We start from the raw sequence: 140931 nt of genomic DNA on the forward strand, positions 1-140931 counted from the left end.
CCAGGGTTACACAGCAAGACCCTGCCTTAACTTCAAAAGGGATCATGTATATACCCTGTAACCTCACTCCCTAGGAAGAGGTCTGTGTAACATTTTTCCTTTTCTTTTTTTAATAAATGCATTTTTTCTGTAGCTGTCTTCAGACACACCAGAAGAAGGCATCAGAGCCATCATGTAAGGTTGCTGGGATTTGAACTCAGGACCTCTGAAAGGACAGTCAGTGTTCTTAACCACTGAGCCATCTCTCTAGCCCAGTGCTTAATATTTTGTAATTGATCCTTTCAAACTTCCTCTCTTTTTCCATTTAGAGATTAGTTTATTGGACTGGTGAGATGGCTCGGATGGCAAAAGCATTTACTGTACAAGTCTCCCAACCTGAGCTTCAGATTCCACAGTGGAAGGAGAAAGCCAGCTCCCCAAAGTGTCCTCCAACGGTCCATATTCGCACCCTGCACACACTCACCCATGCTCGAAGGCCTGACCCAGTGACTGGTGTTCTCTGTCATGTCTTTTCCCACTTCTCCGAGAGGCAGGGTCTCTCTCTAAACCTGGAGGTCGAGTTTCCCCCGCTTTTGTTTTCATTTATTGAGATATATTATTCAAACTGTCTTCAAACTCATCCTGCAGCCAGATTGGCCTTGAACAAATAGCAATGCCCCTGCCTCAGTCCCCTGTACAGGATTCCCGGCACTGGGATGACAGACGTAAACCACCCTGTCTGGCTCTAATTTGTTTTGTTTGAGACAGAGTCTCAAGTCACCAGGGCTGGTTTCAAATACGCTATGTAGAGGAGGCTGGCCCTCAATTCCCTATTCTCCAGCCTTTGCCTCCCAAGTGCTGAGATCACAGGTGTGTCTGAGGCTGTCTTTTGGCTTTTTTCGAGACAAGGTCTCATGTAACCCAGGCTCATTTTGACCTTACTAAGCAGTTAAGGCTGGCCTCCCATCCTGATCCTCTGCCTCCCAACTGTGGGGATTATAGGCATGCGGTATGAAGCTAACTTGGTAGTTTATGTTTTAAGGAACCATGACTGAGCAGTAGGGTGTTTGGAAGCAGTGCCAACGGTAGGAACACACAGACCATCATGCTGACCACCCTGAGCTCTGTTCCTCATGCCGTTGGTGAGATAAATGCAATTCAAACACACCAGTACACATGGTTAAACTTGTTAATCTTTAATCAGGTTGAACTGCTGAGCAAACTATCAGCAATGACTTCATTTGCTCAAGGCACTGATCTTAAAAGTTGAATAGGATAAAAATCATCAGGTGATCCCTGAACTTCAGTCCCAGGCCCACTGACTTCAACTGAGTGTGTCTCCCCAGTAGTCGTTGTGACAAATCCCAGTTATCCCAGCAGGTAGGGGGAGGAGGATGAGGAGATCAAAGCCAAGTGCAGAAGGCCTGCCTCTGCCTCTGGAGTGCTGGGGGTGGTTTAATTATTCTTCAAAGGCAGGGTTTAGAGTATCTCTGCCTGGCATCAAACTCACTGAAATCTGCCTGCCTCCCCAGGGCTGGGATTAAAAGTGGGAGAGACCGGTGCCGCCACCCTCGGCTGTCAGCCAGGTCTTATATGTGAGAGCAGAGTATCTGCTCTCAGGAACTCAGGTCTTCACGCTTGCAGCGAAGCAGCTGATTAAGCCAGGTCCCCAGTTGCAGATCATTTCTTGCCCACCCCCATCTCCGTACCTAGTCGTATCTGATAGTAGGGGTCACTGAGAAAAGTCTTGGTGACAGAAAGGACAGATGAGTCTGTCCACAGCTTTCTTTTTTTTTTCCTTTTTTTCGGAGCTGGGGACCGAACCCAGGGCCTTGCGTTTGCTAGGCAAGCGCTCTACCACTGAGCTAAATCCCCAACCCCTTTGTCCACAGCTTTCTAAATCCTTAAATCCTTAGGCTTCAAATGGGAACTCAAAGAAGTACATACACTCGATACTAACTACAGTCTTTTTTTTTTTTTTTTTTTTTTTTTTTGGTCTTGGATTTTAGAGACAGAACGAGATTTGCCTAAATTCTCAGGTGTTGACCTTCCTTTGCAAAGGATCGGGTCTGGCAGCGAGCGGAGTGTTCCTCTGACCTGTGACTGATGCTTGCATGAGGCTGCCTTTATTTTCCCGAGACGTCATGCTAAGGTTGCATAGTAACATAGGCAGTCATGAGAAACTCAGGGCAGAGACCAGAGACTAAGCGTGCACGGCTGCGACCCTTTGGGAAAGTGTCGTTTGAATTGGTCCTCTGAGAGCGTAGGAGGAGCAAGAGCCCGCTCTGCGGTGCCCTTTGCATTTTGACCTGGACGGGTCTCTGTCCCCGAGGCGACTTCTGGTTCCCAATCCGAAGAGGGGTGGGGCTGCTTGTCTTCGAAGCACACCCCAACTCGTGACTCCTCCCACGCAGTGTGGAGACTCCCGCGAGGACAGAGGCCCGCCCAGAGCCGCCCTTTCCGGCTCCCATTTCCTGCCCCCCTCCTCTCAGTCGCGGTGGAGGTCACGCGAGAGACGTCACCGAGTTATGACGTCACTAAAGGCGGGCTTTCGGGAGAGGAAGGGCGGGGCCTGGCAACCCCGCGTGCGCGTTAGGGCGCGGCCCGGGAGGAGGGGCGGAGGCGCGGTGCTGCGAACCGCGGCAGCAGTAGCGGCGGCGGCGGAGGCGGGCGCTGGGGGGGGTGGGAGGGGGGGGAGCGCGAGCCCAAAAGCCAGCGAGAGAGGGAGCGAGTGGTGCGGCGCGTCGCGGCGCGCGCAGCCCATGAGGCGGTGAGAGGCCTGGGGCCTGTCTCGGAGCAGCGCGCGGCGCCGGCCAGCAGCGGGCCGCCCTTCGTGGGCCCGGGCCCGGGCGCGGCGGCCGCCCGTGGAGAAGCAGGTCGGGGCGGTGGAAGCTGTGCGTCCGGGCCCCCCGCCATGGAGGGCATGGACGTGGACCTAGACCCCGAGCTCATGCAGAAGTTCAGCTGCCTGGGCACCACAGACAAGGACGTGCTCATCTCCGAGTTCCAGCGGCTACTCGGCTTCCAGCTCAACCCGGCCGGCTGCGCCTTCTTCCTGGACATGACCAACTGGTGAGCCTGCCCCACGCGGAGCCAGCCCTGCTGGCAGCGGCTTCACGGCCCCGAGGGAAAAAACACCGAGCCTGCTCTCAGGGTCCGGCAGGGCAGGGCAGGGCAGGGCAGGGCCGGGCCCGGCCCGACCCAAGCGGGGAAGTAGCTGGGAGTCCGGGCTCCAAGAACATGGGAAGAAGGGAGAAGTGGAGTGGAAGCCAAGGTAGTCGATCTGGGACGGAAAGTGTGTGTTCTGGGAGTAGAACGCGCAGGAAATGAGAGTTGCGAAGTGTTTTCCTTTTAAATGGGTGTGAAGTGTAGGAGCTGAGGATGACAGGATTGTGCGGAAACTCGAGGGAGTGTGTTAGGTGCTGAGGTCGAACTCTGGGCGCGGGAGAGGTCCCGGGGCTGAGAATGGATCGAGTGCGTGTGTCTCTTTGAGCAGAGTTAAGGGAGAAAGTGACTTTTGGGGGCGGAGGGAACACAAATGGTGTTCTCACGACTGGATATGGTGAGATAGGAAGAGTTGTGCCAGGGAGAGGTGACATCTAATGGAGGACCTGGAGTGCCAGGCCTACGAAAAGGACTGGGAAAAAGTCTTCAGAAAGTGGAGGGAAGGAGCCCTATCTTGGAGGGCAGGAACTTTGTGAAGACCCTGGAGTCCCGGGCAGAGGCTTGGTCGTGGGAACTTTGACAGGCTTACCGAATACTGGGAATGGATGGGCTTGTTTGATGGAACGCTGGGGAAATGGTCAGGTTGGGAACCAGGTGTTTTGCCCTGTTTGTAGTTGGGTTGTACAGACTGAAGTGGGGCTATCTGACGGTACCGAGGTGTGTCTTGGCTCGTAACAGCAGCACGTGCTGTTTTGATAAGCAAGACTTGCCCCTGGTCTCCCTAGTAGGGATTGTTAAGTTCACTCGGGGTGAGGGAGGAACTGGAGACCATCAGACTGCCTTTGAAAGGCTCTCAGGTGAAGCAACTACTCGGGATTTGGGCAGAAAGCAAGGAGGTGCATGCCCTTTGCCCTGTGTTGAGCGTTCAGTGCCCTGACATGTGGAATCTTGTTTCTCTTGGCATCCCTTGAACAAACTCCCATTTATTTCCATGTCCATCCGATGCCCTGAGCAATGTCTGAGAAGAGGTGGTAAGCTTAGATTTTTTTTCTCCTCCTCTTGCCTGGTGCCCCCCACCTCACTGATGCTTATCTGTAGATGAGAACCAGAGGTGAAGCATGTTTTCACTATTAATCTTTAAAAAAAAAATCATTACTAGAACGGGGCTGCTATTTTAGTGTTTGGTAAACTGGGAGGCATTAAAAGGAGGACACGGCCTCAGTTTTAAACAAGTAACTTGTGAGTTCTGTTTATGTCTTTAAAAAAAAACTTAAGTTTATTTTTATTATTTTCTTTTTTTTTTTTTTTTTTTTTTTTTTTTTCGGAGCTGGGGACTGAACCCAGGGCCTTTCGCTTGCTAGGCAAGCGCTCTACCACTGAGCTAAATCCCCAACCCCATTATTTTCTAATTATGTGTGAGTGTGCAGGTTCTTTTGGAGGCCAGAGGCATCGGGTACATCTGGGCTGGGAGCTGCTAGTAGTGGGTGCTAGAAACTGACTCTGCGGTTGCTGAGCCCGCTCCGCCGCTCCTCCCGTGCTTGTGTGTTTGGTCCATATGATCTGATTTGGGGAATGTAGAGCTAACTTTCTGAGCACCAACTGGGTGGGTTTCCTCTGTGTGCACCTTTAAACCTGGCACATCTAAGTGAGTTGAGGCCAGGCTGGTCTATATAGCAAGTTCCAGGCCGACCAGGGTACACTGAGAGCCTGTTTTAATAGGCTGTGACTGAGACGGCGGGATAGGCTCTAGACGGATGCAGGAGTAACTATCGCTGTAGTTTCTAGGAACTCTAGCTGGTGGCGTCCAGCTCCTTGCTTCCTCTTATTTACACTAGGGAGCTGGGCAGTTTGGTAGGAAAAGAACATCCTTTCTCCCTAGTTTCTCCTGGCTTGACCATTTAAATACCGAAGAGATCCGGGGCACTTGATCCTTTCTGGTGAGGGCTGGGTTACAGGTGTGAGCCATCAGGCAGGCCCAGCTAAGCTTTTAGTGCTGCCAGGGTTAACTAGTACGGTTATCTTGACTACAAACCCAGCACAACTAGTTTTATATGCCCCGGGGGTAGGTGCTCCCTGAGGCGGTTTCAGGGTTTGTGACAAGTGAGGAGTAGGTGAGACATGTGATTGAGACAAGTAACAAGAACCTGACTGGCCAGCCAGATGTGGTTGTGCAAGTCCCAGCACTCTGGAGGCAGAGGCAGGCAGATCTCTGTGGGTTCCAGGCCAGCCTGGTCTACACAGAGAAACCCTGTCAAGAACTACCAACGGTTGACCTGACCTCCATACACCTGCATGCAGTACTCACACAGAGTAACCATAACAGAGCTTGGGTTTGTTGGTTTTTTGTTTTTTTTAAGTTTATTTATTTATTTATTTATTTATTTATTTATTTATTTATTCATTTATGTGAGTTCACTAAAGCTGTCTTCAGGCACACCAGAAGAGGGCATCGGATCCCATTACAGATGGTTGTGAGCCACCATGTGGTTGCTGGAAATTGAACTCAGGACCTCTGGAAGAGCAGTCAGTGCTCTAACCACTGAGTCATCTCTCCAGTCCTTGCTGGTTGGTTTTTTTTTTTTTTTTTTGGAGCTGGGGACCGAACCCAGGGCCTTGCACTTGCTAGGCAAGCGCTCTACCACCGAGCTAAATCCCCAACCCCTGCTGGTTGTTTTTTATGAGACAGAATATTATGTAACTCCCGCCAGCCTGGCACTTCCCCTGAGACCTGGGTGGCCTCAAACTCCCAAGAGATCCACCTGCCTCTGCCTTCCAGGTGGTAGGATTAAAGGCGTGTACCACTACCACCCCACTCATTTTTTAATTAAAAAACGGTAAGTTCTCAGAACCACACAAAAAAAGACCCCATCGACCAACTAACTTGGGTAGTTGTTCACACCTGTAGTCGCTGCACGTGGGAGGCAGAGGCAGGTGGCTCTCTGAGTTCAAGGCCAACCTGGTCTACAGAGCCAGTGCAGGAAAGCCTTGGCTACACAGAGACACTGTCTCTAGAACCCAGTCAGTCAACCAAAGACTTTATTAGATAAATGCTCCTCAACACCTGTTTAACATATCACTCCAAACAGTTGGAAAGTGCCTTCAGGTCTTCAGAGTGACAAAGGCTTGTGAGGTTTGAGATACAGACAAAGACAGGTAAAAGGATGTAGGGCTTAAATAGTACGCACCTGAGACAGCAAAGTTGCAACACGGGTAAAAACCGTCATTTTAAAATGAAGATCCCGAGTCTTCCCAAAGTACTTTTGCTGACATACCGGTCTTATATGTTATCTAACTCCTTCTGCCTTTTTTCTTTTTTCTTTTCTTTTTTGGCTGAGACAGGGTTGTGCATAGTCTAGGCTGGCCTAGAGCACCTGATTCCTGCTTCCACATCCAGAAGCTGAGATCCAGGTGCCTGTCCTTCCTTCCCAAATAATTCTGTTTTATGATTTTTGGTTTCTTTTGAGATAGGGTCTCATTCTGTAACTCTAGCGGGCCTGGAACTCAGAGATCCTCCTGCCGAAGCTTCCCCAGTGCTGGGACTTAAGGTGTGCACCATCGTTTTCTTTTTTATTTTTTTAAAAGAGATTTATTTATTATATATTAAGTACACTGTAGCTGTCTTCAGATACATCAGAAGAGGGCATCAGATCTCATTACAGGTGGTTGTGAGCCACCATGTGGTTGCTGGAAATTGAACTCAGGACCTCTGGAAGAGTAGTCAGTGCTTTTTTTTTTTTTTTTTTTTTTTTTTTTTTTTTTTTTTTGAGCTGGGGACCGAACCCAGGGGCCTTGCGCTTCCCAGGCAAGCGCTCTACCACTGAGCTAAATCACCAACCCCAAGTAGTCAGTGCTCTTAACTGCTGAGCCATCTCCAGCCCACCCACCCCCCCTCCTCTTTCTAGAGCATTTTTCTAATACTTAAACTGCCAGCAACGTCAGAACTTCCTCTTAAAAGTGACTCTGCCTACATGGATAAATTCAATATTCAGAGACTGAGCTGAAGACGGATGTAGCTCAGTGGTTAGAGTAGTTGCCTAGCCTCCATGATGTTCTGGGTTCAAGCCCTGTCACCAAAACAGCTAAACGGAATAGTTTGTAGATGAGCATAATTTCCTGTCAGTGGAATTTCTTTGATACATGCAACTGGGCTATGAATTAAGGAATTTGTAGACAGACAGGCACAATGATACACATCATTCATTCCAGCATTAGAGAGGCAGAGGTAGGCAGAGTTCTGTGAATCTAGGCCAGCCTGGACTACATAGGGAGTTACAGGACACCAGGACTACATAGTGAAACCCGTGCCAACAGAATAAAAGAAAATCTGTAGGAGATGGTGTGCTATATATAATCCGTCATGTGGAAGGCTGGTGTGGGCTGATCACCGAATCATAGGTCAGCCTGCGCTCAGTGAACCCTTGTTCTGTATGGGCATAGAGAGAACATACAGGCAATGAAATTGCCCTCTTAACTCATTTTAACTCTACAGACTTCAAGTTAATTTTCTATTCTCTAAGGCATTCTCTCGTTTTCATGTTCTCAACGTAAATGCCTTTTTTTTTTTTTTTTTTTCTTTCTCTCTTTCTTGAGACAGGGTTTCTCTGTGCAGCCTTGGCTGTCCAGGAACTTGCTCTATAGACCAGGCTGGCTTCAAACTCAAAAAGGTCTTCCTGCTTCTGCCTTCCAAGTGCTGGGATTAAATGTGTGCGCCACCACACTCAGCAATGAGGACCTTAATTCAAGAGTTGGCCTTGGGCTAATTTGTGATAATGGCTGTAGGTTTTTCCCTCACTAACAGTTGTGTGTGTGTGTGTGTGGGGGGGTGTTGGCCAATCTTAAGTTCATGTTGCATTAAAGCCTCCTAAGCTGTCTCTGGGATCTAGGGGTCTTGTTCTTCATGGATTAGTTTTTGGCTCACTGCCATGGGTGGGGCAGGTATGTTTCTTATCTCTGAGAAAGGGTTTCACATATCCCAGGCTGGCCTTGAGTTTGCGGTTCTGCCTAGGATAACCTTGAACTTCTGACCCTCCTGCCTCTGCCGCATGTTGGGATTACAGGTGCACAGACCACCTCTGGTGTATGCCGTGTAAACTGAGGCTCTGGGCTGTAGGAGGACTCTCTATAGGTGAGCTCTAGCCCCTGTCTGGAACATAAGTTTTCTAGAAAAAAACGAGGAAAACCTTCGTGTACAGTCATGCCCTCCCGTTAGTGTTGTCAGAGCTCCCTTTTAAGTAAAGGTGCACCCAGAGACAGCTGAGGTCAGAGGGAGTGAGTTACCTTTGTGTGGTCCCCTGGTGTCTCCTGTTAGTGTTGTCAGAGACCCCTGTTAAGTAAAGGTGCAGCCATAGAGGCTGAGGTCAGGGGGAGTGAGTTACCTTTGTGTGGTCCCTGGGTGTCTCTGAGCTAACCCCACTCTCAGTCACAGCCCTGCGTTAATACTTCTCTGGTCCAGTTTCTGATTAAAGATGAGGCTTGATATCTCAGCAGTCTTCTTACAAATGTACGAGTCAGGCTTGCTGGCCCGCACGAAATCCCTAGAGATGGAGGATTAGGGATCAGGGTCATCCTCAGATGTGTGAGACTTGCTTCAACCCCACCCCCAACACACACACACACACACCCCAAATGCATGTTTTCCTGAGGGAGTCATTCATTTGATGGTGTGTGCTTAACATGTGTGAGGCCCTGAGTTCAGACCCCAACACCAAAAGGAGAAAAAGAAAAATGTGCCAAACACTAGCTTCAGAAAGGGACCCCACAGGGTTATTTTTCTGTCTGACGGTGTGCTTCTCCTGTGTCTGATGGTGGGATTCTTTATTCATTTCATGTATGTGACTACACTGTAGCTGTCTTCGGACACACCACAAGAGGGTATCGGATCCCATTACAGATGGTTGTGAGTCACCATGTGGTTGCTGGGATTTGAACTCAGGACTTCTGGTGGTACTCTTAACGTGTCTGTTGAGAATCAGGAGTTCTTGCTCTAGGCTTTACTTTACACTTATTTTTAGGTAGCACGTGGGATTTGAGACTCATAGCTTATGAAGCTGTATAGAACGTGGTCGTCAGGGTTCCTTTTACAAAAACTGTTCATGTGGGTTTGCGAGTGTGCTCCCGGCCTGTCCTTGAAGGACAGAAGAGTATCCAGGCCTGGGCTGGAGCTACAGGTGGCTGGGAGCAGCCTGATCAGAGGAGTGTCGGGTCCTCTTAACCTCTCCCCTTCCTTTGGCTCCCCAAGATGGGTTCTTTCTAAGTAGCTCAGCCTTGACCTCCATCCTCTGGCTGCGCCTGCCTGGGTGTCATTTTAGTTAGAGACGTAGGAAGAGAACTTCGCCGTCCCAGGGAAAGAGCTCACATGTGCTGTTACTGTAAGGCTGCATTTCCAGTCACGGACAGGAGCTGCACTGCAGAGGTGTGATTGGCTCGTGTTTTGCTTATATTTTATTTATTTTTGTGGGGAGAAGTGGGCATTCCTCCTCCACTGTGGGAATTGGGTTGGCTCCTACAGTGTAGGCCTTGGTCATCTCAGGTCATCAGGCTGGATCACAAACGCATTTACCTACTGAGCCCTCCTACCAGCCCCCAGTGGCATATATTTTTTTTTTCCTTCTTTTTTTCGGAGCTGGGGACCAAACCTAGGGCCTTGCGCTTGCTAGGTAAGCGCTCTACCAGTGAGCTAAATCCCCAACCCTCTTCTTTTTTTCTAAGACAAGGTTTCTTTGTGTAGCTCTGGCTGTCCTGGAGCTCCCTGTGTAGACCAGGCTGGCCTCAAACTCAGAGATCTACCTGCTATTGCCTCTCTGGTGCTGGGGTTCAAGGCGAGCACTGCCTCACCACCATACTGCTGCAGGGCTGGCTTCTTGACCATTTCCCATGTACCGTTGCCCCAGAGTCCAAGTGTATGCAACAGCAAGAACTAAGTCCCAGGGAGTGGTTCGTGTGTGTGTTTGTGTATTTTTACTTCACATTATGTGTGTGCTCGTGTATCAGTGTTCCCTACGTACATACAAGTGCAGGTGCCCACAGAGGACAGAGGCATTGGGTTCCTAGGTCTGGAGTTAAAGGCACTTGTGAGTCACCCACGGTGGGTGCTGGGAAATGAGCTTGTAGCAGTAAGGCCTTTAACCACTGGGCCATCTCTCCAGCCCCACAAGGCAGGATTTAAAACTTGTTTGGGGGCAGCTGCTAGCAATAGTGTAAAAGAGGGAGAAATTGTTGCTTCTGTCATGATTTGATGATCTCCAACAGGAAATTCAGTGCCTGAAGAAGTTTCCTGATGCCCAGGAAGATTCCTAGTCTACAATGAGATAACAGAGATAAAGCGTCAAAACACAGTCCGGGATATGCCTGCCCGTGTGGCTGGCTGCTGTGGAGAGTTTTGTTTTGGGCAGGGATGATGAGATCATGACTGACAAGTGTGGAGTTGTTTTTGGTGTAGGGTATTAGCCAGGTGGTATTGTTCGAATGAGAAAAATTGTTGTCGTAAAATTGGCTGGCTTGTTTTGAGACAGGGCTCTGCTCTGTAACCCCGGCTGGTCTAAACCTCGCTGTATAGAACAGGCTGCCCTGGAATTTGCTGGCAGAAAGCCTCCTGGCTCCTCCTGCCTCTCCGCTTGCTGAGATTACAGGAGTGAGCCCCAGTCGGAGCCAGCACTCCTGGGGCTCACAGTACTTCACAGCAGCCACTACCCCAGGGGCAGCCACAACCAACCACTTCCTCCTGTCTAGGCCCCTCCCCCACCGCCATTGGCACCTGCCCTCAGTTCTGTTACCTCAGCTGGAACTAGTCTATAAATAGAAGGATAAAGTATTTGACCTTTTGTGTCTGGCTGCTTTCTTCCTTTTCCCCTGTCTGTCTGTCCCTCTGGAGCTCATTCCCCTTAAGTACAGAAAGCTGCCAGTGCCACTGCTAGGCCGTGACAGTGGTTGCGAGCTGCTAACACTTCCCAGTGAGTGATGATTTTACATTTCCTACCAGGATGGAAGAACGAGAGCCTATCCTAGTTTCCTCACGTTTCCTCACGTTGTCACGGGACAACGTCCTAATAAACAAACATAGCCATCCCAGGCGGTGTGAACCAACACTGGCATCATTGTGTGCATTGTGTGCATGATGGATAGGGGAGCCACAGTGAGTGGAAATCAGGGCAGCTTTTTGGATGGAGCGGAGGTCAGTAGGCTCATACAGCAAGCACTGTTACCTGCTGTGCCATCTTGTCAGGCCCTTCCTCATGATCTGCATTCTTATTTCCTAATTACCGGTATTATATCTTTTATGTTTGTTGACCATTAGCACATTTTCTTTGGTGAAATCTGTCTTCTGGTCCTCCCCTTTTCAGTTGGTTTCTGTGTTTGCTGTGAAGTTCTTTTTTTTTTTTTTTTTTTTTATTTATTTTACGTATGTGAGTACACTGTAGGGTGAGTACACTGTAGCTGTCTTCAGCCACACCAGAAGAAGGTTTCAGATCCCATTACAGATGGTTGTGAGCCACCATGTGGTTGCTGGGAATTGAACTCAGGACCTCTGGAAGAGCAGTCGGAGCTCTAACCACTGAGCCATCTCTCCAGCCCTGCTGTGAAGTTCTAAGAGGCCTGTGCTCTGGGTGGTGGACTCAAGGCTGCTGGAGTCTCTCCCGCTCTCTGCGGAGCTGCCTGCCTCGGTGGATTTCCCACACACCTTTGCCTTCTCAGCGGCCAGCTACTTCCTCTCCTTAGAAGGTGCTCTGTCCTTTCTTCCTGGCCTAGGAACGCATGGGTTTGTTTGTTTGTTTCCTGGAGTTGGCGCATTCAGGACCATTCTTAGACACTCTTCTCAGAGTGCCGCCTACACTTCTATAACGTCACCTCGCACACCGGTCCTCAGGAAGTGCCCCCTAAGCATCTTCTGTGGTGTGTAGACATGCTTGGTGTCTATGAGAGCAACGAGAGATGTATTTAACTGTTAGAGACCTCATCTCACTGCGGAACCTTGAATACTTGTCCTGCCTCAGCTCAGCCCAGGAAAGGCTTGATCATGGCAGTCTGTATTTCTCTCTTGATTGTTGCAGCGTGTGTTAGAGCAGCTGTGCACATCCCACGGTGCTCACATAGATCCTGTGGATCTCAGGTGGCAGCTCAAGTCATCTGGTTTGCAAAGCAAGCATTTACCTGTTGAACCAATGTTTCCTTTTTTCCTCCGTCCCCAGGAACGGAACATAGGGCCTCCTGCATTGAGATTAGAGCTCAGCTACATCCCCATCTTCTAGTGACTTGGAACTTTTCTGCTTCAGCCTTCCAGTTGCTGCCGTGCATACACATGGAAGCCAGGCCTGATGGCATTTGCCTGTGATCCTGGTACTGGGGGGACTTGCTGAGCACTCATGTGCTGTGGCCATCAGCTCGCACTGTTACAGACCATCCACCCTCTAATGACTGATCAACGTGAGACATGCTTCTAAAGCGTCTCTGGCTGAGTCTCGCTCTAACCCAGACAGGCACCCCCCAGTTCAGGTGATCCTTCTGCAGGTAGGAGCCGCCACACCTGCTCCTTGCTCTGTTTGCTTTTTGTTGTCTTTCATAGCCCTATAACCGCCAACTTCCTTGTGCTGTGGTCTCCACTCCCCAGTGCTGGGCTGGCAGGGTTTGTCCCCTCCCCTGGCAGTGCATGCGTCCCTGGAGCTTGCTAGGTGGGCACTCTACCCGCGGAGCCAGACTGCAGCCGCTCTTCATGGTTTTCTTTTCTCTTTTTCTTTCTTTTTTTTTTTTTTCGGAGCTGGGGACCGAACCCAGGGCCTTGCGCTTCCTAGGCAAGCGCTCTACCACTGAGCTAAATCCCCAACCCTTCTTTTCTCTTTTTCATTATGGAAACATCTTAGTGTCGGTTTTTAAAGATGTGTTTATGTATAAGAGTTTTACTTGTGTGAAGTGTGTACTGTGTCCCCAGTATTCGTGGAGGCCAGAAGAAGCCATCAGCTCCTTAGCTACTATAAGGATGTTTAAACTTCTGAACCCAGGTCCTGTGCCAGAGCATCCGGCGCTCTTGACTGCTGAGCCGTGCTAGTCAGGGGAGGTTGTGTCTCTTCCCTTCTGCACTTACATCACGGTCCTTCGATCGTTAGCAGGAATGGGGTGAAAATGTGTGCTTAGGCTGGTCCCACTGTGCTTACTGTGTTGGCTTAGGCTGGTCCCACTGTGCTTACTGTGTTGGCTTAGGCTGGTCCCACTGTGCTTACTGTGTTGGCTTAGGCTGGTCCCACTGTGCTTACTGTGTTGGCTTAGGCTGCTCCCACTGTGCTTACTGTGTTGGCTTAGGCTGGTCCCATTGTGCTTACTGTGTTGGCTTAGGCTGGTCCCATTGTGCTTACTGTGTTGGTGCTGGAAAGTTTAATATTCTGATGGGCTTGAGCTACTGAATTCTTAAGTTGCTTTAAAATTTGTTTTTGCTTTTTCCAGACAGGGTTTATTTCAGCCCTGGCTGCCCTGGAACCCATTCTGTAGACCAGGCTGGCCTCAAACTCAGATATCCTCTTGCTTCTGACTCCTGAGTGATGGGATTAAAGATGTTTGCCATCACCCTGCCCTGCTATTGCATAAAATCTTAAACTTCAACTAGCAAACACCCTCCAAAGTAAGACAGACAGACATCCTCCAAAGTAAGACGGACAGACAGCAAACACCCTCCAAAGACAGACAGACAGACACCCTCCAAAGTAAGACAGACAGACATCCTCCAAAGTAAGACAGCCACTGGGTCTTTACTTTGCTTCTTCCTTGCAGAAACACATCCTTTAACTATTTCAGGGCTGGTTGTTGTCCCATGTGCCTTATAACTTCCTGTTAGCTCACATCTAACAGGGATCAGAGCATCGAGCTCTGTTGGGTCTGCACTGAATGTGTGCAGACTTACATCTGCCAGGAAGTTTCAGGACAGCCAGGGCTACACAGAGAAACCCTGTCTCAAATAACCAAGCGAAAAAAAAATGTGTTTATCTTGTGTGTTGAGTGTTTGGTGTTTGCAGTGTATCCATGTCTGGTGTCCTGGGAGGTCAGAAGAGGTCATCAGATGCCCTGACATGGGAGCTTGCTCTGAGCTGCTGTTGGGTCCTGGGAATTGAACCAAGGTCCTTTGCAAGAGTAGTCAGTGCTTTTAACCACTGAGCCATCTCCAGCCTCCCATGCATGTGGAATTGACAATATATTTTAACACGTGCTTTTTACTGCTGAGGATCCAGAAAAGAGGATGGGTGAGACTCTGTAGTCATAAAAGTCCTGTGCTTCTTCGCCCTGGACAGCTACAAGTTTGAGTGTCCATGGGGGTGGGAGCAGTCCAGACCGAGCCCTCAGACACTGAGGGACAACTGGGTTTCCTTAGTAGCATTTTCTGTGATGTGTTGCTTGCATGCCCATTTTTAACTATTACACAGTATCTACTACCTTGCCTAGCCTCTCTGTCTTGTCATGACTTACATAGACACTTGTTTTTAGTCTCCCTGTGTGCTCCTGGCTGCCCAGAACCCACTGTGTGATACGCTGCAGACTCACCGTGTAGAGACTGTTCTGGAGTTGGCAGTATTCTGCCTCTAGTTGCTTCCCCAGTGCTGGGATTACAGATGTGTACAACCACACTGAACTCCTCCATGTTTATAGGAGTGGCCACGGTTTCCTGTTTCCGAGACTGGCCTTGACCTACTACTCATCACCCCACCTCAGTTGACTGAACCCTGGCATTACAGATGTGTGCCACCACATCTGGCTCATCTTAGAGGCTCTCAAGGATGTTCCCAGAAGGAAGTTGCAGTTCATCTTGGTAACGAGGCAGTTCAAGAGCCTGCTTTCTGAGAACTTGAGCTTTCCTTGATGGCTAGTGTGGTTCAGTGCGTTGCTTGTATGCAGGGTGGCTGTTTCTGTGCTTTCATTCTGTTTTCCCTTATGTAGCCTGGGGCTGCCTTGAACTCACTGCATTGAAGGCTGGCTCAGAACTCCTGGTCCTCTTGTCCTCTCCTGCCTCCAGTGTACTGTATCATGGCTTTCTTACATACGCAGAAGAAATAGAGGATGCACAGTCTATGCACCGGCCATCTGGAGTTCAAAATCATTAAGACTTTTGCCTTTTTTTCCCCCTCTGGCTGACCAGAACTTTTTTGCTGTTCTATTATTTGTTTTTTTAAATGCTACTAGGTTTAATTTGTGTGGTTTCTGTCTGTCTGTGTGTATGTCTGCGCACCCTGTATTTTAGTTTTTTTTTTTTTCAGAGCTGGGGACCGAATCCAGGGCCTTGCGCTTCCTAGGTAAGCTCTCTACCACTGAGCTAAATCCCCAGCCCTGTATTTTAGTTTTAAAAAGATGTGTGTTTGTATGAATGTATCTTAGAGGTGCCAGTCAAGGCCAGAAGCTCTCCGGGGCACCGGGGATAGTTACACGTAACTGAGCAGCGGGAGATTGTGGATCTTTCTGTGCTTTTATCGGTTGTTATATGTTTCTGTGACTTGTGCGGGATAGCTTTTCTCCTTCAGATTATGTGAGGTATCTGCACAGTAAGAAAAAGAGCTGCATTCAGCACTTGCTGTTCTAACTTTGTCTTTTCACCCCTTCCTTGATAGAATGTATTGGGGTTGGTGGTGCATCTGGGGGACTCATCAAACACATCAAAAGCAAAGAAATGAGGGATTGGGAATGGTAACCTAGGGCCATGCTAGGTAAATCCTGTATCACTGAGTTACATTTTTATATATATATTTTTTTTTTTTTTTTTTTTTTTTTTTTTTTGCTGTCTTCAGACACACGAGAAGAGGGCATCGATCTCATTACAGATGGTTGTGAGCCACCATGTGGTTGCTGGGATTTGAACTCAGGACCTTTGGAAGAGCAGTCAGTGCTCTTAACCACTAATCAATCTCTCCAGCCCTCAGCCATTTTTAAATTCCATTTTAATAGATTAGTTATAATAGGGTATGGTGTGACATCTGTAGGTTTGTGCCATGTGGTGGTAGCATCTACCGATGTCGTCTGTCTCCCTCCCCCCACCCCCCATGTTTTTTTTTTGTAGCGCTACCTGTCCTGTAACTGGGCCTGGCCTTGAACTCAAACTCAGATCCTGCTGCCTTTGCTTGGATTAAAGGTGTGTGCCACCTCCGCCTGCTCTAGCTATGTTTGCTGGGTTCCTTCCTTCCTTCCTTCCTCCCGTCCTTCCTTCCTTCCTTCCTTCCCTTTTCAATTAAATACCTTTGTTCCTTCCAGCTGTGTATTTATTTTCAGTATCATCAGATGCGTTGTTCTGTCAGCCCTTTCCCCCTCCCATGCTTTAAAATAGGAAGTATTCTAAGAGATGGGAGCGCTGGCTCAGTGGTTAAAGGCCGTGTCTGTTCTTGCAGAGGTCCCAGGCTGGATTCTCAGCACTTGGCACTTGCATGGTGGCTCGCAGCTGTCTAACTCCAGATGCCGGGGTCCGATGCCCTCTTCTGCCTTTGTGGGCAATGCACACATGCTGCACATACGTACATAGGAGAAACACCCGTGTACATTAAAAATAAACATTAAAACAGTCCATGCCAGGCACTGTGCCATTTGCCTTTAATTCCAGCAGGTAGAAGGCAGAGGCCAGTCGTTCTCTGTGAGTTGATGCCAGCATGGGGAGAGGGGGAGAGGGGAGAGACCTACTCTAAACATAAAATAAAGGCTTCGAGCTTTAGTTCCGTACTGGTCTTTGTAGTTGAGCTGTAGGCCTGCTGCATGGGTCTCAGCCTGGGGTTCTTTTCTGTAGATTGAGCACATTTCTTAGAAAAGCTTCCATCCCCTTAAAGCTAGCCTTTTTGAAAGTGCAGTGGAAATATTAGAGACTTTGGCATTCTGAAGCAACTTCTTTCATTCTCTGACCCATAATTGGTAGGAGTTTGGCTGGGTGGTTCATTGGAAGGCTGGCTATATTTTTCTCAGTATTTTGAAGGCCTGGTTAGATCTTGATATACTGTAATTGTTTTGATTCCTTGAATGAATCATGATCTCTCCCTTCTGGAAGCCTCTGATAGCTGCTCTGACTCCAGAGCCCTTGGCTGGACTGTACCTCAGAGCAGAGCCCTTGGCTGGACTGTACCTCAGGCCCCAGCGTGTTCTCTGCTCAGCCCTGATGGACCTGCCATCTGGCCTTGGGAATTTCCTATTCAATTTGAGTCCCCTCATGTTATAGTCCAGGCTGTCCTTCAACTGGTGATTTTCCTGTCACACAAATGCTGGGCTAGCGAGGATGTACTGCCACATATACTGCCACAGTGGCTTCTGTCCTACCACGTCTGTCTGTCTGTCTATCTTTTTCCTTTTTTCTTTTCTTTTTCTTTAAGGAGGATGATTTTATTCAGGTTCTCGGAATGCAGTCTTGACTTGGCTGGCATTGGAGAGCAGGCTGGCCTTGAACTTTGGTCATTCTGACTGGCTCCGTTGTTTCCTAAGTATGGGGAGAATTACAGGCCTGTGCCACCTGGCCTGGCCATTTGTACTTCTTGATAAAATTACTTATTTTGCTCTTATTGTCTGGGTGATTTCTTTGGTCTTGTCTTTTTTTTTTTTTTTTTTTTTTTTTTTTTTTTTTTTTTTTTGATGTAAAAGCATGAGGTAGCTTTATTAACGAGATCCCAGGTCTTAGCGGGATCCCGGGTCGACACGTATCTCACACAGGAGACAGAGGAATCGACCTGGTCTTGTCTTCTTTAAGTTGTTTTATTTTGATTGAGACGAGGTTTCTCCCTGTAGCCCTGGCTGTCTTAGAACTCAATCAGTAGGCCTTGAACTCAGGGGTCCTCCTACCTCTGCCCCATTGCTGACAGATTGCAGGCTGTGCCTCAGAACAACAGTGGAGCGTGTAGCTGGCTCTCCTCTGGATGGGATTTTATTAAGTTCATGCTTATCTTGGCGTGTGTTGGTCCATCTGTCTTCATTGGTGGGAAACCTTGTCTATGTGGAGAATGTGTGGACGTGGGCAGACACACTGCACACTCTTCATTGTTTCCTGTCCTTTCTACCCAACCTGCTTTTTGTGTGCCAGGTACGGAGCCCAGGGTTCACACATGCTCTCCACTGAGCAGCCCCAGCTCTCACTAGCTCTGTTGAATAAATGATGGAGACTTAGTAGAGGCGACTTTTAGAGTTTCTGCGAGGTAGGTCCCTAGCAGTAGCTGCTGGTTTGTGTGGTAACTTGTGCAGGTTGAGAATATCTGCCATACTGTGTTCCAGAGCTGCTGCTGGCTTGCTCCCATAACCAGTGTACGGACAGACGTCATGAATTCTCTTTTCCTAAGTGCCTGTGATGAGCCTCAGGCGCCCCACAGAGAGAGCAAGGACCTCTGTCTACAGAGGTGCCGATCGTGCACATGGAGCACGGGCACAGGCCAGTCCCTGTCCCTGCCCCTGCTGTCCCCAGAGTGCCTGCTGACACATTCGTCTGCACGGTTTGGGGTTTCTGATATGTATAGCCTTTGTGGCCTGGACTGGCCTTGAATTCATTGTGCACCGAAGGTTGCCTTAGCCTTACACTGACCCTTCAGCAGCCTTGAGCTAGGATTACAGGAGGGGACCAAGGCTCACAGCCAGCATCATTTTTGTTTTTAAACCCGTAATTTTCCTCAAGATTCTCAAGCTGAAGCAGGAATTGCAAACCAGCCTGAGCTATAGAGTAGACCTGTCTCAGACATCCAAAGCAGCAGCCACTTCTCCCTCACAAAGTATCAGGTGTGCTTGGTTGTCACGTCTCCTCACCTTAATGTTCTTTTTATGTGCATTCTGTGTGCATGTGTGTCCCTGGTACACTCAGAGGCCAGAACCCCCCTTATTCTTTCACTTTGTGTATGTGCCTGCCTGTGTGTGTGTACATGCTTGCAGCCCCAGGAGACCAGAACAGCATCAGATGTCCGGGATTGGAGTTACAGAGGGCTGAGCCACCGTGTGGGTGCTGGGAACCAACCCTGGGTTCCTGAACAGTGACTAGTGCTTTAACCCCGTACCATGCTCTCCAGCCCCAGGCGTTCGTTCATTTGTGTGTTTGAGCATGTGTGTAGTTTAAGCATGTGTGTGTTTAAGCATGTGTGTGTTTGAGCATGTGTGTATTTGAGCATGTGTATGTTTAAGCATGTGTGTTTAAGCATGTGTGTAGTTTAAGCTCACTGCCGCTGACAAGCTGCAGCGTTATGATTAGATTTAGAACCGTTGTTGTTGTTGTTGTTGTTGTTGTTGTTGTTAGAAATGATGGCTAGCTGTTTGTCTTCCAGTACAGCAAATGCTGTGTGAGGTTGAACGTTTGACTCTGTTTACCTGTGGGAACAGAGAGAGCCTCAGCAGCCTGTCAGCCCACAGCATCCACGGTGAGCCTGAGTTCCTTATCAGATGGTTGTGAAAGGTTCCTTTCTCATGCTGGTGTTAGCTGCAGTCTAGGGTAGGGTTAGCTTTAGTTTTTGTGGTGAAACACCATGACTAAGAATCAACTTGGGGAGAAAGAGTGTTCACTCACATTTGTGTGTATTTCCAGCTCATCACTGAAAGCACTCCGGGCAGGAACCTGGGGCAGGAGCTGTGTGGAGGCCGTGGAGTGGGGCGGGCTGGCTGGCTCACCATGTCTTTCCTACTCAGGCTGCTCTCTTATAGAACCCAGGACCACCAGCCCAGGGATGGCCCCACCCGCGTGGCCTGAGCCCTCCTCTATCAGTCATAAGAGAATGCCCTCTAGGCCTGCCCACTACAGCCCTGTTCTACAGAGGCATCTTCTCAAATGAGGTTCCCTTCCTCAAATGACTGCCCAGTCAACCTGAAGTAAAACTAGCATTCTCTAAAGTTGATTCTCTTTTGGGGGTAATGGCAGTAGGTTCTTTTGAGACTGTCTCTCTTAGTCAGGTTGACCTCAAAGTCAGTGATCCTCCTTGGCTCCCAGGCACGCACCACCATACCTGCTGTGAAATTAAGGTATCTCCCTTCCCTTTCCCTTCCCTGTGCTGCACAGGCTGTGAACTCTGGAGCCTGCTGAGTTTACCTCTTCAGTGGTGGGCCTGCAGCATAGACTGTACCCCCATTCTGGGCCGTTCCGTTCTAGCAAGGTCTCCCTCCGTCTAGCCCATGCTGGTTCACCGTGTCACCCAGACTGCATCACAGTGGCTCAGCTTCTCCGGTCTCAGCCTCCTGTGTGCTGGGTCACGGCTGTCACCTCTACAAGTCAATCTATTCCTAAAATGACAAGGACTCCTGGATTGGCAGCCCAAAGCGACAGTCCCAGCCGAGGACTGCCTGGCGCTTCATTTAGTGGCGCTTCATTTAAGTGAAGAAAAGTAATTTTTCTTTTTCTTTTTAATTCTAGTCCTTTTCTTTTTTTTTTTTTAAGATTTATTTATTTATTATGTATAGAGTTCTGCCTGCATATACACTTACACACCAGAAGGGGGCATCGGATCCCATTACATCTTTGCTGCATTTGCAGTGCTAAGAATGCACCAACCTATAATACCCTACCCTTTATCTTTAGGGAGAAAGGTTCACTATTGTTGGGTAGCATGCCCTGGTGTGTTTATGGCGGTCAGGGACAACTTGGTTCCTATGATCCCTGTGGGACCCAGGGACCCAAGATCAGGCTGCTGAGCTGATAACATGTAATTTATTCAGTACGGTTTTCTCTCTGTCTAGTATATAGCTGTTAATTTAGTTTTTTGTTTTATTCCATTTATTTCTTTAGTGCATAGATTTGTGTGTGCACATGTGTGTCAAGGCTGTCATGTAGAGTCAGAGGACAACACTCTGTGGTTTCATGTATCTCACTCAGGCCACCGTGGTTGGAACAGATGCTGTCACTTGCTCAGCCATCTTGATGGTTCCAGTGTATGTATGTTTGTGTGTGTAGGGGGTGTGTCCTTGTTGATGTGTACACTCAGTGCCAGAGCCATGAAGGACAGTTGAGGGTGTGTGGTTCCTAGAGTTACCGGTGGTTGTGATCTTCTTGTATATAACGTTTGTGTGCATGACTGTCTGCACCATGTGCATGCAGTGCTCTGGGAACCCAGAAGGGGGCGTTGGAGGCTTGGAACTGAAGTTACAGACTGAGCCCCCATGTGGGTGCTGGGAAGTGAACGCGGGTTCTTTGCAAGACCAGCAAATGCTCTTAACTCTTCTCCAGCCCTGTATGGAACTTTGGCTTTTGTTTTTGTGTTTTTTGAGACAGTCTCTATGTAGTCCTGGATGGTCTGTAGCTTGCTGTGTAAACCAGGCTGGGCTCAGATTCATAGTTTAAAGTCCTGTACCACTCCGTCCAACCTTTTTTTTTTTTGGAGCTGGGGACCGAACCCAGGGCCTTGCGCTTCCTAGGCAAGCGCTCTACCACTGAGCTAAATCCCCAACCCCTCCGTCCAACCTTTTTAAAGGTGCCTGTTAAAGTAGCTTTTTTTAATTTTTTTTTTTTTTTAAGATTTACTCATTTATTATATAAGTACACTGTAGCTGTCTTCAGATACACCAGAAGAGGGCGTCAGATCTCTTTACAGATGATTGTGAGCCACCATGTGGTTGCTGGGAATTGAACTCAGGACCTCTGGAAGAGTGGCCAGTGCTCTAACCGCTGGGCCATCTCTCCGGCCCTGTTTCATAATCTCTACAGCAGTAACAGCTAGATTGTAGAATAGAATACATATTCATATTTTTTTTTTGGCAACTTTAAAAAAAGTCAAAGCCAAAATTTCTTTATATTTTTAAACTGGGAAACAACTCTTTGACAGTCTTAAGATCAGATCAGTCTGAAGCTCTACTTAATTGCAGATTTATCTGATCATATCATAACTCACTGTCTGAATTTCATGACAAACCAAAGCTGTTTGTAAGGAGTGCTGTGTCTGAACATGCTCCGCCCTGTCATCCTGGGGCATTTGGGGTCTCCCACATTCTCGTGTATCCTCAGTGTCTCAGCAGTTCCAGAAACTGTAGTTACCATAGACACGATTGCAAATCATTTCAGGAAGTTAAATCCAGGGACCAAAACAAGGAGTTAATTCTAAACCTGCATTTTTGACGGAAACGTGAGTTCTTGGGCGCAGAGGTCCGTGACGGAAGTGACTCAGCAGAGTGCAGTCTCAGGTTACCAGTGCACAGTCTGCCTTTGTCCTGCTGTCTTCTTCTTGAGTACACAGTGAAGTACACCGCAGCACACACAGTCCTTGCCTGGGGACTTTACATTGCAATAAAGTATTATAACAATGTGGCTTCCGTGTGCAAATTCATCACAATAGTTCGCAGTGTGAATCTGGACTGACTGAGCCAGACTCAGGGTCCTTCTGGGGACCCCTGCTTCCAGAGCACTGAACTCTGGCCAGCCGGCCCTGTTTTTCCATCTTCACAGGAAGGAGGAGAGCCTTCAGACTCCTCAGACGACTCCTCCTCCTCTTGAGAGAAAGCAAACATGAGGCTTGGCCAGCGAAGGTCTGCTGATGAGTGATTTAATGTCCCTTTGCAGTATGCATTGGCGTGGGTCTGAGGGCAAAGGACACAGGGATAAAGTGGGTGCTTCATCAGGAGCGCCACAATGTGGCAATCGATGCCAGGCTATGACCGTCCGTACAGTTGCAAAGGACATCATTGGAGGGAGTGCTTTGTGATTAGTGGCCCTGTGCTTGTTTTTCCGGCCTGGGATGAAATTTATGGCCGTGTGCGTACTTAACACTCTAGCCTGAGCTGTTCCCTTGGCCAAAGAATAGTATTTTTTTAATTCTTTAGATTTTTCTCTTTTTCTTTCCATCCCTACCCCCTGCTATTTACTGTGTGTGCATGTGTATGAACACATGGTGGCCACAGCTACTGTGGCGGTCAGAGGAGAGCTTGTCAGGAGGCAGATCTCTCCTCCTGCTCTTTCGGTTGTAGTGACAGAACTCCAGTGGTCAGGCCTGTCGGGCCTTTACCCAGTGAGCCAGCTTCCCAGTCCCCTTCATATCCTCTCTCCTTTTTGGGGGGCTCATGTCTCATTATAGTTCAAGCTAGTAACCTAGAACTTACTGTGTAGCCCAGGCTGGCCCCAAACTGCTGACAGTCCTCCCACCTTAGCCTTTTGAGTGTTGCGACTACAGGCATTAACTGCCATGTTGTGTTGGGCTAGATGTTTCCTTTGCTTTAGTCAGTCTAAATTTCCCTGTACTTGAGAGCAGGAGGGTCTTATGTGGCCCAGGTTAATCTTGAACCCCTAATCCTTCTTTCTCTACTTCTCATATACCGAGTTCTCAGACATGCACCACAATGCACAGCTGGTCTTCTTATTTCTTTTTTATTTTATTAATTTTTTAAATATTTATTTTATGTGTGTGAGTACACTGTGGCTGTCTTCAGACACACCGGAAGAGCAGCAAGTGCTGTTAACCACTGAGCCATGTCTCCAACCCTGAGTAACCGCTCCCAAGCAGTCACAGGGTGTTGGGGAGAACAGGTCTAACAAGGTGGCCTCTGATCTTCACGTTGTTCTGGCGGCACACTCATACTGCAATCATGTGAGCACACGTTTAGTTTTCCAAATTCACACAACATTTTCAATTCTAACTTTTTTGGGGAGTGAAGGATATAATTTTGCTATAGACTGTCCTTGAACTTGTGGTAGTCTCCTACCTTCTTGGTACTGAGTCCCAGCACTTAGGACTCAGGCAAGAGGGTCTCTGAGTTGGAGGCTAAACTGGTCTCTTTATGTGAGTTCCAGGACAGCCAGGGTCACATAATGAGACCCTGTCTGGAAAAAAGTGTATTGTGGTAGTGACAGAGTGGCACTTCAGTCGTCCCATGGTATAGATCCCAGACAGTGAGGGCCGTAAGGTATTCCGCCCTCCCCGCTGCCCATCCGTCCTTTGTCAGGTTTTGTTTTGTGGGTTTTGTTGTTGTTGTTGTTTGTTTTTTTGTTTGTTTGTTTTTTTCCCGAGACAGAAGTTCTCTGCATAACAGCCCTGGTTGTCGTAGAACTCTCTTTGTAGACCAGGCTGGCCTAGAACTCAGTGAAGCGCCTGCCTCTGCCTCCAGTTAGGCTAAAGGTGTGCGCACCACAGCCAGCTTCTGGAGAATGTCTCAACTGAATGGACTGGACTGAGGGCTTTCTGCCTTTCTGGTCAGCAGCAGCAGAGTGTGCTGCCGGGAGACCAGAGCGTGCATGCTGGCCCTGAATGGAGGGAGGGGCTTGATCTCGTCTTGGCCTTGCTGGCCCAGGGTTTGAGCAGTTGTCTGACTGGGGCCCTGAGGAGGCATGGCCGGCTGTGTCTGGTCCTGCCGTCAGATTTCTGCCTGTGTCTAGGAAGTGATTTGCTTGGTCCAGTTCACCCCTAATTGTAAGTTTAGGCTTTAAGAGGGCCCTGGCCTGGGGGTTGGGGATTTAGCTCAGTGGTAGAGCGCTTGCCTAGAAAGCACAAGGCCCCGGGTTCGGTCCTCAGCTCCGAAAAACAGAAAGAAAGAGGGCCCTGACCTTTTCTGGCGGAAGTACCTGTACCAAGCAGGCCTGGGTGAGGGAGCACTTTGCTTGCTTGGCTGTGGGATGCATTGGGGGCGTTGGGAAGGTTGAGGAAGGGGAGCAAGTGTCTGCTTAGAGTGTGACTTTTGCTCTTGTTAGTTAGTGCTCCATCTCCAGTGCCCAGGGAGGCTGACCTGATGGCACACCCACTGGTAAGACCGGACACAAATGACTGGGAATTGCTATTCTCCTGAATGTGCAGGCGAGTCTGCCCCTCCCACCAGAAGACGGTGCAGGCTGTTTGCAGGAGAACAAAGGAGGCAGAAAATGGTCTTCATTTTAAAAATGGACACAGGGTTGGGGATTTAGCTCAGTGGTAGAGCGCTTGCCTAGTAAGCGCAAGGCCCTGGGTTCGGTCCCCAGCTCCGAAAAAAAGAAAAGAAAAAAAATGGACACAACTTGTACTAAATGTTTTCAAATGCTGCGCCAATTGAAAGTAAGCTAATTTTCTCACACCTGATTGTCCTTAAGGGTAGGGCTGATGCTGACGTGCCTTGGCGACTATTGTGGGCCACCTTAGGTTCGCCAGCCACTGTTTACGGTTTTGATCACTGTTATCTAAGAAGGAAGCGGCTGGGAAGACTAAAGTCCAAGCCTTTGTATGCAGCAGGGAGTGAACAGGTGCAGCTTGGCTCCTGGCCCAGCTCTGCTCCATGTAAATTTCATCAAGCACATGGTTCAGGCGGGCAGCTGGTGCCGTAATTCCAGTCCTTACTGATTAGCAGGACGCGCCGCCATCACATGATCCTTGCTCTAAGTATAGCCTGCCTTTCTGGCAGCTGCAAACACCTGGAGAAGCGGGCACAGAGGCCCTAGCCAGAAAGATCGGCTGTTCCTAGTGTCCATGGCGTGCAGTGGCTTATGCTGAGAGGCATGCAGATGGCTGTCTGTCTGCTATGAGAACTGGCTGTGAGCTTCCTGACGTAAGACAGAAGAGAACCCCATTGTATCATCACCAGAATCACCGAATGCCTTTGGTCTCTGTTCAAACAGCCGTTGTGGTCTTTGGTTTCTGGCACTGGGGCGCTGAACCGGCGCTGACGGGGAGCTGTTGTGTTGGGAGGACTCTGCACTGTGTGCTGGGCTCCTTAAGGGCAGCTAGCCAAGTGGCTCTTCTGAGAAAGAAGTTACAAAGGCGTTTTGCTTTCTTCCTTTTCTGTTTTGAAATGGGTTTCTTGTAGCTCAGGTTGGTCTTGAACTCTTTAGCATCTTAAACCACTCCCTGAGTTCTAGGGTGTACAGGCTGTGCACCCTCCCTAGCTGACAAATAGTCTCCCTTGCATGCCAGGTCTGTGTGGAGGCCAGAGGTGGGAAGATGGCTGTCCCTCTTCAATGTTTTGTTTGCTTTGAGTCAGCGTCTCACTATGTAGCCCTGGATGGCCTGAACCTCAGGCCATGTGGACCAGGCTGGTCTTGAACTCACAGAAATCTTCCCTGCCTCTCTGCCTCTCAAGTGCTAATTAGTCCTGTGCCATCATACCCAGCCCTACGTAGCTCTTAGAGACAAGGTGTCTCACCTTGAATTCAGCCTGAGAAGTCTCCAGCTTCCATGCCTAGTTTTTGCATGTGGTTCTAGGATCCAGAGTCACAGCCTCTCACAGTGCTTCACTCTCCTAACCACTTCTCAGCCCCAGTAATAATCCCTACCAAACATTTGAAGATTGTGTACACTGTGTACACCACATGTACACCTGGTGCCCTCAGAGCTCAGAAGAGGGGGTCCAGATTATGAGGTGCTATGTGGTTTCTGGGAATTGAATCTCAGTTCTTTGCTAGCACCCCAGCTCTTAAACATGTAAAAAAGTGGTCACTTCTTAAAAGAAAGATTTCTGTTGAGACGGTCACCATATTGTCACCATATTTAGCTAGGCTAGGTCCAAACTCTGCTACTTTTGCCTCATCTCCTGAGTGCTTACCGGCTTGACTCACCGCACCCAGCCAAGAGAAACACACTCTGAACTGTCAGTGACCCAGCACAGGGAGGCAGGTCTGCTGCAGATGCAGTGTGAGTCTCTCTACTGAAGGAAGGCTGTACCCAGCCCCAGCAGTGAAGATCCAGACCCTCCTGGAAGTGCTACGCAAAGGGACTGACTCATAGATAACATACAGGGTGGTAGATGCTGGAACCCTGGGAAGGATGGAGTTTAGAAACCCTCAGTAGGGATTGTTTAAGTAGGGGCCTGTTTACCTTACACTACTCAGCTGTCCTGACAGAGACTACTCATTCCGGACAGAAATATTAAGACTTAATGTCAAAGTAATACAGCCAAGGGCAGTGTATAATGTCTGCTGTGAGGAGTTGGAACACTCAAAAGAAAATCAATGGAGTGTTTTAAAAGTGGAACTTGGGCCATTGAGATGGCTCAGTGGGTAGGAATGCTTGCCACTAAGCCTTGTGACCTGAGTCTGATCCACCTCCACCTATGTGCATCACATGCCACACCCACACTTACACATGTACAATTAATATATGGTTTGAGGGGTCGTTTCACTTGGGTTTATGAAGGTAGGGTCTCTCCTAGCTATCCTGGAATCCTGTATGTAGACAAGGTAGGCCTTGGACTCTAGAGTTCCTCCTGCCTCTGAAGTGCTGAGCACTTTAATCTCTTAAAGGAATTTGCCACCACTCCCAATTTTTGTGGTTTTATTCTTAATTTATAGAGGGCATAGAGAGGTGGTTTAGCAGGTGGGAGCACTTGCAGCTCTTCAGGTGACCCAGGTTTGGTTCCCAGCACCCGAGTCAGGTGGCTCGCAACTGTTCATAACTCCAGCTCCAGGGCCTCTGTGGTTACCTTCAGTGCTGTGTGCACACACATGTGGACGGATGGAGACACACACACACACACACACACACACACACACACACACACACACACACACACACACACACACCCCTGTATGCATATAACTAAGATGATAAAAATAATTCTTTTAAAAACAAAGTTAACAGAGTGGTAATCTCCCTGGCTCTGTCCAAATCCTGGAGTTGTTCCATGTCTGGTGTTGGAGAGACTTGGTTGATGGTGTTCTATCCTGTGTCTGTGCTTCTTGTAGTTCACAGTAGTCTGTCACCCTCTGTGCCGTGTCTTCAAGAGAAAGTGGCACAAGTTTGTTGGTTCTGCTTTTCCAGTTATTTCTCAGCAGTGGCCGGTGGCTTTTGAAGGCCTGATCATAGGAGCCCCTGCCTCTGTGACCATGTTAGAAAAGGGTTTCCTTCGCTGTGACAGTTCAGAGAATATCCTCAGAGTGCACTGAAGTCTCTTGTCTTTTACCTGTAGGAACTTACAAGCGGCAATTGGCGCCTATTATGACTTTGAGAGCCCGAATGTCAGTGTGCCCTCCATGTCCTTTGTTGAAGATGTCACCATAGGAGAAGGGGAGTCAATACCCCCTGATACCCAGTTCATAAAAACATGGCGGATCCAGAATTCTGGTAAGTATATAGTGGGGATTTGTATGTTAATTGTCTGTTTGTCTGTTTTAAAAGTTAGAGAAGGGCTTGTTGGAGCTTACAGCTGTGACTAAGGTTTGTTTTGTCTTTTCAAGACAGGGCTATTCTATGTAGACCAGCCGTACTTGAACTCTTAGAGATCCTCCTGCCTCTGCCTCTGCCTTGAGTACTGGAATTAAAGGGGTGTGCTACCTCCTGGTGTGACTGAGTTTTCTTTTTTTCTTTTCTTTTTTCTTTTTCTTTTTTTTTTAAGATTTATTCATTAAGTACACTGTAGCTGTCTTCAGACACAGCAGAAGAGGGCATCGGATCTCTTTACAGATGGTTGTGAGCCACCATGTGGTTGCTGGGAATTGAACTCAGGACCTCTGGAAGAGTAGTGGGGTGCTCTTAACCGCTGAGCCATCTCTCCAGCCCGTGACTGAGTTTTCTAATGCACAGTGTGTAACATGTTCTTATACCAGCACAGTGAACCAGTGAACTGTCTTAAAGAGACAAACCCAATTCTGTTTACACTAGAAACTAGGCAGTGGGTGCTGTTTTCGCCCTGGAGTTCTACTTTAATCTCACCTCTGCTCTCATGAACCCATCTTCTCTGCCAGACCTGAGGAGAGGGGCCTTCTGGGCCTAGAGGAGCGCAGTTGGGCAGAGCAGTGGCGTCTGCTCCATGCAAACTCATGTCTGTGCTACCACAGAACTCAGATTGACCTGCAGTGTTGTGAGGCGCTGAGACCACGTTGAGAAATAGGGTAGGGGTGTGGAAATGACCTCAGAAGGGTTGTGTTAATAAAGTACAGTAGCAGGCAGCTGTAGTCCGACACTCGGGAATTAAAGCTGGAGGTTTTGCTGCAAGTTTGTGCTCAGTCTGGCCTACGTAGTGAATCCAGATCAGCCAGAACTACATGGGCGACCCATGGCAAAGGCAAAGCACTAAGTAAAGCACGCTGCTCGCTTGTCCGTCAGTGACCGTGGAACGGTCATGGTAAATACGATGTCTATTACACCTTTCCTTGTTCACTCCGTGAGTTGTCTCTGTCCTCCGTAAGGCTGAGGGCTGTCGTCCCACTCAGTGATGAGGACTGGAAAGGTCAGCAAAAAGCATTGAGCGAGTGAAGCTGAGCTGGGCTGGGCTGGGCTGGGCTGTGTCTTACCAGTCTGAGGTGGCCTGGCCTAAAACACCGGAGACCCCAGCAGACCAAGTACCTTTCTTTAGATCCGGTTTCCTGTTCTCTGTACTGCAGTTCATTGTGATGAGGAAACTGGCTAACCGGTTTTGTTTTGTTTGAAATAGTCTTACTTTGTAGCCCAGACTGGCCGCTGTTGAACACGTCAGTCCTGCCTTGACTAGAGTTCTCTAGCATTGTCCTTGCAGGTTCCGCTCGCCCTCTTTTGCCATCCAGTTCAGAGAGACCCCTAGGAAAGCCGAGGGGCTGAGCAGCGGCATAGCTCTGTTCCCTCCCTCCCCTGCTCAGCTCAGAGGCTCCTCTGACACAGGAAAATGCTTGCACTCTGGGTTTGTGTTGTCTTTAAATGCTTACCCAATGTCTGGGTTTTTTGTTTTTGTTTTGTTTCACTTTTTTTTTTTTTTTTTTTTGGTTCTTTTTTTCGGAGCTGGGGATCGAACCCAGGGCCTTGCGCTTCCTAGGCAAGCGCTCTACCACTGAGCTAAATCCCCAACCCCCTTGTTTCACTTTTTACATTGCTTAATTTTTTTTCACCTTAAAATTTTCCTCCTTTAAACTACATCAGAGCTCCTTCCAGCTCAGCTTCCTTCATCCTCTCAGAAGTGTGCAAGCTCAGTCTCAGACTAAAAAATGTTTTTCAAGCATGCATCAGTTTTCCTCTTTTTTCTTTTTTTTGGGGGGTGTGGGGGGGGACAGTTGAGACAGGATCTCTGTGCAGCCCTGGCTGCCCCAGAACTCACTCTGTAGACCAGGCTGGCTTTGAACTCAGAGGTCCACCCGCCTCTTCATCCCAAGTGCTAGGGTTAAAGACTTGGGCCACCACACCCAGCTTTGATTTCGTTTGTTGAGGGGACTCCAAGGTCATCTTCCTGTTCTACCTCTCAGGTCCTGAAAGTTAAGCACATGCTGTGTTCTGGAATTATTTTGATTTTGAAAAACTGATTTATTTTAAAGTTATGTCAGTACCTTACATATATACAGGGGGAAAATGATATTTCTGTGAGTTCTTTAGTATTTTAAAAATATATATTTTATAGCTGTCTGTGTGTGGGTGTTTAGTTAGCAGCACATGCGTGCTCCATGCCAAGGAGGGTAGAGCAGGCGCCGTGCTCCGCAGCTGGAGTTGGAGACAGCTGTGACTGCCGTGGGACTGCTGCTGGCAGCGAGCTCTGCTCCTCCTCAGGAAAGGCCTGAGCTCTTAGTCTCGGAGCCTCTCTCCAGTCTCGTATTATTAATTACGTGTTTTTATGTAACTTCTTTTATATTGTGGATGCCCGAGTGCGACACCATCTCCTGTCATCCACTGGGTCCTGGGGACTGACTCCAGTTTTCAGGTTGGGTCAGGCATCTTTTACCTACTTGGCCATCTTACCAGCCATTTGTTTGTTTGTTTTTTCTCAAATATTTATTTATTATATTTAGCTGTCTTCAGACACACCAGAAGAGGGCATCAGATCCCATTACAGATGGTTGTGAGCCACCATGTGGTTGCTGGGATTTGAACTCAGGACCTATGGAAGAGCAGTCAGTCTCTAACCCCTGAGCCATCTCTCCAGTCCCATTTGTTTGTTTTGAGACAAGGTCTTACTCTATAGCCCTGACTGACTCATAGCTCAGAGTTTGCCTAACCCGCTGTTCATGGGGGTGTATATATTTGCTTCGGGGTAAGGTCTCACTCTGTAGCCGGACTAGCTTCAAGCATGCCATCTTCCTACTGCATGAGACCTCACTCTGGATTATAGACGACGGTGCCACCATGGTAGACTTGTGCTACCACAGCCTGTCACAAGGCTGCAGTCAGGAGGCCACGGAGGCGGAGTCCCAATGTTGGGAAACGAAGGCAGTAGAGTGCCTCTCTAGCCTAAGCCAGAGACGGTGTCCCGAGACAGCAGCAAAACCTCACTTGTCGTACAGTAGCTGTTTTGCTCTCTGTAAAGCCTCTGGCCTAGCATTTTCTCAGTAGATGGCTCTGCAGATGTGGGGAGGTTGTCTGGTGTCAGCCTGCTTCTCCTGACCTAAACCTGTTGAGGTTGTTGCTGTTGGCTCACAGTGCTTGTGCGTGTGAAAAGCAGCTCCTGTGTCTGAATTCCAGTCGCTTCAGACTTTATCCCTCAAGGTGCCATGCACAAACCAGTCCTTCTGCTAAGGTTGAAGCCAATATCGTGCTGCCTTATCCTGCAACCTGAATCTTTCCACTTGGTGAGGAGCTGAGTAGGGGACATCCCAGGGCAATGGCTGTGTGCTGGTTCCCCAGCATCATACTGTGTGCCTGTGCCCTAACAGTGTAGAGTGGGGTAGGCACCAGCCACTTCCAGTCTCCGCCTCATTCCCGCCTGCTTTGTTTGGAGAAGAGCGCTCGGTGAGCGAGGTGAGTGCAGTGATTGTCAAGGCAGATCTTGCTTAGGAACAGACTAACCCAGAGCCGGTGAGCTAGGCAGTGACTGCTGTAGCTGTCCCAGTAACTTCCCTCAAGAGTTGACCGTCATATACACTACATTCATCCCTTTGACGTTTAGCTATGTGGATGCCTATTGCCCGGATCGAGACTTTTCGCCGCAGAATCTTCCCTGTAAAGATGGAAGACGGGCTAGGTGCTCACCTTGATGCACAAGGCCCGGGGCCTCGCTTACACACTTGCGTGTGCGCACACCCCCCAATAAGAAGGCAGAGCTGTCTGTTACCACCCCACAGCGTCTTAGTCTCTCAGGGCTCGGGGTCTTCCTAGAGGTGAAAATGGAGCTGCCTTTGGAAAGGAGGTTGAGCCGTGTTTCCAGCCTTCCCCTGCTGAGATGCAGTGTCCTGTGGAACTGGGCGTGAGACTGGTCCGTGCTCACCTGTACCTCTCCCGCCCCAGCTTTCTTCCTCCAGACATTAGGTGAGCAGCTCCCTCCCCTACTTTCCAGAGGGTGGGCATTTCCCTGCGCTCATGTCGGACATTTTAGTGTGGTCAGGTGGGGGAGGTTTGTCTTCTGCGCTGACGTGTTGTGGGGTGTTTCCTGTAAGCTGCGCCCTTGATCCCAGAGAGAACGGCTGAGGCTTTATACTTAATGTCTTGGCCATAGCTTTGACTTGCTCTCCGTCTAGCTCATAGCTTAATCTCTCATTTATTCTATGCTCTGCCTCACGGCTGGTCACCTTACACTCTGCTTCACTCTCACACATCTGTCCTCCTCCATGGCCCCGGGTGAATCCGCCTGCACTTGACTCTGTGCCAGAATCCTTTCTTTCTACCAATGTCCCACCTTCTATTTCTCCCGCCTGCACTTACAAGACAGTCAGCATTTTATTGACAGGGGCTGCATCCACACATCCAGGAGACCTCTGTATAGACATGCACGTGGTCCAGACATCTCAACCCCTGTAGCCACACACACGTGGTCGTGTCCAGGCTTCTTAGAGCTACTGGATGCCTTTACTTTGTTTTGGTCTTTCTGATGCTGTTGTCTCACGATTGGCAGTGTCGGGATGGTGGGATGTGGTTCGCTGCTTATTGGTTTGTTTTGTGGTGACAGAATACTGCCACCTTAATTGAATATGGAACTTAATTTCCAAGGTCATAAAGCTCATGAGTGGCCATTTTATTCTAGAAAGATCTATCCAGTTTGTCTTGGAGACCAAATTTAGAGTTCTTTTAGACTCTCAGATCTAGATTTCAGGTCTGCTCAGCAGGTGGCCCAGGCAGCTCTCATATTTCCTTCCTTCTCTGCAGCGTAGGGGATCCGTCTCAGGGCCAGCGGCTTGCTGTGCAGCTTGGGTGGTAGGCCTTGAACTTGTGATCCGTCTGCCCGTCCTTGGGTGGTGGGATCAGAGGCACGTGCCATCAAGCATGGCTGAGGAGGCCTGTCTTTACCTTGTCAGAGTTACCTGTCCTAGCCCTGCACTATGAGAGCTGGACGTACACCACGGGAAGCCCAGAGGCTGGTGCTCGCCTGGGTCTTCATGGCAGTGGACCCCTTTCTCTGCGTTCTTCAAGAGCTGCTTCATGCTGCACATCAAACAGGCACAGTTAGCAGGAATGTCCAGAGACACCACCCTACCTAGTAACCCCAGAGGTTACTCCTGTGCATCTCCCTGTGAACAGCAGCTCACTGTTCTGTGCACAGCTGAGAGGCCTGGGTCTCAGCCATTGGGTTTCTTAGCCAGGTCGTGTCTACACAAGACAGCAAGTCTCACACTCGTCTTGGCTAATCATATTTTCTTAGTTCAAAATAGACCTGCTAGCATCTTTGTGCTAACAAAATTATTACAGGGTGTGTGTGTGTGTGTGTGTGTGTGTGTGTGTGTGTGTGTGTGAGAGAGAGAGAGAGAGAGAGAGAGAGAGAGAGAGAGAATGAATATGGATATCTTGGTCTTTAATGAGACTGACATTTCAAAGGCACCCACTATTTTCTGACCTACAGCAGGAAGCTGTGCCAGGCCCCCGTGGAGAAACAGCATTGCCATGTGATGTCCCAGCTACTGCCCTGCCAGCTCTGGTTGCCCTTTAGACTGAAGAGAGCAGTTGGCTGGCGGGCTCCATGGTTTAGGATGTGTTTAATGCCTTGTCCCTGCCTAGATTGGCCCTGAACTCCTGGGATTCAGCAGTCTTTTTAAACTCAGCCTCTAGAGGGCCTGTGTTACTTCAGTGCTGGCAGAAATTACTAGTGTTTTGCTGTTGTCTGTTTCTTTTTATGCTTAAATGTTTTTTATTTTAATTTTTAGATTATGCATAGGTGTGTGTTTTATGTGGGTTTGTACTGGAACTTGAGGAGGTCGGAATAAAATGTTGGCTCCCATCCGGCTAGAGTCCAAGGCTGGGAGATAACTCGGTCCTTAGTAAGAGCAGCATCCCTGTTCTTAATAACTGAGCATCTCCCCTCCACCACTCACCCAACTGACAGTGTGCCCCAGGCTTGTCTCAGACTCGCTAGGCAGCAATCCTCCTGTCTCATCTCTTTCAGTGCTGGGATGGTAAGTGTGAGACACTTTTTAAAAGAGGGAGCACCTTACTTGGGCATGGGACTGTATATATATATATATATATATATATACATACATACATACCCCTTTGGTCTAGAGACAGAGGGTCTAGAGGCAATTTGAGGCCAACCTGGTCTACAGAGCAAGTTCTGGGACAGCCAAGGCTACACAGAGAAGCCTTGTCTCAAAAGAAAAAAACAATCACGAGTCTTCTAATAAACCAAAGACCAGTACTGCTGGGTGCGTGTTGGAGGTAGCTCACAGGCAAGAGCACATCTACTCCTCTGCGGCTGCCTACGGCCCTTGACTGGTCAGCATGTAGAGCTCTCATTTTCATTTACGCATTTACAGTTTGCACAAGAGCACATTCCAGATGAGACCGTTGGGAGTCAGGAGAGAGGGAGGCGGTGCTGCTGAGGTTCCGTGTCCCCACTCTCCCCTCTCTGTGGGAGATCATTTAAGCTTCCCATTTTCTCCTGGCTGTTTGAACCTGAGACCCAAGCAGTCTCTGGGCCCCTGGGTATTTCATAATTAAGAACCCCAGAAAACAAGTAATAAACTGAGCAACATGAACGGGGTGTGTGCCTGTAAGTCAGAGGACAGCCTCGGGTACTGCCTGCTGTTTTTTGGAGACAGCCCTTTACTGAGTGTGACCTGATAGGTAGGGTAGGCCGGCCGGCCGGCAGGCAGGTCTTCTCCACCTGTGACTGATGTTACCAGCACAGAGTACTACATCTGGCCTTTTGTATTAATGTTGTCATGTGTTTGCTGTAGAGTCTGTGCATGTCTCTGTGTCTGCATATTTTTGTAAGTGTGCACAAGTGTTTGTGGGTGCTGGCTGCCTATGCTCGCACACTCACACTCTAACAGAGGCCCTAGCTCATGTTGGGAGTCTACACTCACTCATCTTCTCCTTACTTTTTGAGGCAGGTCTCTGAGTCAAACCTGAGTTCACATCTTCACTCGTTGGTAGCCGGCTTGTTCTGAGTGTTCCGACTTTTGTTTTTTTTTCCTTCTTCTTCTTTTTTTTTGGAGCTGGGGACCGAACCCAGGGCCTCCGACTCTTCTAAGACTGGAATTGCAGGAGAGCTGCCGTACCGGAGTAGCATTTGCCTGGGTCGGGGAACTCAAGTGTTAGTCATCTTGGTGTTCAGCAGGTCCTGTAACTGCTGAACCCCCTCCCCAGCCCCTGCCAGCTCTCTGTATGTGGGCTCTGGGGCTCACACTCAGGTTCCTGTGTCCTTTACTGACAGACAGATGCCCTGTCCTGGAAACACTGGTTTTGAATGAAAATGAATGTTTTTTCTCCTCTGGTCTTTAGAAACACTGGGAGCAGACTATTTGCCTCCCTCCCTCCTTATTTCAAAACAAAAGTCAGGGTGTAGCTGGGGTGGTCTGGAACTTGCTGTGGCAGACCAGGCAGGCTCCTGAGAGCAGTTGTCACAAGCGTGTGCCACTGGACTGCTGGTGCTTGCACTTCAAAACGGAATGAAAGCGCTGCATGCTGGGTGTGGGCTTGGTCTTCCTCGCCAGGGATGTTCTTGGGCTTATGATGAGCATGGTCACCCGACAGAGAGGAGAGAGAGAGAGAGAGAGAGAGAGAGAGAGAGAGAGAGAGAGAGAGAGAGAGAGAGAGAGAGGGGGGGGGGGGGGGGGGGGGGGAACACACAGAAAAAAAGAGGGGAGAGATGTTCTCATGTGAGTCCTGGGGTCAGGCTGGCTCCATCCGGCCTCCGCAGTAAGTTCCTGCTGAACCGTTTCTTCCACCTCACGGTTTTCTTTGCTGAATGGTCAGACCTTGGGTTGAGGGGTGCAGGCAGACCTGTGCCTGTGTGTGAAGAGGCCTCTCACAGTTTGAGAAGACGCTCCAGTCAGTGGGAATAACTGCCTAACAGTGTTTTTCCTTTTTTTGTTTAACTTAGGGGCAGAAGCCTGGCCTCCGGGGGTTTGTCTTAAATATGTCGGGGGAGACCAGTTTGGACATGTGAACATGGTGATGGTGAGATCACTAGAGCCCCAAGAGATCGCAGATGTCAGCGTCCAGATGTGCAGCCCCAGCAGAGCAGGAATGTACCAGGGACAGTGGCGGATGTGCACTGCTACTGGACTCTACTATGGAGGTGAGTGTGTCCTCGTGCAGGCCAGGGCAAAGGAACTAAGGCAGCACCTGTAAGCTCATAGCATTCCTCACCAAGCCATCGAGTATAGTGACAGTGACACACAGTGACAGTGTGGCCTTTTAACCATGCAGGTAAATGCCTTGACGGTGGTGATATATTGGTCAGGTTGGGTACTTCCTTTTATCTTATAAATGTAAACGTTAGTGGCCTGTGTGAGGTGTGCTTGGCGTTGTAAACGGTTGTAGTTTCCTGGGGTGCTGACCTCAGTGTGTAGTCCCTCAGGTGCTGTCAGGAGACTGACTGCAGGCATCGCTATGAGCGTCCCCTGACATAACGTCATGGAGATCTAGCGAGGAGTGCACAGAATGTGATGTCTTCACCTGCTGCTGCCTCTTCCCTCCCGTCGGTGCCTCACTTTTAACACCGCTGCACACTGAGCTCTCCCATCGCCCTCCAGGCTGTGTCCCCCACTGCGCTGTGCAGTCACTGAGTGGCAGCCTTCCTTACCCTTCAGTTGTTGCCTTGAGAGGCAGGTGTACTGGGCCTGCTGACCTCATCTCCATGTGGCGTTAGCAGCTCGTGCTCCCAGTGGCCTGCACAGGGTGTGCAGACTCCCCTCTGTGGCCCGGGCCAGTCTTTAACTCTTTGTTTTAACTGACCACAGGCAGAACGCCTGGCTGTTCTGTAGGTTGGGACTTTACATTTTTCTATAAAAAAAAACCTTAGGTCCCCACCAACAACCTCCTTGTAACTGTGCCAAAACCCAGGACTGGCCATTTGTCCTCTCCTTGATCACAAGCCAATTCCCATTGGTTCCACTGCGCCCTGTGCCCTTCGGGGAGTTCTTAACTGCTCTGGAATGGGGGGAGAGGGCCTTTGCCATTCTGCCATTTATCCTGGAAGTAGTGTTCTCATACCCACCCAATGGAAACCAGCTATTTTGCAGTCTGAAAGATTTCATAGAAGGAATGTTTCACGATGCTTTTATGACATCTTTGCTCTGCCTGTACCTCCTGTCATGGAGCCCAGTTCCTGACAGCCTGGCCATCCCCTCATCAGTCTCTGTCCTCGCTCCCTTCTGTCCTCGCTGTCTGGAACCTTCCTTTCCAGCACATTTCTGCTCTCCTCATGACCTAACACCATCACCGTCCATCAGTCCCTCCCCTTTCCTCCTCTCCTTACTGCCCAAGAAAATCCACTGCTTCCAGTCCTTGCTCCCTTGAGTCGTTTTGTTATTGTGTGTGTGGATGGTGTTTGCCTGAATGCTTGCCTACCACCAGCATGCAGTGCCTTTAGAGACCAGAGAGGGCACTGGATCCCTGGGACTGAGTACGTCTGGTTTGAGCCACTGCTCCAGAATGCTCCCCTTTTGAGACGTGTGTGTAGCCCAGGCTATTCCAAGTTCCCTGTGTAACTAAGAGTCACCAGTGACCTTCTAACCTTCTGCCTCCAACTCGCAAGGGCTTTGGTTACAAGCACATGGCGCCACCCCTGCTCAGTTCCAGCTTCTCATTTCTCCTTCCTTTCCCTTCCTTTTCCCTTTCTCCTTCCTTTGTGCACTGGGGATAAATCCCAGGGGTTTCTCATATGCTATACGGCCACTCACCAGGGAACCATGTCCTCAGCTCCTCACAGACCCTCTCTTCTTTTAGTTTGGTTTGTTTTTTCCTCTTCTTCAGGCACACATACCTAGACATGAAATTAAATATTTTTTAAAAAGAGTTTAGAAGCAGCCTGGGTTATGTGCAGAGTTATAATAGATATAACTGTAGCTCAGACTGTTACAACTCTGCACATAACCCAGGCTGCTTCTAGGCTCTTAAAATACGTAATGTCATGTCTAGGTATGTGTGGCTAAGTGTGTGTGCACCATGTGAATGTAAGAGTCCTTGGAGGATCGAGGCATCAGATGCCCTGGAACTGGAGTTACAGATGGTTGTGAGTTTCATTTCGGACGCTGGGAACTGAGCCCAAGTCCTCTGCAGCAGCAGTGCATTTCCTTTAACGATTCATTTATGAGTGCACGGTAGCTGTCCTCAGACACCAGAAGAGGGCATCAGATCGCATTACAGATGGTTGTGAGCCACCATGTGGTTGCTGGGAATTGAACACAGGACCTCTGGGAGAGCAGTCAGTGCTCTTAACCGTTCAGCCAGCTCTCCAGCCCAGAACATTAATTTAAAAAGACATATTTAGGGTTGGGGATTTAGCTCAGCGGTAAAGCGATTGCCTAGCAAGAACAAGGCCCTGGGTTCGGTCCCCAGCTCCAAAAAAAAAAAAAAAAAAAAAAAAAAGACATATTTACAGAAGTAGTATGGCCGGCCAGCTGGCATCCCGAGCACCCATTTAGCGTTCCTGGTTTGACTTTTATAGGCCTAAATGTGTATGGTTGTTAAGTAAAATTTTCTCCTTGTCCATACTTGATAGCACAGAATCGGCCGACTGTGATCTTTCTTTTTTTTTTTTAAAGATTTATTTATTTATTTTATATAAGTACACTGTAGCTGTCTTCAGATACACCAGAAGAGGGCATCGGATCTCTTTACAGATGGTTGTGAGCCACCATGTAGTTGCTGGGAATTGAACTCATGACCTCTGGAAGAGCAGTCGGGTGCTCTTAACCACTGAGCCATCTCTCCAGCCCCTGACTGTGATCTTTCTTAAAATCTTCTTGGAAATTTTACTAATCTGTGAAATCCGAAACTCTGGCAACTACTGTCTTAGAAAAGCAAATAACTTTGGTTCTCTGTCGGAAAGTAAGGAGACTCATTGAGTTGAAAAGCTGCTCAACTTACAACAATGCCAAGCAACCAGAGCTTCCAGGGACTAAGCCACTACCTAAAGACTATACATGGACTGACCCTGGACTCTGACCTCATAGGTAGCAATGAATATCCTAGTAAGAGCACCAGTGGAAGGGGAAGCCCTGGGTCCTGCTAAGACTGAACCCCAGTGAACTAGACTGTTGGGGGGGCGGCAATGGGGGAGGGTGGGGAGGGGAACACCCATAAGGAAGGGAGGGGAGGGGAATGTTTGCTTGAAACCGGGAAAGGGAATAACACTCGAAATGTATATAAGAAATATTCAAGTTAATAAAAAAAAAAAAAAAAGCTGCTCAATAAACAAGTGTTTATTTTTGCAAACCACAAATTGTTTCTTCGTAGCAGCTTTAAGCAGCCTTTTAAAGACTTATTTTTTTTTAAAAAAAGACTAAAGTGTATGGTTTTGTTTTTTTTTTTTTTTTTAAAAAAAAGACTCAATGTATTACTATGAGTACACTGTCACTGTCTTCACCAGAAAAGGGCATCAGATCTCATTACAGATGGTTGTGAGCCACCATGTGGTTGCTGGGATTTGAACTCAGGACCTCTGGAAGAGCAGTCGGCGCTCTAACCATGGAGCCACCTCTCCAGCTCCAGCATTAATTCAGTCCTCCTGCCTCTGACTATTGAGTGCTAAAATTACAGATGTGTTCTTTATGCCTTCTCAGTAAAGTTTTTATTTATCTTTTTAAAAATTTTGTTTTGTTTTGAAACAGGATTTCTTAGCATAGCCCAGGCTGGCCTGAACCTCTATGTAGCTCAGGCTGGCCCTGGCTTATCGTGACTTTTCTGGCTGTACGCTGTGTTGCTGTTGTATCTTGGTTTTGCACTGCTCATCCATGCTGTGGTTTAGTAAAGTACGTGTACACACGGGTACATGAGGTGCCCTTGTCTTGTTCCTCTGACACAGCAGCTCCACTCAGAAGGTGAGGCTGGTCACGGCAGGATTATTGTCAGGGCTACTGTCCTAGGCTTCTTTTTACGTGTTAACCCTTCCCTTAGAACATCTATCTCTGAGTCAGTAAGATGGTTCAGTGTAGAATCCGCAGCAGTGAGGTGATTGTTGTACCCAGAATCTACATTTGTGAAGCAAGGACCAGCTCCTGTAAGGAGTCCTTTGTCCAATGCTAACTGAGGTCCTGAGGCGGGCGTGCATCATACACATGCATTAAATAGATAGACGTACTTTCATTTTTTTGGAAGAAAACCTTTTTGGTTATTGGTTGGTTTGGTTGGTTGGTTGGTTGGTTTGGTTGGTTGGTTGAGTTGGGTTGGTTGGTTGAGTTGGGTTGGTTGGTTGGTTGGGTTGGTTGGTTGGTTTGGTTTGTTGGTTGGTTTGGTTGGTTGGGTTGGTTGGTTGGTTTGGTTGGGTTGGTTGGTTTGGTTGATGGGTTGGTTGGTTTGGTTCATTGGTTGGGTTGGTTCGTTGGTTGGTTTGGTTGGTTGGGTTTGGTTGGTTGGTTGGTTTGGTTGGTTGGTTGGGTTGGTTTGGTTGGTTGGTTTGGTTGGTTTGGTTGGTTTGGTTGGTTTGGTTGGTTGGTTGGTTTGGTTGGTTTCCTTATTGGTTTGGTTTGTTAGTTGGTTGGTTTTTGTGACAGGGTCCTAGAGTACAGCCCCGACTGTCCTGGCACTCACTATGTAGACCAGGCTGCCCTTGAACTCACAGAGATCCGTCTGCCTTCCCTTTTCTCTTCTGAATGCTGGGATTAAAGATGTTTATTCTCCTACCCTACCCCACTCCCACCTTAAATTTTTATTTTATTTTTTATGTACATGAATCTTTTATGTGTGCGTGTGTGCCTGCGCGTGTGTGCCTCTGTGTGTGTGTGTGTGTGTGTGTGTGTGTGTGTGTGTGTGTAAGTGCACTGCATGTGTGTGACACTCTGAGAAGCCAGAAGAGGACACCAGATCTTCATGGGACTAGAGGTACAGATGGTTGTGAGCCACCATGTGGGTGCTGGGGACCACACCCAGACTCTTAACCTGTAGGCTGTCTATTCAGGCACGAACACTCCCTTTGGTGTTTTCTAGACGCTTCCTGTAAGATGCTTAGTGCTCACGAACCACTCTCAGAAACACAGGCTTGTTTTGGTAAAGATACTACTCTCAACTTGTGGGACTTGTCTGAAAAAAAAAAAAAAAGAGAGTTTTAGAAGGGACACTTAAAGCTGTAAATGAAATTTAAAATCTTTCTTTCTTTTGAGATTGGTTATTTCAAATTCAGACAGTGCAGTCTGCTGTCGAGCATGCTGCCCCCAGGTGGTTATATCTACCCATATCTAAGTCAAAGGCCTGTGGAATAGGGGAAGAAACTGTAATTATATCACAGTCTCAAAAATACTTAAATGTTCAAAAGATATTTAAAGTATACTTAAAATTAACAATAACAAAAAAGAGAGAAACCACTGCGTTTTTCAGACAGTTCTCTGAAGTGCAGATGGCTGAGCTCGGAGCCCTTGCCACTGTAGACAGGCAAGTTGTGTGCTCGTCTCTCTGGGGCAGGGCCCAGCAACATGCTTGCGTGTCTGAGTCTGAGTCATCAAAGGCCGTACTGTCCTGGGCAGAGCAGCCTCACTGGGTGATGTCAGCTTCGGTTTCTCTGTGCTGGCTTTCACTAATGCCAGTCTCCACCCACGAGGATTGGGAGAAGGCACAACGATTTGAGGGTTCCTTTGTTTTTATTTTTTAAACAGGGTTTCTGTGTTATGTACTCTGAACTTTTTCTGAAACTCACTGTGTAGACCAAGTTAGCTTCACACTCACAGAGATCAACCAATCAAGTACTGAGATTAAAAGTGTAAGCCCCCACCCCCAGGATATAATTTGAAGAGAGCATTGTCACGCCATTATGGCAGGAGTACCTTGTGCCAGGGTTCGGAAGCTCAGGTAGTGGTGGCTTCTTTTTAACTTAGGAGCTATTGGTTCTGTTCTGTTCTGTCGAGGCTGTGTCTCCCTGTAGCCCCGGCGGTGCTGGAACTCACGTGAGCCCTGCTCCGTGAGCCCTGCTCCGTGAGTCCCGAGCAGTCATCCACCCGCTAAGGGAGCACACTGAGTGCATGGCAGGCACCTCCTCACTTTATAATGGGACACGCCAGGAAGGAAGAATTCAAACTTCTATGCAGGAAAACGTTTGTTGGATTATTTTGCAATGGGGATGTCTTAGCCAGTACCCTTCTGAGTTCCCGTCCATATCAGGCTAGAGAGGCTCGACCACAGACAGGGACCTGGTGGTAGAGGCCTGCTCAGATCAGCTCAGACCAGCTCAGACCAGCTCATGCTTCTGCCACGGGTGCCTCTCACCTGAGTCAGTGCATGAGGCTTTGGAGCTTACTCTGAGAGCTCGCGTCGTCCACAGTTTACCTTCCTGAGCCACTGCTTAGGAAGTGACCGTTACCTTAGGTTTAGTGACCTCTGAGCCTTGAGGGTAGAGGTGGCATCCCCGAGCTAAGGCAATGAATGCCCTGTGGTGGTGGCCGACACTCACCACAGAGTGCGTCTGTGGGTTTCCCTGCCAGTGCAAAAGACTCTTCAGTTAGAAATCAGTTCATTCTCTGCTGTCTTTTTGGGGTCAGGTTGGGTTTTGTTTTGTTTGGAGACAGGGCCCCTTGTAACACGCTGTGTGGACCAGGCCAGCTTCCTAGGTATAGACATGGGTGTGCACCTGTCCGCCGACTCTGCTTTGTCCTTAGCGTCTGGATTTTGGTTGTTTTCCCCCCTTTTGTTTTGAAAGGGCTTGCGTTTCCTTCTGTGCAGAGTGAATGCTGAGCCTGCTGCAGTGAGCCGTGGGCTCTGCCTGCTTCCTTACCCCGCTGTGCGGGAGTCTTACCTGCCCTTTATTTTGACATGGTGTGGAAAGGCTTGAGTCAGGCATTGGTGTAATGGCACTAAACCAGTTTTTCCTTTTAGTTTCACTTTTATATTTCAAAATTAGAGATGTTTAGTAAAGAGACCTTATATGTGACCCAAGACTGACTTGAGGGCTTTTAAAATGTTTAGTATGGGCTGGTCAGATGGCCCTGTAAGTAAAGGCCTTCATCACCAGGCCTCACAGCCTGAGTCCCACCCCTGGTCTCCCTCAGTAGAAAGGGAACACAGCCCTACAGCTTGTCGTCCTCCAACCTCTACAGACAGGCTGTGGATGACACACACAGACATAGTAAGCGAAGTTACTGTGAATTTATAATGATGTGATCCGGTCATTTCAGTGTGGTGGCATTTTACTGCGTGGCTGGTTAATGGCTCGCTCCGTAGGACAGGCCTGCCCATGACACTGTTCAGCACCTATGGTGGGAGGGCAGCACTGGGGGTTTATTTCCCACTTGGTGCCTGGCACAGTCCTAGGGTCAGGACAGCTCAGAGTGGTGCTGTAAGGAAGGAGGAACTCTTCCCGGCTCCTGCTGGTCTCGCTTGCTGCTGCCTGCTTAGGTCACAGGGTGGGGCAGGCTCCTGTCTATCTCCACAGGAGCTGGGACTGTGGCTTTGCCGGGTCAGGACAGGGCCCTGGTATTGGCCTGGCTGGATTGGCTGCTTCCTTGTTTGTAGTTTTAGTGGCCACATTGCTGAGGGCCTGGGGAGCCCCAGCTGAGTGCTCGGGGATGCCAATCCTGTGGCCAACAACGAGGAAATGGACTTCTTAAAGACGTAGGTCCATTTCCTAGGTAGGGTGGGTCTTGGGGAGACCTGGATGGTGGAGCCCAGCACCACAGAGTACTTAGTGCCTCCACAGGAGCACGGAGAAGCCTTGTGGCTGCAGTGTGGTCGTGGGCTTGGCGTGAGAGCCTATCACAGGAAAGGCCCAGAAGGCTGGTTCTCCACAGAGCCACCTCCAGTGCCGACCACTGTTTTGTTGTTTGGGTTTTGGGTTTGTTTAGAGATGGGGTTTCCCCATGTATCTCTGTCTGGATCTCAGAGTGCAGACCAGGCTGACCTCAAACTCACATTCACCTGCCTCTGCAGTGCTGGCTAGATGGCTCTGCAGGTAAAGGTGCTTGCCACTTGCCATCGAGCCCGAGGATCTGATTCAGTCACATAGTGGAAGGAGAGATCCACTCTGTAAGCTATTGTCTGATTCTCACGTGGATGCTATGTGCACACACACACGAATAGGTTACTGTAGTGACAGTACCTTTAAAAGAAAATGTATAGACCTCTCAATATTCCTGCAGGTCACAAAACAGTGTACCTGGAGTTTTTAGGTTGCCATTTGTGGTCCAGACTACACAGGTAAAGTTGCTCATCTTCTGGGACCCCTCTCAGCTAATGTGTTGTCCTGCTGCCCTTGCAGCACGCAGATCTGGTGGTACATCCCTCTTCCTCCTTAGTGCTGTGACTCTCTTTCTTCTGATGTTATCGAGAGAGAGAGAGAGAGAGAGAGAGAGAGAGAGAGAGAGAGAGAGAGAGAGAGAAACTGTCTTGTCAGTTGTATTGCCTTTTCAAAGTGTCGTCTGTTGCTTTTGTTGATCTTTACTTGGGTTCTTTTCAGGTTTGCAGATGTCTCTGTGTTGGTGCTGTTTTCACTCAGGGTCTCATGTAGGTAGCCTGGTGGGCCTGAACTCACTGTGTGCTTGAATTACAAGGTTGTTGTGGCCCAACTCATCCCATGTATTTCTGCCACTCGCTGTGTTCTACAGCTTTCGAACTATGGACGTTGCTTTCATTTTTGTTCAGATCACAGAGGTTTTCAGATTTCCCTAGAGGTTTCCTGTTTGGCTCACAAGTTATATAAAAATGTCTTGTATAATTCCTAAACATTAAAAATGTGTACTGAACAGTGATGGTGCACACCTTTAATCCCAGCACTCACGGGGCAGAGGCAGGCAGGATCTCTTAGTTTAAGGCCAGCCTGGTCTACACAGTGAGTTCCAGACAGCCAAGGCTACACAAAGAGACCATGTCTTGAAAAAAGTAAAATAAAAAGACCAAAATATTAATAGTTATATTCTGTATCCTTTGGATTTATAGTAACTGTTGTCTTAGTTTTCTATTTCTGTGCTAAAACACAGGACCAAGGCAGCTTTATACAATAAAATATTTATTTCATGTACAGTTTCAGTGTTACAGAGTCCTTGACACAGGGTTAAGGGACAGCTAGGAGCTTATTACATCTTGATCCACACTCATGAGGCAGAGAGAGGAAGGGGGAGAGTACTGATGCTAACACACACACACACACACACACACACACACACATATACACACACACACACACACACACACACCATAGAGCAAGAGCACTGGGAATCTCATTAGTCTTTTGAAACCTCAAATCTCCACCCACCGCCATGACACCCCTAACACTGCTCATGCTTCCCCCAACTGGAACCAAGTATTGAGGTGATGAGTCTGTGGGGGCTATGCTCGTCCAAACCCTGCCTTAGCAAAACATCAGTGTATAAAAGTAACTTATCTGCCCCAAGTAGTTGCTGTCTCGGAGGATCACTGCCTCCATCTGCTAATTTTAGCCTAGTCCTGGAAGCTTCTAGGCTCGTGCAACCTAATCTAGGCCTAGATGTTTTTAGCCTCTGAGACTCACTCCTGACTAAGCTCCCTTCTAGATCTTCCTGAACTTGGACTGGCTGCGTTCACTCAGCTGTTCTGACCCAAAACTCCTCTGCACGCTAACTGACTCAAACTGGCTTTTTTCAGCCGCTCACTGAACTGCTCTGCTTGGCCTCACACTAACTCTGGTTTGTCTGTCTTCACCTGTGTCTGGCTGGCTTTCTCTCTGCACCGTCTCCATCCCAGTAAAACTGCTGCTCTGTGCTGCTGTCTTTCTCACGTCACCTCTTCTCTCTCTGTTCTTGTGAGGGTTGGGTATATTCTATTCTGTCAAATCCTTTTTCTGATTCATCACTTTGCTACTCAATTTGAGATCTCTTTTTCAAACATGGATGCTTCCTTCTACAAAATAACTTTTCCTTCACTGTTTGGGATTAAAGGTGTGAGCTAAGGGCTGGGCCTACCACAACTAGAAACAGGTTTTTCAGTAAATAACACGTCAGGGTTTATGGTGTGATCAAATATCCTACACCAGTAGTAGTTTTCTCTTTTTAGTAAAGGGAGGGATATTGATACCAGAGCTTATTTAGCCCAAGCTGGCCTTGAACTCACCAAGTGGCTAAGGATGGTAATGAACTCCTGATCCTCCATGGGTGTCCTCATGTCACCACACCAGGGTGGTTCTTTTTGGAAGTAAGGACATGAAGTGAGCTGAAGACCGGCTTCAGTGTGTTTGGAACATTGCAGTCTTGCATAGCAGTTTTGCGGTTTTATTCTTTACACTGTTTGCTCCCAAAACCACAGACCCTGCTTGGTCATCCCTGTAGCCCTGTACCCACTAATGTGCTTCCCTGTCTCCGTAGGTGGACACACTCCCTGGAGTTCCAGGGTACACACACCATCACTATAGCTCGTTACATTAACTGTAGCAGGAACAGAGTCTGGGCTTCTTGCTGAGTGAACAGCCTACTTGGTTCCTTTGTGGTTAGATGATGGTGGTACTGGTCCTCCCCTTACACTAGAGAAGACCTTGAGCCACGTTTGGATTTGAGTGCCTTTGGATTGATGAGGATGCGGTAGCTGTATTGCCTTCCAGCAGCTCAGCCTCCATATCTGAAGGAGCCAGCATCAACCTCACAGGACTCGAGAGAATTAGAGAAGGTGGTGACCCTAAGTACCCTAAGGGAACGGCAGCTTTAGGTCTTCTGTTTAAAACAGGTCTGACCTTGGCTGCTTAGTGCAGGAACCCCACCATTGCCAGCTCGTCTTGTGTGGACCCTTCTTAGTCAGGCAGGCCCCGTAAGGGCTCTGCTTTTGTTTATTTGCGGTGTGCATTGACATGCGTGTCAGCGCCACGGCTGCTCAGGTGTGGGAGTCCAAAGATGACCCTGGGCGTCGGCCTTTCACTCCACTATGTTTGAAACGGTGCCTTTGACCTCATGATGGGCGTCTGTCTGTCTGTCTGTCCTCATTGGGCATCAGCCTCTCTGTCCTCACTGGACATCACTCTAACTGGCTTCTGAGGAGACATGTTCCCATTCGAGTTTCTTGTTCTCCTGGGAATTGAACGAAGTCCTTAGGAGCCTCACTCAGTGAGCTGCCATCCCAGCTGCTTCTTGCGGGTTCTCTGACTGAGCTCTCTCATCGCGTTATTTCTTTGTTTGGAGTCAAGGTCCAGGTCACAGAGCAGCAAGGGCATTGTCTACAGCTTCACTCTAGTGTCTCACCTCAGAAAAGGTCGGGGCTCCAGAAAAGTCTTTCCCAGTAAATCTGTGTGAGTTTCTTACTGTTCTATAAACATTAGTGACAGTTGTACATCTTTTTTTTTTTTTTTTTTTTTTTCTTTTTTTTTCGGAGCTGGGGACCGAACCCAGGACCTTGCGCTTGCTAGGCAAGCGCTCTACCACTGAGCCAAATCCCAACCCCATTAGTGACAGTTGTGTTGTTACCCTAAATGTTGGCTTCTGAGGCCGTGGGGAGCTGCTACTCTTAGGCATGCATCTGTGGTGGTGAAGAGTGTTTCTGACCTACCCGGTAATATGCGGGATTTCCTGTCCTCGAGGGTGGGGAGGCTGGAACTGCACAGTCCGGAGTGAGCTATGAAGTGTGTGTCATGCAGTGGTTCATGATATCTTTCTTATGTGCTTCTCGTGCTGGAGAGATGGCTCAGCGGTTAGAGCACTGCTGTTCTTCCAGAGGTCCTGAGTTCAATTCCCAGCAACCACATGGTGGCTCACATCCATCTGTAAAGGGATCAGATGCCCTCTTCTGGTGTGTCTGAGGACAGCTACAGTGTACTTATATATATAATAAATAAAATAAATCTTTAAAAAAAAAAAGAAATGCTTGCTTCCTTCAGACTTCAGCCTCAGGGGGCACAAGGGAATGTCCAGTTTCTAGCTCCAGCTTCCTTATGGAGAAAGGGAAATAGAGTTATAGAGGGGAAACTGAGGAACGCTGATGGAAGTCCACAGACAAGGCAGAGGTCACCAGAGGTGGTCTGATCGTGGGACTGCAGCTGCCTCCCTCTCACTGTGTCTCTTCACCACAGCCTTCTTGACTGTAGTGCCAGCAGCAGTGAAGAACACCACATTGTAGATGAACCAAGATCGTCAACCAGACGACCCAAAGAAACACTGGATCACTGGGAAAGTGTTTGTGGGGGTTGGGGAGGGCTGGCTGGCTGGCTGGTTTTTGAATACAGGGTTTCTCTGTGTGGCATTGGCTATCTAGGAACCCATTCTGTAGACCAGGTGGCCTCGAACTCAGATATTCACCTGCCTCTGCCTCCTGAGAGCTGAGATCAAATGCAGGCACTGCCACTGCCTGTTTCCTGTGAGACCGAGCCGTCGTGTGTCGGGTTATAGGCGTTTAACCATGCCCAGCTCAGACTGAGGGGTTAAAGTACTCATACTGTGCATATGAAGGGACATGGGAGAGAGCACACAGCGACACGTGTGCTCAAACAGTGAGGAAGAGGAAGAAGTGTAATGGACTGAGAAAATACTCTCTGGGCTGGAGGCTTTGCGTCAATCTCAGAACCGTGATGCAAAGAGGCAGGAGCGGGCTGAAGACGCTGTCGGCAGTGGGGCCCTTCCGGCCCTTCCTGAGGACCCTAGTTCAGTCCCCAGCTCTCTGGTTGGGCAGCGTTATGTCGGCCCCAGGGCGTCTGATACCCTCTCCTTACCTGAAGTCACAAGTGCACATACACACAAATACATGATACTGCTTTTTAAAAGCAGAAAGGATTGTGTGCCGGCCTCACACGGTAGAGCCCTTGCGTGTGTTCCTGGGAAAAGAAAGGAACAGGCGGTAAAGGCTGGACTTCCCCAGTTGTCAGCCAGCAAAGACCTAGACAGCATGGGCAGCGTCAGACACTAAAGACACACACGACACAGGCACATAGAGCAGTGATCTGCCTCCCCGTCGTCTCCAGTGAGACCTGCATCCCTCAGACGACGCGCTCTAACAGACTCAGACACAGCAGCCCCGCAGGCCTTAGAACTGCTCTCTGAGGTAGGTCCTCTTGATTCCCGTCACGTGGCCTAGACAGACAGGTCTCAGCATATCTGAGAGCCCTCACAGGCTCTGCAGAACACCCTGACAAAGACTGACGATACTCCACAGACGCACAGAAAGGAGCTGTCTGAGGACAGGTCTGACAAACCATTGTGACAGAGTGGGAGTCTGCACAGTGAGATGGACATCTGCACACACAGAACACACAACACCGCAGTGAACAGCACAAGCTGTGGCCCGAGGGTGACATCGGGGCCTCACCGCTTCATTAGTTAACAGAATAAATAGTGCAGTGTGTGGCCATGACGGAAATGTCTGTATTTTCTCTTCCTTTGTTATGAGCCTGAACCCGCTCTAAAACATAAGCTGTGCTTACAGATTACCAGGAGAGCCGTTGCACATGGGAGGGGTGCCCATGCAGTAGAAGGAGCAGAGAGGCCTGAACCAGCCCCATCTGGCTGGCTTTTTCAGGACCGTGTTTCTCTCTAGTCCTGGTCCGCAGCTTGTTCTGCAACCAGGCTGGTCTCCGAGTCTCCTGCCTACCTCTGCTGGGACATAAGGAATGTCAACTATGCCTAGACCCCAAACATCCATTACGAAGAGTTTCGGGAGTGTTGACAGGGAGATCCTGCTTCATTTTTAGACTGACTAGTTTGGTTGAGCCATGACAAGTGCAGCCTGGGGTTTGGGTGTGTTAAGACGGGATGGAAAGGTAAATTAGAGAACAGGTTTGTCCTCCCTGAAGGGAGGACAGCCACAGCCAGGGTTACTACAGCCAGCAGGCGCATCTTAGCTCGTCGCTGCCGATGGCGGTGGGTGAGCGAGGAGGGGAGTTTTCACAAGAGGCCCAGCCAGCCAGACGGCCATGGAGAGCCCAGACCTGCAGCACGCAGTCCTAAACTAAACCCCCAGGTTTCTCCTCGCCACTGAGCGAGAGGAAATGTTTGCTTTAGTTTGGGCCCCATGATGAACCTGGGTAAGCCAGTGAGGTGGAAATGAGAAAAAGGCAGGATCACGTCAAAGGGTCTGCACTACTGTTTTTCCCGGAGTCTGAAGAGGAAAGTCGTTCTCTCTGGAGAGAGCATTGAGAGGTGGGTTACTGAGGCATGATGTAGTTCTTTCTGGAGAGAGCATTGAGAGGTGGGTTACTGTTCAGTGGGATTGTGCCATGGGTTGAGAACAACTTCCTTGAAGCCTGGAACAAATAGTTCTTTTGGAAGACGGGAGGAGCAGGCATAGCTGTCTTGTCAGCCACTGGGGAGTAAGGCCTCACCAAGCGCAGCTCCTGGCCACCTCAATGCAGTTTATTGCATAATGTCCAGCATTAGATCTGAGAGAGTGAGGCTAATGTGACCACTTGTAGGCAAGCCTGGGGTGCATATGGAGAGCCCTGTCTCCAAACACCAAATCCAAACCAAATAAAAAGCCAAAACAACAGCAGCAAACCCCCGTGAGATGAAAAGCCACAAAGCAAGACCTAAAGCTCCCTCCCAGAAGGGCGGGTCCAGTGCATCATCTGGAATCCTTTGCGAGCAGGCCCGCCTCTCCCTCAGCCCTCAGTCCTCGCTGTGTGCCTGCGCCCTCACGGATGAGTGCCTGCTGCTGTACTTGCTGTCCCTTACTCCAGCCCTGACCACAGGACACCCGCAGGCTCACCCCTGAGCCTCCTCACGCCTCTGTCTTCTGTCCTTGAATGGCAGCTTTTCTGATGCTCTGTTTTGCCTTGCATTTCCCATGCTCCAGCCCTGGAGCCGGCCTCTGAGGGGAGCTTTTGTGCTTTTTAATTAAGAAACCAAACTCTGGGGGCTGCAGAGATGGCTCAGCAGTTAGAGCACTGACTGCTTTTGCAGAGGATCTGGGTTCAGTTCCCGTCACTAACATGGTAGCTCACAGCTGTCTGTAACTGTAGTTTCAGGGAATCCAGCACCCTCACACAGACATACATGTAGGCAAAACACCAATGCACATGAAATAAAAATCATTAAAGAATCTGGACACTCGCTGTGTTCGTGCTGTGGGGTTCTTGTTCCTGGAGGTCCTTTCAGCAAGTCGCTGGGGACCAGTGTCTTTGCTTGTCTCTGTGCTTCTTCATTTGCAAGTGTCAGACCAGTGTGTTCTTTACTGTCTCTGACTTCAGTGCGTGCTGCAGGCTCCCTTTGGGAGCGCTGTCCTGCCTGTCTGTGCTCTCCTTCAGCTTTCACAGGGATCCGCTCCATCTTCTGCAGAAAGGCTTGCAGCTGGGGCATGTTATCCTGGGTTTGCTGGGCAGAGTGTGGGCACTTGCTTTAAATATGGTTTGTGTGATCTAATGTCTTCCTGTGTTGGTGATGTGCATCTGCACTGTGGACTCCAAGCAGAACCTTTCCTCTTCACCCTTCATACAGTCTGGGTATGTAGCCCAGGCTAGTCCAGAGATCTGATTGCTGCCCCTGCCTGGGATCCTGGCATTATTTCTTTACTAATTTGTTAAGTATTTCTACAGAAGAAAGTTTATATTCTACTAGAGCGTTTGCCTCTGAGGCAGTGTGTGCCCTGATAAAATGTACGTACAGCATCTTCCAGCTGCAAGTTCTGACTCAGATCCTCCAAGAAAATGGCCTTCAAAGCAGACATTTGCGAGCCAGGTTTCCCCATTAGTTAATCAGTCCTGGCTGGGTTTGTTTGCCACTCAAGTTTACCTTCTTGGCTATTTTTCCCAGTACGTCCTGTTGGTTTATTCTAGTTATTGGTGTCATATGTTGATGGGTAAGGAAATAAAGACCTGAGGTGGGGGCTGGGTTAAGGAGCTTTAGGTCTTGTGGTGCTTAGGCTTCCACATCCTGGGGGATAATGATGTGAGTTGAAGGAGCTGTGTGCACTGCATTAGAGCATCCCCTTCAGCCTCATGCTTCGAGTCTGCTCTTGGCCGCTGCACTCACTCCCAGACCCCCGATGCTCCCAGAAAGTGATGTCATTTCACTATGGTAGTTTATCTGGATGATCTGGTAGATATTTTACACTATTTTACTTTTTTATAGTACTAGGAGTTAACTCATGCCTGCTAGCCAAACACTGTACCTATTGAACTAAGTGTCTAGCCAGTTAGTGCTTAGGTCAGTGGTCAAGAGTGTCAGGCAACACGTACATACGGATGCCCAGCTTATTGAAGCAGCATCACCTTTCTATTGTTCTAAAGTAATTCATGTTTGTCTGTGCAGGACAAACTCACTCTGAATTGGGAGGTCAGATGCTGTACCCGGACAGTGGATTGTTCCACAAACACGTGCTGTGCTGTCCACAGTGGGTGTGGGATTCTTTCCGCCAGGCATCTCATGGGACACTGATCGGCTCAGCTGGTAGCAAAGGCTGAGGTGGCACAGGTCTGAGGGACAGTGGTCAGAAGTGCTGTTTGCAAGGTGCTGGCCTCCTCACTGAGGATGGCCTTGGTTCTCAAGCATTTAGCTTCATGAGCTGAGTCTGCTGCACTTGGCTTGTATGTAGACCGGCGGGATACAGGAAGCAGGAATACTGTACTGTAAGAAGGGACACGTGGGGCCAGGGGGATGGCTTGGTGGGTAATGTACTTGTGCCCAGGTAAAAAGCCAGCTCATGCCTGTAATTCTAGCACTGGGGTGGGGGTGGGGGGGAGGGTCCCAAAGTGTGCTTTCCGGCCAGTCTAGCCAATCAGTGAGCTTCAGCTTCAGTGAGAGACCCTGACTCCAGAAATGGGAGTGATGAAGGGAAGGCGCCAGGCATGGCTCTCGGCCCCCGTGCATGCTCCCACAGGCATCCAGCTATGCAGATATGCTCACTTCAGCTAGAAAGCTTGCAGAGGAAGGTGTGCAATGACTCCCTCAGGGCCTGCTAACAGCTCCTTCCTAAAGCCTACATCACCATTTCCCCGGATGAACTCAGTGTAGACTCCCAAGTCTTCTCACTTACTAAGTCCATGCCTCATCCGTGGTGTCTTAGCACAGCACTCGGCCTCCTTGAGACACTAAGGGAGAAGAATTGCTGTGAGTTTGAGCCCAGTCAGGGATACGTAGTGAGACCAGCATCTCAGAAACACAATTTATAGAAGAGCTGGCATGGGGACATAGAGTTTGTTTGTTTTAAGGTTTTGAGATGGGGTCCCTCTACATAGCTGTGGCTGTCCCGAACTCACCATATACACCAAGCTAGCCTCAAACTCCCAGAGATCTGCAGCAGACATAGAATTAGAAGCAACCAACACCTTATCTGTGTGCCTGGGATACTGTGAACTGCAGTCTTGCTTTGATGGCTGTCGCTTCTTTTTCTCTGAGGAAAAGAATTGTTAGCTCCAGGCGTGAGCAGCAGGTGTCGCTGCAGCTCTGCTCCCCGTGCTGCAGCTCTGCTCCCTGTGCTGCACTGCTCCTAGACGGCCAGTTCTCAGTTCAGCTCTCAAAACATTAGAGTGAGTGAGTGAGCGGGGCTCTGTGTGAGACATACCTGTCCTCAGGGGCCCCGAGTGTCACTGAGGATGGGCCTCAGTCCTTCCCCTTCACTACAGTCTGCACTGCTGGGCTGTAGGGTGGGTCACCTTCCACAGCCCTGCAGTGGCTTCTCACATTTGTCTCAGCATCAAAGGACACGGTGCCTTTACTTTCTGCTTGTGCCCTGGCTTTGACAACAAAGGCATCAACGATGAGGTTATCAGCAGGTATTGATCTATTTAGGGATATGGATCCACTGTGCAGTTCTGGCTGGCCTGTGACTAAAGGCGTCCACCATGTGCCCAGCCTGCAGCTCACAGCCGACTACAGCCCCAGTTCCAGGGAGTCCAACGCCCTCTTCTGGCCTCTGGGGGCACTGCACCTGTGGAGGACCGACAGACACAAAATCAACATAAGTACATCTTTACAGATGTGCCTTAATGGTGCTGTGTGCTCAGGTCTCCCTGCGTCACAGAAGAGCAGAGCTCATGCAGACCGGGTTAGCTTAGAAAGCCGGCTCTTCCGGGCCTTCAGTTCCTTAGCTGTCCCTCTGTTTGCTTAGTTCACTTTGCACTGCATCTCTGTTTGCACCGCCTTTTGCTGTGGCTTCTCTTTGTGAGCAGCCGTCGGTTGGTCCTTTTATATTACCTCCCAAGTGGGGCAAGGGTTACGTATGTTGTAATTCTAGTCATAACCAAAAGGAAGCATGAATTCTGCCTTACCAGAATTTTCAGAATTCAGGCACAAGCACGAAGAGCGACTGGACGTTTCCAGTTCTTCACTCTCTGGTAATGATTTCTGGGTCTCACTGTCAACTAGGAAGCCTTCCTTGCAGCTGTTGGGTCCCTCCTCACTCGTGTGCCAGAGTCTGCCCTGGGTATTATTGAGTGGGAGAAGCATGTGCTGTGCACACGTCTCCTTGGCCTTCAAAGCGCTGGCTGCGGAGACCGACTCCTCGGGTGTAGGCAGTGTTTGGGTGTTTGGTGGTAATGGCCTGGGCCAAGGGTGGGCCCGGCATTGACTCGGCTGCCTTTTTGTTTCAGATGTCATCTGGGTGATTCTCAGTGTGGAGGTGGGTGGACTTTTAGGAGTAACGCAGCAGCTGTCATCCTTTGAAACGGAATTCAACACACAGCCACATCGCAAGGTAGAAGGAAACTTCAACCCGTTTGCCTCTCCCCAAAAGAACCGACAATCAGATGAAAACAGCCTAACAGACCCTGGGGGTTCCGAGTTCGACTCGATCAGCAAAAATACATGGGCTCCTGTTCCTGACCAAACCGAGCAAGATCAGGATAGACTGTCACAGAACTCTGTAAATCTGTCCCCCAGCAGTCACGCAAACAACCTATCAGTAGTGACTTACAGTAAGGTAGGTGCCCTCGGAGAAGGGGCAGGTGGCGGGCCCTGGGATTCGTGATGCTCCTTCCTGCAAACCTAGGACGCTAGACCAGCGCTGCCCACACGGACTGGCTCCCTAACTGCTCAGCACACCCATCGCTAGCCTCTCCCTCCCCGAGCCCTGTGGCTGCTGCTCCATCCCCCTGTGATTTACTTCTGTCTCCGTTCCACTCGGGCGCTGAACTGAGGCTCTTTATCGTTAATATTTTTAGGACGGTCAGAATCGTTAGCAGTGCTTCCGGGGCAGGAGTGTACTGGGCTTAGCCGTTGAGCACCTGTATGCAGCAGGCTCCTGCTGGGTTTTCTTGCTTTAGGCAGGTTTCCCCTGAGTGAAAAGTCAAGCTCGGTTATTTTATCCTAAGATGTTGTCTGTGGCTGTGTACTCTGTTACATAGTGTGTGTTGATGTCTTCAGTTTGCTTTGGCTCATGACTTCCTCCCCCGCACCCTGGAGTGGCTCAGATTGATATTTTGGCTTTGCACATGTGGGAGATGAGTGAGGGAACTGACTACCATTCAGTAGTCTGGCGCTCCCGCGAAGCTGTGCTGCGTGTTTGAGTTGCAGTTTCTCTGGGCTAGCCGTTCCCACTCACTGTTCAGGTAAAGATGGCTCCCGCCTGCCGGTTTGGGTCTGAGCCCACAGCTAGGGTTATTGTCAAGCTCAGCCCTGTGTGCACTGTCCCTCCGTGTACAGAACTGTCAAGTCCCCCTGTGCTTGGAGCTGCACTCAGCCTCAGCCTACAGTGAGCTGTGCCGGCGTCAGGGTGGTCTGTGTGCAGTGCTTGGACAGTCTCCCAGGAACTGGCTTCAGTCACTTGGGCAGATGGGTGCACAGTGGGATTGCGGGGCTGAGGAGGTCATTTGGACACTTGTACAGCCATGTCCTGTTGAGCATGTAAGGCGTGAGTGGCCGGGCAGTGACTTGCCTGCATTAAGGAGAGCTCCACTTTGATGTTTGAGGTAGGAGCCTCTCTGCTTCTCAAGTATTGGGCTCGAAGGCCTAGTTGAACACAGCTGGCCAGGACCCACATCCTCTCACACCAACACAGGGCCTCATAGCCTCAAAACTTGCTAAACAGCTGAGGAGGGTGGCCTTGAACTTGTTTTCCTGTGCCAACTAAGCTCTCGACAGCCACCACACCTCCTTCTCTGCTATGTTGGAGATGGAGTATGCTGTCGTGCAAAGTAGGCAAGCACCTGCCAACCGTGCTACATCCTGAACCCAGAATGTTGTCTAAGGCTCTCTTTGTTGTCTACACAGCAAGCAGAGCAGCCTGCCTTCACCAGGCCAGGCTCATACAGTGGAAGTCAGGTCACCCTTCACCAGGCCAGGCTCATACAGTGGAAGTCAGGGCAGCCTTCACCAGGCCAGGCTCACACAGTGGAAGTCAGGGCAGCCTTCACCAGGCCAGGCTCACACAATGGAGTCAGTGCGGCTGAGGTCAGCGGAAGGTGACAGTTGGCAGAAGCAGCTCACATACTCGATTGTTTGCAGAACAGGGTGCTGCTTTACCCAACTGAGCCTTGTACTGAGATGACAGCCGTCTGGGAGTTCTGGGCCTTGGACTGAGATGACAGCCGTCTTAGGGAGTTCTGGCTAAGGAGCTAATGTCGTTTCTAGCAGTGGTCCATCCTGTCCTTCAGAGATTGGGACATCTAGCCAGTGCAGTGGTTATTCTCATGTTCATAACAGAGCAAAGGGCTGAGGCCCCTGCCAGCCCAAGGCCCCGCTCAGCCCTGTTGCTGGTGCTAGACAGTGGGAGCCGTTCATGTGCTTAACAGACTGCCTCAGACTCTTTCCTGCCCACCCTCCCCCATCGAAAAGTAACTGAGGATCCAGCACCCACATGGCAGCTTACAAGTCTCTGTAGCCACAGTTCAGGGAATCCAACACCATCTTCTGATCTCCATAGGCACCAGGCATGGAGATAAAACATCCATGCACACAAGTTATAGCTGTGGCTGTCCTGGAACTCACTCTGGAGACCAGGCTGGCCTCAAACTCAGAGATCTGACTGACTGACTGCCTCTGGAGTGCTGGGAGCGCCACCTCACCCGCTTTACACATGAGTTTTTAAATACAAATAAAAGCAACTTCTCAGCTAGTGAGAGGACTCCGTGGAGGTGCTGATAGCCACGACTGAAGAGTGCACGCAGGAAGGTGCAGGCTGTCCTCACTTCCACGTGTGTGCCATGCGCACCCTCACTGAATGCGTTAGAGATGACGGGAAGGCTTGGATAGAATGGATTCGTAGTGTGAGACTTGAGTCTTAAGGAGACATGGGACAAGCCTCGTTGTTGTTACTGGTTTTAATCCAAGCAAAATCTTACTCAGAAAACTATGAAACATCTGGCTATGTTGTCTGTGTCCAGCAAGCTGTGTTGGCTCCACCCCCTTTGGAATGGCCCAGGCAGTGGTCAGTGAGTAGTGACCACACCCCCTGTGTGTAGGGCATCTCACTGTACAGTCAGAGCCCAAGGAGTAGAGTGCCGATTCCTGCCCACATTGTTGACCCTGCAGCAGGGAAGATTAGCCGCTCACAGAGCAAAGTCTGAATCAGAACTGTCGGCTGTATAACTCACAGTAGGAGTGCAACAGAATAAAGGGAAGGGGTCCGCACAGGTCCCTGGAGCCGTGGACAGTGAGGTGGAAAGCTTAAGTGCTGAGGCGTGGGTTGCTTGCCTCCAGTGTGCTGCTCTGAAGAGAGGGTGAGACAATCACAGAGGGCTTTGGAAACACTGGTGCTAACTCTGCACATGGCCGAGGCAGGTGGCTCTCTGTGAGGACAGCCAGGACTACACAGAGAAACTTTTCTGTCTTGGGAAAACAACAACAAAAGGCAAAAGAAAAGAAAATATTGGTATGAAGAGATTGAAGTGAGGGTTCAGGGTTCAGAGCATTGGCTGTTCTTCCAGAAGACCAGGTTCAATTCCCAGCCCCTGCACGGCAGCTCCCAACCTTCCTTCCGTCTCAGACCTCCACAGGCACTGCATGCACATGCAGACTAATCCTCCATACAAAAGCAGACAGATGCAACATATCTAGATGTACACATACACGTGTGTGAGACGAAAGTGGATACAAATGGAAGACAAGACTGCAACAGCATGTGTGTGACAGTGAGTCCCCAGCGTTCACGCTGTTCTCTGACCTCGTTATGTAAGGAGACATTGGAGGCATGGGTAGGGATGCAGAGATGGTTCCATGGTTAGAAACATTTGCCGTTCTTAACAGAGGGAAGGCCCCACATCCGGCGGCTCAGGGCCATCTGTAACTCCAGGGCTCCAGCATCCTCTTCTGCCTCCTAGGGCACATGCACACGGACATACTGAGACACGCGTGCAGTAAGGTGGTAAGGAAGGCATAGGTAGTCCTACACGTGTGTATTTGACTTGAGAACACAGACGTTTTCTTGAAGTAGGCGTGCTTCAAGTCGGGCAGTAGGTCCTTGGCCACATGAGGAGAGCTGCTTTCGAATTGTTCTAAATGCCCGGGCATACTTTGCCTGTAGGTGAGGAAACACACGTTCTGAGGGGCTGTGTGCCTTGCCTGGTGTTGCAGCAGGATACGGGTACACTCTCCTGTGGGCGCCACGTCTAAGAGGTCTCTGCCTTCTCCGGGTTGCTGTGCTTGCTTCCCTAGGCCCTCTTGTTGGCTGAAAGGACGGTGCTGAGGACCAGCATGAACCGAGGTGACCGGGTGCCATCATCAGGGCAGGAGAGAGGCAGCACTGAGGTGTGCGGAGACGTTCTAGTGCAGAGCTGCCTGTGGTGTCTTCCTGGGACAGCGCCATCTGCACCCTGAAGAGAGCAGTGTCCTCCTCACATTTGAACTCTAGGACCAACAAACCAAGGACACTTACAGTAGAATAGAAAGGGACTGCAGAGTGAGGGGCGCGTGTGCTTTACCTGCTGCTGCCTTCAGTGTGTGGTGCTTGCCTGATGAGCTGCTGTTGGCACCAGTGGTCGGCAAGCGGTTGGGGTCACCTGGGTGTAGCCAGAGAGGAAACGATGCTCTTGGGAAGCTCCCTGCTGTCTGTGTAGTGGGGTTTAACCTGTTAGATGACGCAGAGATCTCTGGAGGACCCACTCCTTGAGCACTGGCTGCTTATGTCAACAGAATACCACCTCTGTCAGTGTTGGGTCCTCAGCTCTGGGTGAGACCTGCAGCCCACAGAGATGGCCCTCCCTAGGAGAGCGGCTGAAGGAGTCAGCCAGGGAAGCTGATGCCGGCCTGCGTCAGTCCAGGGGTCAGGGAAGACAGGGATGTCCTCTAGACAGTGCATACTCACACGGGGATCCAACAGGGCCAGTGAGCCCCTGTGTGGGCAGTTGGCTAACGGAAGCTGCAAGGTGTGGTGTAGAAGCAGAGTCCACCTACTGAAGTGCAAGAGGCCATCTCGTGAGCCACTTCTCCGCGTGCTTTCCACGACCTTCAGAACAACAAGACAAGGGAAGTGACGCAGGCCAGGTGGGAAGGAGTGTGAGGCCAGGCAAGCTGAAGCCAGGGCAGGGATGGCCAAGCCCTGGGTCAGGGGAACACGCGATTATCTCTGCTGCTAACTCCTCCCTCCACTCTGCCATGGCCGCCAGTGCCATCTGCCCTCGTGGCCACCGCCCCACCTCAGCCCTGTAGTTTTTGAGAATACAAGTGTGTGTGTGTGTGTGTGTGTGTGTGTGTGTGTGTGTGTGTGTGTGTGCGTGCGTACGTGTGCACACGTGTACCCCACCCAACACTGAGGAGGCAGAAGCCGAGATTGAGGACAGCCTGCAGCCTGGAATACACAGCGAGCTCCAGACCAGTGAGGCAACACAGCGAGACCCTGTAACCTACAACAGAAACCCAGCTACAGTGGCTACATCTAAAGCCAGCGGCTTAGAAGGTGAGGCAGGAAACGTTCCGGTGACAAGCACCCCAGCCCAAAATCGAAGACTGAGTGAGACGGCTCAGCAGAAGAGTACAGCCAGGCCCCAGGCTAGAGGTGTCTGGGAGCCGCCATGAATGGGCTCAGACTCGAACTTGGGTCCTTCTCAAGCCCTCCTCTAGCACTTCCATAGTTACAGGAAATAAAAAGCCGCCACCAGTGCCTGCTACCTTTCATGTCACTTAATTGTAGGCCATGGCCAGAACCCAGTTAGAGTCCGGTGTTCTAGATCACGTTTTGGTGAATAGGATTGGCTGTCCTGTGCAGATGGTCTGTATTTGTGTCAGGTGTAGCGACTCCTCAACCACCTGTAGCCGCTAAGAACCCGAGGCCAAGGAGGAAGAAGAAGCAAGAGGGAGCACAGGCCCTGCCCACCTGTGCTCTGGCAGCCCAGCACATCCTGTACAGAAAGCGCTTGTCAGGGGACTCGGGGTTTGATGCTTTCCAATGACTCCATCTCCTGAAAGCTCCAAAGAGCTAGTAAAGGCCTCTCTCAGCCGCTGGTATTTGCATTGGCGTGGACTGCGTGTGCGTTTTAAATCGTCTGAGCAAACAGCGCGGGCCTGGAAATGTCTTTGTTATGTAGCAGTGCTGATGACTGAGGCTGAGAGGTCTGTCCAGGAACTAACTCTCTTTCACACACACACACACCCTCTCAGCTCTGCATTAGTTTCTAGTGGGGTTCTAAGGTTGGGTCTGTGAACAGTGTCTCCTGATGTAGGTGCTGAGCATTCTCTGCTCTGACAACTCTTACGGCTCCAACAGAGCTGGTCACTGTGAGAGCCATTCTTATACTCAGGTGGAAGGGGCTGGGGCTTTTGCTTGTAGCGGGTTGCCTAAGGACCAGACAGTTGTCTGCTCTACTTGGTGTCAGTCAGTTATGAGTCCTGCTCAGCTCTGCCGATCCCCATCTTCAAAGTGTCACCAGTGCGCCCTGCCATGGGCAGGGGCAGGCTCCAGAGAAGAGAACATAGGGTATGGAGAATGTGGCGGTCACTAGCTTTTCCTTACGTGCACGTGTACCTGCTCCCAGGCGCTGGGTGCTCTGGGACACAGGAGTCACGGGCAGTTGTGAACCGCCGGTGGGGACGCTGGCACTGAGCACTGGCCCCGGAAGAGCAGCGAGCGTTCCTGACCACTGAGCCACCTCTCCAGCCCCTCTTCCTTTTGAGATTTTCTCCTTCTTTAATCTTTAGCATTTGTTTCTTTGTGTGAATGCAGTGTGCATGCCACAGCTCATGTGAACGTCGCTGTGACCTGCCTTCAGCTTAATGGTAAAGCGCCGAGCCCCTGAGCATTTTAAATCTTTGTTGTCGCAGGTACCCATGTTAGCCCAGTTCTGCTGCCTCAGCCTCCTCCGCACTGGGGTAGACGGCGTTTGTGCTCCCATTGGCTTCTTTGGTGGATAATGGGAGTTGGTCTGAGCCAGCCTTAACTATAGCCGTGGTTCTGCACAAGCAGAAGTCTCCTCTTGCTTATTCCTCTGCCTCCCAAGTGCTGGGACTGAGGGTGAACGCCACTGTGCCTGACAGATTTCCTTACTTTTTAGAGATCTCCTTGCCCTAGGAGAGGCCAGAAAGAACCCGGCCCCCAGCATCTCGTCTAGGTTCTAGCACTGACTGTTAGTTAGGCCCTGAGGAGGCCCGGAAGCATTAAATCCTTACTCAACCGAGCCCCTTCACCTGCTTATAGAACTACTTTTTTTTTTTTTTCTTTTTTTTTTAAGATTTATTTATTTTATGATTAAATTGTAGCTGTTTTCAGACACACCAGAAGAGGGCATCAGATCCCATTACAGATGGTTGTGAGCCACCATGTGGTTGCTGGGAATTGAACTCAGGACCTCTGGAAGAGCAGTCAGTGCTCTTAACCGCTGAGCTATCTCTCCAGGCCCCCCCCCCTTTTTTTTAAACATTTATTTATTTATTTTTTCTGTTGATCTTTTTCTTTTTTCTTTTTTCTTTTTTTGGAGCTGGGGACCGAACCCAGGGCCTTGTGCTTGCTAGGCAAGCGCTCTACCACTGAGCTAAATCCCCAACCCCTCTTCTAGAACTTCAATTAGTGTTTGGTTCAATTTGGTGGCATGAGACAGTTTCTAGCTGAAGACTGCTTTGTATAGGCTACATGCACCCTCTAGCAGCTGAGCCTAATCTCTGGCCCTCAGAGATCACGGAAGGACATGCTGGATGGACCCCTCGTGGCAGGTTTCTTAGTTGGAACAGGGAAAGGTTAAAGGCTGGCAGTGCTTGTCGGCCCTGGGTACCAAGGATGGGCAGAGGAGGGAGGTTAGGTGAGTAAATGAAAAGGAGATGGGGGTGGAAGGATGGATGCTGGATGGTTGGAGGTTGAGGGGAGAGGACAGAAACATGGCTGACAGGATGGATAGACTGGGGCGGATGCAGAAAGGTTGGATGGGTCATGGCCAGACAGAAGGTACTGTTACAGAGATCAGAATAAATGGTTTTATAAGGCACTTATAACTTTTAAGTAGTTTGACAAGATCATAAGGCTGTGAACCCCAGGTTACCCCGGCATGGTCCTCATGCCTGAAGTAGGTGTCTACACTCATCCTTTGGCAGTGCGGGAATAAATATGTCTTTGAACTTTAGTACATTTTCCCAGGAAAATGACCCTGCCACACTGTCACCCAGCAGGTAGAAGGGCTGAGTTTGACTATTTTGATTTTTTTGGCTGGTTGGTCCAGTTCCTGTTGATAAGACCCTCGGATCTGATCACGTTGGTCAGTCTCCGGCCCTAGATGGCCAGTCCTCAGCAGGGCCCCAGCACTTGATATGTGCAGTCCAGTATCAGGCCAGCACTTCCTGCTAAACCTTGTACTCGTCTGTGTTTGCACTGGGTGAGCAAAGCTAGGAAGAGAATGAGCAGGCCTCATGTTTGCTGTCATTGGGGGCGGGGGTGCTTCCCTGATGGCAGCAAGCACTCGTCTTTATTGGCCTGTGTGAACCTTTGTGTTTACTTAAACCAGATCACAAAAGCGAAATAAAGACAGGCATGTGAAGGTCGCCATGCTGTGGTTCATCTACGCAAGTTTTCAAGTAGAGGGAGATTAACCCAGATGGTGTCTGGGAAATGTCCCTCCTAAGGGACTTTCGGCTCCTTTCTGGCACCTCACCCCCAAGGTAAAAGACAAGAGCTGAGTCCGCAGCAGAGTGATGAGGCCCCTCCTTCCCTTTTAGTGCAGTGGGAAGGATGGGTGGGGCGGTCTGTGCGCTAGCATAAGTCAAGTGTTTTAAATCTAGGAATGCAGAACACGGCATTTCAAATGCCGGTAGGATTCCTCAAGTGGAAGATTCTACACCAAGAACCCCTGTTTGATTTAAAAAAAAAAAAAGGTCAGAGAGTAGGCCATGTGTGATAAAATATCAATAAACTGATTGCTCTTGGGTCCCAGCCCTCAGCCAGCTTGTTAGGTGCGTGCAGATGTTCCAAAGTCTGGGGAACGGTCAGGCCCAAGCACTTCCAGCACAGGTCAGTTCGCATCTCTCTGACACCACAGTGGGACTCCGTATGAACGGGCCTCACAGAGCCTCCTGGAGTCGCTGTGACTCTCGCTGCTGCTCAGGGCGAGCCTCATGAGGCTGCCTCAGACGGTGGTTGGTGTTGGGTTTGCTTGGCAGACTGTGTCAGAAGTCCAGATCTTTCCCCACAAATACGAAGGCTTGACCCTGGCAGCACCTGCTGGGCCTGTTCCTGCCGAGCCCCTCTTTGGTGCACAAGTGCTAGATCTTTAAGTTGTTCTTGAAGAAGATAAGGGTGGGTTTGCATGAACTTGCACGCATACAGAACAAAGTGTTTTAGAAAGGCGGCCCCTCAGACAGATCGCTCAGGACCTGACCCAGCTGCCGGAATATTCACCTCGCTGGAAGCGAGGTGAACGGTCTCTTCTCTCAGGGGCAAAGAGGAGACGTCTCTGCTGCCTGCGTGTGGAGCTTGTGTTCCATGGAGAGCCTCACTACCTGCGTGCTGGCACTGGTTTATGCTCGAGCTGCCCACAGTCTTGACAGCTATTCCTTACCAAGCCTCCGTACGCTGCCTTCACTACCGCAGGCCTGAGCTGTCCCTCCTCCTCTGGCATATGTGGTAACAGCTCCAAAGAGAAACTTGTTTCTCTGCATTTTTGAGTTAGCTCTAGGAAGAATTGGCCTTTAGATATGGAGCCAGTAGGACAGTTCTTGACTGGATGGGTGTACTCACATCATGGTTGGCACGGCCGTAGGACTCAGAAAGGGGCGAGGGTGGCTTTCTCCACCATGCTGGTGCGCTGAGTTTTGTTTGGGTCAGAGTTCGCTCTCTGGTACCGTCTGGTGCTGCGTCATCCCTCGATGGGCTTCCCCTGCCAGCTGTGCGCTGCTTACAGACGATGTGAGAGAGAGAGCGTTGGGGCTAGGGAGGTGGCTCAGTGGATAAAGTGGATGAAGCGGGAGCATGAGGAACTAAGTCTGTCCCCAGCATCCACAGCAGAGCTGGGTGCAGTGGCCTGTCCCTGAGTCTAGTGCAGGGGAGCTGGAGACACAAGGGCCTTAGGGCTTCCTGGTCAGTGTGACTAGATGGGGAGCTCTGTCTCCACACCCGTGCGCATGTGTGCACAGCTGTCACTAGATGCCAGCCGAGAGTGAACACCGCCTGCACTTCAGACACCAGCTTCCAGGCTGGGCTTGGTGTTGACCACCAGCGCCTGTGCACTGGCTTGTGGAACGGTAGCGGAGTCTGAAGTGTGGATGGGCCTGGGCCTGGCTGCTGGCTCTCTCCAAGCCTGTTAGGAAAAGCGCTTTCCCATGTGGCCTCCTGCCACACAGGACGCCCGACACGCTGTGGTGGAACCCTCAGCAGTCTCCCCTCTGCAACTGGTGCAGTGTTGCCTGTGTCCTGTGGTCTCCTTACGACATGTGATCCTGCACAAGGTGGTTTCCAAAGAGATGGCTCAGTCCTCCCTCCCTCAAAGTGACAGTAGTTAAATTGTCCCTCAGCCCCCTTTGCACAGTTAGACATCGGCTCTGTAGCTATGCTGCAGCTCTGTAGCTATGCTGCTCTTGATTTGAAAGAGAATTACATGGGCTTCGTCCTTCCAGAAGACCCAGAACCTCAGTTAGTAGAGAACCAAGGACGCCAGAAGCTGAGCCAGTCAGACGCACACACGGCTTGGTCTGTCCCTGCCCAGCGCACACATCTCATCTCCACTGTTACATGGGGCATGAGGGAGTCAACACACTCGTATGTGAGCATTCACAGACAAGCCACAGGCCTGGGGTGCAGCGGTGCTGTGGGCTGGGGCTGGGTGGGTCCCTCATCTGAAGGAAGCCTGGCCTTCCCTTTGTGCTTCTCTCCTGCTCAGACGTCCGAGCACCAAGCACCGTGTTACTTCCCAGTCTGAAGAGCCTAAGCTTCCTCCGCTGTTTCGCTCTGTGCTCACCGCAGGCCCCCGTGAGCCACCAAGGGCTGCGGCTCTGACTCCAGAGGTGGCCACAGCCTCCGTTTAGTTCCCTGTTGGAGATGTGGCTAGTGAGGGCCCAGGCATGTGGCATCTGGGCATCCTAAACATCAACCCCTTAGTTCCCTTTCAGGCAGGTTCATCCCCACTGTGGGATGGAGCAGCATTTGTCTCTGGATCTCAGACTCAGTAGATGCTGTTGATGCTCTCCCTCCCTCCCAGTTCTCCTTCTCTGGACAGACACACACACACACACACACACACACACACACACACACACACACACACACACACACACACACACACACACACACACACACACACAGTTTCTACTGAAAAATCTCACGTTCCTATCCTGGGTAGCTTTGGTGGCGTCCGCTGGCATTTTCCTTGGCTTCTGGTTTTCAGCGTCCTGAGCCCGGCACTGTGTGTTATGTAGCTACCTGGAAAGTGGGTGGCCACGTGGAGGAGCCATGTGGTGAGGGAGGTGTGGTGAGTGAGCAGAGTCCAGGGCCTCACATCCACCACCACTGGCCACCCACCCGCTCTTGGAGCCTCCAGGCTGTGACCAAGTGAATGGATGGTCCAGGTACTCGTGTGCCCTGCCCTCCAAAAACCAAAAAGAGCTAGTGAACCATTTACAAACCTGACTTACAGGGCCTGACCCTCCGGGAATTCGCTTGTCAGGTGCCTGTCCTTGTTCGGTTACTAAATTAGTGCCTTCTGAGAGCCAGGCACCACACTGGGCCCTCAGAGTGGCCCTGTCTCCGCTGTAGCCACATAATTCTGTTTAAAGAAAAGTTTAATTTCTGAAAGCACGCTGACTTTGCCTACGTTCCTTCCCATTGTAAGTTAGGCCTGGATCGGGATCTTCGGCTGGATGTCAAGCACAGGTTGGTTGTCTCTGGTCACTTGTGGGATGGCTGGATCCCGTGTGCTCTCCACAGAGGTGGTGGAGTGCACGGCCCACCCTAGAGCTAGCTGGTTACCTGTTACCTTTGACCTTTCAGGGCTTTGCTTTGAGTGAGTCCTGAAGAAAGGGAGGCACAGGCCTGCCGCTCTTCTAGGCTAACTTAGCATTAGTCTCCTTGTTTCCCTGTGTGGCCCTGGCTGTCCTGGAACTCACTGTAAACCAGGCTCCAACTCAGAGATCCTGCCTCTGCCTCCGGGCGCCGGATTAAAGGTGTGCGCCATCACCGCCCACCAGAGCTTGGTGTTGATACCGGGCAGACAGGATGGAGGTCTTCACCACTCAACAAGGAGCATAGGCAGCGCCTTTGGGATGAGGAGGCTCACGAATTCCAGTCCTGGGGCTGGCCAGGGAGCTCAGCATTCAGAGCTCTTGGTGCCTGTGCCAGCGATACAGGTGGCTTCCGAGCACTCACCTGTAGTCTCAGCTCCAGGGGACCACCCCGCACCTGCTCCTGGGCTCCATGGGCTCCTGCATGCATGTGCTGTGCATGAACTCACAGAGGCACAGCCAGAAGAACGTCAGTGTACACTAGGTCACATATAGAGACCCTGCCTAAGGCAAGACAAAAAGAACAAGGAAAGTCAGCCTCTAGTGACCTGAAATGTGGCAGGAGGGACAGCGCTGGTCCCAGATACGCTGCTGAGGCCTTCTCTAGCAGCTGCCACCACACAGACCTGGTAGGCACTTGCCACCTTATTTCCAGGATGCAAATGAGGAATAGGGACAGTGTGGGCAGGTCCCGGAACCATGTGTGTGCTGTTTTACATGTACCCATTTTGCGTGTGCCACAGCATGCATGTCAGAGTCAGGACAACCTGTAAAATCAGTTCTCGTTCCACCTGTGGATTCCGGGAACTGAACTCAGGGCATCAGGCCTGGCAGCAGGTGGCTTCATCCACTATGTGTCACGTTGCAGTGGAGAGCCTGTTGTCAAGGATACGTGAACGATTCGCAGCCTAGCAGGAAGAAAGTGAGCATCAGTAGAACTGCATCACGGGACAGCAGTGTCTCTGGCCTCTGTGGCTGGCCGTGGGGCTCAGTGGGAAACAGCAGCTGTCCACATCCTGGCCCTTGGGCTGCTGAGGTGCTCGGCGGCCAGGGCGGTGACCCCCGTGCCTCTGACGGGGCTGGCTTTGCTTGTCAGGCAGCACCAGGAGATTCCGTCACTCACTGTCTTCACTCTCTTTCAGGGGCTCCACGGGCCTTACCCCTTCGGCCAGTCTTAAACGGGTGTCAGCAAGAAGAAAAACTAACAAAGACAGAAGGCCTGACTTTGGGGGGAGAGGGCAAGGGGTTCCTCTGGATTGCAGAACACATCGCATGGACCCCTGGCTCAGACCCCCACCTACCCCCCAATCACGGAAGAAGAGGAAGAAAGAGACTAGTTTTGAGTGAACTCAGTATGCGTGTGTGAATGCTGAACTGCGGAGTGGTGTTGAGGCGACCGAGAAGAGATCCACGCAGCCACCTTGGGTTTGGTGATGACGTCAGTCTAATGAGTTGTTAGGTCACTGGGGAAGGGGAAGAAATTTAAATGGGGGAAAATAAGCCATCTTTTTAAACAAAAATTATTTTACCTACAGAGAGGTTGTAGTTTTGAGCACACATTAGTTTCTCCCTCCCTCTTCCTGATGTTTATCTTCTACATAAAGGACAGCATGCTACAGGACAGCGCCTGCTCTGTGCCTGTCACAGGAAGGCTGGCGTGGCATGCCTGGGACTCTGCTAGTCAGGGCTGCTGGGCACGTGCTGGGTGCCGCCGACTGCAGAGTCCGACCCCGCTTGTTCTTAGGACATCTGCCAGTGAGAAGATGTCACCTTCCTCCTCCTTCTCCTTAACCTCTTGTTAATTCACCCCTTAGAACTGGTGTCCGTCAGCCTTGGGGCTTCTTAGCATCAGAATCTCCCTGAGGCAAGGACTTCCTGTGTGGCCACAGAAGCTCGGGGCACTCCATCCCAGAGGGTCCTTTCCTCACACTTGTGACAGCTGGAGTGCAGTGGCTCCCGCTGCGTGTGCGCACGTGTGCGCCATGCACACGGGGTTGTAGGGCATCTGCAAGTGTGAAGTGTCCCCTGCTTCTCTTGTCACACAGCTCCCCTCCCTGGGTCTCCCCCACATGTCCTGTGGCTCCAGCCATTACAGAGTGATGGCGCAGCCCCGGCAGGAGCCCCACCACTGACCACTACCTGAGAGGCCACAGTCAGGTGGAAATGAAAAGACCTGCAGTGGGGCGGGGCTGCTTAGTGTGGGCAGCAGGTGCCCACTGGTGTCCCGTGGACTCCACTCGGGTTGAAGTGTGGATGTCTCCATGGGACACTGAAACCAGGCTAGAACAGCTGTCTGCCAAAGATACAAGAATATGCAAAGTCCTCCCCTTAACCCCTCCTTCCATAAGTCGGTGGCTCGAGAGCCGGGGATTTGGATTTGGTGTGGTTGCAGGGTCCCCTGCCTGCCTCCAGCCCCCATGTGCTCCAGGGTTGTGAGCAGAGCAGGGAGATCAAGGTGTGAGTGGCTGTAGGTGGTCTTCTAGCGCGGGTGCGGGTCTGGTCTGCCTGCCTGTCTGTCTCTGTCTGGATGTTTGAGTTCCAAAAAGTGTGTGGTGTGTGTGTTCCTCATCTTCTGAGACTGTTGATTTTAAACACTTGATTGTGAACGAAACGCTTCTATGAAAACCCCTCACCTTTCCATGTCCCCAAAAACAAACCAACAAAAGTCCCTGGGGCAGGTGGAGAAGTCTGTGGAGAAAGAAGACGGTGTGGCTGGGTCTCCAGTGAGGTGGGTGGGACTTCTGTGTGACCCTTACTTCCTCTGCACACGTGGACCCTTGAGCCAAGAGCAGTTCCTACCAGGTGCCCAAGCCACAAGTCTCAGGGGGCTTTGTCTGAGGACCTTCTTGGGGCCAGACAACTGATGCCAGTCTCTGAGGACACTGCCACCCTTGAGCACATGCATGCCCAGCCATTCTCCTGCTCTGGCCTTGGAGCAGGGGCTCCAGACGCTCTCCTGGAACCGAGAGGCTGCAGCCTGGCCTCACTGGCTTCCCCGTCTGACCCCATTAGGACCACACTTGCTCAGTTTCCAGCTGTCGCCAAGTGTCCTCCCTCTCCTCCTGTGCCCCTTCCTGCTTGTAGCAGCCCCACTTGGCAAATGTAACAGCTCAGGTACCCTGGCTTCCTTCCCAGAAACAAGCCTTGTCTGTGCATCCTGGAGAGGTAGCTCCTTCAGAAGGCCAGAGCTGGTGCAAGCCTTGACCATTCTGCAGCCCTTAGAGCCGTCACACATGAGCACTCGGCCATCTTTTGGCAGGACCCCCAACTGACAGCACATGCCAAGTTTCAGGAGGATGGGGGGCCATCAGTGGGTGCAGTCTTGGGAAGAATCTGTGTATGTACGTGTGTGTCTGTGCACGCGCGTGTGCATGCCTGTGTCTTTTTGACATGGAGACAACTGAATTTGGAATATTTGTCTACAAAGCAGCCTCCTATCCCCCCGTGTGGACTGGCTGTAGCCATAAGCCAGGCGCTTACACCAAGATAGCTGGTGGCCAAGGTGGGAAGTGGGCATGAGTGTAAAGACCCGGATTTAGCCCAGCTCCCAGCAGGAAAGGACAGAATCATCAGGCTCACAGGTGCAGACCGGTGTGCTCTCTCCACCTGCCCTCTTACCCCTTGTTTCCTTGGGTGAATGTGGGGCAGCCTGCTGTCCCTCCCTCCTGGACACTGATGGCTGTCTGGTGGGGGCTTGTGGTGCCTAGGAGATGAAGATGAGGTTTTCCTTACCATGTAAATGAATATTTGTATGATTAAATTAACACAAAAAAACCCACCTTTCTCTGTGTGTTTTGTTGCCCCCTTGAGCTAGCGCCTATCGGCCTGTGATACCCCGCAGTGGCTCTGGTGCAGGCAGGAGGACTGAGACCCTGAGGTACATATTTTGGAAAGTGTATCTTTACTCTGGCGGCTGAGGAGGACTTGACACACAGCCAGAGATGCTCCGCGTCTGGTGGTCGGTGGCAGTGGACGGTGAAGCTGCTCACGTGCTGGCTGACCAAGTTTCAGCTAACTTGACCCCTAAGGATGCCGCAAGCTCCCAAAGTAGTGGCACGGCCAGGACCAAGCTCCTGGTGGGGAGTCAGCCTTGGGTTACACTTGTATCTTCTGGTACCCAGTGATCAAAGGTAAAGAAACTGCCTCCAAGTGGCCTGTGTGTCATCACGTACCACACCTCTGTTGATCACTGCCATCCCAGCACGGAAGAAATGCCAGCCAAGACTGTTGACCAGCCGTGGCACTGTTTGGCTTTTAGTATGTGTCCTGCACAGCGGAGGAACAGTGCTACCTTGGCATTCAGTCCTTTTGGAAAACAGACAAGCCAGGGACGGGTGGCGTGTTCCTATCCCACCTGGGCTACTGGCTTCCGAGACGTGGAAGGTGAATACATATTACTTGATCCCCTTGATGGTTGGACATCCTTCCTGGGTGCTTCTCACTGCCTACGGACTGCACAGGTCTGGAATGGACTAGAAACCTGAGAGCCAGGAGCACACTGCAGGCTGTTGGCAAATGAATTGGCCATCGGCCTCCCATGGTCTCCTGTGTCCTTGGGGCTCACAGGCTCCAGAGCACTGGGGCGGCCCAAAAGGTTTCAGAGTGGATTTTATGCTGCCTGATCTTCAGAGTTCAGAGCTGGAGTCTGACGGGGCTGATGGAACCCCGCTATTTGGGAAGTGGAAACAAGATCAGGGTTTTCTAGGCCATTCTTAGCCATGTGAGACCCTAGCTCTAAGTTCTCACCATCCTTGCCTGTGTTGTAGAGCACACACTCGGGAAGGTGCCTCCCGTGTCTCAGCTCTGGGTGAGGCAAGCTGGGACCCCAGGTCCCTGGACTGGGGCCTCCCAGGCCTCCTTGGCATTTTTACTGACTGAAGAGGCCATTTGGAGCTGCAGCCCACACATGGTCCTTCCCCTCCGCCTGGCAAAGACGTATATGTTCCAGGGATGCTCATGAACCTGGGGATTCTCGATACAGAGACTGGGGGAGAGGACGGCCTGGCCATGCACCCGTAGGCAGCCCCAGGAACCTGTAGACACAGACTTGGGAAGAGGCAAGGCCTCGTAAAGAGCTGACCCGCTGTGCCAAGAGCTGATGCAATGCTCCCCAGGAAGCCCCAGGGACCCCAAGTGTCCTCACCCATGACAGTGCACCTGCACCCTGCTTCCTTCCAGGTGCCTACAGCTGTTTGCTCTCAGGAACCCCACCCTGTCACCTGCCTCCCCCCCTCCCCAACACCTCTGCTCCTGAACAGTTATTTGCTTGGCCGAATCTGTTTATCTTTGGGGCTGTAACCTGTCAAGAAGTCACTGGGCCCTGGGAGAAAGGAGCAAGTTTAGCGGTAGCTCCTGGCCTGAGCCATTCCCACGAGGGCTAGGTGACAGGGAGGGGGCTCTCAGCTGAGTCTGGGGGTGGGGGCAGGCAGCTACAGTGGTCGGTGAACCCAGCCCTCCCAGCAAAACAAGCACTGCAGCCACCTCCCTGCCCAGCTCAGGTTGTACTTGGGCCTCCCACTCTGTTCCTGAGAAGGTTCCTCCCCAGCCCGGCCTCTGTGACCCAGCTGTTTCCCAGATAGCGCCTGGAGTCCAGCCTCGACCAGCTGGCAGGAGAGCAAGCACCAAATGCTCTCAAGACGGGCCCAGGCCCACCGATGGTAAAGAGATGGACAAGACAGCTTAGAGCCCGGACTGAGCGTGGGGGTGAAGTGTCCAGATGCCCTGACGGATCTCTGAAATGGACATGCTGCTTTAGAGACCAGGACCGTGTGCTTTGCGTCTCTTACCTCTTGGTTCAGAAATGCAGAGGCCCTGGGTACATGGGGCGGTGGCACAAGTCTTCCTTTCCTGAGCTCTCTACCTTATTTTGGGGGCCACGGTCAGGGAAGCTGACCTTCGGTTAGCTCACATTTGAGTAACCTGGTAGTCAGCCCTGGGGACCCACTTGTCCCTGCTCCCCCACCCCCACCCCCCCAGTGCTGGGATTGCACTTGCAGGCTGCTAGGACCATTCCCAGCCAGCCTCAGGGTGCAGCTGAAACAGCAACCCTTGCAGGGCTGGTTCCTGTTGGGTCAGGCAGACACAGATGTCAAGAGGGGACCAGAGCTGAAGAGAGAAACAAGATGGTCAAGGAGAGTTTGGGGAAGCCTTGCGAATCTCTGCCGTGGCGACCCTCCAGGCAGAGAGAATAACGCGGGCTAAGGAAGGTGGGCTCAGTGATGTCACTGGAAGGTCCATTCAGGGTGAGGTGCCAGCCACGCGGAAAAACCCTCAAGGATCCCTGCCCCTCCTCCAGCTGCCCCGTTGAGGAAGAACTGTGGGAAAGCCAGGCTCCCACAAAGATGAGTCAGAGGTGGGTGTAATGGCACATGCCTGCCGGCCCAACAGTTGGAAGGTGGAGGCAGGAGGATCACGACAAGTTCAAGGCCGGTGTCAGCTACGTGGTAGAATGAGGACAAGGGTCAAGCCTTAGTTGGGAGAGAGTTCCTGAAGTTAAGGCCTGGTGTGTGAGGCTCAGAGGTGGATTTGAATCTGCAGTCCAGGGGGAGCTAGGGAGTTTTGGGCCTTGGGACCAGCTGAGGTCATAACAGGAACAAGACGGGCCCTCAGCTGTTGCAAGCCTGCGTAAAGCCCTCTCTGCCACTGGCAGCATCTGGCCTTGCCTCTACCCTGGTCCCTGGTGCCCCAGCGACTGTCATCTGTTGGCCAGGGGATGAGGGTGTTGCTGTCCAGTCCAGGAATTCACCTCTCTTAGGTAATGAAGAATGGAGGTCTCAGCTCCTGAGGTCTTTCCCTCAAAGACAACCGGGCCATCTGACAGGGCAGGTGTGTGTGACTTGGGGCATGATGAGAGAGGCCCATGGGGCCATCCTCACCTGTACCAATGATCAAAATACCCAACATCACTGTCGCACTAGACGACTCACTGTCCCCAGGAAGGAACAGGAGCTGAACAGTGAGGTGATCCTTATCACTGGACCACCTAACAGGTAGAGGGGTGCGGGACAGAAAACTGTCCCTGAATTTGGCCATCTCTCCTGGTACAGGGTATACTGTACCAGGCATGCGAACCAGCCCTCCTCAGAAATGGTGGCCTCTCTGCTCTGACTGGGCCTCCCCGGAAAGCATGACCCCCACCTCCAGGACCAGGCACCACCTCTCCTCTCAGCTCCCAGGCAGCAGGAGTCTGACGACTGCTGAGTGACTGGGGTTGGGGGTCAGGTGGTGACACAGCCATGTGTGTCCTATTAAATAGCTCCTAAGTCCGGAGGTATCACAAGGATTAAAATGGTCAGCCTCATTGCCAGCTACTTGGCCGGATATCCAGTACGAGTCTGGTAACTGTGACCAGGTCTGTGTCCACAGGAGAAGAGACTGGAACTCTGGGCATTTGAGAGCCAGCTCAGGGCACACATGCTCTCCCACTCCCATAGGTCCAGCTCTCATTTCCAGCAGACTCATGCACGTGTCTTGGTTTAGGATGGAGGGTAGGGAATGCCCAAAAGAGAACTTGGACATTCAGAAAGGGGGGTCAAGCATACAGTGGGCATTGTGTGGGGGTTGTGGTGACAGGGGGCTTCCCAGGATAGTACTGGGCTCTTCTCTTGGAGAAGACACTGCCCAGCCCAGCTCAGACAAAAGGCACCAGCAGGGGCTCCTGGGGGCCCCAGGTTCAAAACAGGAAACCTGCTTGGCAGCTGGTTTGGCCACTGCTTCACCACTTACGGGGTCGGAATGTACAAGAGCCAAATCCAGATGTGCACAGGAACAGGGCCAGGGCTAGGCCTGGAGGCCAGGGCCAGATGGGCACCAGGCGGCAGTCAGCCCCACCCACCTCACCCTGGTCTTCTTGTCTGTGTTCTCCCACCACTGACGGCTGAGCACACTCCACCAGGGCCCCAGCCCCGGGGAAGAAGACTGGAGGCTGCAGCACCTTCAAAGAAGAGCTGGGAGGTTTGGAACCGTTGCTGCCGCAGCTAATTTAGGAGTTCTATGTGGGTGACCCCCTGTCTAAATCCCTGTCTGTCCATTGATCCTCCAGGGTTAGACATATACACCCTAGTTGGGGCAGGGAGTGAGCACCTGTGGGGACACAGATCTCATAAGTAGAGACCCTGTACTCAGTGTACTAGAAAGATGTATGCAGAACCAGCCTCTCTCCAGCACCGTGGGAGGGGCACTGAACAAGCCTAAACCTTCAAGGTTCCCCAAAGTCACTGTCAGTGTGGATCCCTCCTGCCGAGACTCTTTTCCTGACACCAGAGCCAGTCCGGAATGCCAAGGCCCCCAGGGTAGAAGAGTCAGCCGTTGGCAGTTGTTACCTGACTGGGATCCCTCAGCCAGGCTGCAGGGTTGCTGTGCTGGAGTTGGCGAGAGAGATGATCACAGTGGCGGTTGGGCCCTGAGGGGAGGCAGCTCGCTTCTCTCTCAGGTTCTCAGGACTGGTTTGCATGGAGCAGAATGAATTTGCATCTTTGAGAGGTTGCAGCCTTTGGAAGCGACCCCCCCCCAGTAAGGGGCACGGGAGCAGTCCCTGCCTGCAGCCAGGCAACCCCCCCACCCCCCTGCCCCGAGTAACTGAGTGAAGAACACCAGGTTACCAGGTTCAGGGTTTGCCCTGTGTAGAACATGCAGAGCCTTCTGCATGCCTCCATACTACCACAACCCCTTAGGAGTGTAGACACAACACATGTCTACACCAAAGCTTACACAGCAGGGGGCTGGAGAGATGGCTCAGCGGTTAAGAGCACTGACTGCAGGGGTTGGGGATTTAGCTCAGTGGCCCTGGGTTCGGTCCCCAGCTCTGGGGGAAAAAAAAAAAAAAAAAAAAAAAGCACTGACTGCTCTTCCAGAGGTCCTGAGTTCAATTCCCAGCAACCACATGGTGGCTCACAACCATCTGTAATGGGATCTGATGCCCTCTTCTGGTGTATCTGAAGACAGCTACAGTGTACTTATATATAATAAATAAAATTAAAAAAAAAAAAAACTCACACTTCAAACAGGTGTCTTAGTCAGGGTCTCTATTCCTGCACAAACACCATGACCAAGAAGCAAGATGAAGCAAGTTGGGCAGGAAGCAGGAGCTGATGCATAGGCCGTGGAGGGATGTTAGTTACTGCCTTGCTTCCCCTGGCTTGCTCAGCTTGCTCTCTTATAGAACCCAGGACCACCAGCCCAGGATGACCCCACCCACAATGGACCAGGTCCTCCCCCCTTGATCACTAATTGAGAAAATGCCTTACAGCTGTGTGTGTGGCAGGTTGACACAGAACCAGCCAGGACACCTTGTGTGTGTGTGTGTGTGTGTGTGTGTGTGTGTGTGTGTGTATGTGTGTGTGTGTATGTATGTATGTGTATATGTATATATATGTATGTATATATGTATATACATATATATATGTGTGTGTGTGTGTGTATATATATATGTGTGTGTGTGTGTGTGTGTGTGTGTGTGTGTGTGTGTGTGTGATTCCCTGTTTCAGTCCCTACCACTGTAAAACATAAGACAAAATCAACATCGTTCAGCTAAGGCGGCGGCTGCGGTACAAGGCAGGGCGGCACGTGCCTGTGATCTCAGCTGTTGGGAGGTGGAGGCAGAAGAATCCGGAGTTAGACTTCTAAGGAGTGAGTTCACAGAGACCCTATCAAATAATAATAAAAATAAAAGCCCGCGTTCACATGTGCACCTGCAGGCTTCGGAATGGCCCCCATGCAGCTTCTCTATAGAACGGTTGTAACCTCTGACAGGCTGAATTTGTCACTCACATGTGACACGTTAAGAACATGAAGTTGCTGTTTGCCTTGTCCTCTCTGTGCACATGGGAGACCATACCCCAAAGAAGGAGGTGAACGTGGCCCAGTACCCCAAGAGCTCCCACATGTGCCTTCCTAGGAGACCTCATGAGGAGCAGCTGTTCAGAGCAGGTAAATGTTTCTTTTATTTAATAGGAGAAAATGTGCGCATTGGTGTTTTGCCTGCATGTATGTCTGTGAGGGTGCCAGATCCCCTGGAACTGGAGTTACAGACCGTTGTGAGCCGCCATGTGGGTGCTGGGAATTGAACCCGGTTCCTCTGGAAGGTTAGCCTCACCATTGACCCATCTCTCCAGCCAAAGCTCAACCTAGAAGCTCTAAGACTCCGGACAGCCACAGCACACAGTATCCCCAGGATCATCTCTGCAACCCTTCTCACCCTGAGAACAAAACACATTCACAAAGGGTCAGAGGGCAGGGGTCAGAGGGCAGGCTGATTTTGCCTAAATTAAAGCACCACAGAAGCTGTTTGTTATCAGTCACATCAGAACTGATGACTACAAGGCTTAACTTAGGCTCCTTTTAGAACTGCTTGAAGCCCTCACCCAACCACACATGTAGCCATCCACCTGGCCAGATCTTGGTTGCCCAAGGACTGTACAGGAAGGCTCCAAGAAAATCTGGATTCTCAGAGGGGCTTGAGAGACAGCTCAGCAGTTAAAAGCACACACTGCTCTTGGAGAGGACCTGAGTTCAGGTCCCGGCACCCTCTGCCATCTTGGACTACAGCTCCAGGGGATGCAGTGCCTCTGGAATCTGCACACCCCTTAAAGAAAGAAATAAAAATAAGTAAACGGGCTGGAGAGGTGGCTCAGTGGTTAGGAGCACTGTCGGCTCTTCCAGAGGGCCTGAGTTCGAATCCCAGCCACCACATGGTGGCTCACAGCCATCTATTCTGATGCCCTCTTCTGGTGTGTCTGAGGACAGCTACTATATACTCACATACGTAAAATAAATAAGGCTTTTTAAAAAATAAGTAATGTACATTGGAAGAAAGAAGGTGAAAGCAGTATAGGGAAACCCTTCATCTCTCTCCATGAAGCCCTGTGCACTGCTCCCTCTGTGGGATCCCCCCACACACACGCACACATGCACGCACACACACACACACACACACACACACACACACACACACACACACACACACCCCCGCCAGCTGTGAGCTCTCTAGCAAAATCCTGAGGCTTCTCACCCTCAGTGTTGCTCTGGGAAGTTGAGTGCAGAGTCCAGCCAAGCCAGCCCTTGGCGTCCAACAGGAAGGAGGGCAGGCTCAGGCTAACCCAGAGCTTCTGGACACCCCAAAATGCTGATGTAACTAACTCCCCAGATCCTGAGACCCTGCAGGAAGCACTCCTGCCCCTGCCCCAGTGTCTAAGTGGGGACAGAGACATCTTCACACAGATGTCCTTGGGCACACAGCATGGCTGGCAGGTAATGAGCAGGAGAAAGATCAGACATCCGGCTCTGGAACCGTGAGGGATGTTGGGAGAGGGTCTCCATCCCAGGGCCCAGACCCTCAAGGGCAACTGTGAGCGAAAGCATGGGACATGGGGGGACAGATGCTCCAGTCCTGAGCTGGCACAGGGTGGCTCCTGGGTCCTGCACGGTGCCTCACACCGACTCTGTTCTTCCTTCCAGGGCTGGGCCCTTGGGTCGTGGGTCCTTAGACTCCAAGGAGCCCCAGAGGGACTCTCTAGGACCAGCAAGTTCTTCTGGAGGGAGCTCAGCCTTGCATGGAAGGAGCAGGTGGGACCCGTAACCCTTTCACTGCCAGGGTTGTCTCTAAGTCCTGGTGCCCTTGTTAGGGGAGGGGCCTGCTCCTGAGCTTAAAGTGGGAGTCTTGGTGCCCCTGAGGCCGGGGAAGATCAAGAATGACTGGATGTGTTCCGTGGGAACGCTGAGGTTACCTCCCGTTCTGAAGAAGTAATAATAACCAGGAAGGCTGAGACAGATTCCCCTCAGGGCCTCCCCGCAGCCTGGCACAGAATTAGCCCACAGGAAGCTGCTGTTCAGAAAGGGAGCTTGTCAAACACCTCTGGGAGTTGAGGGCAGCTGGGGATGTGGTTAGGATGGTAGAGTGTCCCAGGAGGCCTTGGGGTTGATCTTCAGAACTGCGTAATAGGGGCACGGTGGAACACACCCGTAAATCCCAGCTGGAGGCAGGAGCATCGGGAGTCGAAGTGAGTTTGAGGCCAACCTGAGCGACATGGAAAATCTACCTAAAAAAATCAGTCAAGGGGTTGGGGATTTAGCTCAGTGGTAGAGCGCTTGCCTAGGAAGCGCAAGACCCTGGGTTCGGTCCCCAGCTCCGAAAAAAAGAACCAAAAAAAAAAAAAATCAGTCAATCGGGGATTGGAGAGATGATCCAATAGGCAAGACGCTTGTTGGCCAAGCGGGAGACCCTGTAACCCAGCACTGACGTGCGGAGACTGCTCAGCCGGTCTGACTAAACTGTTAGGGTCCCGGGTCGAAGGTGAGAGGAGGAAAACACCACCCAGCGCCGACCTCTGACCTCTACAGAGCACCCACACACACGGGCACAGGGGAGGTGGAAACAGGTAGATTCGCAGGGCTCGCTGGCGTGAGGACGACACCTGGCCCCTGGCCTTTATGAGCGCCCACGCACAGAAAGAAGGACGAGGCTTTGCCCTGGGTTTGAGGTGGCTGGCCCAGGTCTTCTGTTGCATGTTTGCCCTGGCTCCGATGTTCCCTCGTACCTGGGCAAGTGGGAGCAAGTGGGAGCCAGGGCTACTCACTGACCTCCTGAATCTCAGGGCTGGACCCCCACTCACCCAAGCCCCACCTCTTCTAGGGCCAGGCAACAGCTGGGGGGCAGGTCCTCACCCTGTCATGGGTCCCTTCTCTGTCCTGGCCATATGCCAGCCAGGCCCGCCCATGCCACATCTTCCAGATGGCACCATAAAGCCATCTTGGGCCCTGGGCCCTGAGAGCAAACAGTCCCTCCTAAGAGGCCTCACCCAGTGGAGAGACCAAATGAGTCGCTCTGGTGTGGGATGAAGGTGCAGGCACATGCGTCAAGCCTGGGTGGGGCGGGGGACACTAGAGTCCTCCTCTCTTCCCCTTCCGCTCTCCGCTCGCCTCTTCTGGACACAGCCACCAGACCATCTCCCATCAGCCCCCGGGCTTTGGGCCAGTTCACCTCTGAGCTTTCTTAAAGTCCACTTGGGCAGTCTGACCTCTCCCCAGGCCCTCTACAGTCTGAGTGAGGACAGGGCGTGGCATCTAGAGGGGGCAGGAAGCTGAGGGGGCCACTGAGTTAAGTGTCCCTCTGACAGCCTGGCCCCACAGTTTTCCAACCCGGGCAGGGAGAGAGGCAGGCAGTGGAGCGTTCCAGCTCACACAGCACCGGGATCAGAACCTGGGATGAGCTCTGCTCCAGCCGTGCCAACCCCTCAGTCAGGTAGAGGCTGGGGTTTCCACCCCGGGCTCCTCCGTCGCCCACAGCTGGCTTGTTCCCTCCAAAGCGGAATGACTCATCTCTTTTATCTCCCTGCTCATGGCTTCGGAAGGGGAACACAGGCGGGGAGTTGACGTAAGCTAAGGCAGAGCTCTCACCCGACACTTCCCACCTGACTCCTCTGCCTCAGTTCCCTGACCTGTAAAATGAGGTGGCACTAGCCACGTGGGGTCAAAGCGAGGTCAAGGCCCACCTAGGAAGGAGGAGCCTTGTCAAGAAAAAGGGACCCACGGCTCCACTATCTGTCTTTGAGTTGGGCCGGGGAGGAAGGATGGTACCAGGACCTGTCAGGCCTCCCCAGGCAGTGCGAGGGACCAGGCAGGGTGAGAGCAGCCATCCTGAACCTTCTCCTGGGAGTCCAGGGCTGGAGGAGAAGTCAGCTGTGATGTCCTCTGAGCCCGGCCATGGTCTAACCTGGACCTGAGGCAGAAGCAGGGCAGGTTGGCCTTGGCAGACATCTGCCCTAGGTGGGGCCGTCTGTGGTCATTGTCTTCCCCAGGGGGGTCTCAGTTTTCCCATCTGTAAATGGCAGAGATCTCCCTCCCAGGGAGGTGTGGAGATGAACCGGTGGGAAGAGCTTCCCTAAGCAAGATGTTTCTAGGGCATTGGGTGAAGGAGATGCTGAGAGGGCCAGACAAGGCCTTTCCGGGACGAGAAGGTCTGCGGACATTTCCAGGAGAGCTAACTGAGGGCCGGTGACACCGTCTAACCCCTCAGCTCCAGTGCCTAAGGGGCTTGTTTGATTTTTATTTTTGAGGTGGGGTCATGCTATGTTGCCTGGGCTGACCTCGATGTGAATTCATGGGCTCAAGAATCCTCCTGCCTCAGTCTCCCAAGTTCAGACACTGTCCACCATGACTGGCTCCTCCTTTAGATCAGGCGGGAGCCCAGAGAGGCAAAGGAACTTAGTGGGTATTGCACAGCAAGTCAGAGAAAAAGCCTGGTCCTGAACTCACTAGTTCAGATTGTGAGCCCATCCCCGGTGAAGGTTGCCCAGAGAAAAATCTTCATCTGGCCCTGGCTGGCACCTCCCTACGTGCCTGAGACCATGTGAGACCACCCTGATCTGCTCTGCTACTGTCTACGATGGTGCCTGCCTCAGTTTGCATGTCTCTAAAATGGGCCAGAAGGCTATCCAATCCCCACAGCCATACTACGCAGTCTCTACCACTTATGTGTTAGTGGTGACACGTTTAACCCCGGCACCCAGGAGGCAGGGGCAAGAGTATGCATCTCTTAGAGTTTGAAGATAGCCTGGTGTAAATAGCCAGTTCTAGGCTAATCAGGCCTACACGGGAGTCCCTGCCAACTCTCCAATATGTCCCTCCCTCTGCTTATAAGGTGGGCTCTGTCCAGGGCCAGGTGAGTGGCCTGAACCTGTTCCCACTCATACCTGCTCACAGGTGAGGGGTGTCAAGCCCCGTACCACAGGGCTCCTGCCCCACATCAGACCTCACTGCCCCTCTAGGCCAGGTGTCCTCATCTTAACACCCAGTGACCCTCAGTCCCATGGTGGTTAGGGCTCCCATGAGCTCTGAAGGCCTGAACGGGCAACAGGGAAGCTGGCGGGTGTGGGTCTCCTTGCCCGCTGGGCAGTGACACCTGAGAAGCTGGGTGGGTCCCGCTTCCTGAAGCAGCTGCCAAGTGTGTGTAGACAGGACACGGGGGATCCTGGCTTCTCTGATGTGACGTGCGAGCCTTGCCGGGCAGAACAGAGCAAGGGTCACTAGTCAACAAGATGTCAGGGGAGAGATGGGATAAATCCCCTCCAGCACCCACCAGCCCTGCGGCCCCTTGATCAGCCCCAGGTACAGAAGGACAGGCTCTAGAGACTTGGAGTGAGTGCTGTGCATTCTGGCTGGTCTCTCCTTGCTGTTGGCCTCTGGGTCTGTCACTAAACATCTCTGTGCTTCCGGTTTCTCATCTACCCCACAGGGTCATTAAGTATAGAAGTGAGAGGTTTTGTAGTAAAGTTTCAGTCCACGGTGACCAGAGAGGGGTCAGTACGTTTCACTAGTGACCTCTTTATCCAGTGAGATGTTACCAAGGCTCAGAGACCGGGAGAGCCAACAGATGCCACACAGCTAACAGGCTCCAAAGAAGTCAGGCCTGACTGTTAGCCCTGCCACTAAGAACCAATATGGCCGCCAGCAACTTCCTTAAGGTCCTGGGCCACAACATTGCCTTCTACATTATATAGACTACAATCATTCCCCTGCCTCAGAGGGCTGCTGGGAGGATTGTAAGACATGTGAACGAATGCCTGAGAAGCAGTTAGTGCTGTATGACTCTGAGCAAGCTCTTTCCCTCTCTGGGCCCTCCTCCATATCCTTACAAAACAAATCGTTAGACTAGCCCAGCCAGTGGCTCCTCCTACCTCTAGTCCGTGGTTCTGGGAAGTTCCTACAGGCATCCACCTTTTGACAACCCCACGCTCCTGAGAGCTCTTGCCTAGCCCTTCCTCCTCGCCTCCTTTCCCCTCCTTAAGCTGGGCATAGGGGCCTACTACCCCCTGGATGTGAAGGAGCAGGAAGGAAGGAACAGTAGGGGGAGAGATGGGGCTCGCTTTGAGTGTCCCGCCCAGGAGGGCCCTCGGTCCTGCAGCTGGACAGTCAGGCTGGTGCCTTGAGAGGCAGTCTGTCCTGGCCCCTCCATCAGGGCCCCCCAGAGAAGCTTCAGTCCCATAAGAAAGGACAGCAGAATCGTGAATTAGGATGTGACCCCATACATGACTTCAGGCCTACCTTTCCTGACCCAGAACACGGGGCCAGACATGTCGCAATCTGTCTTGAGCTAGTGATGAAGTCTCCCCTCCCCCAGGGACCTGACTGGGGGGGGTCTGAGTGACCTGTCCTGCACCCGACACCTGACAGGACTTGAGTTACTTCTGGGGAGCCCCAGGGTGTGGCAAGAGGTGAGAACCCCACACCAGGAAGCGGCTCCTGTTCCTGTCACTGTGCCCTGACCCCTCCTCTTCCCGCACACCCATGGCCCACACGGCAGGTCTCACACCATGACCCTGTCCCTCCAGAGGGAAGCCTACACCTGCCTCAGCTCTACTACCCTCCCCTTTCCCACTGCCAGATCCTGTCCTTCCAGCTGATCCACTCCTCGGTCCATCTGTCCACCCAGCCCCCGGCTCACCCAGTCATCCATGCCTACATATCATCATCCAGCCAGCCTCTACTGGTTCACACACACACACACACACACACACACACACACACACACACGCTACCCACTGCTACCCACCGACCTCTCTTCCCATCCATTGTCCAACCACTCATCTCCTGACTCAGTCATCTACCTGTCCGTCCTTCAGTCCCCCTACCCACCCATCCACCTACCCATCTACCCACCTACCCACCTACCCATCTACCCACCCATCCACCTACCCATCTACCCACCCATCCCACCCCCCATCCACCCACCCATCCATCCACCCACCCACCCACCCCCCCCACCCACCCACCCCCCCCCCCCGTCCACCCACCCCTCCACCCACCCCCCACCCACCCATCCCTCCACCCCCACCCCCTTACACCCATCCATCCATCCACCCACCCATCCACCTACCCACCCATCCATCCACCCATCCATCCACCCATCCCCCACCCATCCACCTACCCATCCACCCATCCACCCACCCACCCACCCACCCATCCACCCACCCACCCACCCACCCACCCATCCACCTACCCACCTACCCACCCACCCACCCACCCACCCACCCCACCCACCCACCCACCCACCCACCCACCCACCCACCCACCCACCCACCCACCCCCACCCACCCACCCATCCACCCATCCACCCATCCACCCATCCACCTCCATCCACCCACCCATCCACCTACCCACCTATCCACCCATCCACCTACCCACCTACCCACCTATCCACCTACCCACCCATCCACCTACCCACCTACCCATCTACCCACCTCCACCTACCCACCTACCCCTGGTAACAATCCATCTACAGATTTCACTTATCCACTCATCTACGTCTACCCATCCACCCACCCATCTCTCCATGCGCCCACCCATTCTCCCTCACACGTACACACCCACCCATTCTCCTCGTCCTTTGCCGGGCCATCCCTGAGTCTAAGAACACCAGGCAAGTGTGACACAGTCTGCCTCCATGAGCTCCTGGCCCCAGGTAGACAGGCAGGGACAACCATGCACAGTGTGTGGGGGCGGGGGGGCGGTATCAATGTCCTGAGAATGGACTCTTTGGAGATGATGTCTGCATGGGGCTCTGCAGAGGGGACTCCAGAGGGCATGGGAAGGGATGTCTTTGACCTCTCGTGTGCCACCAAATCCAGCACAAACTGCTCATTCTCACTTTTTTTGCTGTGGTGCAGGAGATCTCATATATGGCCTCAAGCATGCTAGGCAAGTGTTCTTCCACTCAGGCTCCTTCCCTCCTTTTCTTCACTGGACAGTGGGTGGGACGCTGCACTTTGTCTCTTGCACTGAGGAAATCCAGGAGCTGGACAGGCAGGGAACAAATGTGAGGCCAGGCAGCTATCCAGGAAACCCCCGGGTGCAGTGCTCCCCCCAGCCCCAGGTTCAGTGCTCCCCCCAGCCCCAGGTGCAGTGCTCCCCCAGCCCCAGGTGCAGTGCTCCCCCCCAGCCCCAGGTTCAGTGCTCCCCACAGCCCCAGGAGCAGTGCTCCCCCAGCCCCAGGTGCAGTGCTCCCCACAGCCCCAGGTGCAGTGCTCCTCCCAGCCCCAGGTGCAGTGCTCCTTCCAGCCCCAGGTGCAGTGCTCCCCCCAGCCCCAGGTGCAATGTTCTCCCAGCCCTTGAATTCAGTGCTTCCCCAGCCCCCAGGTGCAATGCTCCCCCAAATCCTGGGTGCATTGCTCCCCCAAACCCCAGATGCAGTGCTCCCCCCCAGCCCCCGGTACAGTGCTCCCCCTAGCCTCTGGGTGTAGGGTTATGGATCATGGCCCCCGCATGAGAGGGATGACTATGAGGTTGAAGACTGAGTGTGTGTGGCTCGAGTCACAGAACTCAGCCAGAGGCTCCCTAAGGTTACGGGGTGACACCATTGTGTAAGAATCCGTCAAATGGAGAATATCCCCGGTGTGGCCAGCATGGTGGTTCCTGAAGCCTCCTGATAGGTTTCCGTTCTTACATCCTTGCCAACGGCACCGTTTGGAGCCAGCCACAGGAGTCACATGGGCAGCAGGGGGGCATAGCATCACAATGTTGCATGAGATGACTTTAGACTGGGTTGAAAGTGGGGTTCACTGCGCTGCTGAACCTGGAGATGAAACTAAGCAGGCCCAAGCATGGTGACTCAAGCTTGTGGTGCCAGCACTCAGAGGACCCTGAGTTCCACGCAAGCCCAGCCACACGGCAAGACCCCGTCTCGAAGAAACAACCACCCAAAGAAAGTTCAAAAAAAAAAAAAAGATTGACCTCTGCCCCCCGTGAGCATGTGTCCTAAAAGAACGGTGTGGACTTAGTCTGCCATGTACCAGAGGACCTAGGGAGAGCCCCTCAAGTGCTTGGCCTGGGCCACGCCGAACTGCACCATGCCAGTCACACGCAGCCTCGCTGCTCGGACAATGACCCTTTTTGTGATGTCTTGTTACTTTTGTTTTCCTGAGATTGGGTTTCATGTAGCTCAGGCTGGCCTCGAATTCTCGAGGTAGATGAGGATGGCCTTGAACTTCTAGGCCTCTTGCCTCCACCTCCCAAGTGCTGGGACGACCTCCTTGTACTGGCCAGAGGGCAATGATCTGGGAAGGGGCTCTGAGAGTTCTGAGAGAGCCTGAGTTGCTGACCTTGGATCTCTAGAGTCAAATGCTGCCTCTACCTCTCTGTAGTTTCTTAAGTCTCTACTCCAAACAAGCCTGGCTGTGTGTGACAGGCGGTGACAGGCGGTGACAGGCGGTGACAGGCGGTGACAGGCCGTGAGCCCTGCACTCACATCCGAGCTTAGTCCCCTTGCCCAGCGCCACATCTCTGACCACACTGTCCTGACCAGGGCCTCAGAAGGAAGGCCAAGAGTCCTGAGTTCCCCCACAGGGCTCCTGAACTCTAACCCTTGTTGTCCGTGCTATGCGGTCTTATTAAAATAAGAATATGACAGCTCATGGGTTACCGCCTGGCTCTGCTTGGACCACCCCAGGGATTAAATCTAAGCTCTTTTATTTTGTGATAAAACAGGAACTCCCTATGTAGCCCAGGGTGGCCTTGAACTGGCAGTCTGCCTACCTGTGCCTCCCCAGGGCTGAGATCACAAGCCCAGGCATGTTCTCCTCACCCAGTTAGGCTCTCTACCCTTCTCCTGGCTTCCCCTTCCTGTGTTGTGGTTCTGAGCATGGAGGATAGGCTAGCCTTGGACCGACATTCCAAAGCCCCCCTGCAAAGTGTGTCCTCCAACTTGTCTCAGTACCTCCAGTCTCCCTCCCCTGTCTTCTTTCTACCCCTGGGCAGCACCCCGCCCGCACCCTCTGATGCCCAGTGCCAGCATTTATCATCCGTTTCCACAGCAAGAACACCAGCTCCCCGGGAGAGCGAGGCTGGGGTCCTTCCTCGCTGCTGTGGCCCCTGGGACTTGGCGTGCTGTAGATTCTCAAACATTTGCAGAAGGTGCGGCTGGGGGACCGGGCATGAAGCAGGTCTCTGTGGCCGAGGAGGAAGGAAGTTGTTCTCCCCACCTGGCACCTGTGGAGGGACGGCTGCCCAGAGGAGGGGTGAGTGGGATGCTGGAGACTGGAGGTGGAGGTGGGTGTTCGGGTACAGGGACGTGTACCTGGCAGTGACAAATAAGGTTTATGTATGTGAGACTGGGGGTCCCTTGGGGTGGGCAGCCCAGGTGCTCTTTCTCAGGAACCTACCCCAGCCCCACCACACACACACACACACCACACACACACACACACACACACACACACACACACACCCCCCACACACACACACACCCCCCCACACACACTCACACACACCATACACCCACACCCCACACACTTCACACCACACACACACACACCACACACACCCCACACACACCCCACACACATACTCATACACACCACATACATACTCACACCACATACACATACACACCATACACACACCCCGCACACATACTCATACACATACTCACACACACCACATACACACACACACCACACACACACACACACACTCACACATATACATTCACACATACCCCACACACACCACACACACTCACACCACACTCATAACACACACAGTACACACACTCACACCCCATATACATTCACACACATACTCACTCACACACACCCCAAACCACACACACACCACCCCACACACACACACACCATGCCCACACCCCACCCCACACCCCCCCCATGCACTCAGATCCCACTCAACACACACACCCTCACACCCCACACACTCCACACACATCCCATATACACACACACATACACACTCACACACACCCCACACACACACACACCATACACATACCACACAGACACTCACACCATACTCATAACACACACATCACACACTTATACCACACTCATAACACATACACTCACACATACACATATACACTCACACATACACTCACACATACACACACATACCACACACACACACACACACACACACACACACACACACACACACACACACACACACACACACACACACACACACACACACACACACACACACACGGTAGTCCCTGGGCCCAGGTGGAAGGAAGGCTGAGCTCACACAAAGAGCAGCTGTCCCTGGGGTTTAGGGGGAAGCGTGGGGCTTTGATAAGGTGGGTAAATTTCAAAGGGGCTGCTGGAGGTGGGGGCAGGGTTTCCGATAGCAGGACCGAGCTGCCAGCAGTCTTCCACCGCAGTGGTGGCCTCCTGGCCCAGCCCCTCTAAAGGAGCAAAACAGGCTCGATTGTATTCTTATCACCCTGTGGTTTTGTAAGGCCCGGCAGGCGGGCTGGCCCTGCGTCAGTAGGGGAAAGGCAGTAGTCAGCCCTCTGGGTGAGGGCATGACACAGGCCACTACCTTCACCCCCCACGGAGGCCTGGGGTCCCCCTGGTGCTGGGGCAGGGAAGGAGGAGCAGCTGATACCACACCTCAAGCAGGGAGGCCCTGGAGGTGGCTAAGAGTTGGCTCTGTTCCATGCCAGGCTGGCCACCTCTTAGCCTGTGCTACCCAGCTCCATGCCTCAGTTTCTGCTCTGATGACTCATAGGGAGCCTGTGACAGTAGTGTCCCTTCAGAGGAACCCCTGAGACCGTTGAAGATGCTTGTCTAAGTGCTCGGAGGTCACGGCGCAGCAGCCGGCTCACAGCCACGGTCTGGTCAGTGACAGACTTACCCTGAACAACTTGGTACACCAGTGGCCGGGGCTTCAAGGTGGCCCAAGGAGTTCTCCTCCCTCCTTCATTTGAGTGTTTGAAGCCACCTGCAAAAGCTCAACCTCAAAGAGACCCAAGCGGTTCCCCACCTCCTCAGCCTGCTACTTGACGTGTGCAAGCCCTCCCTGGCTTGCCTATCATGCATTCAGGCACGAACATCACTCCTCATAGCCATTCTTCGCCTCTGCTGTGAGCCTCCAGGACCTGGAGGCAGTGCCTGAGCGGAGAGAGCTCAGTGCCCTGTGTGAAGAGATTCCTGAAGACCAAGACCGAGTCTAGGGCAGCCGTGTTTCCACGGATGCTGTCCGTTTGTCTGTGTGCACACATGTGTGCAAACGCCATTTAACTGCCCCGACTCGCAATAGATCCACAAGGTTCCCTTGGCGTAGAGCTCATCTCTGACTGCCGACTTACCTGACTAAGGCCCCCGAGGACCGTCTCATCAGACGCCATTTTAGAGGTCTGAGCAAGCAGTGCCACTGGATGTGTGGGAGAAGCCACAGAAGGGCACGGGGTGGACGGCTGAGCTAGGATGCGGGGCACAGTAGCCTTCCTCATGGGGTGTCCCAAGGTCCACTGGAAGACTGAAGAGGATGTCCACGTGGTGGAGAGATGCTGGGCCCGGGGACCTGGATCCTAGATGGAACCAGGACAGGAATTATGGCGTCTTGTAACGGTTCACAGAACCAGGGGACCCCGAAGTGGCTACCCTTGGGCCAGTTGCTGGGGACTGTTGTGCTCTCTGAGACACATACAGACAGACTTTGCTGGTAGGCCAGCCACAGAGGAGCACATGGTAATCTGGAATAAGCAAGGGCCCAGGGTACCTAGGACACGAGGGGACATGTCCCAGGTCTTAAAACAGTTGCTTTCTGGACCAATCCTGGTCCCCACGGTCCCTACCCGGGCACACCCTAAGGCCTGTGCTGCCATATCTCAGCCTTGACCCAGGGCCAGCCAGTAACCTATGTCTGGTCTCTGTGAATAAGCCACATGGGCAGTGACCCCCGGGTGACAGACTTACTGGCATCAGTTGCCTGCTGTGCTTGTGTCAGGACTCATGGGGGCTCAAGTTGGGGTCTGGGTTCAGATCTCAGATTTACTGTGTGTTCTTAGGCCTCTTCCCCAGCCTCTCTGGGCTCAGGATATTCGTGAGATATCCTAAGAATGCATAGAGTCTCATAAACTAGGCTTCCTGAGCGTCCTGCCTTCCCTCATGGTCCCGACCAAGTAAGAACCTCAGTCCCCTCACATCTCGAAGGAAGGAGCCCCACGCCTCCAGTGTTTTTGTTCTGCCTTCCTGAAACCAGAGCCCGGGACTGGGGGACGTGGCAATGCCATCCCTCCGGAGCTGGAATGGGCCCAGGCTTCTCCGCTGTTATCACAACCTAAAATTCCTCAGAAAGCCAAACATAGAGACGATGGAGTTTTGAGAGATAAGACAGAAAGCGAGCCAGGAAGGCAGCTGTCCTCTGACAGACAGACGGACAGACAGGCCTTCCCAAGATGTGTACACAACCTTCACTCACAGAGCACCTAGGACCCGCCCTCACCTCCACCAGTTGGGCAGTATTGCCGACAGCAGCTCTGGACCTCAAGTCCCAACTGGAGATCTCCACGCCGGGTTGGCTGGCGGCCAGAGAGTGTGTCAAGGTGAGGAGGGTGTGTACCAGGCAGCTGCCCTAGACCTTACCATCCGGGGTTCCATGATGCTCCAGCTCTTGCTCCCCGAGGGGAGTCGACAGGGGGTGGATATGCTGAGGGAGACAGGTAAGAGAATTGCCAAGATCTAGGGCGGCCTGGGCTACAATATGAAAGCGTGTCTAAGTGAAGACGCGCGCCCAGGAGCAGAAGAGAAAAGAAAGGCGGAGAGAGTTAGACTGCGGCCTGGAAATGGGGGAGGGCAACTTTAGGGAAGAGACTCTGAGACAGTCTCAGGAGGTGAAGAGTCTTCCAGGCAATAAATAAAGCCGAGGAGAGAGCGGGCATGGTGGCATACAACTTTAGTCCCAGCACTCAGGAAGCAGAGGCAGGTGGATCTCTGGGAGCTCAAGGCTAGCCTGGTCTACAGAGTGGGCACCAGGATAGCCAGGACTGCACCAGGAAACCTGTCTCAAAAACAAAAACAAAAACAAAAAAACAAAAAAAAACTGTAGAAATAAAGTCTTAGGTAGAGGGGCAAACCCTGGCAATCCCAGCCCTGGATAATGTCCAGTGTTATCCTCTCCTACAAGTTGGCTAGCCTGGGCAAGCAAACAAAACTGAAAGAATGCTGGACATGTCAGTGCATGGCTTTAGGCTGAACACTCAGCGGGCAGAAGCAAGCAGATCTCTGTGAGTTCAAGAGCAGCCTGGTTTACATAGAGTTTCAGGCATAGTGAGACTTTGCTATCCCCCACCTCCCAAATACAAAGATACATTTGTCTCGTTCTTCTTGATGGTTTCTTTAAGATTTATTTATTATATATAAGTATACTGTCGCTGTCTTCAGACACACCAGAAGAGGGCATCAGATCCCCATTACAGATGGCTGTGAGCCACCATGTGATTGGCGGGATTTGAACTCAGGACCTCTGGAAGAGCAGTCAGTGCCCTTAACCACTGAACCATCTGTCCAGCCCCTTGTCATTGTTCTGCAACATCATGAAAGCTCACAGAGCCAGATGGAGAGAGCGAATGCTGCTTCAGGGGGCTGAAGAATAGTTCGAAGACAGTCCCACAGGGGGGTCATCCTGGGTCCCTCGTGAGGGGTTAGAAGGGTCAAGTATGACCTTCGCAGCCTCTTGAGGTTTGGACAGAGAGGGTAGGCTCTGGTACCACAGCTCATTTGCTGCAGTGGCTAAAGAGGGTCTGGGAGTGGCCCACCTTGGGGAGCAGGCCAGGAGGCCTGATACACTCAAAGGCCTGTGAAAGGAGCCTGAGAATAGATCCTGGTGGGTGGAGGAGCACCATAGATGGGTCAGGAAACTGGGGACTTGAGTTTGAATCTGCCCCGTAGCTGTTGCCTTGAACCTGACATTCAAGTGTTCCTAAGAAGTGGGCATAGCACTATCTTCCTGGAGGGGGCATAATCCTCGGTGCTCTCCCTCACAGAAGCTTTGAGGGTTCTGCAGTGAGGAGGGGGGTGATCATTGATTCCTGTTTCCCAGTGACTTAAGATGAACTGAGTCTCTTGAGACACGGTTTTATGTAGCTCAGGCTGGCCTCCACCTGGCTATGTAGCCAAGGTTAACCTTGGACTCCTCTACCTCCTCAGTACACAGTGATGCTAAGGAAGCCTAACTGAGCCACAACCCTAACCTCAGGATGTATTTTTAGGTTAAACCCAAAGTAGGTACCTGGACATCGCGCCAGGGGACCAAGTGTGGAAGAGTCCCCCAGCAACGTAGCTGCAAGGGAGGCTGGACAGTATCCACTCCAGGTAGCCATGTGCTCAGCTAAAAGTCACCAGCTAGGGATGGGGGTGTGCGTAGACAGAAGCTCTACAAGAGAACGCTTTGGAGCATGCGGTAAACCCCGGCTTTCATCCCTAGCCTCTCAAAATAGACGTCAAAAAGCAGTCCTGAGCTGTTTGTTCAGAAAAGGAGGGGAGTGAACATGGGGCCACTAGCTTGCCCTAGCGCCCATCCACACAGGCACATTTGGACAGCGGCTGAGTACTGATGTGTCAGTGCTAAGCTGGGAGTACCACTGTCCGAGAGAATGGGGACAAGAGGGTACCTGGAGCAGGGGACAGGAAGGTGAAGGAGTCACAGGGGAAGCAAGAGGCCTTTTGCATCGGGGCCTTGGAGGACCAAACCTCTGGTTCAGTGACATCACTTCTAAACTCTATGTTACCGCAGCCTCACCCCAGCTCTGCCTTCTCATGAACCGAGTCTGAAAACTCTTCCCCGAAGGACCACTGAACATAACCGCCATGTCCTGGGCCGCATAGTCAATGCAGCTTGCTGTTGGAAGATATCGGGGTGGGTCAAGGTATAAGAGGCTAGCCCTTGGGGTTGGGGATTTAGCTCAGTGGTAGAGCTTGCCTAGGGAAGCGCAAGGCCCTGGGTTGGTCCCCAGCTCTGAAAAAAAAACCAAAAAAAAAAAAAAAAAAAAAAAAGAACCAAAAAAAGGTCAGGGCACTTTCTCCAAGCCCGGGCTATGGGATAGTCACTCGATTACTTTTGGAGTTTGAAAGCTGCTGTGAACACTTTGAGGGGCTGGAGAGATGACTTGGCTGTTAAGAGCCCTAGAGGACCAAGGTTCCATTTCCAGCACCCACAAGACGGGCGCACAAACCGCCTATAATTCCAGTTCCAGGGTATCCAATGCCCTTTCTCCTCTCTCTCTCTCTCTCTCTCTCTCTCTCTCTCTCTCTCTCTCTCTCTCTCTCTCTCACCTTGCACACACACACACACACACACACACACACACACACACACACACAAAATGATTTTTAATTTAAAAAGTATGATAGCAGGACCTGGAGTGAGGGCTCAGGGGTTAAGAGCACTGACTGCTCTTCCAGAGGTCCTGAGTTCAAATCCCAGTAACCACATGGTGGTTCACAACCATCTGTAATGGGATCTGATGCCCTCTTCTGGTGTGTCTGAAGATAGCTATAATGTACTCATACAGATTAAAATAAGTAAATCTTTAAAAAAAAAAAATATGATAGCCAGGTGTGGTGACAGAGGCAGGTGGGTCTCTGTGCCTTCTGGGCCAATGCAGGCTACATGGGGAGACCCCGGAATTCATCTGACAGGAAGGGAGCTGCATTCTAAGGTGATTCTGTCAGGCTGCCCTCAGCTCTGCCCCTGGGGCATGAGAAGATGCCAGAATATTCTGTGTGTTGCTTCTTGAGTAGGGGAAGGAGCCTGGACCAGAGGGGGCCTGAGCTGTGACCTCCCACCCCCATTCTGTGCATCCTACCAGCTGCTCCCCCTCGGGCTGTGGAAGCATGTGCTGCCACTGGCTGATCCTATCCTGGATCCTTCGAGTCACTGTGGGAGAGTGGGCCTGCAGAAAACTGTGGGGTAGAGAGGGCATAGCTCCTGTCAGCAGATGGGCTCTCCTGTCAGCAGATGGGCTGTTGAGCCCTCATAGGACCTGGGCATACGGACACTATCACCTCCAGGAAGCCCTCGCTGACTGACTCCCCTGCACCATGTCCAGAAAGCCCTCACAGACTCCCTGACCTGTCTTGATGATCACCCCAGGAGTGAGTGGCCCTGAGCTGTCACCACTCCTGCTGATTTGCTCCCGTCCTGGGATGATTACTCTGAGTCCAGATCCTGGTCCCACCGGTACATCCTTTGTGCATGCTGGCCACGGTCATTTAAAGGAGGGAGGAGGGCCTGAGTCCTCCTTCCCTCGGGAGGCAAGGCCCTCAAGGGTTAACCAGGAGCCCGCCTGCGGTCTGAGGTAGGCAGGGACCATATTTGTTCAGGTAAATAAGGAAGGATTACTTATAATGGGAAAGCTGGCTGGCTAAGTCTGTATCTCACTTCTGACTTCCTTCCAGCACATTCCTGCACTCCGTCCGTCCGCACTGCCTCCCACACCTAACCCCCAGCTCGCTGCCCTGCGCCCGGTGAGAACCCCCAGGTTGGGCCTTGTCATGGTGCCAGCAGGTGACCCTGAGCCTCTGACAGGGGCCTGCCTCTAGACCTGCAGGCCTGAGGCCTCAGACTCACACTCAAGGGTGGAGAGGCTCTGGCAGCCCACCCAAGAGCCACCTCTGCCCACCAGCCCTGCTGGCTCTACTGATGTCTGACTGAGACCCAGCAGTGGCCCCGAGCTGCCCACTGCCTCCTCCTGGTCCCCGACGCTAGCTCTAAAGAGGCCGACTCCTCGGACAGCAAGCGGCTAACGGGTGAGTGTGGTAGGAGGCATGGCACCCTTCCGTGGGGTTCCCTGTCATCTGTGGGAGGCTGGCGACTGACACAAAGTGTGGACCAGCTTTGCAAGCTTGGAACCCATGTTCCAGATACTAGGGACCCTCCACACTCACGTCTTCTTCTTCCCATATGCTGCCATTTTCCTTGTTGGGTCAGATCCAGAGCGTAGGGAGCACCTCTTCTTTCTGGGGGCCTCATGTCTGTGTGCCCTGAACAGAGCCCCCTCCTACACAGGTTCCGGGGAAGGCGCCTGTGTATTTGTGTAGCTCCCCTGGGGCCTGACCAGCTCTGCCCTGACGGTGAAACTCAGGCAGCCGTGGGGCCAATGCCACCTCGGCTGCTCTGCCAGAGGGAAGGAACAAGTGTGTTCCTGGCTGGCCACAGTGGACAGGCAGGGTCTCACTAGACCTAAGGGCTCAAAACATGGAGGAAGGCAAGGGAGACAGGTGCCGAGCCCAGGAACATGGCAGAGCAGGGTGGCGCAGACTGGCAGCCTGTGGGGTGGGGAGCACCATAGAGAAAACCTAGGCACCAGGAAAGCAGAGGGGTTATGACTTTTGTGTGGACACACAAAGAAAGCAACGTGTGTGTGTGTGTGTGTGTGTGTGTGTGTGTGTGTGTGTATGGGGGGGGTTCTGAAGCACACAGTTCTATTCTTTTTTCTGTTTCTATCTTATTTTTGGGGGGGTGGTTATTCAGAGGATGGTCTTACTATGTAAGGTCTCATTATGTAGACCAGGCTAGCCTCCAGCTCATTATGTAGACCAGGCTAGCCTCCAGCTCATTATGTAGACCAGGCTGGACTCCAGCTCATTGTGTAGACCAGGCTAGCCTCCAGCTCATTATGTAGACCAGGCTGGACTCTAGCTCACAGATCTGCCTGCTTCTGTCTTGGGGTGCTGGGATTAAAGGTGTGTGCCACCACACTGGCTGGGATTTGAGACAGGGCCTCTGTCTCTGAGGTGTCTGAGCCCCAGCACTCAGTCCTGTGGTCCAGGCTGGTCTTTAATTCACATTAAACCTCACTAGGAAGGGATCCGTTTCTCCCTGTTTGGGTCTTTAAAACTTGCATTGTTTTGAGAGAGAGGGAGAGAAAGAGAGAGAGAGAGACGGAGAAAGAGACAGAGACAGACAGACAGACAGACAGACAGAGAGAATGTGTGTGTGTGTGTGTGTGTGTGTGTGTGTACAGGGATAGGGGTGTTCACACGGAGGTTGGAGGACAAGGTGCTGCCTGGAGTCCTTCAGAGACCCACCACCCCCTCCCCCCAGAACATGCCCAGCTTGGAGTCATTTCTGGCCATCTCTCATATGTATCCTGGGTACTGAGCCCAGGTCCTCTGGCTGGGTGACATGGTACTACTCCCTTCTAAGATTTGTCAGATTCCTGTAGTGAGGAGACTGGGGGGGGGGGTAGTGTGATAGGGTAGGGACTGAGGGCCTGAGAACCTGGGGTGTCCCTGAGTCTGGTTGAGGTACATGGGGGGGAGGGGGAGACCTCCTTGCTTCTCCTCCTAGGAGGATCCACAAGCCCTCTGTAGTTGACCCTTTCCCCCTGGCCAAGACAGAGTCAGCCCATTTCCTGTTCCCACCTCCCCAAGCAAACAGCTTCCAGAAACCCTCAATAAAGCTACAATGCCCCATACCAGCTGCTCCCCTGAGTAACAAGGTAAACAGGCCCCGGAGCTCCCCCCTCCCCCGGGGCCTGAAGTACAGGGCACAGCATGGGTTTTATCAAGCTGAGCCTCTGCTGCCTGTGGAGGAGGACGGGGAGGCTGAGGAGGACAGGGGTGGGTCTAGGAGCCAGGCTGTGAGTAGACCAGCATCTTCCATGCCCGGCATGTTGCATGCCCAGAGATGCAAGCTTTACCTGTCACCCATGCTCCTGGGGACCTTGTGAGTCAGGTGGGACTTCCCTGCCACCCAGACCTGAGACAGAGGGGCTACACCCCGTGGAGGCCCAGTGGCTGCTAAGAGATGCGCCTGACAGGAAACAGGCAGGGGAGAATCTATGCTGACCGGCTTACTGTGGCCTGCGCTGAACCTAGAAAGGGTCAGTTCCAACTGGCCAGGAGACCGGGGCCGGGCACGCAGAGCCAGACGGGACGTATCTCCTGGTACGTTGAGCGAGAAGGTTAGAGGAGACCATCTCCTCAGTTAAGGGAGGCATCACGACGGAGACGCGCCCGCCCGAATGGGACGTTGAAAGCTGCGTGGGAGTTGTTTGGACGCTGGTTGGACTTACCAGCTTGTACCCTAGGCTTGGGAGGGCATAGAATGAGCGGGAATCTCTGGCTCTGGCTCCTGCCAGAAGGTATGGCGGTGTGGATGAGGCCAGTAACTAGGATAGACCTGGGTAGGGTGGGGGGAGGGGGAGGAAGGGGGAGGGGGAGGGAGCCTAGCCCTCCCTCAATTCTTTTTCCCCTCACCCCTCCCTCCTCTCCTTTCCTCTTCTCCAGTCTCCTCCTCCTCTCCACCGGTTCCCAGTGAGCACTCAGACACCACTCCTGATATCTCCGCTCCGTATTCCAACCCCTTCAAGCCGGGCCACCGGCAGCCATTTAACAAGCAGCACAGACTGTCCCAGAAGAAACCTAGAACCGCGGGGCCGGGAGGCGGGGCTTAGCTCTGGCTTGGGACCCTCCCCTCGTCCCAGAGCCCCCACAGGCGGCTGAGCAGGTAGAGCAGCTCTCTCTTCAAAGCAAACCCTAGCGCCATCGCCCTGGGCCCTCGCTGACATTTAAAGCCCTGGGCTCCAACCACCTTCTGCAACTCTCCCACCGTTTTTCTGTTCACTTCTGGCCAAGCAGAGACCTCGCCAGCACCCTGCAAGGGGCCCTGGGACAAATCCCCCACCCCTCTAGTACAGAAGAAAAAGCCAGTGAGAGCCCCCACCCCCAGGGCTCTTCCAGATTGAAGGCACCTGTAACCCCCACCCCACCCCCACCCCCGACCCAGGGCTGAGATGTGGCAAAGGGACTCCCTAGCTGGGGTTCAGGCTGAGGCTGTGACAGAGGTCAGGATCCAGTCACTTCTCACAGGCGGCAAGAAGCCTGTCTCCTGTCCTGTGTGAGCGCACATCTCTATGGGCACTTTCTGTCTGGGAATGGGTCTTGAGTCCCCGCCTCCTCGATCCTTCTGTCCCAGGCTCCCGGGACAGCGAGCGAGAAGCTGCTGTATCCTGTGTCTGTGGGCTCAGATGTGGGAGGTATGTCTGCTAGACAGGAAGTGCAGCCACGTGGACCCTAAGAGCCCCCCTTGAATAAAAGAGCTTCCCGGAAGGGGCGGGGGGACTCACACACACAGAAGGCAAAGTGATTATGTAAAGTGCAGTTTCTGGAAAGTTCTGAAAGCCAGGCAAAATTGAACTTGATAGGGTGGCTAGTGGATTCTCTCCAAGGCCCAGGCTCACCCTGGCTGGGGGCTTGCTTGTCATAACTGCTGTCAGAGGGGAGCCTTTCAGAACCTGTGGACACAAATTCCAGGGACAGTTGGAGACACTCAGCTGTGTCCCTCTCCTCACCCCACTTCTCTCTCACTTTAAAGACAAGGGCCCGTGTAGGCCAAACCAATCACAAACTACACTGGGGTTGTTTTAATGGAGAGAGGCTGGGACTCTGGGCACGGCATGGCTGGCAGGGAGGAGGCCTGAATCCAGCTCTCCAGAAGGACTGATGTGAGGGTGAGGCTGCTGGATCCCAGGAAGGTGGGGCCTGAAGAGATAGGCAGGGAAAGGCAAGGAAGTGGTAACCTTGGGGCTCCCTATAACCTAGGCTGGCCTGGCTCTCTCCAAGGTGCTGACCAGCTGGTGGGTATTGGGGTACAGGTGGAAAGGCCCTTCCCACTCTTGTGGGGTTCTTCACCAGGTCTAGTCCTGCCCTATACTCTGTCTCTAGACTATTTAAGGGGTGCAGACGTTGGAAGGGCTTGGGGAGTAGCCAACAGGCAAGGACAGGCCTCTTTGCCGTGAGGCCATGAGAGGCTGGCAGTGGGTTACGGTAGCCTCCCTCACTTGATGTCCCTCAGTGCTACCCCCACTGGGTCTAAAGCTGAGTCCTGGAGGCTGGGCCACTAAGATTGGGAAGAAGGAACCCCACAGGATAGAGAGGGCAGGGCTCACAACACACAGCCACCAGGTGTTTCATGAGGGCCTCCCAGGCAACTGCACTCCCTGAGGATGAAGCGCTGGGTGTAAACAGAGGAAACAGGAGGCAAAGGTGGCCCCGAAGGGAATGGGGTACCAAGAACCAGTTGCACCCAGGCTCCAACATTGGTCCCTCTGTGTCCTCTGCATACTTGCCTTCCTGGGGAACAGAAGGGATAGAGAGATAGACTCCAAGCTATGGAGCCCTACCCACTAACCCTCTGATGTGGCTCTGTCTCCTGGCCCGGCCTGCACCAGCTGTTACCAAGCCCTCTTTTGTCTGGAGAGGTAACCAGGGCTTCTGGGGCAAGAGCAAGACAGACCCCACTGAGCCTTAATCCAGACACGTGGTGTTACCCCTGAGATCAGCTCAAAGTTTGGAGACCGCAAGCGTCACTCAGGAGACTGCAGCCCTTGGGCAGTTGAGAGTGACAGGGATGCTGGCCTGTGTCCAACACGCCAGGCCCTTGCAGACCTTGGTCTGTCCACTGAGCAGTGACTTTGATGTCCGATCGCTGGTTAGATCCTGCTTCTTCAGTGCATCATGGGTCCCGCCTACCCCCTCCCTGAGCTTCAGCCTTACCCATGAGCTCATAGACCCACCAGCAGATGGCTTTTTGAGGATTTAGTCACAGACTAAACTACCAGTCACCGGTGGGTCACCAGAAAAGGAGACATTAGAAGGGATCCCTGGGGGCTTGGGGCTTAAGGAGCCTGGGATGAGAGAGAATGGCATCTTGGGAAAAAGGACAATAACACAAGGGGGAAAACCATGATTACGTCCCCCTGCAAGGAGCAAGGCAAGAAAGGCTAGCTTTATCGGACTTTATGCTGACTGGTGGTTCTGGTCCAAACCCTGCCACTAATCACCACACAGCCCCCATGCAGGACCGGGGATGGAACCCAGGGCTTTCTCTGTGCGTGCGTGCGTGCTGAGCAAACACCCTACCAACTGAGAGACATACCAGCCCACGGAGCAAGGCAGGCAGTGGGAGCCTTGTGGGCCAGGGTCTTGAGCAAAGGAGTCGGGGTAAAAGGATGAAGGGAGGAGATGAACTTGGTAGTGGGGAAGGGTGAGCAGCCAGGAGCAGGAGATGAACCTTGGAAGATGAGCCTGGCCGTCGGCATCTATGAGGTGAGACCCTCGAGTCCAGGTAGCCTAGGCTCTGGGTGGGTGTCCTAGCTAGGGCTACCACAGCTGTGAGGTAACACCATGACCAAAGCAACCAGGGGAGGAAAGGGTTATTTGACTCACTCTTCCACTGTTCATCAAAGGAAGTCAGGACAGGAACTCCAACAGGGAAGGAACCTGGAGGCTGGAGATGGTGCAGAGGCCATGGAGGGGTGCTGCTGACTGGCTTGCTCCACATGGCTTTCTCAGTCTGCTTTCTCACAGAGCCCAGGACCACCAGCCCAGGGATGGCACCACCTACAATCACCTGGGCCTTCCCCCCTCCATCACTAATTCAGAAAATACTCAGCCAGGAGTGGTGGCACAGGCCTTTAGTCCCAGCACTCAGGAGGCAGAAGCAGACAGATCTCTGTGAGTTCGAGGCCAGCCTGGTTACAAAGAGAGTTCCAAGACAGGACTGTTACACAGTCCTGAGAAACCCTGTCTTGAAAGACCAAAACAAACAAACAAACAAACAGAGAGAACAAAAAGAAACAAACCACCTCTACAGGCTGCAGGCTTGGCTTTCCTCACCTGAGGTTCCTTCCTCTCAGATGACCTCAGCTTGTGTCAACTTGACATGACCATCCAGCACAGGGTATGTGTGAGCACCCTGGCATGACAGAGTCTGCATTCTCCATGACACCCTCTTCTCCTGCCCCAGTCCAGCTGCTGCCGTGAGAGACCAGAGGTGCAGCCAGGCCTCCCCAGCCATTAAGCCCAGGCATCAGGCCCCAGGCATTAGAGGGCTGCCTTTCTGTCTGCTACATAGCTATTCAGTCAGGGGAGCTCTGGGTATTGGGAAGCAAGGGGAGCTGGGAAGGGGAGAGGGAGTCACTGTTGGGGAAGGGTCCAGAAGTCATTGCATCTTGACTGCCCCATCGGTAAGAAGAAAGATCAGGCTGCCTTCCCTGAGGAGGGCACAGATACCAGGGCTGCAAAGCCTTCTCAGCAGACACAGTAGGGCTGTGTACCTGGGCCAGCACTGGCCCAGCTGGCCCCTCTTGCAACAGTGCCTGGACCCCAGCACCCATCTCCCCTCCCATCTGTGGCCGAGGCCAGGCAAACATAAGGTGACAGGGAACCAAGTCCTCTTGGAAAAGCTAGCGGCTGGGCACAGGGCCCAGGGAGCTGGCAGAGACTGTCCTAACGTGGCAGCATGGGGCCGCTGGGGATGTGGATGGGGCAGGAGGCCATTGTGGGATGAAGGAGGGGGGGATGGAGACTGGAGGACGCTCTCCTCGGGTGGGGCCACCACCTGGGGCACAGGGTGTGGGCACAAGCCAGGGTGGGGACTTGGGCAGAGCGGGCTACGGGCACAGCCTCGGTAAATAGCAAGAGCCCGTGGCGCACACACAATCACACACACACACACACACACACACACACACACACACACACACACACACACACACACGGTTGCACAGAAGGACTTGAAATTAATCCAGACCCACCCCGACCCCTGTCCACCCCACCCACCCAAACCTATTCTTCCTTGTTGCTTAAAGAGTTCTTTGAAAGGAAAGGCTGGACCCACAGGCAACACCTTCTCCCTTGTTGGCTCTCTTTCTCCTGCTGGGCAGTGCTGGAGGGTGGGGAAGCTGGGCACTGAGCAAGCGGGGAGGGGTGGGCACTGAGCAAGTGGGGGAGGGGTGGGCACTGAGCAAGTGGGGGAGGGGTGGGCACTGAGCAAGTGGGGAGGGGTGGGCACTGAGCAAGTGGGGGAGGGGTGGGCACTGAGCAAGTGGGGGAGTGGGTGGGCCCTGAGAAAGTGGGGGAGGGGTGGGCTGAGCAAGTGGGGGAGGGGGGGGCACTGAGCAAGTGGGGGAGGGGTGGGCCCTGAGAAAGTGGGAGTGGGTGGGCCCTGAGCAAGTGGGAGGGGTGGGCACTGAGCAAGTAGGGGAGGGGGTGGGCACTGAGCAAGTGGTGGGAGTGGGTGGGCCCTGAGCAAGTGGGGGGGGGGTGGGCACTGAGCAAGTAGGGGAGGGGTGGGCACTGAGTAAGTGAGGGAGGGGGTGGGCACAGGTGGCGGTTCCCTGGGTTGTAGGGCATTTTCTGACAGGTTAGTTGTAGCCCTTAAAGAAACCCAAGGGTTTTCCCAGACCTGGTCTTCTCCTTTGCCGTACCCACCCAAGTGGCAAAAGCCAGCTCCACGGTGGGGCCTACAGGATAACCAGAGATGGGTCCAGCACTTGGGAATTGCAGGAGGCAGGAGGACCAGATGGTTCAGGCCAACCAGTGCTCTCACCTAAGACCTTTAAAGAAAATGTGCCCCTCCCACCTGCCCAGGCCCCTTCTTGCCCACACGTCTACCTCATTGTTTTTTCCAGTTAAGCCATACTCAGTGCCCAGTGACCCAGAAGCCCCCAGGCCTCTCTCAGGCCCAGCCCACTGCCTGCTGGTCCCAAGTCCTATTACCAGCTTAGGGGTCCCCCACAGAGCCCGGATAGCCATCAGACCTATTTTCCTTCTTCTCTGATTTCTGCAGAAGCAGCCCCAAGCCGCCGTTGCCGCCGCAGCATGGGCAGCGCCAGCCCTGGCCTGAGCAACGTGTCCCCCGGTTGCCTGCTGCTGTCCCCAGATGTGGCACTGCGGACAGGGGTGGAGAAGGCAGCATCGGGGGCAATGGTCCCCGAGAAGCAGGAATGGAGTCCTAGTCCACCCGCCACCCCTGAGCAGGGCCTGTCTGCCTTCTACCTCTCCTACTTTAACATGTACCCCGAGGATGGCAGCTGGGTCGCCAAAGTCCCCGAGGCCAGCGCCAGGGAGGACCACCCGGAGGAGCCTGAGCAGTGCCCAGTCATCGACAGCCAGGCCTCTGGGAGCACGCTGGATGAACACTCCCTAGAGCAGGTGCAGTCCATGGTGGTGGGCGAGGTCCTGAAAGATATCGAGACTGCATGCAAGCTGCTGAATATCACAGCCGGTGAGACCCTCCCTGCTGCCTCTGCCCCGGGGCGGGGGATACGGGCAGGGTGGAGATGGGCTGGATGACCTCAGATCAACATGGGTAGCCCAGACTCGCAACAGCTGGAGCCAGAGCCCATGCCTAACCACACCCGCCCGGGGCCCTCACTTCGGGAATAGAGAGTGTTCAGGGCTCTGCTCCCTCAGGCTCCGCACCTTCTCTGGGACTCAGCTTCCCTCTCCTGTCATTCGCTCTGTTCTAACCACTAGGTCTCCCTGCTTTTCCTATAGTGCTCTCTCAGGACCTTTGCACCTGCTGGTCCTGCCACCTAGAATGCATTCCCATAGAGACCTATTTAGCCCTTCCCTGGCCTCCTCCAGGTCTTAATGGGCGGCATCTCCAGGAGACCTCTGATCCGCTGCTGAGATCGTCTCCCACAACTCACCTCCGGCCTCCCCCTCTTTCTTGTTCTTGTGAGACGATTGCCGTCTGGTACTAGGTTTCTTCCTACCTCACTGTCCATGCCTCACTGGAGGACTTGTATGTCCCAGAGCCGAGACAGCATTGGACATAATAGATACTCAATAAACAACCGTCGACTGGCGTCACCTGCTTGGCCCTCCCTGTGCCCCTGTGCAAGGACTGGGAGGTTAAGCAATGAACAGGACCTAGAGGTCCCTCTGTGTGGAGCTGGGTCATAAAGAAACAGCTGGACGTAGCCCTAGTCTTCTCTCTCTCTCTCTCTCTCTCTCTCTCTCTCTCTGTCTCTCTCTGTCTCTCTGTCTCTCTGTCTCTGTCTGTCTCTGTCTGTCTGTGTGTGTGTGTGTGTGTGTGCTGGGTCTGGGAGATATCATGGAGCCAGTGCTATAGGTGAACCTAGGTGAACCTGCTGTAGGCCAGGGAGTCACGAACAGGAGGGGCTTCTCTTGCCCTCGCACTCAGCTCCTGCCTCATGGCCCCCACCCCCAGTCTGCTAGAGGCTCCCAGGTGGTGTCCCCATTTGAGGCAGCTCCTGCCCACATCTCCTCTCCTCCTCTTTCCCACACTCCAGAAGGCTCTCCCAGGAGACCGCTTCCCCAACGAGGAACAGGCTCTTCCTCCAGCTCCCCTTGAAGCAGGGTGTGCTCTCAGAACAATGGGGACAGAAACAAATTGAATTGACCTGGGGAAGGAAACAACCTCTGTGAAGCGGGAGCAGTATAGCTTGCAGGTCACTAAGCGGGGACACTGGCTGGAACCAGCATTCACCGGGAGGTCGGTCGCACTGCCACTGTGACCCAGTCTGGTTCCAGCTGTGTGCCCTGCTAGGCTCCCCCTGAGAGCTCTTTCCCAGGGGCACACAGAGCTGGTGACTTCCTCCTCCGTTAGCTGACCTATAGCCACTGGGGGCAGCTGCTACAAATCTATTTCCTAAGCACTGGGCAAGGATTGGACCCCTTCTCCTGCCCGCTCCAGTCTCCTGGTCTCTAAGATTCCAGGACGGAGGGGTTCCTGGGTGGGTTTTCTCCTTGAGAAGATTGTGGAAGGCAAGACATTTCTAGCAAAGCTTGTGTGTTTCTGGCTGAATGTATCTGTTCTCCTTCTAGCTGTGGTCTCCAGAAAGGCCCTCCAGGGGTCTAGAGAGACATGGAGATGCGCTGGGTTACCAAGGAAACAAGCTCGGTTTAGAGGCTCTTTTGAGGAGTGTCTTGCCTTCTCAAGGCTCTAGATGTGTGGTCCTGGGTAACAAAACCTCCTGGGTGTTCCATCCCATGGACGGCCACCTTTGGGGTTGTGCCCACCAGCAGCCCTGAGCTAGGATGGTGTCTCTTGCCCAGACCCTGGGGACTGGAGCCCTGGTAACGTGCAGAAGTGGCTTCTGTGGACAGAACACCAGTACCGGCTGCCTCCAGCAGGCAAGGCCTTCCAGGAGCTGGGTGGCAAAGAGCTGTGCGCCATGTCTGAGGAGCAGTTCCGCCAGCGGGCACCCTTGGGCGGGGACGTGCTGCACGCTCACCTGGACATCTGGAAGTCAGGTGAGTCCCTGCCGGCTCCAGGCCATTGTGGAAACCAGGCTAGCCTTGGATTTGCATCAGCCTCTCTGCCTCTGCCTCCCAAGTGCTGGCCCGGCAGGCATGGGACACCACGCTCAGCTCTTACTTCCTTGTTAAAGGGAAAATTGTTTTTAAGGCTAGCTTTATTTTTTTTACTAAAGAAGTAATGACTCTTCTGACTGGTTAGCTCAGTCGGTTAGAGCATGGTGCTGATAATACCAAGGTCGCAGGTTCCATCCCCATATGGGTCTGTAAGGTGTATAGATTTGGACTGGAGAGACCGCTCAGTGGTTAGAGCACTGACTGCTTTCCCAGAGGTCCTGAGTTCAATTCCCAGCAACCACATGGTGGCTCACAACCATCTATAATGGGATCTGATGCCCTCTTCTGGTGTGTGTGAAGACAACTAATATATATATATATATATATATATATATATATATATATATATTTATTTATTTATTTATTTATAATCTGCATGGTAGGAGAGAAGTAGTGGGCCATTGGAGGCCTGATGTGACTGTCATAGCTTCAATGAATGGCCTGGCCCCATTTCACAGCGAGGAAAGGGAAGCCCCACTTCCTTGTCTCCCGAGATTGGCGGGAGGCAGGGAGCCCTACGATCGATCCCAGCTGTGGATAGGGCCCTCTGCTGGGTCGCCAACCTTCCCTCCTTGTTCCACAGCGGCCTGGATGAAGGAGAGGACCTCGCCTGGGGCCCTTCACTACTGCGGTGAGTAGGGCCGGCACAGGAAGGCCTGCTGGGGCTGAGGGAGGCAGCCCTGAGAAGTGGGTGGTCGCAGCTGCCACTCACCCTGCTCGCCCTGGCTTCCAGCCTCCACCAGCGAGGAGGGCTGGACGGACGGTGAGGTGGATTCGTCGTGCTCCGGGCAACCCATCCACCTGTGGCAGTTCCTCAAAGAACTGCTGCTCAAGCCCCACAGCTATGGCCGCTTCATCCGCTGGCTCAACAAGGAGAAAGGTAGAATCGGCCGGGGCTTCGTTCATCAGGGTGGACTGGGGTTGGAAGGAGACTTGACATTTGTCCCGCGGAGCCAGAGCGCGAGGGGTGGGGCTTCTGGCTGTAGGGGCGGGGCTCAGAGCGCCGAGAGGGGAGGGGCTAGGTCGGGGGCGTGGCTTCGATGCGAAGTGCAGGTGGGGAGCGCAGAGAAGGCGGCGGGTTTCTGTAGGGCAGAAATCGAGCTGAGAGCACGGGTAGTGCTGGGTGGGCATGGGCAGAGCTACAGTTATGGCAAGGTAGGGGAGTGGCGCCACCATGGAAGGGAGGCATTGGGTGGGGTGTGGCCTAAACTGACTCCGCCTTCATCCTGTGCCAAATGTGCCACTCAAGAGATAGACAATCCTGCAGCACCAAGATTTTTGAGGTTTAGGGAACTTGTTTGTGTCCTCGGCCTCTGCACCAGGCTCTGCCCTGGTAGTGAGGCTCTGTCAACCCCACACAGTCCTGGAATATAGCACGGACTTGAGGGTGTTAGCTGAGAGTGGGAAAACACTTCTGCTTTGAGCAGGGCATGGTGGTGTCCGGTCTTAATGCCAGCGCTAGGGAGGCAGAGGCTGGAGGTGAATTTTATGCTACCCCAGTCTACACAGAGAGACCTTGTCTCAAAAAAACAAAAACAAAAAATTGTCTTCCGACTTCCGCATGCATGCACTCCCAGGGCATGTTTGCTGACACACATTCACGTAATCATAAGTAAAACAAGAGTAAAAAAAAAAAAAATTAACAAGAGCTCCAACCTAAAGATTCTAGCATCCACCAGAAACACAATGTGAGTTCCAAATATAATATTAAACGTTCTAGGTACAGAGTCAAAATGTTTAAAAGCCACTGAATTTCATTTTAATGATGTAGGTTGCCTGGCCTTAATCCAAATTTCTTAAATGATCCCCAGTAAAATCTCTTCAGAGTACCATCGTAGATGGCCCAGGAAAACCTGTCAATATTCTCAAATCCTGACACAGTTCTGATCCACAACTTCCGGTTAGGGATACTCAACCTGCATTTGATATAATACCATGCACAATTATGATTTCAACCAGTAATAAAAGTAAAAATTGGGGGCTGGAGAGATGGCTCAGAGGTTAAGAGCACTGACTGCTCTTCCAGAGGTCCTGAGTTCAATTCCCAGCAACCACATGGTGGCTCACAACCATCTGTAATGGGATCTGATGCCCTCTTCTGGTGTGTCTGAGGACAGTGACAGTGTACTTACATATAATAAATGAATAAATCTTTAAAAAAAAAGTAAAAATTAAATCAAATGTATTTGCTAATGCCAGGTGTCATGATGACATGGGCCTTAATCCCAGCACTCCAGGCAGTCAAAGCTATGTAAAGAGACCATGTCTCCAAAGGAAGGAAGGAAGGAAGGAAGAAAGGGAAGGAGGGAGGAAGAAGGAAGGAAGGAAGGAGAGAGAGAGAGAGAGAGAGAGAGAGAGAGACAGAGAGAGAGAGAGAAGACAGGAAGGAGAGACAGAAAGAAAGAAGAGAGAAGGGTTTGGAAAGAAAGGAAGAAAGACAAAAAGAAAGGAAAAGCAGATAGATAGACAGATAGACAGACAGACATAGATGTTTGTTTGCTTGTTTGTTAAGTCTCAAGGCCTGCCTAGGGCCAGGACTGAAGAGAGCTCCAGCAACTGTCCTCTTTGCTTTCCCCAAAACCAACCTGTTGATCTCCTCTCTTTTCTTCTCATGCCATCCACATACCCTCTCTTCTCCTCTCCCCCCCCTCCAGGCATCTTCAAAATTGAAGATTCTGCACAGGTGGCCCGGCTGTGGGGTGTGCGCAAGAACCGGCCGGCCATGAACTACGATAAACTAAGCCGCTCCATCCGCCAGTATTACAAGAAGGGGATCATTCGCAAACCCGACATCTCTCAGCGTCTCGTCTACCAGTTTGTGCATCCGGTCTGAGAGCCGCAGAGACCAGAGGCCTACAACCTGCCCTAGGCAGCCACTCTCTGGATCGCCTGGGCCTCTCTGGCCAATCTGAATCCAGAGGCTGCTGGTACCCCAGAATCCGAGGTCCCCAGACAGACAGCCACTGATCTGGGGATACACCTGAGCTCTCTGGGCCCCTCTTCAGGTCGTACACGGGTCCCAGGAGGACAGAGGGAGCTAGCTAGGACTGTTCACAATGGAGAACTCCCTGAGCCAGGCCTGGACTGTAGAAATCCCAGAGGAACCACCTATAGCACACAGGGACCCGACCAAGTCAGCTCACGGGACAGCGATGTCAGTGGTCTCTTCTCCTGTCACTCGTCTTGTACCATACCTGGCACGATGCTAAGAGATGACTGCACCCTGTGTTGGGGAGCCAAGGGTGCCCTAGGAACGGATAATAAAGGTGTAAGATAACTGACAGGTACCCCGTGTCCGGCTATACATGGCACAGCCTAGAGGCCAGCAGCGGTTGAGGGTGGCTGCGGTCGCAGGTGCTCGGGGTGGTAACCACAAGGGAAGCTTACCCAGGGAAGTGTCATGGAGCCAAGCCTGAGAGGAAAACAATGGGAGCTGATTGGTAGATGCCCCGGAAGAGGCGGAGAGGGTTCTCCAGGACAAAGTAGATAGTCTCGGAAAATACTGCATCCTCCTCACCCTGCCTGGCATGGCCGCAGTAGGAGGTGGGTGGACCAGGCTGAAGAGCATCAGTACACAGGCCCCCAAGGAGGGAACGCAGCCTCTGCATCTGCTCTGTCAGATACAGGGCTTTGCTGGCAGGTGTGCCCAGGTGTGCCCAGGTGTGCCCAGGTGTGCCCAGGTAGGCCAGGGGGCTTTCCTGGCTTTCCTGCAAGAGGAATTGCTTGGCTGCCTAAGAATGCTGAACCCTGCAGTGGATTGTGGGAGACGGCGGGCGGTTCAGTAGCTTTCGGAAACTGGCTTTGTAAGGCTCTAAGGACTCTAAGGCATCCCAAGACCCGTTCACGGAGCTGTGAGTCCCTTACCTGGGCATGAGCGTCACTTGGGGGTGAGGAGCAGAGTGTGCACCTGCCTGGGTGTGAAGATCCCACCCAGAATGGCTTGCCCATTCTCCGGCGTAACACAGCTACGTCACACTTCCTGGGTTCATTTGCCCTAATCGAGGACTTACTGTGTGCTATTGCAGGCCCACTGCCTTCGGGCCATTGACCTTCTGGACACAACCATGAAGTCTAGGTCGCCTCCCCATCCTGCACGTGATGCCTCGGAGACCCGGGATGGCTGAGCGCTTAGCTTGCAGTCACACAGCTACGGATGCCCGGATTATGAACTCACCCATCCTGCCCCGAGGGACAGGCTTCTCCCTACCTTTCCTTCCCAAATGGGTCAGCATCTCTTGCCGCACAGCCTTTAGCTTCCCAGGTCAAACTTGTAGGAGAAAGGACAGGGAGCCAGCAACCACCAAGAACACCAACTGGGTTTTGTTCTTGCTGTTGTTGTCATTTTGTTTTGTTTTGTGAGGCAGTGTTTCTCTGTGTAGCACTGATTGTCCTAGATCTCACTCCTATTGACCAGGCTGGTCTCGAACTGAGAGATCTGCCTGCCTCTGCCCCTCCGCCTGAGTGCCACCACACTGGCTGGATCACCAAGGGTTAAAGGCGCCTTGCACCCCTGCCTTCTGTCCCAACATTTTATTGTCTCCTGAAGAATGTTTACTCCTGACAATGAGCAAACAGTGCCTTGGCATCTGTCATCTGGGATTGGACAGGAAGGGTGTGGGGGAGCTCTACCCAGGCCTCCATCTTGCTAGGTCCCAGCTGTCTCCCATCCCCGGGTAAGAGGCAGTCTGGGACCCTGGCCAGAGGCAGGCTCAGCTCTGTTAAACTGGTTTTGTTTCCAGCCAGCCCCTCTTGCCCCTCAGGAGTCCCTTAAGTCACCCATGTGAATGTCCCAACTGTGCCTGGGCCCAGCTCAGAGCTCGGGCAAGGCTGGGGAATTCTCAGAAGGACAAGGGGGTTGTGTGCTTAGATTGGGGGGGACAGAAACAGCTCCGCAGAGGGGAGATATGGGAGACCAGAGGGGCGGCTTCCACCCAGGGACATTCCAAAGGCCGTATCTACCCAGTGACAGCTTGTGAGCTGGCATCAAGCCATGCCTTCTCCTCTCTCTGTTGGCCAATCCCTATCAGACCCTTTCCTGGCACAGACTTTTCTCAAGCCCTTTTCGGAAGCCTCATTTCAGGGCTCCCCCTAACAAACTGGAACAGCCAGTGGGAATAAGAGGTCACCGCTCTGACTCTAAGATTCCCGTGCTGGACAGGGAGGCCTGAGTCTGTAATGTCAGTGTGTGGGAACCAGAGGCAGGAGGTCACCCTCAGCTACACAGCCGTTTCGAAGCCAGCTACATGAGGCTCTTTTTTTTTTTTTTTTAAAGATTTATTTATTGTATATAAGTACACTGTAGCTGTCTTCAGACACACCAGAAGAGGGCGTCAGATCCCATTACAGATGGTTGTGAGCCACCATGTGGTTTCTGAGATTTGAACTCAGGACCTCTGGAAGAGCAGTCAGCGCTCTTAACTACTGAGCCATCCCTTCAGCCCGAGGCTCTTTTTTTTATGACTTCATTTTAGATTTGCTCTGTGTACAGGCGTTTTGCCTTCATGTATGCCTGTACACCACATGCATGATGTACCCACAGAGGTCAGAAGTGGGTGTTGGATTTTCCTGGAGCTGGGGACACAGAAGGTTGTAAGCTGCCATGTGGGTTTTGGGAACAGAACCCGGGTCCTCTGCTAGAGCAGCCTGTGCTTTTAACTGCTGAGCCGTCTCTCTAGCCCAAGACTCTTAAGGAAAGACAAGAGAAAGAAAGAAGGGGGGGTTGGGGATTTAGCTCAGTGGTAGAGCGCTTGCCTAGGAAGCGCAAGGCCCTGGGTTCGATCCCCAGCTCCGAAAAAAAAAAAAAGAAAGAAAGAAGGGAGGGAGAAGGAAGAGATGGTTTATTACCAGTACCAGGAAGCATGAGGTTGCCCTCTGACCTCCTCGAGGGTCTGAGTGGAGGCACGTGTGCACACGCTCAAGCCTGCTCCTGGCCGGTCTGTGTCTCATACATTGTAAATAAATATAATATAAAGAAACTGTTTTTCAAAATGAAGGGGGATAGTGAAACAAATAAGAGGGAACAGTCCTGTTTGTTTAAGAGTGGATGTCAGGGGTTGGGGATTTAGCTCAGTGGTAGAGCGCTTGCCTAGGGAAGTGCAAGGCCCTGGGTTCGGTCCCCAGCTCTGAAAAAAAAAAAAAAAAAAAAAAAAAAAAAAAAAAAAAAAAAAAAAAAAAAGAGTGGATGTCAGGACTGGAGCGATGGCTCAGTGGTTAAGAGCACTGACTGCTTTTCCAGAGGTTCTGAGTTCAAATCCCAGCAACCACATCTGTAATGGGATCCAATGCCCTCTTCTGGTGTGTCTGAAGACAGCGACAGTGTACTCACATACACAAAATAAATAAATCTGAGAGAGAGAGAGAGAGAGAGAGAGAGAGAGAGCACTTCAGACAGGGATGGGCTTAGGGTCTCAAAGCGGAGGGATGGATGGACGGACAGATGGATGGCCATTCCACCTTCCCCTCTCACTGTGTGTGCCTAGGGAGCAGGAAAGTGATGGTGGAGGGTGTGTGTGTGTGTGTGTGTGTGTGTGTGTGTGTGTGTGTGTGTCCCCAAGAGTGCTGGGGTCAGAGGAACCTCCAAGACACCCCACAGAATGGAGGGGCTGAGGGAGCCAGGGGTCTCAGAAAAGACCCGGCTGAGGTACAAGTGGGCATCAGAGTCCCAGGGTTGGGCCCAGCAGGGCACAGAGAGCTGATCTCTGCCTCTGGCTTGCCAGTGCAGATGCTCCCAGGGGGCCTCCAAGGAAATACGTTCACAGCGGATCAAGCTTGGGGAGAGCAAGGAAGACCCAGTGTCCCTCCCCAGGAGCAAGGGAGACCCAGTGTCTCTCCCCAGGAGCAAGGCAGACATAGTGTCTCTCCACGGGAGGCCTGAGCAGTGACATTTTAGAATTCCTCTTTAAAACTCAGAACTATTTAAAGATCAAGTTCACCCTTGGACCATGAGAATTGGCTATTTTTTTATTGGCTGACTGTTGTGCTGGGTATGGAAACACAATCTCACACATTAGACAAGAATGCTACCAATGAGCCAAACCTCCAGCCTTAGAGGCATGAGTCTGGGATTTTAAATGCCTAGCTCTCCTGGTCAGTGCTATCAGAGTCACCTTGTATCTGAGGCGAGAACCTCGGTGGCCTCCCTCGGGTGGGACCCGTGCCCTCAACTGCCCAGCTGGGTCAGCACTCAACCATGTACAGCGCCAACTCCAGGAGAGATGTTTTCATTCTGAAGACCCTTCCAAGGGCCCCCACACAAACCCCCCCAGAACTTAGGATGCACACGATTCAGGTGACAAGTCCAGCCAGGGTGGTGACAGAATTCTGGTTTTATCGACAGCCGTACGGTCACAACTGATAGATAGATATATAGATATATATATTTGTATTTATATACCTTTAAATTACACAATCATGTACAAAACAGGTGCATCGCTGAGACCACAGCACGTCTCGGAGTTTCACAAGTGTCGGAACTAATGTCAGAAAGCCTAGGGCGGCAGACGCAGTGGTGGTGGGTGATACGGCAACCTTGGCTCCTCCTGGAACCGGGCCGCAGGATGGTGGCTAACTGGGGACGAAACACATCACTGACCGAGCCCTACAGGGTCCCGTGCAGCATCAAGGGGCCCCTGGGGAATACAGGTAGGGGTATGGACACGGTGAAGGGTGTGGCCCAGTCCAAGGTTGAGGTGCCCCGACACGAGCAATAACAGGTGGGGCTCGGCTCGGGGGTCTGGGGACTTCCGGAGGGGGGACCCTCCCGTACTGGTACTGGGGTGCTGAGGAATTTGAGGACCAAATCTGGTCCCAGATGGGGTTCTTGAAGGTGGTTGTTCTTAAGGGATGGATTTTCCAGTCCCTGCCCAAGAGTGGGCAGCCAGTATACTGAGTGGGCTGGGCCTGGGGTCCAGTCAGGGCCACAGCCCCTCCCCAGGTGCTGGGAAGCCGCTGGCGCAGAGAGGGGGAGCCCAGGCCCCAAGGTGCAAATATAGCGGCTTCTTGTCTTTCTGAGGTGAGGGCAAAGGTGAGGGCTGGAGAATGACTGCCCTCCGGGGAGGCAGGAGAAGCTGTGGAGAAAGGGGGGTTGAATCCTGCTTCTGGTTCTGAGGGGCCGAGGACCCAACCTGGGCTGGAGCTGAAGCCCCTAGGGCAAACAGTGACAAGGAAGTGGGTGCTAACAGCCCTGTCCCTGGGGTGCCATGTTTCTGCTCCTGGCCCTGAGGGAGGACTGACCCAACAGAAGCCCCTGCCACAGCCATACTCAAGAGACGGGGGTGGGGGGGGTCAGAGCCCCAGTGCTTGGGTCCTTGACCTAACAGTATTGGGAGAAGCAGCAGGGAGCTAAAGGGTCCTGGAGAATGTGGGTGGTATACTCTATCTATCCTGGAGGCCCGAAAGCCCACCTGATCCGGGAGGCAGAGGGTGTCTGTAGACCAGAGGCCTAGCAAAGGTCCAAGAGAGACAGCCTCTGGCCACTTTCTGCTATAGGAGGTCTTAGCCAACCTGTCTTGTTTCCCACCCCGCCCACCCAAGGGAGAGCCTACCACCTACTTGCCAACCGCAAGCAAGGGCCCTGTGTCCCCTCCCACCCCCAGAGTCCTTTAAGGGAGACTCGGGCTTAGAGAAATGGGAGCGAGGGGGGCTGCCAGCATTCAGGGAGAATGTTGGGGACTAACAGGTCAAGGAAGAAAGAAATGGTGGCCATCCACAGTTCGTTCCTCGTGCCAGCCTGCTGCTAGCATCTCCTTACAGTGCCAAGCTGGATGCTCCCCTGAGCTTGGTGTCTCCCCGGGAGGGCCACATGGGAGACCTGGCTGTTCCCCTAAGCCCCTGAACCTCCTTGGTTGGCCAGGTGAGAGCCTTGTAGATTGGTCTCACAAAGGCTGATGTTAACACAGTGACTGGGAGGCTGGGGCATCTCTGAATGACCATGGAGGGGAGGGGGACGGTTTGCCAAATGCCTCTTCCCCAGGTAAAGGGAGGGAGGGGGTTGCTACTGTTGCTGGCTTTGCCCTGGGCTTCGGGGGAGAAGGCTTTGCCCAGTGCCAAGGTCTTAGGAGACAGGCAGGGTCTCTGCATGATGCTCAGTGGTTCTGAGGAGGATACCTCTGTCCACGGACCCAGCTAGGGTTGTCACCCCTCAAAATGGGCTTGGCATTGGGAGTGTTGGCACAGCCTAGACAGATGGTCTGTTCTCCCTCTTCCTCCCTTGTGTGCCAGGGATGCCATGACTCCCTCCTGCTCACCTGCCTTCAATTCTGGGGAAGCGAAGAGATACCGCCCCCCCAGAACCCTCCACAGAGAAAGGGGACAGTTTCTCCCTAAGCCTTACTGGTCCAGGGCTGGGAGGAAAAGAGCACCCCCAGGGCAGAGTGGAAGACTAAAGATTGGGGGCCCTTTAAGAGAAGGCGGGATTGAAGGAGGACAGGAGAGTTTAGGAAGCCAGGCTCAGGTGACAAGGGTAGCTGCTGGCAGCTGGGGTGGGACAGGAGAGCGAGACAGGGTAGAAGGATCCAGAAGATCTCCCTCAAGACTCAGGAGACTCTTTGGTGGACTCTGTAGACCAGATGTGACATTGGGTTAAGTCCCAAGATCCTTGCCCACGCTGGGGAGGGGGCCATCATCCTAAGCCCCACTCCCCTGGCCTCCAGGTAGGCTGCAAACGCTGTCTCTTCATATTTCTTCTTTTTTTGTTCTGTTTTGACTTTTAAAAAAATAAAAGCTTGATCGGAAAATATGTCTGGAACTCTATGGCGAGGGGAGGGGAAGGGCGGAAGGCGGTGGACAAGGAGTGAGAGGAGGCGGGTGGGCAAAGTAGCTATATAGCCTCAACGTAGTTGGCAGGATAGAGGCCCAGCTGCCCGCTGTCCAGCCGCCCGCGGCACCAACCCTGTTCGTCCTCCTCTCCGAGCTTGGTGAGCTCGTCTCCTGGGGAGGGAGACACAGGGACACCTTGTTAATGCATGGCTCTGCCCCAGTACTCCATCCCATCTACCTGGGCTTCAACTCGGGGCTACAGTCCCACTCAACATTCAAGTGCTGGCCCCTGTTCACTCAGTCAGCACCTCACAGGGTTTTAGCCCACCATGCTCAGGCCTCTGCCCTGGCCCCTTGAAAGACTGTCTTTAAGTCAGAACCTTGCACTACCCAGCTCAGGTCAGGGCTCTCCCTCAGCCCCTGCACTCCTCCTACATCCAATCTAAGCCCAGTCTTCTCTCCCTAGTCCTCCAGCCCCACCCCACCCTCAAGCCAAGCCCCCATACCGGCCTTGAAGCTGAGCTCATCCTGCTCCTGACCGTCGTAGTCATAGAGTGCCCGTACACGAACTCCCTTGGCATCGTCCTCGAAGGGGTTGGCGCCACCATTGGCCTCGTTCCCCCCAAAGGGGTTTCCGCTCTCATCGTCTGACCACTCAGTGGCATACGCTTGGCCTCGGTCATAGCTGCTGACACTTAGGTGCAAATGGGGACCTCTATCAGTGGATTTGAGGCCACCCCAATTCATATCAACATTCCCTCCTAACCAGAGCTGGGGGTCCAGATTCTACAAGGCTGGAGCTGAGGTCGGATACACAGGGCAGGGTCCCAGCCAGTGAGCCTCGGACAGCTTGAACAGTTTGCATTAGGATTTCGGCTCTCGCGAAGGAGGACCCAAGGACTGATCCTGTGAGAGACACTACCCCTACGTGGACGAGACAGCTTTGCCTGGTTCTGAAGTGTCTAGACATGCTGCCTAGTCTCTCTGGACTTAAGCTCTATCCATTCTCAGACTGGCCGGAGGCTTGAATTCATTAATATAAGGAGGGTTGTACTGGCTGGTTCTGTGTGTCAACTTGACACACGCTGGAGTTATCACAGAGAAAGGAGCCTCCCTTGAGGAAATGCCTCCATGAGATCCAGCTGTAAGGCATTTTCTCAATAAGTGATTAAGCGGGGAGGGCCCAGCTCCTTGTGATGGTGCCATCCCTGGGCTGGTGGTCCTGGGTTCTATAAGAAAGCAAGCTGAGCAAGCCAGGGGAAGCAAGCCAGTAAGTAACATCCCTCCATGGCCTCTACATCAGCTCCTGCTTCCTGCCCTGCTTGAGTTCCAGTCCTGACTTCCTTTGGTGATGAACAGCCATGTGGAAGTGTGAGCTGAATAAACCCTTTCCTCCCCAGCTTGCTTCTTGGTCATGGTGTTTGTGCAGGAATAGGAACCCTGACTAAGACAAGGGTGCTCAGAGTACTGTGTGACTCACAGCAGGTGTCTTGAAGGGTTACCCACCTGTTTTTCAGAGGACACATAGTAGCTATGGTCTGGGGTCATTTCTTGTCTTCTTGGATAAAATGTATCTAGCCCAGTGTGTGGGGTGTGCGTCTCTCTCAATCTCTCTCTCTCTCTCCCTTTCCTTCTCCCTCTCCCTCTTCCTCTCCCTCTCCCTCTCCTTCCCAGGAGCTCCATGGGAGGTACTCACCTGCCACGGTCCCCAGCCTGGGATGTAGATTCTACAGCCCCAGTGGCATTGCTCAGGGTGGCCCCCTCTGCCTTCTTAGGCTGCTTCTCCTTCTTGGCAGCGGTGTGCGGGAGGTCTGGGTTCCACTCCTGGAGGTGGAGGGAAGTCAGGCTGAGGGGTCTGAACCGACAGTCCCTTCCTAGGACTCCCACTTTACCACCCCACCCTGCGCCTCCTCACCTCGAACTGCGGCCAGTTCATGGGCATCCCGGGGCCACTGGTGCTGCGGAACCACCTGAGGTCCTCCTGGGCATCGGCCCCTCGGATGGCCTGCTCCAGTTCTCGATAGACGTGAATGTAGCTGTGGGGAGGGGGATAGCATAGGCTTTCTTCTCAGCCCACTCAGAGGCCAAGATGCTCGGCAGAGGGCCAGCCAGGAAGGCTCCTCCCCACCCCCTCATTTGAAAAATTGTATTTGTTATGTGTATTGGTGTTTTGTCCACATGAATATGTGTGTGCTGGGGTTGGGGATTTAGCTCAGTGGTAGAGCGCTTGCCTAGCAAGCACAAGGCCCTGGTTGCACCCAGCTCCGAGAAAAAAAAAAAAAAAAAAAAAAAAAAAAAGAATATGTGTGTGCTGCGGGTGTCTTTGGTATTTTCAGAGGCCAGAAGACGGCACTGGATCTCCTGGACCTGGAGTTAGGAGTGTTCCTGGCCGCCATGCCGCCATGCTGAGAGTCACAGTGTGTAACTGCTGAACCTAAGCGATCTCCCCAGACCTTTTAATTAAAAAAAAAAAAAAAAAAGACTTATTTTTTCTGCAACTTTTGTTTTCTTTTGATACAGAGTATCTCTATGTAGCCAGGGCTGGCTTTGTACTCATAAAGATCTGCCTGCTACTGCTTCCCAAGAGCTGGGATTAAAGGCATTCAGAGGTTTTTGGTTTTTTTTTTTAAGATTTATTTTTATTCCCTCACGTGTGTTTGTGGCCTTAATGGTCACAGGTGAGCCACCTGATGTGGGTGCTGGGAATCAAACTCCGGCCCTCTGTAAAAGCAGCAAGTGCTCTTAACTGTTGAGCCGTCTCTCCACCCCAAGATTTATTTATTTATTCTTTAGTTTTATTTTATATGTGCGTGCCTGTGGCTGTGAGTGCAAGCGTCCTCAGAGGCCACAAGAGGAAGACAGACCCTCTGAAGCTGGAGTGACAGGCAGTTGTGAGCTACCCGATATGGATGCTGGGAACGGAGCTCAGGTCCCCCTCCAGACTGAGCAGAATGCTTTCTGGGAAGCAGTTCCGGGTACATGCAGCCCCAGTGGCCTCACAATGGCTAAGCATTGGCACTCAGGCCTGTGTTTCCAAGGAAACTGCATCTGCAGGCTCTTACCGGGGCTCCCTGTGAGTCCTCCCTCCCCTCCCGGTCACCAGGCCTGGGGTGCTGTACTCCAGTTTCTCAGTGGGCCATGCCCAGTACCTGCTGTTCTCCGCTAGGTTGAGATGCCGTTTGATATCTAGCAGGACTTCCTTCAGGAAGACCAGCCGTTTCTCCTCAAACTGCTGGCACTGCTCGAACACCTGCTCCATACCCTCCATGTACTGCGGTGTGGTCTTGCCCACATCTTCCAGCACCTTCTCGTACTTCTCCTGAGTCTGCGGGTACCAGCATGGAGGATGGGGTGGGGCCTTACCGGGTCTGCAGCTCCAGCCACCTCCCTCAGGACCACCACCCCCGACTCCCTCTCCACCCCTCCCCTACCCCTCCCCCCCCCCCCCCCCTCCCCCCCCGGTACCTTTTGTACATCCTGTCTGCATTTGTCCACTTTATCCACAAGTTTCTTCTGCTGTTCAGGGGTGACCGACTGCTCCGTCTTACTGTTCATCTCCCGGGTCATGGCCAACTTCTCCTCCTTGCAAGCCAAGTGATAGGCCTTCTTGGCTGCCTCCAGCTGTGGGGAGACAGCCAGGGTGGGCATACATGTAGTCACCCATCAGCAAACACGTGCCTGCCCACTCCACGCCCCTCCACTGTGGAGCTGCCCTTGTAAGAGGCAGGGGGTCCTGGCTTTGGCTCCGAGGCTCCAGCCCATGGGTTCATTGGGGTTGCCACTCCTCATGGTGTGCAGACATGCCAGGCACAGGGGTCTGGCCGAGTGCTGGGCAAAGCACATCCGGTACCAGGGACAGCAGTTCTTTTTTTTTTTTTTTTTTTTTTTTTTTTCGAGCTGGGGACCCGAACCCAGGACCTTGTGCTTGCTAGGCAAGTGCTCTACCACTGAGCTAAATCCCCAACCCCTCGGCAGTTCTTTCTGCAAGCTGCTGGCGTTCCCTTGTGGGTAGCCTCCCCGTCCACAGATGCCCTCCTGCGACCCGCCACCCTTGTCGCGCCTGCCTAAGGTACCTCCTTCATCTTCTTAGCCCAGGGCTTCTGGGCCTTTCGGAAGCCATCCTCCGCCTCCTTCGTCTCCTTGAAGCCGCCCATGATCTGCTTGTGGTAGGCATCCTTCTGCCAGTTCTTGACTTTCTCCAGGTCCTCGTTCAGTAGGCTGTTCTTCACCTCCTGGTGCAGCTCGCTGACTTTGTCTGCCTCAGTCATCATGGCGCCCCAGGCCCGCTCCAGGCTGCCATACTGGGGACCTTGGGGAAGTGTCAGGGAGTTACAGGGATCCCCCAACACACAATGCCTACGGTCCTCTCCTCTTTGATGCCTCCCTGCTCCCTTCCCACGGCAACAGAAACATCTTCCTCCTCTCTCCCCAAACTTCCATCCATCCTCGTAAGACCCAGGGTGACTGCTTCTGCCGGGAAGCCCTCTCTGATTGTTCCACTCTCACACTAGCCTGCAGCCCCCTGTGGGTTCTTCTCCAGTATCTGTCTTGCTCCCCACTTGGTATCTCCCTCTCCAGTGTGCGCCTCACAGGCCACCTTGTATGGCAGGAGCCTCTGCTGGCTCAGAACAGTGCTGGGCCCAGGATTGGTGCTCTAGGCAGGATGCTGAGCCTGAAACCCGGGAACCAGCGGTGAGTGACAAGGATCTAAGCCAATGGGAAGCAGACCTCACACTCACTTGTTGCCAAGCAGTGCAGGCCTTGCCCCTATGAGGACTGGCGACTTCTGAGCAAGTACAAGGAAACCTGAACTAAAAACCCCTACTTTAGATTGGGGATTTAGCTCAGTGGTAGAGCGCTTGCCTAGGAAGCGCAAGGCCCTGGGTTCGGTCCCCAGCTCCGAAAAAAACTTCTACTTTAGAGGAATTCAAGGTCCTGGCAACTGGATGCACAGTGTGGTTTGGTTTGGGCCCTGGACCAGTGCAGGTCTGCCATGGTCCACTGTGTACACAGAGAGGTGGGTGGGGTGTGGCTCAGTAGGAGGTGTGGCTCAGTAGGTAGAGTGCTGCAGGAAGCCCTCTGATGGATTTCCAGCACTGCATAAACAAGAACCGGTGACTGAGGACTCGAGTTCAAGGTCACCCTGGGCTGTTTAGGAAATTTGAGACCAACCTCAAAAAAAAAAAAAAAAAAAAGTGTGTATGAACTATTTTGATTTTATTTTATTTATGAGTTCACTGTCACTGTCTTCAGACACACCAAAAGAGGCCATCAGATCCCATTACAGATGGTCATGAGCCACCATGTGGGTGCTGGGATTTGAACTCAGGACCTCTGGAAGAGCAGTTAGTGCACCTAACCACTGAGGCATCTCTCCAGCCCTGTTTGTCTTCAAGACAGGGTGTGGTGTGTGTGTGTATGTGTGTGTGTGTGTGTGTGTGTGTGTGTGTGTGTGTGTGTGTGTGTGTTTAGTCTAGAGTCATACAAAGTGGGAGAATGACGGGACCTGCTTTGTTTGGTCCCTTTGGTCTTTTGGTCTTTAGTTGTGAAAAGCTCTGTGGCTGGGATGCTGGGTGCACCGGGCCCGCCCTGGGGGACCCGCTAGAGCCCGGGGGTGGGGCACCTTTCTCGATGAGCTGGCGCCAGCGCTTGGCCCAGTCGGTGAGCTGCTGCGCGTATGCCTTCTCGATCTTGGCGCGCTCCTGCACGCAGCTCATGAGGTCGTTGCACAAGCGGTGCCCATCGTCGATGCGCTTCACCGTCCGCTTGTAGTTCCCCACCTGGCGTCGGAGCAGCGAGTGAGCGCGCGGCGCCTGCGATCCCGACCCTGGCCTGCAGGGGGCGCGCCACCCCTGCTCGTCCCGCCCTCCACCTTGCTAGATTACAGAACTCCGCCCATCTCCCCTCCTCTGAAGCCTCCTCGCTGCCGCGAAAAGCAGCCGGGGTTTTATATAATTTGGACTTGGGCTATAATGAATTATTCATTTTTTGCCCTTGTGAGCTAATTCTATTATATTTACACGCGTCGCATAAGCTTGAGAGGAGCTGCTGTTTCTTGACACAATATTATGTTTTGCGGGCATCTCTTTGAGCACTTATTAACCTAGGCCTGCCAGTCTTGCTTCCCAAAGCCAAAAGCAATATTTTTTTTTCCTCCAGGGCTCAAAGACTCACAGAGGCCCCTGAAATGTTGGCTTGTAGTCTCACCTCTACCTCAACGGGGTATGGGGTCCCCCGGCTAACCCCGCTTTCAAAAGTCCTCCCCTGCTCACCATGCGGGGGGGGTGTGTGTGTGTGTGTGTGTGTGTGTGTGTGTGTGTGTGTGTGTGTGTAGGGGGGAACAGATAGGTAAGGTCTAAAAACTGAAAAGTACAGCAGATATTGGTGTGTTGGGCTGGAAGTCATTCAGCCTGCAGGTCCCAGAGTGTGAAATGTTACGTGCGTATTCTGGGGCCCGATGCTTGGGAAGCCCTTGCAGGCAATATTCCTAGCCCACTTTCAAGGCCTCGCCGCCTGTTGGACACTGGGGTTTTGAAGGGGCGCAAGGGAGTCTGGGTACAAGGCTGAGGTCAAGGGAGCCGAGACCTCCACTCACCTCCCAGAAGCTATCGGTGATCTCCTCCGAGGCCTCATCGTAGGGGCCAGACATGGCGCAACTGTAGGGAGCTGGGCAGGCGTGGATCTGCAGTTAGCTTGCTGCTCACAGGCTGCAAGGGCAGGAGAGAGATCCAGAGGTGAGGGAAGTGGTCCTGTTCCAAGTTGGTGTCCCCGACGCCCGGAGAAGGAAGATTCCCTGAGATGAGCCTCAAACTAGGAAGGCGGCGGCTGCCAGGCAGGGTTTACCGTTCTGAGGAGAATCTGCCGCTCCTGGTACTCAACTCAACATCTCCACACCTGCTCCTCCTGCTTCCCGAGATTCAGCTGAGTGGTTCTCCTCGGATGCCATCTTCCTACAGAAGCCCTCCCTCCCGCCTCCCGGAGCCTTCTCTGCACCAGTGAGCCCCAGTGGGCTTCCTTACTGAGCACCATTCCCCTGTCCTTAGCACGACCCACCCACTGCGACCCCTCTGGATCATGACACTAAATGTAAAAGATGGTCCTGGGGATTGGGGATTTAGCTCAGTGGTAGAGCGCTTGCCTAGGAAGCGCAAGGTCCTGGGTTCGGTCCCCAGCTCCGAAAAAAAGAACCAAAAAAAAAAATAAAATAAAATAAATAAATAAATAAAATAAAAAGATGGTCCTGGATCCCCCTGACCCCAGCACAGAGCCCTGGTCTCAGCCCTAGAGCCCCAGCCTCTGCCGAGCAGTCATCGGGGAGCTGATGGAGGCCTCGCTGTCATTTACATCCTGACCTAAGGGCTCCCCCAATTCTTCCAGTTGGGCCCTGTCTGGCCTCACCTCAACAGTCCCATTAAGCTGCTCACGAGCCTCCCCCGCATGTCTGGGCACGTGGCTTTCTGGCCCTGAAGTCACACTGTGATCTACAGAACATGCCAGGGTGCTGTGTCTGCCCTGGATCTGTCACCAGGCATCATAGTCGTCCAATCTAGGCCACGGTCTGCCCCAGGGGCCAGAGGGCAACCCCTCCCCTACTGGGCCTCAATCATCAGGAAACCACCACAGAGGGCCAAGGGGCCTTCAAAGAGGCAGCCATGGCTCCTGGGACACTTCCTTGTCTGTGCAGTGCAGCTGCAGGAACCGTACTGTGAGCGGTGAGGTATCTGGGTTAGGGTGGCCTGGCTCTCTGCAAAGCAGGTACACCCCATCTCTTAGCAACCACTGTCAGACTCAGGGCAAGTGGTACCAACCCATGAGGATCGTCAGTCAGGGATGCCCCTCCCCTCAGTCTCAGCCTCTCCATTCGCTCTGGCCCTGTACCTGATTCCTGTAACGACCCAGTGTGGCTTTCCTGTGTCACCTGGGACTGAAGATCTGAATGGCCGCAAACTTCTTCAGCCAAAGTGGTGAGAGAATTGGATGACACATGACAGACACTCACTGGGCAGAGGTCCACCCCCCACTCCCCCCCCCCGAACGCCGCCTCTAGGAATTCACCTTCAGGCAGCCAGGCAAGCACGTGCAGGCTGGCCCACTGCAGCAGTACAGGGTCAACACCCAAAGGCTGGAAGTGACCCAAATCCACGTCCCCAGGGCTAAGTAAAGTACAGTGCAGACCCACAGCTCCCACCCCATTCCAAGCCACGATATGTGCAGCTCAGCCTGGCTGGGAAAGTATATATAAAAAAGGAACTATTTGGGGAAGACCGCAAAACAGAATCGGAATGACGGTCAGCTCCAGGGAGGCACGTGACTGGGAGGCTCGTGCAAGGCTGTAATCACACTGGGGCCACTAAGAAAATGGAGGCAATTTTCTTGGTTTATGGTTGACGTAGGAGGGCCCAGCCCCCTTGTGCAATGCCACACCCCTGAGCAGATAGTCCTGGGGCCCCGTGAGGAAGCAGGCTGAGCAAGTCTGTAAATCATGGTCCTTCATGTTTCCTGGTTTTGCCCCTGCTTGAGCTCCTGCCTGACTTCCCTGCAAGATCAACTGTGATTGGGAAGTGTAAGTCAAATAAACCCTTTCCTCCTATGTTGCTTTTGGTGGTGCAGACCTTCAATGCCAGCACTCAGGAAAAAGGAAGACACCTTTGAGTTTGAGGTCAGTTTAGTTTACATAGGACACCCAGGGCTACAAAGTTTGACCCTGTCTCAAAAAAAAAAAAAAAAAAAAACAACAACAAAAACAAACCATAACGTTTATCAAATCAATGGAAAGCTATCTAGAACTCGGACATTTCAGTGGTCCAGACTGAGGGCCGCCCCAAGTTCGTGTGTGCGTGCTCTACCCACTGAGCCATCTTCCCAGCACCTGAATTGTATATCAAAACCAAAACAAAGGTGGGGGTGGGGGAGTGGGTCTTTAAGAGCACTGACTGCTCTGGAACAGGACCTGACTTCAATTCCCAGCACCCACGGTGCTTCACAACCAGCCAACTCTGGTCTCAGGGCTCCCATGCTCTCCTCCGGCCGCCGTGGGCTCTGTGTGTAATGTTCACACCGATGTGCATCCAGGCAAAAACACTCAGTGTGCACACAAAGTAAGAGGAAATTTTAAAGTAGGGTGTAGCGGTGCAGACCTTCAATGCCAGCACTCAGGGAGCAGAGTCAGAAGGATATCTCTGAGTTTGAGGTCAGGGCTACATAGCTTGATCCTGCCTCAAAATACAACACTGAGAGGAAAAAACGACCAACCCAGGAGCTGGGCTGGAGGGTGTCCTCTCAGCACACAGTAGGGGCAGTGTGGCTATGCCCTGGCACTGCAGGCTAAGAATGCATAGGCCTGGGCTGGAGAGATGGCTCAGTGGCTAAGAGCACTGACTGCTCTTCCAGAGATCCTGAGTTCAATTCCCAGCAACCACACGGTGGTTCAGAACCGTCTGTAATGGGATCCAATGCCCTCTTCTGGTGTGTCTGAGGACAGCTACAGTGTACTTATAATAAATAAAAAACAAATAAATAAATCTTTAAAATTAAAAAAAACTTAGCTCAGTGGTAGAGCATGGTTTCCTGAGCAAACGCAAGGCCCTGGGTTCGTCCCAGCTGAAAAAAAGAAAAAAAAAAAATAAATCTTCCAAAAAAAAAAAAAAATGCACAGGCCACAGGCAGCATGGTTTCCTGGACTCTCCTGGGCTCCCAGCTGAGGTAGCATATGGCCCATGAAAAGTCCAGTCCTAACATGCTCTACGACTCTAGGCAAGTTATGTGTTTCCTCTGGGCTTTGCTGGAAAATGACTTAAGAATTAGATGAGGGACTGGAGAGACAACTCAGTGGTTAGCAATGCCTGCTGCTCTTCCAGGAGACCCAGGTTCGGTTCCCAGCACCCCATGACCAGCTGTAACTCCAGGCACTGCACACACGGATATACACAATATACACGATTAAAACTAAAAGTGTTAATTCAGCAAATGAAATGAGGTAAGGAGCCCAGCCCACGGCACTCTCTAGGCATCCCAGCCCCTCAGGGTCGGAACCACATGGGAATGTACTTAGGGAGGCCGGCAGGGTGGCCTAGCGGAAGCAGGGCGACGTCCAATGCGCTCCCAGGAGCACACACAGTCATGCACACACAGAGACAAGAGGAGGTTCCTCTCCCACAAAGCGCCACGTCCTCTTAATGACAGGGCTCAGGGCTTTCTGTCAGGGGTCAGGAAGTGGACGTGGCTGGCATCTGGCACTTTCTGTAACATGTCCAACAGGCTCCTGGACTTCCTAGACAAGAGGCCGCCACACCCGGTTTCCCTCTAGTCTTTCACCAGCAGTAACGACAGGTGGTAGCCACCCAACCACATAGAGACGGAAAAACGCACAAAGGCTCAGGGATGTAACTGTGAAGAACGTGTCCAGGGGCCATGGGAACATGACGGGGTGTGGGGAACCATCATTTCATGGGGCAGGGAGGGGCAGGGAGCAGGGGATGTGGGGGCATGGGAAGTTGGGGGCAGAAGAAAGAGGAAGCTGCCAGGCTGCCCCCTGCAGCATGGGAACCCCCAGCTTTCCCCAGCCCCCTAATGCTAGAGTTGGGAAATGCACCAGTTTCTCAAGCATTCGGACCAGAACTCAGAGCGACATCAGGATGCTTGCCACGGGTTCCAGAAGAATTGCCACTTTCTGCCCCCCCCCAATTTGTGATGGAGTGTCCTGGGGTGTCACAGCACGAGAAGCAGTGTGCGCTGACAAGTCACCCTCCTTCTCAGACTCTCTCCTGCTAGGCTGAGCTGCAGCCCTGCCACTGCTGCCATCAGGCTTAGCTGTCACCAGCTAGTATTGACTGACCGTTCAGTACGTGCCAACGTACTTCATCTACATATAAAGACGGAGAAACTGGGGCTGGAGAGATGGCTCAGCGGTTAGAGCACTGACTGCTCTTCCAGAGGTCCTGAGTTCAAATCCCAGCAACCACATGGCGGCTCACAACCATCTGTCATGGGATCTGGTGTGTCTGAAGACAGCTACAGTGTACTTATAATAAATAAATAAATCTTTTTTTAAAAAAAGGCGGAAAAACTGAGGCACAGGGCAGATAAGATGGTGCTCCCAGAGCCACTGAGGGGGAACAGTGGAACTGGATCCTGCCCTGGCTACAGCTACAGTCTCCACGTGGGTCTGGTTCCTCCTGAGCCCCAGCCCCCCAGGAGGTGAAGAGGAAGCCAGATACAGAGGCAGCGATGGAAACAGAGCCTTGTGAGTACTGTGACAAGTGTCACAGACCCTTGCCCACAGTTCAGTTTCTTCCCAGAAATCCTTAGGGAAGGGACTGGCTGTCCCTTCAATCCTGAGAAGACCTAGTATCTCTGTTAGGACTTGACCCTGGTGGAGGGGCTGCACAGGGTGGTCTTACAACACCGACTGGACCCAGCAGACTAGCTTCAAACTCCTGCACCTCAGTTGTCCCATCTGTAAAAAGGGCTGTTTCTGAGCTCGCCCCTGGTGTAGGTACTGTGGCAGCCCTTTCAGGGGAGCCCTCTCTATGTGAAGCCAGTGCACCCCTATTGGGGTTCTAGCTACCACCTGCCACCGGGGAGATCCTGGCTACGTCTCTTAAACAGGGGATGGAATCTCAGTTTCCCCACATGTGCAGTGGCAAAACAATACCCGTGGGTTCTGGTCACCTACAAGTGTGCTAGCCTCTTGACACGAATCCTCTTCCTCCACAACCCACGGAGAAGGCTCTTCAGTTCTACAGGGTGGGTGAGGCTCAGAGAGGTAAAGCAGCAGGCCATGGTCACACAGCAGGGAGGAGTCCAGGCTGGCTGGGTCCTCCCCTGTCCCTGCTCCCCAGTGTTCAGCCCAGTGGCTGGACCATAGCCACAGCTGTGTCAGGTTCTACACGAGCCCAGTGGCTTCCATCACTCTCCTGCCTTAGAGATAGGCTGGGCAGACAAGCTTCTTCTGAGACTCCAATGTGGCAAAAACAATGGGTTTAGCTGTGAGGTGCTGTGTGCCACTCCTCGGTCCATGAGCCTCCTCTGGTCACTCTCCCTCAAGTGTGCTGCCCCTCTGCCTCTCTTCCTGAGTCATCCCAGCCCTCATCCACCCTCTTCTCACACCTCTCCCTCAGTGTAAGTGCAAGGTACCACTCCAGCTTTGAGGTGTACTGCTCACGCCATATATAGGGCTGAAGACTGGGTTCAGGGTTGGGGATTTAGATCAGTGGTAGAGCGCTTGCCTAGCAAGTGCAAGGCCCCGGGTTCGGTCCCCAGCTCCGGAAAAAAAGAAAAAAGAAAAAGAAAAAAAAAAAAAGACTGGGTTCAAATCCCTACTCTGCCACTTCCCAGTTGTAAGCGGGTCCCTCCAACTACAGGCGGTTTCCTCATTGATAGGCTGGTTGGGAGGTGCACACCACCTATCCTGGGGCAGAGGTAGAAAGCGGTGGGCAGAGGTAGGCCTTGTTCTATGGCCAACAATACGTTCAGCTAACACACAGAGCTCTCATCTCGAACCTCCCAGGGTCCTGGTGAAGAGACAGGGCCCGGGCTTGCTTCTTCTTGCCTTCTCTTTAGATCTAGAAGCCAGATCCCATTACAGATGGTTGTGAGCCGCCATGTGGTTGCTGGGATTTGAACTCAGGACCTCTGGAAGAGCAGTCAGTGCTCTTAACCACTGAGCTATCTCTCCAGCCCCAGTTTCTCCGTCTTTACATGTAGATGAAGTACGTTGGCTCGTACTGAATGCTCAGTCAATACTAGCTGGTGACAGCTAAGCCTAATGGCAGCAGTGGCAGGGCCTACAGCTCAGCCTAGCATGAGAGGAAGTTACAGTGTCACACAGCTGTTATTCCAGCACCCAGAAAGTTCAGGAGAATCAGGAACTCAAAGTTGTGCACTGGTCTATAGCTAACTTGAAGCAGTTTGGGCCATGGGAAACCTCCCATGTCCCCAACAAAACAAATAAACATTAATCACCTGACTTGCATCACACACACACACACACACACACACACATACACACACACACACACACACACACACACACCGCGCCTGAAACTCCCCAAGGGGCTTCTTTAAGAAATGATAAAATCAGACAATGGCCCTCAAAGGAGGCAAGATCCAACCTTTCCTGTGCTGCAAGGAGCCAGGAAGACCCAGGGCCCGGTAGTCACTGACTGAGTAGCCAGAGGCTTGGTGGACTCTGCCAGCAGCAGAAGGGGTTACAGACAGCCTCAGACTGTCAGAGGGCAGCCTCCAGCCCCTCCTTACCTGTGTCCTAAGATGAGCACCCCCGCTCCCCTCTGCAATGTCTCCCCCAAACACAGCTTTACCCTCCTGACTGGTGAAGGAGCCAGCATTCCCCCAGAGACAATGCAGCTTCCCTGGCTGAGCTGTTGATGGATAGGAAAGGCACAAGAGGCCCGCGCTACCTTAGGGTGCACACATCCCGTGAGATGGACGGTGACGGTCAAGGAAGCCCCGGCGTCTGGAACCTGCCTAGGAGCAGTGAGGCTCAGGCTTCACCCCAGGCCTTAGATCCAAGCCTGAAGGTTGCAGAGACCCAAGGGATTCTAGGCCTCTCTCGCCCCTCCCCACATCTTAGGTTTCCAAGGATTCTACTCCCCACTTGTCTCAGGGCTAATTTGGGGGGGGGGCCTAAGTGAGGCACCCATAGGTGGGGAGCAGAAGTGGAATCTGGCTGAGAGAAAAGCCACCTACCCTCGGGTCTGGGCTCATCACCTTAACCAGTGATCAAATGCTGGCGCCCAATCCAGGCACCAGGCTGTCTGTCCTGAACCCATAGCATCCATGACCACCTTGAGAAAGAGTCAGGGCTGCTGACTGTGTGGGTGTGGGTCACACTCCTGTCCCCCATCACGGTACAGAATCCAGGTGACAGAGAGGAGGGAGCAGCGTTGGCGGCGGCGGCGGCGAGATGGGGCGTGGTGAGGACAGATGTAGCAGCTTGCTCTCCCTACTTTACAGCCACTCAAAGGGAGTCACATCCACAATCCTGCCTCCTTTTCCATCCTGGGCCCCTGGGCCACTGCCCAGGTCAAGACCCTGCCCTCCCACTTGGAGGACCAAATCCCAAAGCTTAAGCCCCTGGAGGCCGGGACTGGCTTTCAGGAAGGATGCACATTGCAGTTGGGGGGTGGGGGTTCTGAGCCCGTGGGAATGAAATCCTAAAGGGGTGGGACAGGCAAGAAGGCGGAGGGCCAGTGAGTGACAATCTAGGCTGTGTTTTGACAAGGGCTGTGGAAGACCTCGGCACAGAAAGGGACAGGGAACGACTGCCTGGGACGCAGGTGGCCGGAGAAGGCCGTTCTGAGGTAACATTTGAACAAAGACCCGAGGGAAGCAAGGAAAAGGGCTCCAAGCAGCACTCAGCCAGAGGGCCCAGCCTGCGCAAAGACACTGAAGTGCAATCAGGGCTTCTATGGGTTAGATGGGAACAGCAGACTGAGCGGGGTGGGCGGTGGGGGATGGGGGGGTGGGGGCAGGGAGGGGAGGACCAGGTGGAGGATGTATCCTGATCTTTCAGCTCCAGAATTTCTGCCCCAGCCATAAGGACTGAGGAGCTGTGGGGTCTGGTCTAGTTTTCCCTTCCAAGGTTCGCAGAGAAGCCCTACAGTTGGCAGGGAGAGCAGAGCCTTGTAGCTCACGGCTGGAGGGCAGGATACCTACAGGGAGGGGAGAGGTGGGTGTGAAACTACTGTGCCTCTGGAGTCGGGGGACTGCTGAGAGGAGTGGAGGGGTGACTTTGGAATTGGGGTTCTGGGCAGGTGACATGGAGTTGCTTTGGGGAGCCAAGGCCCCCCTCAGCTCCAGACCTTTGAATACCAGGGCCTTCCTAGGGCTCTCTCTCATGTGGAAGAAGCCCCCGGGGGGTCGGGGGTGGGGTCTCAGTAGGTGATTTGGCTGCAGACAACTGGAGATGAGTTATAGACCCCGGGGACCGGGTCCTGAGTCTAGTGGCAGTGTAATATATGCAAAAACTGAACTCTGCCAAGAGAGGGTTGTGGGGAGGGTGCAGACAGGGCAGGACGGAGGAAGCAGGGGTCAAGCTAGGGGCAGCTGCTGGCTAAAAGCCACTGCCGTCCAGACATCACTAAGCCCAGCTGGGAGACCAAGCTGACTGCCCTGAGGCGGGTGGGTCTGGCCGCAGAGGGCAAGGCAAACCAACCCAAAGCTTCAGTGAGGGAGGGGAAAGGAGGGAGGTGGAGTTCAGGGAGGGTTACCTGCACCCCCTGAGCCCATTCTTGCCGGCACACCTCCGCTCTCTCACCTCCCAGGCCCCTGAGTTCCAGGCGTGAATCCGTACCCACACTCCCAGACTGTGTACTTGACGTTTGCAGAGATCAGCACCACCACAAACCACAACAGGTTCCCACCCTGCCGCGGGTCGTCTGGCCTGAACGCCCATGGGAAGGAGGGAGGTCCACGCTTCCTGAAAGACCGAGTACTGCCAGGGGCTGCTGGCCCTAGCCCACTCTCACGGTAGCCTACTCTGGTCCTCTGAGCAGGTTTCCTGGCTACCCCTGCTCAACTCCTCCCAGCGCCCCCTCCTCCGGAGCAGCGGCGGCGGTAGCGTCTCTGCAGTGTCCCCGTTCCTGGAGTAGCAGGGAGCAGGAGGTCCCCAGGAGCACCGCTGCAGAGGGACAGAGAAGCGGAGGGAGACCACAGGCATATCCACAACAGAGATCCATGACTGTCTGGGGATTGGGACAAGAGCCCTTTTGAGAGTCGCAGGTCATCCCACGGGCTAGAAGAGCACGGAGGGGGAGCGACTGAGCTGACTCAGCCCACCCAGGAGTCACCCCAGAGGCTCTGGTGTCAGGCGGAAGGTTTGTGACAAATGGCCAGAGACTGGCAGATCTCTGCCCTGAGGCCAGTGGGTCTGGCCGCAGAGGGCAAGGCATACCAGCACGCGAGTTGGGGTGGGAGACAAGCGCACTGCTCTCCACGCCTGGCCCCTCCCTGTCTAGCACCGACCTGGGGGGAAACGCACAGCACTGTGGTAAGACTCTAACCCCTTAAGCCCGTCATCCCCAGGGAATGGAGCAGCTCTAGAAGTCACGTCTGTGGTACTGACAGGGAAGGATATACGGAGGAGTGACAAGACGACAGACAGGAGAGACAGTCCCGATGCGATGAAGAGAGCAGGTCCCTGGCCCCCAGAACCCCTCGGACCCAGCATGGACCTGCACAGACCTGCACACTTGCTACCAGGTGTGGCCAGTGGGAAGGCAGGGGCGCTGGGTCCCCACTGTCCACGCAGACTTCTCCAGACCCCCATCGCCTACCTGAGCTCGGCCGGGCACCAAGCTGGGGACAGGTGGGCGTTTACTGCCCCAGTTGGGCCAGGCCTGGGTCGGAAGGGCTGGCTGACCACCTGCTCCGTGGCAGTGAGCAGGATGGGGAGGCGCCTGGTGTCCGGCTCGGGGCTCGGTCCTCGGGGTCCCCTCCGGCGCGCTCTGGCTCGGGAGGCGACAGCGCCCGAACTGCAGGAGCCAGCTCCCCGCCCCCACGCGCCGGCCTCCCCCCTCCCGACCCGCCTCCTTCCCCAGCCACCCACCGCCCGCTGCTCGTTTCTATGGCAACCGGGCAATGCTGCGCACAGACGTCCTCTCTGGGTGGACGGCAGGGGACGCCCTCTTTCTGCACCACACCGCGGTGACCCGGGCGCAGGCGCGCCTCTGGTGAATTTTCGTTACCCGCACGGGTTTGCCGGACCTCCCCCTCCGCTGCCAGTCTCACTGCAGGGCATGTGAGGCTCCTGCTCTGATCTTCACACTTCACCGCACGCTAAGCTTCATCATTGGGGCTCAGTGATCAAAACACACACACACACACACACACACACACACACACACACACACACACACACACACCCCGCTTGCTCCAAGTCCTGCCAGGTTGACTGAAATACTGACACACAATCCAGTACCACGAGAGTTCATACCCATTATACGGATTCATGGATATACGTTGGAGACAGCCTCACTGTGCTGTCTGGACTAGCCTGGGCCACACTGCGCAGACTCACAGGACATCTTCCGGCCTCAGCCTCGGGAGTGCTGGACGGTGGAGAGCCACCATACTGCTTTATTAACAATAAAGGTAATTGATTGGCTGTGCGATGGCGGCCATGCCTTTAGTCCCAGCACACAGGCTGCAGAGACAGGCAGATCTCTTAGAGTTCAGCCTGGTCTACAGAGCGAGTTCCAGGAAAGCAGAAGCTACATAGAGACCCTGTTTCCAAATGTGTGCGTGTGTGCGTGTATGCGTGTGCGCGTGAACACACACACACACACACACACACACGGTATATATTTTTTTAATGCACGGGTGTGTGGAGGCCAGTGGACAGCCTGGGGCTTGGCTCTTCAGAGCTCACCAGTTGTCCTACACTAACCAACCACAGAGCCCCTATTGCTGGAGTTATAGGCACGTGCCACTGTGTCTCTGTGTTTTATGTAGGTACTAGGGATTTGAACTCAGGTCCTTTAGCTCTTGTGTAAAATACTGACCAAGCCATCTCCATTCGTCCCAGACTTTTTGTTGTCGGGTTTTTTGTTTTTAAGATTTATTTTATTTATGCTGTTGCCTACAGAGACCCGGAGGCATTGATTCTTCTAGAGCTGGTGCTGGGATCAGATATGGGTGCTGGGATCCAAAGTCAGGTCCTCTGACAGAGCAATTCACGCTGAGCCATCGCTCTCACCGCCCCTGTGTGGCTATGTGTGCGGCGGTGTCTTATAAAGCCCTTAAGTTTGCTATGGAACTGACTCTGGCCTTGAACCCCTGATCTTTCTGCTTCTGACTCCTAAGTGTTCCATTGGATAGACTGGATCTGGGCCTCAAAGTCATAAAAGCTCTCAAGGTGGCTGCTGGCACCGAGGTCTCTGATGCCAGCTCTGAGGCCCCTTAGCGTTGCTCACCTCTAGGCAACACCACATACACATCTGATCCACGTTCCCATGTGTGTCAGCACACACGTGTACATATCTGTTATATGTGTTTGCATGCATGCGTTTCCACAAGTCTGTGAACCAGCTCACCTGTGCACACGAAGCACGTGTACAACACTAATGTCAGCCATCACGTCTTTAAGACATGTGCACACGTGTGTACACTGATCCAAAATGCACAACACACAAACTTCCTATCTAATCCCAGTTCCGTATCCAAGCCCTCAGTTTGTGTGTGAGGATGCTCCCCAAACGCAGCAAAGTGCCCTGACCTAGGCTTGAACCATGAACTCCTCCACAGACAGGATGTGATCTCGGGGGTCCAACCCATACTGATGAGCTGGAGCTTTTGGCTCAGCTGTGCTGCTGCTGGAGAAGGACCTGTGGGGCAGGGGCAGGGACACCACTGCCCCACCCTGAAGCTCCTGATGCTACCTGGAGCCCCTGGCCCTGGGCTCATCTCACCCCCACTGCTGTCCAGACACCTTCTGAGCTCCAGGCTCCACACGGACCTGAAACCTGACCCAGGAGGAATGGTGTCGGGAGGCCAGACAGAAGATGGGCCACCAGGACATACAGCGTGACCTACGGGACATCCGTCTCCAGCTGACACTATGATAACGTCTGAGGTAAGGGTCACTGTAGCATGTGTCCCCCGAGGACTCTTCTCTGCTGCTGACAGCCTTGTCTGAGGGGGAAAACAAACCACGTTCTATGGCTAAGAACTATGGCTAAGAACACGTTCTATGGCTAAGCCAACCCTTGGCACACTGAGGGCAGAGGGGACCAACGTGGACCACAGACTCCGTCTCCATCACAAGGACACTGGGTTGTGCTATTGCTTGTGACTCAAGGCTCACAGTCCCTTCCCGTGTACTTCCCCATCTGCACCTCCTTGTCCTCCGGGTGATTGATTAATCAGGGACTCCTATTCCCTGTAAGCACGGTTTGCCATGCCTTTAGTATCCATGCAGCTGCTCCTGGAACAAGGTCAGTACAAGACGCACTCTGGGGTCATAGAGGTCCCCAGCCTCCCCTGTTAAGATTCACGCTCCAGTCTTGTTTCATGGCCGAGCCCCACTGCCCCAGCGCTGCTCTCTAGAAAGGGCAGATAAAACAGAAGACAACATCTGTTTTGATAAAAACAAAATGGGGGGGGGGTCAGTGTGATTTTGTTTTGCCTCTTTTCGTTACTGGGCATTGAAGCAGGGCTTCACACATGGGATGACCGTGCTCTACCAGTATTCAGCAACCCCGGCCCTTTTTAAAATATATATATTCATTTGTTGTGCAAGAAAGCACTTGGGTTAAGAGCCTTGGCTGCTCTTTCAGAGGACCTGAGTTCAGTTCCTAGAACCTGTATGGTAGCTTATGACTATGAGATGGTTTGTATATGCTGGGCCCAGGGAGTGGCACTATTAGAAGGTATGGCCCTGTTGGAGTAGCTGTAGCCTTGTTGGAGTGGGCGGGACTTTGTTGGAGTGGGCGTGACTATGTTGGAGTGGGTGTGGCCTTGCTAGAGTGGGTGTGTCGCTGTGGGCAGGGGCTTTAAGACCTTCACCCTGGCTGCCTGCAAGCCAGTCTTCTCCTAGCAGCCTTAAGATGAAGATGTAGAACTCTCAGCTCCTCCTGCACCATGCCTGCCTGGATGCTGCCATGCTCCCACCTTGATGATAATGAACTGAACCTCTGACCCTGTAAGCCAACCCCAATTATATGTTGTCCTTATAAGACTTGCCTTGGTCATGGTGTCTGTTCACAGCAGTGTGTGATTCCAGTTTCAAGGGATCTAACACCTTCTTCTGGCCTCCAAGGGCAACAGGCACGCATAGGGTGTAAGACATAGGGTCACTGGGGTTGGGGATTTAGCTCAGTGGTAGAGCGCTTGCCTAGCAAGTGCAAGGCCCTGGGTTCGGTCCCCAGCTCCGGGAAAGAAAAAAAAAAAGACATAGGGTCACTGGGGTTCAAGCCTCCTCAACCGGGAACCGGGGTGCCTTTCACCATTCCATAAACACTCATAAAGTAAAAAATAAATCTAAAATTCTGCAAAGGTAGAAATTCGCATGGGTATCTTCCTCATTGCATCTGACTGAGTGTTTCAAAAGGAGGACAGGGGAATGCGTCAAGGGGAAGGCAACAAGAACGGCATCCAGAGGTCCTGAGTTCAAATCCCAGCAACCACACGGTGGCTCACAACCGTCTGTAATGGGATCCGGTGCTCTCTTCTGGTGTGCCTGAAGAGTGACAGTATACTCACATAAAATAAATAAATAATAAAAAAAGTTTGGACTTATGATGCATTTTATAAAGTCAATGACAATAAATTTACTTATAAAGGACAGAGGATAGTGTGTGTGTGTGTGTGTGTGTGTGTGTGTGTGTGTGTGTGTGTGTATGAAAGCATACACCTTTCATCCCAGTACTAAGTAGGCAGAGGCAGGCAGGCAGATCTCTGTGAATTCAAGTACATAGTGAGTTTCACACCACAACTGTGGCAGTTTGAATGCTTGGCCCATGGGAAGTGGCACTATTAGGAGGTGTGGCTTTGTTGGAATGGGTGTGGCCATGTTGGAATGGGTGTGGCCTTGTTGGAGTAGGTGTGGCCTTGTTGGAATGGGTGTGGCCTTGTTGGAGGAAGTGTGTCACTGTCTGGTTGGGCTTTTAGGCCTCCTACTGCTCAAACTCTGCCCACTGTAGAAAGAGACTGTCCTTCTGGATGACGTAGAGCTCTTGGCTCCCCCAGTATCATGTCTTTGTGCACGCTGCCTTGCTCCCCGCCATGATGACAATGGACTGAACCTCTGAAACTGTAAGCCAGCCCTGATTAAATGTTTGCCTTTATCAGAGCTGCCGTGGTCGTGGTGTCTCTTCACAACAATGAAACCCTAACTAAAACAAATCTTTTGGACGTCTTTTAATATTTTAGAATTATTTATTTTTATTTATGTCTATGGATGTTTTGCTGAACCACCTCACCAGTCCCACAATTTTTTATCTTGTGTGGGCGCGTGCGTGCGCATGTTTGAGTGTGCGTACGCCCACCCCTACGTGATGGTGAAATTCTGGAAGTTAGAGGACAGCCTATAGGACACAGTTCTCTCCTTTTACCGTAGGGGTTCTGGGGTTGAGCTCAGGTGGCCAGAGTTTGATCCACACACCTTTATCCACTGAGTCATGTCACCAGCATCCCCAACAAGTCTGGTTTTCATCTTGGGACAGGGTCTTGAGAGGTTGCCCAGTCTGGCTTTGCCCTCACTCCACAGTCCAGGCTGGCTGTCACCTTTCCATCCTGAGGGCTGGGATCACAGGTGTGCACCACTGGGCCCTGGTTCTTTTTTTTTTTTTTTTAAGATTCATTTATTTATTATATGTAAGTACACTGTTCCTGTCTTCAGACACACCAGAAGAGGGCATTGGATCCCATTACAGATGGTTGTGAGCCACCAGGTGGTTGCTGGGAATTGAACTCAGGACCTCTGGAAGAGCGGTCGGTGCTCTTAACCACTGAGCCATCTCTCCAGCCCCAGGCCCTGGTTCTTAATAATGATGACAACCCAATCCATCCTCATCGCACAGGTCCCTGTCAACCAGAAGATTGCTGCCAATCGAACTAAGCCAACCACAGACTACAGGAAATACCACAATACTGGAGATGTTGGTATAAGGTGGCAAGCCCCCCATGAGCTAGAGAGCTCAGTTGCCCTTCCAACCACGAGAAGGCCACAGCGCCTACTAGGAAACAGGCTCTGAGACTAAGCCATTTTCCCAAGGTGATAAAGTCAAGGGCCGGGCTGGGACTCTACGCATCAATCGTTATGAATTTCATGACTGCATTATGGAAGACTTATCTGGGAAACATAGCCACCGCCACTTGACGACTGTAAGGCTCAGAGCCAAGTTCACCTCATCCTCAGCAGATCAAAGGTACAACAGTCATTGTACCTGAAGCATCAGTCAAGTGGTGGGCACCAGGGCCAACATCTAGCCTTGGAAGAAGTCGACTCTGAGAGGGATCCAGAGCGGAGGCCCTCTGGAGAGGGTCACAGCTGGGGAGGGAGAGTTCCCAGGTGCTACAGCACACAGACAGACAGACAGACACACACACACACACACACCAGCCCCCAAACCAAGTTCATCATTCCTCCACCGAAAGGCTCCTCTCAAGGACACCGAAGACAGCTGCCCCCTCCCAGCGAGTCTGACCCAGCCCATCTGCTGCCTGGCAGACCCAAGTCCCGCCATCCCACACGCTGACACCAGACGGACCCTGTGGGAGGAGCAGACCCCCTCTCTCTCCGTGGAGAGTGTCTTCCCCACACCACTCCTACCATTAGCCTAATCTGGCCCACCTGCTTCGGGGAAGCCCCACCCCCACCCCGTGACCCAGTCACAGCCTTCTGCTCCCCCACGTGCAGCTCCAGTTCTCCCATGACTGACCTTTGCCCCTGTTCCCACTCCTTAATCAGGACAGCCTCGACAAGGACAGTGTGCTGCCTAGGCCACACGGCAGCTGCTCTCAAGCCCTCCCCTGTGACACCCACTTCTGTCACCCCTGCTGTGGCTTCTTGCCCAGCCCCCAAAACACTCACCGCCCCTGCCCCCACCCCGGTACAATTATCCACGTGTTCCCCAGCACCGGGACCAGTGCAATCAGGGCTCATTAGCTGCTGCTTTGCATGTCATTTGCATAATGTTCTCTTGACTGCCAAAATGCCAGAATCCTTCTCGACCCCTGAGCAGCTCTGCAGAAACTCAACGAGGCTCCACTGAGGGTCTTTATAGGAGGCTGAAGGCATGGGCACTGGGAAGCGAATGGGCAGAAGCCTTACCAGGGCCCTCAGGCCAGGAGGACGGCACTGCACTGGGCACTTGGGCCTTAGTAGGTGTGAAAACCAAGTCTCAGAGCATCTAAGGCTCAGCTGCTCAAAACCCAGGTCCAAGGCTCGGGTGAAGATCAGTGGGAGAGGACAGACCTAAGCCGGTGAAAGGGTAAGGGTCACACACACAGACACACACATACACACACATACACACACACACATACACACACACATACACACACACATACACACACACATACACACACAGATATAAACATATAGATACACACACAGGATACACATGAATACACATATACACACAGCAGATGCACACACACAGATATACACACATACACACACAGATATAAACACATAGATACACACACACAGATACACACACACGATACACACAAATACACATATACACACAGCAGATACACACAGATACACACACACACGATACACACAAATACACATATACACACAGCAGATACACACAGATACACACACACACAAACGCATGTGATACAAACAAATACACATATACCACAGCAGATACACAAGTATACAGATACACACACATACACACCTACACACGTACATACACACATGCATACACACAAAGACACACACATGATACACACATGCACATACAGAGATAAACACAGAGATACACACATAAACACACACATACACACACACACATACACACAGAGAGAGGGAGACAGAGACACAGAGAAAGGAGACATTGACAGCAGTGACAGAGACAGAGAGCGGGCCCAGTCTGTATTGCCCATCAAGACAGGTAGAATTCTGTCTCACCGCAGGCATCCTGCATCAGAATGTGCATCTCAGAAGCCCAGGACTGTGTATGAGACCCCCTATCTGGACTGGAGAGATGGCTCAGTGGTTAGAGCACCGACTGCTCTTCCAGAGGTCCTGAGTTCAAATCCCAGCAATCACATGGTGGCTCACAACCATCTGTAACGGGATCTGATGCCCTCTTCTGGTGTGCCTGAGGACAGCTACAGTGTACTCACATACATTAAATAAATAAATATTTAGAGAGAGAGAGAGAGAGAGAGAGAGAGAGAGAGAGAGAGACCCCTATTCAATTCACAGCTGGAAGGTGAAGCCGGCACCAACTTTGTGCCGTATCTGGATAAACCCCATGCTAGTGTCTTGAATGTGCTCAGCCAGTATTTCCTGAACACCTACTATGTGCAGCACTACCCTTCGGAGAAGAGTGGGTGGAGCCCACAGCTTCTAACCAGCCTTACACCATTTATAAGATCAGGGACATTCCATGATAAAGGGGAGTCGCATGATAAACAATGTAATTTCAAATGCTAGCCCATGCTATCTGCAAAAACCATGTTGGCTGAAAGGAAAGACTGAATGTGAAGCCATTTCAGAGCTTGCAGTGCTGGGGACGGGGCCCAGGGAAGCACTCTACCACTGAGCTACACCCCCGGGCTACAGCCTCGCTTCGAAGAGGTGACATTTGAACAGACCTAAATAGAGAGAGAGAGAGGGAGATGTGTGATGATCTGTGGGCAGAGCATTTCTGGCAGAGAAAACAGAAAAGGCAAGTGTCCTGAAGTGGGAGGGACCCAAGGCTACTGAATGGGTGGATGGGTGGGGGTGGGGTGGGTGGATGGATGGATGGATGGATGGATGAATGGGATGGTGGATGGTGGGTGGATGAATGGATGGTTGGTTGGGTGTAGGGGTGTGTAGGTGAATGGATGGATGGATGGATGGATGGATGGATGGATGGATGGATGGATGATTGGATGGATGGATGGATGGATGGATGGATGGATGGATGGATGATTGGATGGATGGGTGGATGGATGGATGGGCCAGGTGCACGCCTTTAACCTCAGCACTGGTGAGGCAGAGGCATGTGAGTTCAAAGCCAGTCTGGCCTATATAGTGAGTTCCAAAGCCAGGCAGGGCTATATACTGAGACCCTGTCTCAAGAAACAATAGTAGGTAGACGGAGAGGTAGATGGGGATGGATGGGTGAGTGGATAGACAGGTGGGCAGGTGGGTGAGAAGGTAGCTGGATCATGGATCAGTGGACGGGTAGATGGCAGGGATTGTGTGGATGGGGAGATAGATGATGGGTGAGTGGGTGTCAAGAAGGAGTACCCAGACAGAGAACAAGGCGAGGGTAACAGAGAGGGAGCTGGGCTCCGACGCTATAGAATTTTGTCAGCCATAATGAACATCCAAATGCACTCTACAATGATGGAAGGAACCTTTTCTGTTGGCTCACTGGAAGGATTCAACAGCAAAACAAAAGCAACAGAGGCGAGGAAAGCAGGGAAGTCGAGGGCAGAAAGATGGAAACGACGAAGAGCTCAGAGAACATTCAGTCTGAACTACAGGAAGGACATGGGTTGTTGGGAGGAGGAACGGACAGAGGCTGTGTGAACATAACCAAAGACGGAGCCTGCTTGTCCCGAAGACCAAACGTGCTTGTTGTCCGAGTCCAGAGAGAGCAGGGGGGAGACGAGGCATTTGAAGAGAGGGCAGAAAAATAAACAAACAAAAACACCCAGATAGATAAGAACGCCAACCAGCAACACCAAGCCAAACAGCACTCACTGGGTTCTCAGGAACCAGAAAACACGGGGTGAGAAGCAGCACCTTGTCCAAGGGAAAACAGAAGACAGTGACCAGCTCAGAAGACAGAGGCGGCTGAGAGAAAAGACCTGTCCCCCGGTTCTGAGAGAACACTCCTGCGAGTGACTTGGGGTCGGGTCTCAGTGAAGGACAGAGTGGCTGGCAGCACACCCGGGATGATCAAGCCGGAGAGGAAGGTGGAAAAGTAAAGCTGTGTGGAAGAAGACAGGCTCCACTTCTCTGGAATTCTCTGTAGTGTGAGTGGAAGTAACAAAGTAACAATTATCGGGTTGTTATCGCATTGTCTCTGTGCTCTCACAGTATGGGAGACATATTTAAATCAGCTTAAAGAACTGTGGGTAGGCTTTTCTAATCCTCCTCAGAGAACAAAACCACACCAAGGTGACAAGCAGATAAATATTAGAATATACACTTAAGTCGGGTATGGTGGAGCACACCTTTAATCCCCTCCCTGGGGAGGCAGAGGTGGGAGAGCCCGTGTGGGTTCGTAGTGGGTTCTAGGACAGCCAGGACTACACAGTGAAACTCTGTCTCGAGTCAATTCCCCAGTTTCATTAATTAATAACACAGCCCCCGGCCACCAACTGGACATTCCTGAGTCAAGAAGTCACAGGGACAGCAGACAGTAAGAGGGGCCACCAAAGCACAGGAATGCAAGGCTGGAGATGTGCTTGTTGGAGTGCTTGCTAGCACACATGAAGTGCTGGCTTCTATCTCCTGCACCACATATAACAGATAGTGCTTGGCAGGCAGATCTCCACGAGTTCGAAACCAACCTGGTCTACAGAGTGAGTTCTGGGACAGCCAGATCATACAGAGAAGCCTTGTCTTTAAAAAAAAGCCTTAAAGGCTAAGGCTCACAACTAAGGACACAAGAAAAGGAGGGCGAGAGAGATGGCTCAGCAGTTAAGAGCACTGACTGCTCTTCCTAGAGGTCCTGAGTTCAAATCCCAGCTCACAACCACCTGTAATGAGATCCGACGCCCTCTTCTGGTAGTGTCTGAAGACAGCAACAGCGATGGTGTACTCATATCATTAAATTAAATAAATATTTTTAAAAGGACATATTTCAAAAAAAGAAGAAAAGGAAGGGAGGGGAAGGGGAGGAGGGAGGGGAAGGGGAGGAGGAGAGGGAGGAGGGAAGCACAAGTGTGTCCAGTGCCAGGCCTCCTGGAACCCAAGGCATGCTTCTGCACATCCTCCAGCCTCCTCTGCGGTGACCCCCAACAATGTACCGCTCACACTTCGGGATGCAGCAGCCTCTACAGTCATGCGCTATATTTAGAGATGACGCCCCGGTGCTCCATAAAACAGCATTAGCAATAACATGAGGCAAACTGAGCCCAGACGGCCCCCCGGAGGAGACGACCAGGTGGCTGTGCCTTCCCTCACGACAACACCCAGGCACTCTGGGCCAGCGAGCCCCATGT

The 140931-nt window shown here is 52.4% G+C and overlaps 3 protein-coding genes across 7 annotated transcripts in view; 2 read left to right on the forward strand and 1 right to left on the reverse strand.

Annotated features, from left to right (window-relative positions):
* The first annotated feature begins 2667 nt into the window (after positions 1 to 2667).
* On the forward strand, positions 2668 to 70163 carry Ilrun (inflammation and lipid regulator with UBA-like and NBR1-like domains). 2 transcript variants are annotated; one of them, XM_032888322.1, is made up of 5 exons: positions 2668 to 3051; positions 27886 to 28040; positions 36124 to 36321; positions 54637 to 54965; positions 67531 to 70163. In XM_032888322.1, the coding sequence occupies exons 1-5, from the start codon at positions 2894 to 2896 to the stop codon at positions 67564 to 67566; spliced, it is 876 nt and encodes a 291-aa protein (XP_032744213.1). In that variant the 5' UTR covers positions 2668 to 2893; the 3' UTR covers positions 67567 to 70163. The 2 variants fall into 2 exon arrangements, with proteins under 2 accessions (XP_032744213.1, XP_032744214.1); XM_032888323.1 differs by having other exon boundaries at positions 54637 to 54740.
* Positions 70164 to 101752: 31589 nt separating this feature from the next.
* On the forward strand, positions 101753 to 107594 carry Spdef (SAM pointed domain containing ETS transcription factor). The gene is made up of 5 exons (XM_032888328.1): positions 101753 to 102190; positions 103990 to 104187; positions 104891 to 104938; positions 105041 to 105187; positions 106962 to 107594. Exons 1-5 carry the CDS (start codon positions 101785 to 101787, stop codon positions 107138 to 107140), a joined length of 978 nt encoding a protein of 325 aa, XP_032744219.1. The 5' UTR covers positions 101753 to 101784; the 3' UTR covers positions 107141 to 107594.
* A 3652-nt stretch (positions 107595 to 111246) lies between these two features.
* The window catches only part of Pacsin1 (protein kinase C and casein kinase substrate in neurons 1), a 47523-nt gene continuing 17838 nt past the window's right edge, over positions 111247 to 140931 (reverse strand). Inside the window, exons 1-10 of one of the 4 annotated variants that reach the window (XM_032888325.1) lie at positions 130359 to 130545; positions 120659 to 120770; positions 119687 to 119843; positions 118137 to 118372; positions 117529 to 117684; positions 117213 to 117388; positions 115979 to 116099; positions 115760 to 115887; positions 114570 to 114757; positions 111247 to 114234 (exon numbers count right to left, since the gene is read on the reverse strand). In XM_032888325.1, the coding sequence (XP_032744216.1) occupies positions 114125 to 114234; positions 114570 to 114757; positions 115760 to 115887; positions 115979 to 116099; positions 117213 to 117388; positions 117529 to 117684; positions 118137 to 118372; positions 119687 to 119843; positions 120659 to 120712 (1326 nt within the window). In that variant the 5' untranslated portion in view covers positions 120713 to 120770; positions 130359 to 130545 and the 3' untranslated portion in view covers positions 111247 to 114124. Of the gene's footprint in view, positions 114235 to 114569; positions 114758 to 115759; positions 115888 to 115978; positions 116100 to 117212; positions 117389 to 117528; positions 117685 to 118136; positions 118373 to 119686; positions 119844 to 120658; positions 120771 to 121941; positions 122055 to 122118; positions 122322 to 130358; positions 130546 to 140931 lie in introns of those variants that run through there. The other 3 variants (XM_032888327.1, XM_032888326.1, XM_032888324.1) reach the window with 3 other exon arrangements.

The sequence above is a fragment of the Rattus rattus genome, chromosome 18, assembly GCF_011064425.1.
Source record: "Rattus rattus isolate New Zealand chromosome 18, Rrattus_CSIRO_v1, whole genome shotgun sequence".
Lineage (NCBI taxonomy): Eukaryota > Metazoa > Chordata > Mammalia > Rodentia > Muridae > Rattus > Rattus rattus.

Excerpts from the sequence above, each read along its gene's own strand:
- Ilrun (XM_032888322.1), top strand. The coding sequence starts at position 2,894 with ATGGAGGGCATGGACGTGGACCTAGACCCCGAGCTCATGCAGAAGTTC. Across the intron at positions 36,322-54,636 it reads TACTGGACTCTACTATGGAG|ATGTCATCTGGGTGATTCTC; the intron begins GTGAGTGTGTCC and ends TTTTTGTTTCAG. Across the intron at positions 54,966-67,530 it reads CAGTAGTGACTTACAGTAAG|GGGCTCCACGGGCCTTACCC; the intron begins GTAGGTGCCCTC and ends ACTCTCTTTCAG.
- Spdef (XM_032888328.1), top strand. The coding sequence starts at position 101,785 with ATGGGCAGCGCCAGCCCTGGCCTGAGCAACGTGTCCCCCGGTTGCCTG. Across the intron at positions 102,191-103,989 it reads GCTGCTGAATATCACAGCCG|ACCCTGGGGACTGGAGCCCT; the intron begins GTGAGACCCTCC and ends TCTCTTGCCCAG. Across the intron at positions 104,188-104,890 it reads CCTGGACATCTGGAAGTCAG|CGGCCTGGATGAAGGAGAGG; the intron begins GTGAGTCCCTGC and ends CTTGTTCCACAG.